Source organism: Trichogramma pretiosum, unplaced genomic scaffold (assembly GCF_000599845.2).
Source record: "Trichogramma pretiosum strain Unisexual culture from Peru unplaced genomic scaffold, Tpre_2.0 scaffold15, whole genome shotgun sequence".
In the NCBI taxonomy this organism is placed as follows: domain Eukaryota; kingdom Metazoa; phylum Arthropoda; class Insecta; order Hymenoptera; family Trichogrammatidae; genus Trichogramma; species Trichogramma pretiosum.
The window spans coordinates 2235968-2380146 of record NW_019641686.1 but is presented as its reverse complement, the minus strand read 5'-3'; the positions used below and the strand labels follow the sequence as shown (position 1 = coordinate 2380146).

General features: G+C 38.3%; 9 protein-coding genes across 19 annotated transcripts in view; 6 read left to right on the top strand and 3 right to left on the bottom strand.

Annotated features, from left to right (window-relative positions):
- The window catches only part of LOC106657402 (FACT complex subunit spt16), a 5327-nt gene extending 1723 nt beyond the window's left edge, over positions 1-3604 (bottom strand). The window contains exons 1-11 of one of the 2 annotated variants that reach the window (XM_014378927.2): positions 3216-3604; positions 2980-3084; positions 2732-2896; positions 2508-2660; positions 2285-2431; positions 1946-2212; positions 1502-1837; positions 1051-1417; positions 776-974; positions 328-709; positions 1-251 (exon numbers count right to left, since the gene is read on the bottom strand). The exon at positions 1-251 is cut by the window's left edge and continues 64 nt beyond it. In XM_014378927.2, the coding sequence (XP_014234413.1) occupies positions 1-251; positions 328-709; positions 776-974; positions 1051-1417; positions 1502-1837; positions 1946-2212; positions 2285-2431; positions 2508-2660; positions 2732-2896; positions 2980-3084; positions 3216-3284 (2441 nt within the window). In that variant the 5' untranslated portion in view covers positions 3285-3604. The remainder of the gene's footprint in view (positions 252-327; positions 710-775; positions 975-1050; positions 1418-1501; positions 1838-1945; positions 2213-2284; positions 2432-2507; positions 2661-2731; positions 2897-2979; positions 3085-3215) is intronic. The other variant, XM_014378928.2, reaches the window with a different exon arrangement.
- Positions 3605-4236: 632 nt separating this feature from the next.
- On the top strand, positions 4237-6028 carry LOC106657403 (GPN-loop GTPase 3). The gene is made up of 5 exons (XM_014378929.2): positions 4237-4420; positions 4491-4583; positions 4670-4866; positions 4941-5338; positions 5614-6028. Exons 2-5 carry the CDS (start codon positions 4539-4541, stop codon positions 5784-5786), a joined length of 813 nt encoding a protein of 270 aa, XP_014234415.1. The 5' UTR covers positions 4237-4420; positions 4491-4538; the 3' UTR covers positions 5787-6028.
- Positions 6029-6592: 564 nt separating this feature from the next.
- LOC106657365 (protein alan shepard-like) lies at positions 6593-37691 on the bottom strand. Of its 8 annotated transcripts, none has more exons than XM_014378836.2 (11): positions 37034-37691; positions 16780-17268; positions 16381-16592; positions 16207-16265; positions 15545-15690; positions 11703-11860; positions 11443-11608; positions 11111-11332; positions 10758-10850; positions 10510-10683; positions 6593-10322 (listed from the first exon to the last, which is right to left on the bottom strand). In XM_014378836.2, exons 1-10 carry the CDS (start codon positions 37088-37090, stop codon positions 10531-10533), a joined length of 1755 nt encoding a protein of 584 aa, XP_014234322.1. In that variant the 5' UTR covers positions 37091-37691; the 3' UTR covers positions 6593-10322; positions 10510-10530. The 8 variants fall into 8 exon arrangements, with proteins under 8 accessions (XP_014234322.1, XP_014234317.1, XP_014234318.1 ...); XM_014378831.2 differs by having other exon boundaries at positions 10535-10683; XM_014378832.2 differs by having other exon boundaries at positions 10535-10683; positions 11117-11332.
- Positions 37692-57461: 19770 nt separating this feature from the next.
- Positions 57462-59110, top strand: LOC106657366 (methyltransferase-like protein 2-A). Its single transcript, XM_014378839.2, has 6 exons — positions 57462-57640; positions 57773-57925; positions 58009-58308; positions 58379-58492; positions 58612-58784; positions 58843-59110. The coding sequence occupies exons 1-6, from the start codon at positions 57531-57533 to the stop codon at positions 58977-58979; spliced, it is 987 nt and encodes a 328-aa protein (XP_014234325.1). The 5' UTR covers positions 57462-57530; the 3' UTR covers positions 58980-59110.
- A 274-nt stretch (positions 59111-59384) lies between these two features.
- On the top strand, positions 59385-65261 carry LOC106657364 (solute carrier family 23 member 2). The gene is made up of 13 exons (XM_014378829.2): positions 59385-59629; positions 60735-60890; positions 60982-61139; positions 61559-61764; positions 61841-61967; positions 62044-62164; positions 62232-62487; positions 62565-62693; positions 62754-62912; positions 62974-63053; positions 63121-63262; positions 63810-63954; positions 64029-65261. Exons 1-13 carry the CDS (start codon positions 59594-59596, stop codon positions 64120-64122), a joined length of 1809 nt encoding a protein of 602 aa, XP_014234315.1. The 5' UTR covers positions 59385-59593; the 3' UTR covers positions 64123-65261.
- Positions 64121-69902, top strand: LOC106657363 (sphingomyelin phosphodiesterase 4). Its single transcript, XM_014378828.2, has 13 exons — positions 64121-65663; positions 66069-66368; positions 66449-66783; positions 66849-67062; positions 67130-67242; positions 67341-67493; positions 67561-67732; positions 67807-67989; positions 68061-68279; positions 68363-68455; positions 68920-69096; positions 69168-69397; positions 69475-69902. Exons 1-13 carry the CDS (start codon positions 65637-65639, stop codon positions 69611-69613), a joined length of 2355 nt encoding a protein of 784 aa, XP_014234314.1. The 5' UTR covers positions 64121-65636; the 3' UTR covers positions 69614-69902.
- Positions 69903-74783: 4881 nt separating this feature from the next.
- LOC106657330 (adenosine receptor A2b-like) lies at positions 74784-89355 on the top strand. 2 transcript variants are annotated; one of them, XM_014378776.2, is made up of 6 exons: positions 74784-75014; positions 81562-82145; positions 85604-85815; positions 86317-86725; positions 87102-87339; positions 88115-89355. In XM_014378776.2, the coding sequence occupies exons 2-6, from the start codon at positions 81725-81727 to the stop codon at positions 88515-88517; spliced, it is 1683 nt and encodes a 560-aa protein (XP_014234262.1). In that variant the 5' UTR covers positions 74784-75014; positions 81562-81724; the 3' UTR covers positions 88518-89355. The 2 variants fall into 2 exon arrangements, with proteins under 2 accessions (XP_014234262.1, XP_014234261.1); XM_014378775.2 differs by having other exon boundaries at positions 74784-75061.
- Positions 89356-89894: 539 nt separating this feature from the next.
- Positions 89895-134384, bottom strand: LOC106657406 (protein-tyrosine sulfotransferase). Of its 2 annotated transcripts, none has more exons than XM_023461207.1 (10): positions 134337-134384; positions 121812-121857; positions 106106-106142; positions 98800-99142; positions 93137-93270; positions 92666-92774; positions 92019-92213; positions 91682-91935; positions 91392-91589; positions 89895-91228 (listed from the first exon to the last, which is right to left on the bottom strand). In XM_023461207.1, exons 4-10 carry the CDS (start codon positions 99007-99009, stop codon positions 91102-91104), a joined length of 1227 nt encoding a protein of 408 aa, XP_023316975.1. In that variant the 5' UTR covers positions 99010-99142; positions 106106-106142; positions 121812-121857; positions 134337-134384; the 3' UTR covers positions 89895-91101. The 2 variants fall into 2 exon arrangements, with proteins under 2 accessions (XP_023316975.1, XP_023316976.1); XM_023461208.1 differs by having other exon boundaries at positions 91138-91228; positions 91360-91589.
- Positions 107108-109374, top strand: LOC106657405 (glucose dehydrogenase [FAD, quinone]-like). The gene is made up of 3 exons (XM_014378931.2): positions 107108-107629; positions 107703-108994; positions 109068-109374. Exons 1-3 carry the CDS (start codon positions 107152-107154, stop codon positions 109203-109205), a joined length of 1908 nt encoding a protein of 635 aa, XP_014234417.1. The 5' UTR covers positions 107108-107151; the 3' UTR covers positions 109206-109374.
- Positions 134385-144179: the final 9795 nt, after the last annotated feature.

Here is a 144179-nt window from a genome sequence, read left to right as displayed (position 1 = left end):
GCCCCAGGAAAACCAAGATCTCTGAATGGTGTGTCAAATTCAATTTCTTGCTTTGTGATGGATTCCACTTTTTCGCAAAAGCTTTTGAATGCTGTTTTCAATTTATGTCTCAACTCTCTTTCCGATTGCTCAGCAGCAAGATCATCACGGTCGTGCATGTGCTGGTGTTTTCCTAAATCAGTGGTAATTTCTCCGACCTCTGTATAGAATTGAACGTCGACATGTTTTTTCTTACCAAACATTATAGCGTGCTAAAAAATGATTTATAAATTAAGTAATGTAAAAACGTCTTATTTAGGGATTACAAAATATTAAGTTATTCATTACCTTTAAATGAAAGTGAAGCAAAATGATCATTTCTCCATCACATGGTTGGAAGAAGGCATTTTTGATATTATTATACAAAATATCAACTTTGTCTCCTCTAACTGATGTATAACGAAAGCCATTAGAATGAGCCTCTAATGCACCTGTCATTCTTTTGCTCACGATATTTGGTCTAATGTACAAATCTTTCAATCTTGGATTACCCTTTCCACTGGAAACTACAAGAGTATCTTGCTTAACAAGATCTTCTTTTTCGCGTTCTTCCGCTTCTCTGTTTTTAAACTTTTTCTGCACTTCTTTTATCAATCTGAAAGCAGTATTCAAATTGGAAGATGGCGCTGAAATTTCACCAGGTTCTTTAGTGTTGGTACTCCGATAAGTCCTGTAAAAAATTTTTTTGCATGATTTGAAGGTTTTAGATTGTGCAATTTACTATTGGATTACTAACACTTCTTTGACAAAAGTAGCATCCGGTTGAGGGTAGACTCCTCCTTCATTTCTACCCATTGTTGCACCAGGATGAAAGAAGTTTATTCTGAGGTATGTATAATCACCTTCCACTGATTGAGAAATATTTTTGATAGTTGATATATGGAAAGGTGTTGGTATTCCAAAAACTGGCATGATGACTGTCTCATATTTTTTGTCTGTAAAATAAATTTACAATAAAGCAAACAATTTTTTGTCCATTATAAATGTCCATTATAAACAGTTGTCATTTACCAACAAATAGTTTGAGGTCTTTGACTTCTGAGTCATGAGGCATACTGTTGATGCTCTTATAAGAAACAGTTGACTTTCTGATTTTTTCTTGTTCTTTGCCGCTTGATTGTTGAGCCAAACGAGCTTTAGCTATTTCATTCAGCTGCTGAGCTAATTCTTTTTGATGCTGTTTCCTTTTTTCTTCTGAGCTGTGTTCAGTTCTAAGTTTTGACTCAATAACAGCTGTTCTTTTACCTCGACCAAGCAGTTCATGTTTTGGTTCATTTTCTTTTCCACTATCTTCCTCTTCTTCTTCTTCATCTTTTAGGAAAATTCCAATATTTTTGATTTTCTTTTTTGAGGGTGTGAGAACTGTAGCCGGTTGATCCTATATTTCATTAATTTTGATTTATATCAAAATTGGTATAAGAGTTACGAATATAATTTATAATAAAAAAAGATAAATAATTACTTCATTGACAATCACTGTATCTCCAATAAACAATGCATATGTTTTAGATTCTTTGTCTGTTCCATCTGGGTTAGGAAGATTTGAAAAGCCAACATTCACATTGAATACCATTCCTTTTTTAGCTGTGGCAATAGTTTTTGGCCCCAAAAGCAGTGAACTTTCTCTAAATTCAATTCCCATTCCAAAACCAAAATTTTTTGTCAAATGTTCAATCATTTTTGGCTTTTCTTCTTTAACAAATTTAACACCAGCTTCATACACTTCACTCAATTTGACACCTGCCACCAATTTTTTTAATATTTCTTCTTCAACTTGAATTAAGAAATTGTAATTTTCCTTTAAGTAAAAAAAAAAAAAAATTATAAAGATTTCATATTTGATATCAAAAACCCTTAATAAATAGCCAATGAAATGTATAAGCAAAAATTTTTAAGCATTTATTACCTCCATTTCTTTAGTTGGATTAACCATTAAGGTTCGAACAATATTGGAACAATATGCTTTGTAGCGAGCACCAAGAGAACAAACAATAACACCAAAATGTAATGTATTATTGTCACTACTAGCACTGAATTTTAAAGCATAATTTCCACCACTCTGAATGATTGCTGGATAACACATGTCTATTTGGGAAGTATCAACATTCGATACATACTTTTTATCTGTTACAGCACTATCTACTCCATCAGCTAATTTTGAATGTTTCACTTTCTAAAAAAAATATTCATTTGTTAAAACATATTATTGAATCGTATTGTTAAGTGAAGGGTCATGAAAACATACTTTATCATTATCAATAACTTCCATTATTTGGTCTTTAAGATACTTTGTAAATACATCAACTGATACCAAACAAGCTTTTTTGACAGTTAGAATTTCTGAGTCTTCTTTAGGACTCATAACATAAGCAACACTTGCGCTAACGTCAACCTTTAAAATTGAAAATGAATTAGTAATGATAATATTATAACTTTTTAACATTTTCTTATGAATAAAAAATTGTTACCTGATCAAAATTTTCAGCTTTCATAGCATTTTTCCATGATTCTACAAATGGAGTTTTAAATGTATCCTTCTGAAAGATACCAATAGTTTTACCATTTTTACTCTCTTTCATGACTTTGATTAACTTTGCAAAATTAGCTTTGTCCTCATCGCTCTGAAAATGAAATCATCGATAAAAAGATAATTTAAAGATTTTTTCTATGCACACTGTCACAAAGTACTTACTCTATCTCTGATGGTAAGTTTGACAGGTGGTACACCAGTGTCTTCAGATTTGGCATCTTCCAAGGATCTGAGAAACTCAATCTTTTTTTTACTTGCTAAAAAGTAAATACCATCTTCAGCTAAGATCATGATAGTGTCAGGCAGCTCGTAATTGATGAGCCATGTCTGCAATGATATGAAAATAGTTAATGAATCATGTTTGATAAAGTTGATTGTTTTCAAGCACTTAAAGAAATTGTATGTATTACCTGGAGAGCAGTTGATTTGCTATAAATGACATCTTCATCTGCACCCACAGTTGAAACAACACAATCAACTTTACTCAAACTATCGTCACCACCGGTTTCGCCACCCTACAGTTTTAATACAAAGACGCATTATTTTATTAAAGTTAAGTGTTTTTGGTTAGGTATCAATGTAGAAAAAGTGGTTGCGAAAAAATTTGTATCATGCTGGATTTATTGTAAAAATATGAAACCATTACCTTCCATGCAGTATAAAGACGCTTCATGCGCCTGAAAAAGGCGTCCTTGTCAATTGACGCGGACGACATGGCTGCAGCCAAGCCTTCAAGTCCTTGCTTTTGTTACAAATGACAAATCGCAGTGCAGATTCGTTGTTAAAAATCTAATTCGCAAGAGGCTAATGCGTCCTCGGGTTCGAAGTAAAGGTTGGAAAATAACGACTCTCCGCGTTGCCTGTTGACGCGGTCTAAGGCGCGAGTTTTCGACGCAGACAGGAAATTCGGTCGTTTGCCGCTAGGCAGTTGGCGCTTGTTCTCGTGTTGGCGGCGCGCATGTGTTATTCCAATTTATACTTATCGTCTCTTGCCATCACACTTCATTTCAGGGTATTAAAAAAATTTGAATTTGTGCAGTGATAGCACCAAACAAACGAGTCGAATAGGAATGCAACCTAAAAACACGGAAAATTGATCTATTCCATAATCACTTTTTTAAGTACATGATCTCAGCAGTTTATTCACTTGGTAATCTGAGCAACCTAATTAATTCTTTTAGTAAAAATTTTATTCTTGATGAAAATCTGAAATAAGAGAAATGTTTTATGCTTCATTATTTTTCATTTGCAGTATAACAGCACGATCTAGTCATGAGAGAATCTTAAGACTTAGTATCCTTTAGAATTATAGATCTTCATTTGTCGTGATGAGTTTTTGATGTGAAAAAATTGATCTTTCCAACATCAATAAACTATGTTTTCGATTTGAAGAATAAATACCAGCATAAGAACCGATTACAAACAAGAAAAAAAATTAAATAATTTTCCCTAGCGCGTTTTATAATTGACTCTAAGAAATTTTTCAGTTAATTTATCGCATTCTCACATCGTGTTGGCATGTTGACACTGAACCATCGACGGGCTCTCTTGACCTCTCTTGACAGCATATACAGAGTCTCAGACCCTTCAACAAGCCAGGCCCAGCCAGACCGAATGACAGTGATAGACACCTTTTTCTTCTTTCTTACATACCTATTACTTATACATTATACATAAGCCGGGTAATTGAAATCGCTATTGACCAACACCAACGGCCCCAGCCTGCTGTGGACTCCGTAAATTTAACATTGCGAGCAGTGGCTCCCTCACTATAGTCTCTATAGCCGGTTCGATCATCGATGCCTATTCATTCATACATTTGTCACTAGCCGTCACTTCGTCAGTCGTCAGGTAACGAAAATATCAGTCTTCGCTCGCGACGCGTCTGTTCAACACGTGTTTGATTAGTGAGTTATTACAGGTTACGGAGAAACGTCAAACATTTAATAGATTGAAAAATTATATCAACATGAGGTACGGTCAAATAGTGATTGGTCCCGCTGGTTCTGGAAAGGTAAGTTTTTTCGGAATTGTAATTTATGAAATAGCTTTTGTTCTTTTTTAACTTGATTATTTTAACATCGAGCATTTTTTTTTCAGTCGACCTACTGTTCAGCAATGCAGAGACATGCTGCCAATGATAGAAGAACAGTTGATGTTGTTAATTTAGATCCAGCTGCTGAACATTTTGACTATAAACCTCTTTTTGATATCCGTGATTTGATTACGGTTGACGATGCCATGGAAGATGAAGAATTAAAATATGGCCCCAATGGTGGTTTAGTATTTTGTATGGAGTAAGTAATGTTTTTTTGCTTAAGTGAGCAATCAATTTGATTCAAATTTAACAATTTAATATTTTTGCTTTCAGATTTTTAACTGAAAATTTACCGTGGCTTGAGGAACAGTTAGGAGATGTTGATAATGATTACATTATCTTTGATTGTCCTGGACAATTAGAACTTTACACTCATATGACAGTTATGAGAGATTTGATCAAGTGTTTGCAAAATTTGAATTTCCATTTATGTGTAGTTTTTATCATAGACAGTCAATTTATTGTGGACCCATCTAAATTTTTGTCTGGAACGATGGCTGCTTTGACTGCAATGATTAATTTAGAGCTACCCCATGTTAATATTTTAGGTAAAATGGATTTACTTTCAAAAACAGCAAGGAAACAATTGGATAAATATTTGGAACCTGATCCATTAGAATTATTAATGGATGAAGAGGAAGATGAGTATTCAAATCTAACCCAAACATTAGGTAATCTACATAAAATATATAAAAAAGCTATAATATGAATAATTAAGAAATAATTATTTCTCAATTTAAAAAAGTAAATTCTGTAAACCATTTTTTGTTTTATCATCTGTTCAAAAATTATAGAAGTTGTTAATTAAAACTCTACTTGAAAAAATTGCTTCATATAAATTAACTTCTGTAGCTAAGACTGTAAATTGTTTATATTTAGCTTATGCTGTTTTGTATAATTCAATTAAATCAATTAAATCATATTCAACAATTTATTTTTTTTGCAGGTAAAGTAATAGATGATTACAGTCTAGTAAGATTTTTACCTTTAAATATGAAGGATGAGGAAAGTATAGCAGATGTAAAAATGACAATTGATAACATTATCCAATATGGTGAGGAAGAAGATGTTAGAACAAGAGATTTTGATGAACCAGAGGAAGAAGAGAATGAACCATAATTGAATGTATTTAAACTTGTAAATAATTTGTAAATAGAGCCTTTGAAACAATCTTACCATTTTTGTACTCATAATTGTTGATTGAATGATTAAAAGTTTTATCAAGCAATAATTTACTATTTCATTTGTACAAATTAAACTTCTAGGACAAACGTTGTAAAAGTTATTAATGCAAAATGCTGTTGATGGAAAGGCTAGCATATACTACAATGTAAAAAAACTATACTAATTTACATTTATGGATTTTTTTTACAATGCCAATAGAATCTAATAATAACCAAGTATTTATTTTATGCCATTCATTTCAAGAACCTACAATTATAGTGGAGGGAAAAAAAGTATAAATGATAAATAGACTCACTTTTTCACCATTTTCATCATTTTATTGAAAATTCATATCTACCATAATCGCTTAACTTTATTCTTCATCTTAATGTTCTTAGTTTTAAAATTTATTTACATACTAACTTAAAATTTAAAAGTAAATTGAAAGTTATTTTTTTCATAACTTTCTCTTAATTAAAAACTAAAAATTAATTTTAACTTTTCAATTGAAAAAAATTATTAAAAGAAAACCTATCTTGTATTAAAAAAAATGTACACGATTCCTTGGACTCTGAGATTATTATAATTAAATAGTAAAATCTTGCAAAAATTGAAGGTATTGTTCACTATATAACAAAAATAGTAAACAAACAAATACTCTTATTTACAAACGTAAATAATACAAAATAAAAATAACGAAATTTGCCTTTCAACGCGGCAATATACGGGCTTTTAAAATGAAAAAATGTTTACTCACAATATTTTACTTACTGTTGTTTATTTTTATTAATATCAAAAAAATACCAGCGCAAAATCTTTAGTCATCAATCATTTAACATAAAAACTGTGAATTATACAAGGATCATTTCGTATCAAGTCACATCATCCATTTATTCTACAATGTACAAATAAACAAAGGAGTGGTAAACACAACTATTGTTCCCGCATTGTCGCTCAATGATTCAACAAGAAGAACTTAAAATTGGAGTGGGTGTCAGGAAATTTGAAAGCCAAAATCTCATACATTCATTTTGAAATGAATGTTTGTAAAATAAAGCAATTAAAAGCAGTTATACTATAATAGCCAACAAAAGAGAATTCTACTATTTATGAATTTATCTTTTTTTAAGCAAAGAAATTTTACGTATAGTAACACATCGTTTCGTTTCTCACTTGTAATTCGTAATATTTACAGAATTAACATTTTACAAGCGTTGAAGAGTTAAAAAAAATTGATTGAAAGGTTTTTTGAAATAGCTTTGACACAAAAGTATCGTCTTTATTTCTATAATAAACCATCCGATGAATTCCATTGCACCGTGCCGATTTTTTTATTCTTCCATTTTTTTCTTTGCTCTACAGCGCTATAACAGCAGCACTTTTTTATTTTTATTTTCATTTTATCGATTTTTTTTATATTGATGAACAGACTAAACGATACAACGCCAAAGCTTTTTTCTCTTGAGAAAAAAATCTGCTCATGTCTGAATTCTCATCGACGACCACAATGATTTTTCGTTAATTTTTTTTCCTGTTTCACTCGCTCAAATCATCTTTCACACTCGAACACACTTTCTCCATAAAACCTCAAATGAGCTCATCTTCAACTTCGGCTTCACGGACATTCGAATTTTTTTTCATTCTCACGCACTCTTTCACGCTCTATTTATTTTCGCTCTTTCTCGTGAAAAATATCACATTTTACACTCTAAGGGCGCTAAGAAAATCCTCAAATTTCAAATGGTTTGCCTACTGACTCGCACTTAACACGCTACTTCCCAGTCTTGTTTTTTCCTCTATGCTAAATCATTACTTGAGTTGGATACCGTAAATGCATCGCGCTGCTTCAGGATAATGTGGGGGAATGTGTGACGTCTAATTTTTTCATCATGCGGGACGTTTCTTATTTAATACTGAACTGTTTCCAGACCGCCCCGTCTCATGCATATGCTTCGGTCGAAGGTTTGATAATATTTATTTTCTGCAGCATTTCAATTTGCTTCAACAATTTACAATAATTTTTCTCAACATTTTTTCAATTTGATTTAACTAAATTAGTAATTTATTTTTATCTAGGATTCAATTATCTTCAACGGAAGCATACCTCTGGACAAGGCGTGCTTGTACATATTTTATCATTTTTTTATTTCAAACAAAAATTAATTGTACTTCATTAAGGATACCGTATTATTTATTTTCGTAAAATCATATAAAATTCATGTTGGCGAATTCAAAAATTTAATATACAAGTATTTTCTTGCTTTACACAATGATTACAACGAATTTTATTTTTTCTGGGATTTCATAAGTATTTCTTAAACTCTTTTTTAATTTCTCTAAAATAGAATAATCATTATAATTCATTACAATAATAAGTTTAATTCTACTTATAGTCAACTCTAAAAACTCGCATAAAAATATAAAAAATCTGCTAATTTTCTTTAAAAATATGTTACTTCGCAGTATCCTTAATGTACGCAGAGTTTTTCCGCAATTATTCTGCTTCAATGGATACTCTGCGAGTGACTGAAGTTAGTCTCATTATTTCCACTTTGAGTCTGCATTCCTTCACTCGAGTTGCAGATGAAGGTGATGATTGAAATTCTGGTAATTTATGCGAATCTTCTTTAAAAAAAAGGGTCATTCATTTTTCTCGTTAGAAAAACAACAGAAAACGATGATCAATAATAAAAAATTTGATTCTCTGCGCCACTCTGATCGTATCGAATAGTGATGCGTTCTGAATAAAGAAAATTGAACGCATCACTACATGCTTCGAAACAAAATGAACTCGCAGCATAAATGTGCAACTATAGTTTAAAAACTCACGTTACTCTTTTACAATGTTCAACAATGTGACTGCATTCTGTACTATGTAAATAGGCATGTTATCTTTCAAATACACTTTATTTTCTTCTTTTCAAACGCTTCTTCGATTTTATTTTTTCCCGTTTATTCGTTTCTTTATTTTTTTAGAAGATCCTACCTAAACCTCCACATTATCTCGCACAAAGACTAGCTTTTTCAAACGATCCAAAATAAACTAAGGGCACTTTTAGTGGCTTATGCCCTGACCTTCTTCAAGTTTCATGAAAAATCCAATTTTGACCGACGCTAAGATTCATTTTAACACACTTGCTCTCATATAATCTTTCAAAAGTTTTTACGGTAGAAAAGTTACGTCTGAAATATATCAATCTCAATGTGTATTTAAAACTGTTCACTGGCGTCTCATTGATCTGGAAAGTTTATACTAAACAGTCCTACAAATTGACCTCATGTATAATGATTATAATTTATAAAAACAAATAAAAACGTACAATAACGTGTACATAAAAAATGTACACTTAAATGATACAATAAAATCACTATAAAACGATACCAAACCATTAAAATGATTCATACACGCACAATTAAAAACTAATTAAAAATAAAAATAATTTTTTTAACAAAACAAAGTTGATCATTGGCAGATCGACACGTAAATCAAATAATAAATGATAACTTCAAGTCAAAGTCATTTATCTTACAGTCACATTGATACAAAAATACACGATCGACAGGTCAAAAAGGCACTGCATTTCAATTCGCATTACATGAAGACGCTAATGAACAATATAAAATGGTAAAAATCGCACTATAAGGCAAGTATTATCAGTAGAATAGAAAAAAAATTCGAAAAATCCTTAGAGCTTTGTACATAAAGTAAGCCTCGTAAGCTGATCTAAAATTTGATTTTTCTCGAAACAAGAAACTTGGGAAGATTTTTCATTTTTTCTTTGTATAATTCTAAGCAGCGTTTTTAAATAGTTTCCAGTTAGTTAAAATATTTATTCACATTTTCTCTTTCTCTCTCTTTCTCTCTCTCTCTCTTTCTTTCAAGCGCTTAGCTCCATCGACTTATTTACGTCTTCATAGTTAATGTAATACCTAAAGTTATCCTGGAAGCCTATCAGCTTGATGCCTATGACTGCCCCATTGCCTATGTCGGTTGTCGTTCATATTATCAACAATGCGATGCGTTGGCGCATTGTGGAGCCGTCGTGTTGCTTTTATGTCCTTAAACTTAATCTTTTTTTTTTTTAAATTAATTTTCTGTGTTTTCTCTTTTTCTTTTTCATGTGTTTTTTGCAAGTCATACATAAATCAACACCGCGAGTATCGCTCTGTTCCTGCTCGCTCTTTTTCTCTTTTATTTATTTTTTTTCTTAAATTCAACATTCAATCATTATCTACTCGTTGCAAAATAGTAGCTACTTTCACTTATTTCATCTTGCTTGATAAAACGTATAAAAGACGGCTGGCAAGTCATTTTTATCGTGAGGAAGAATCTTATTTGACTTTACGCAATGTAATCTCTCCCAGTTAATCTTCAAATTTTTTCATAATTTTTTTTGTTGGATTTTTCTGTCATTTTTTCTTTAAATGTAACTTCATGTTCTGACAAACGCACCTCTCGCCTAACTCGTGTAACCCTCCGCGTAGTTGTACCTAAAAAAATGAAGAGGGTAGCGTTAGTTATCAAGAATAACACCATTTATGAATAATAAACTAATTATATAATATAATACTAAGAAAATCCCTAAGATAAACCTATCTTCTGCTCCGCGTACGAATTAAAGAATTCGTGTTTTTCATTGACGACTGTTTTTCTAATCTCTCTAAATAATCGCCTAACCTAACAATCTTGTAGTGTAGCCTACTTGGGCTGTTGAGCCTGGTATTGTTGATAGGAGTCGTCCGGTGACGCTGCATTGCTCGTCTGCTCTGAATCTCCAAGGGCCATGGGTGCATGAATGATACTCGGTGTTGGGTAGGTTGTGTAGGTCGGATACGCATGCGGGCTAATGTACTGCAAATGAAAAGAGGTGGTTAAATAAAAATGTACGAAAAAATGTTGTGCAAAGTATTTGCATTAAAACTTACGGAACCGGTGCCAAGATGCAATGTGGACATCTGAGTGGTTAATTGAGGAATCATACTGTATTGCGGATTGCTTGGGTCCGCTGACGGCATGATCTGTATTTTAAAGCAGACAAATGTTTTTCGTTAATATCAATTTTGTTAATACTTATTTGCATAATAATCTTTACATAAAAATACGAATACTCTACTTATTTAATTTCTATTCCAAATGCAGGAATTTACATAAACAAGTATAAAATTGCGCAAAAATATTACATAAAAAATGAATAACGCGTTTCATGCACGATGCAAAGCAGTAAAATCACGCGCGTAATCGTGCACAACGATCTCTATCTCTAGGTAGAAAAACTCACGTCGACCTGTTGCATGTGCGGTGGTGTCTGGACGAGATAAGGTGTGACCCAGGGTGTGCCTGGAACGTTGTAGCTCGGCATGGCTTGGCTGTAAGCGTGACGTCCATATTGGGCGAGGGTAGCTGCCGGCAGCATGTGGGCCGTCGCCACGCCGTTCTGTCCCACTGCGCTTGTCTCGTAATTAAGTGCCATATTTTGCTGCAAAATAAATCGTGGAAATGCCTGACACGACCATCGATTGGGACATGTGAAATTTTGTTTAACAACAACAGAGAGAAAAGATTGAAAAGGTAAGCTAGGAGAGAAGAAGCAATCTTAGCTATGATTATTACCGAATTACTCACGTCACCATTATCCCTCCATATTGTGCTCTTGTACAGAGACTTTTTTTTGTTGCCACCATCGGCGAATTTCACTAGTAAGGGGTCCTTTGCTCCATGCAACGATTTGCCGTTAAATATTTGTATGATGTGTTCGCACTTTTCTTTGGATTCCATTCTGTGAAGTAGTTTAGCAATTATTCAATCATAAAAAAGAAGAATAACAAAAAAAAAAATACAAGATAGCATAAATAATCATGTAGGATGTATACCTTGCGAATCCGACGCCTTTACTTTGTCCGGACGTATCACGAAGGATGCGTGTGGAGATAACTTGACCATATTGGGCTAGTAAAGATTCGACGTCGTTTTCTTTGTAGTTTAGCGGTAGATTTGCGATGTACAAGTTAGTCGGGTCCTGTTCTTGTTGCTATAGAAAAATACAACGAAAACATGCTATGCAATTTTTCAGGTTCTAGTGGATGCTGCACTCTCGCTCAACGCTTTTTTACTAACGTAAAGTAAGAGCACGTGCCTTAGATATACTGAGCTTTCTAGTGAAAACCTTTCTTTGTCAATTCTTTTATAGGGTAAAATTCATTGTTCCGGTACTGCCTCAATCGTTTGCTTCGATAGGAAGCACGCTTGATTTGACTAAACATTTTTTACATATCATTGTGACAAAATGTGAATTTAGTAGGCCTGGCCAAAACGATGATTTTTACTATAAATATATCATGAATTCAGATGTAACTCCAATCATAACAAAACAGTACCAAACGAATAAAGCAAATAAATACATGGTAAATCAGTGTTTACAAAAATCAACTGATCTATTAATAATTAATTTCAATGAAACAAAAATAAGGTAAAAATAACTCAACCGAAAATGCTACGTCAAATTGGAATAAATCTACAAAATAAAATATACAGAGATAAATAATAAGCAATGACAGTACTCGTTTTTACTATGAATATATATAATAGTAAGACTGCAGAAAATGCAAATAATAGCGGACATGATAGAAACATTTTAAATAGTGGTGGTAAAAACACTTTACATAGTAAAATTACTCGATTACAAGTATACAAAAAACAGAGTTGGCTTCTTCAAAAGTTGGACGTCAATATATAATACGAAAAATTTTGACATGCTACATTGTATCAAGTTACCACATTCTGGTGGCTCTCCCAATTTGCTCAATTTACAAAATAAAAACAAACAAATAAAAAAAGGATTTTCTACATTCTACCGAAACATATTTACGAAAGTTTTTGATTCTGTGATCAATACTACTGTAAAAATCGTGATTTGTAGCTGTAAATTACAAGTTTACACAAAAAAAAATGAAAAAAAGATGATTCGACACTGAGTGAACAATATTTTTTTCACATGGAGCACGAAATCGTATAGTTAAAGATATATCAAATCTACAGAGTAGCTAGATGAGAGAGAGAGTCGATCAAATTTTAACTACAAAATATTTTTTCAAAATTCACACATTGAACGAAATAAGCCAAGAGTTATATATATTATAATATCGAAGCATCAAGACTAATCACAGTGTATTAAACAACATGTATACGAAAAATAGAAAAGAAAAAAATATTTCGTATGCAATTATAAAATAAAAAATTCAAAATAGTTTTGTGTCTCGAAGAAATAGAAACATTCAAAGTTTCACAGAAAGAAGAATGAGTTGAAGAGTTTGCACAAGAACTTTATAACATAACACAACGAGTTTGATCAAAATTCGAACAAAAATTTAAGTGAAGTGTGAAAAAATTATTGTAAACAGTGTTTTCTCTTTAATTTCTTGTCATTCATAAATATCTGTTTTGCAAGAGATATTATAATAATATATAATATGTATAAATATATTAAAATATATATATAAATAGATATAAAAAGATAAGTATGTAAAAAAATAAGCACATTTTGAGATCCACCATTTCTCTCTCAAAAGATTGGCAATATATAAAGAAAATTAATTCTACGATTACTTAGATATGATACTTATACTTTGCGACACTTTACTTCAATCTTGCGAATGCATTAAAAAGAAAGAAAAACAATGAGTTATGATTATGTCACTTGTGTTAAGAAAAAAAAAATAGTAATGTTTCTGGCCTTCGCATATCATTTGCATGAAGTACAATGTAATGTAACTATCAGAGCTTTTCAATAAACTTAAGGTATATCGATAAACAAATCACTTGATCTCACTTATCAAAGGAAGTATATCTAGATTTCAATTAAATGTGCACACGCAATATGCACTCATATATTATGTTGAACATCGTGCTAGATTCTTTTGAATATTTTTTGCTGTTTCGTTGCCACTGTTTTACCATTTGGATTAACGGGTCTTATTTTTCGTTGGACGAGAAAATGAAGAATCTTGCACAATGCCTTTATATTTATATATTTTTCTAACCGATACATTAATCGTCGTGAATTATTAATAATTTTCTCAAAAATCTAATTTTTAATGATGCATGTCAAATTAAATAAAGCAAGCCGTATTATTATTATAGGCCAATTAAAGTTAACCAGCACCTTATTACTGCCAGGTTAAGTGATCGTTATTTTTGCACCTTTTTGGTTGTAATTAAGCAATGAGCGACTGTTAAATTGCGAACTACTCGATTTAAAACATCACGGTTAGCGATTACTAGTTCCATACGACTTTTAAACTTTACTCTACATGCCAATTAAGCAACCTTTATCCATTTTAGTTGGAAAAAACCTAACGCGAACGTTTTTGTTTCCATTCGAGGCTTTTAACTAGACAGAATACTTGAATTTAAAAAAAAAAATTTTTTTATTCGAGATGGTAACAAAAAAATCACCTAATCATGAGAGCTAGAAAGAATGTACAAATAGTCATATTCATAGTTATGTATATGTAGCCACATGTCCGATTGTTCTCTTGCGATCGTCATTACAGAAAAGCTTTTCATCTATGGGAAGATCCAACTTGGTATGACTAATGTTCGAATCTCAATTTTACGAGGTACTAATCGGTATTTTTATTTATATACGAATAATATTGTATGCTGCCATACACTAGTCGACGGAATATTTAATAAACTGTATCAAAACAATTAATTTAGCGCGACCCACGATGAAATATTGTGAGAACTTTTAACGATGCCTTACGCTAGAAGGAACAACAATTGATACTTTATAATCAGTACTAAATAATTGCTAAAAATTATCCAAATGATTATAACATCGACGATGACATCTGAAGTTCTCAAAATTTTGAAGTTTCGTTCAAACGGCACTGAGTTTTTTGAAAATTTTTACCTTATCAAAGCGTTCGCAAACCATGGATATCAATAATCAACCGAAAGCTTATTCATCAATTTCGTTACATTGTAACGAAATAACGCAATCAGCTCGATTAAATTATCATGTATAATAGCAATTAGCAAATGTAGTAGTCGAGGTATAGCAGCAAAAGCAAATCGACAAGGTTTGATAGGTAAATGATGATAAGATAGTAGCAAAAGAGAGAGATTTGAAAAATAGTCGACAGCCAAACGCGCCACTTTTACTATAGTTCCGATTATAATGGGAAAATTAGTACTTTTAGGGCTTCACTGTAAGCGACGCATGTAATCGCGTAATTCATGAAAAAATTTTTTGTTGCAAAATACATTGTTATAGATAAAAAATAGTACTGCAATGAAATCATTCGAAATCATTATCGCGTCAAAAATCAACTATTCAAAAATTAAGATAAATTCAAATAATTCATCTATCACATATGAATTTAACAAAATCCAAAAAATGTTAAAAAAACTATTAAAAAAATCATGAAAAAGAGGTTGTTACATTAGTTTATCATATTGTATATTACTTTATATTACTCTTATTTTTTCTTCGTTGTTCATATAAATATTTCGTTGAATAAGAATAATTGATCAGGATTATTATCGTTATGGAGAGTAAGGACGAACGGACACGAGTTGAGATGACGGACGAGAAAAGAGATAGAATTAGAAAGGATGGAAAAGGATAGAACAGAGTAAGAGATAGAGAGTTAGAGAGAGAGAAAAGACAAGAGAGAGAGAAAGGTTTACTGTTACTCTGGTATTACTGTACTTGCATGCACAACCAACGTACACTGGCCAGTCTACGGATCAACCAGATACCCACTTTCGCCATCTGCGCTTGGATACCCTTGGCGACCAGGGCTTTGACGGCACCCTCTGCCGCGACCGGTGACTCAAAGTCTACGAATCCGTAACCTGCAAAATCAAACAAAAGTCGATGTAATCAGGAGGTACATTTTCTTTTGGAGAACGTCTTACATGCTATCGTGTTTTGTTGCAAGACTTGGTCGTTTGTCTTGATACTATTGATTCATTGAGAACGTAAACAAGTATTGAGCGTTATTGATAATCAGGATAACGAACATATAGATATTCGTTATGTATATCTGATTTACTAACGCTCAAATAGGTTTAATATTATTTTAATCCAGTTCCTAATATAATAACGTTATGCTTTTTTCCGTGAATTTTATTGATTGCTTTTTATGCGTGATCTTTTTTAAAGAATACCACCGATAATCGATAAAAGCATCGGAAAAAATGATACCTTTATGTTTTTAAAGTAGTGCAACGTTTGTCACGTTTCAAAAAATGCCACTATTAATTAAATTTGATTGTAAAAACTACAGTAAAAAGCTGATTTATTCGATCTAGACAATGTAAATTAGTTATAAAAGTGTAACGAAAAAAGTAGAAAGTTCAATTAAGTACCTTTACATTTATTAGTGTTTTTGTCCAAAATCGCCTTGGTGGAAGTAATGGTTCCATACCTAGAAGTAGAGTCCAAGTGAATATTTTTCATCGTCGAGATCAAATCTCAAAAAGAGTCTCAAAAGAAAGACAAAAATCGATTTCATTCGGCCACAATTGATCGATTGAACTTACTGAGAGCACATCTGCACAAGATCCTTGTCGGTTGTATTTTGGTTGAGGCCGCGGATGTAGAGGTTGGTTTTCGACAACTGTTCAGACACCTGGCCTTGTATATTATTGCTAAGGTTCGTACTCATGGTGCCGCTTTGACTACCTGTGGCACTGCTGGAACTACTGTTTGTGTTCGCCGGAGACGAGGCGGTAGGAACTCGCTGTCCTCCGTACTAAAAAAGATCAAAGAAGAAAGACTTTGTTAGAATGCATGTTTTACTTTGAAGATGCTCGTTGCTTCGCAGCGCGGTACAAGCAATAAAAAAATATAAAAAAAAAAAAATTATACAAAGTCCATACAAAGTAATAATGACATCCATTAGAGATGAGCGTAGCAGGTTTGTCGTTACTCATACTAACCGACGCGTGCTGAGCGTAAGTAGTGGCACTGTAAGGATTCGCGTTGGGTGGCATTTGTTGAGGGTTAACCGGCAGCTGAGCAGCCGCCGCCGCGGCGGCAGCCGGATACCGCGCGTAAGGCGGATAGCCGGCTGCGGCCGCCCCAGTGACTGCGGCTGCTGCTACGGCCGCGTGACCCGGTGCCGCCGCGCCCCAGCTGGCCGTGGTCGCGGCAGCGCCGCCGCCTCCTGCTCTGTACTGCGTGGGATTGCCGCCGCTGCCGCCGCCGCCACCGCCGCCGCCTCGGGGGCCTCCGGTAGCGTTGCTCTTGAGGCCGCCGCCTCCGTGGCCGCCGCCGGTCTGGGCTCCGCCGCCCGCGGCCGGACCCACTCCGCCGACTCCGCCGCCGCCTCCGGTGCCACCACCGGCTCCTCCGCCACCGCCGCCTCCGCTGCCGGCCGTGCTGCCACCGTTGGCGCCCGCGTACGTGGGTCGCGGTCCGTTAGGGCCCTGCAACATACACAAATATAACTTTAGTATCCCAATCGTTTTTCATCATTACTAATATAGAAAACATCTTTCAAGTAAAATTTACATGGACATATCCATCAATAAGCTTTCTGCGATTTCAGATATGGTATCACCATAATCTACTGATTAATGAACGAGTGTGCTACGGGCTCGTAACTATCGAGAGCTTCATCAAAAACCTCGACTGCTTTGCTAATATTCTAGTTGTAGGCATAATCTGTAGATTCATTACTACTGTCTCGTGTTTTGAAGTAAGCGTAAGCGTATAATAACTCAAAAAATTGACGTAAAATAATTGCGAGGGTGACAACGTTACAAGGGTGAAAAATTCTAAATTTACATTTAGCAATATGAACACTTTTCTACTCGATTTCTCTTTTAAAAACTTCGCATTACTAGGATACAGACATAAAATATTTTTATAGTTGCCGTGACTCGCGACTGCGAGAAAAAATAGCGCTACTTCTGTCATTTTCGTTGCAAGCACGGGTGTACGTGCGACTTTTCTTATATTAATTGGACTTGCGTGTGTATGTGTTGGTGCGTGCGCGCGCGCGATGCGTGAGTGTAGATATTATTTGCATAATAGCTGCTCTTTATTTATAGCGCGGCAGAAACGTCTAACTTAATTATACACACGGCTCGCATTGTGTCGGGATAAAAATTTTTGTCGATTGACTCGAGCACGTTACTTGGAATTTATAATCGTGGCACTCGATATGCCGTTCATGTTCCAAGGATATGCGTTTAGATGTATATTTTTCGACTATACCCGATGTGTCGGATGAGAATTTGGTTTAATTAAGAGAATAATTTATTAGCAACGATGGATTTGCGCGTATAAATATAGCTTTAAAAGATTTAGTGCCGCTAGAATATCTTATACCGAAAGATAATTTCCTACCATTGCACCTTGTAGACAAAAATTGTAACGCAAATGAGCGCAAGCATAAATTAATGAATGTAAAAAGAGGTAGGAAAAATTAAAAAATGTTAGCCATCTAGATCGATGACGCGCGCGTTGGAAAAACAAAAAAAAGACGCTTTATCGACCATTCCACTTAGAGATCGCTCGAAAGAATGCAGTGTGCATACCATCAATGTGTATATCTTTTTTGTTCGCTGTCATCCTCTCGCGAAGGCATAAAACGAGAAACAGAAAAGTTGAAATGCCGCGTGCGCGCGCATAGGTAAAATGCTTTAATTTTATACGTCGAGTTTTCTAATGCGGAGGTAGAGGAGGCTGTAAAAGTTTACGAGTGCACACACACACACACACACACCCGCGTGTACGATAAGCTATCGCTTCGAATACACTGCAAGCCATACAGCGATCGTCGGTAATAGGATCCGGTTTTTCGTTAATCAAATCAGCCGCTGTACAATATTTCGCCGCATCGCATTTACGCGATAATTATTCGAGCATTTGGCGAGTCTCGGGTTAGAAAAATAACAAGTGCATCGTTTGCTTCTTCACGAGCGGTAGCAATGATGCGCGTCATAACGTATACTACGTATACGCAGGCCGTCGCGCGCCATTCTCCCACGTTTTATGCTTATAGCTGTGTGGCGTATGATAATTAGACGCTGCCGCTGCGGCTGCACCTACGCATCCGAGCAAACAAATTAAAAAGGTCCGGCTCCCTCTGGCAAACACGAAAGAGGTAAATTTGCGGGGTCATATATGCGTGCTCTCGCCCGCGCGTGTGTGCGTATATTACGTTCATATTTATGCAGGAGCGACGCAGCAAGTGTGCGTCGGTGTATACACGCAGACGACTACCGCTACGGTCGGTGGTGGCATGAGCGGCGGCGACGGCCTGCGGAATCCGATCAATAAAATAGGCTGCAGCGAGGCGCGCGCGAGGCGAATAAGGGCGGCGTCAGTGGCGGCGGCAGCGGCGGTAGCGGCAAAGAGAGAGAGAGAGAGAGAGAGAGCCAGCCGGCTCACCCGAGCGCTCCTTGATGCTGCGGTGTTCCGTATATCGGCTTTTTTCCACTACATTCGCGCGGCAGCCGGCAGGGATCTGCATCATGGGCTCGAGAGCTAATCGAGATGCTTACGATGTATCCCTCTGACTGCGCTCGCCTCTCTTGCTGTGGCTTTGCGCATCGCTAGCCACGCACGCGGCACAGCTCATACAAGAGCTATACATTGTGCACACATTTTGCGTGCGAGAATCTAATGGATTTACCGAGTAATACTGTTGAAAATACGTGAAAATAATAAAATAGGAACTCGGCCGCGTTGTAGCCTACGCTTATACATGATTACAAGATTTTTTGGAGCCTGCGAAGGGTTATGGTGTTTGCGCGTCGTGCGAGAGCGCCACCTGTATGAATCCTTCAACCCCTTGCTGATGCAGGACAACGCCAAGAACGCTATGCCATACACACCCACATAGGTAAAAAGGCGACGCGCATATTATACATATTATATCGATTTCAAGCTCTCTCGCGCATTTAGCCGAGCAAGTGATAGTACAAGCAGTAGTAAGAGTGAGTGTATGTGCTGGCATCGCTATGCGTGTGCCTTGACGCACTTGCCGCATATATAGCTCCTCCTGGTCTGTCAGTCTGAGCATGCGTCCGCGTGTATGTGCGCGCGAACGAAAGATCGTTGACCTCGTCGTCTCCGTGCTGCCACTGCCGCTGCCCGAAAAATATACACGCCGGCGTGTAGCTCTCGCTGCGAATCTGCGCAATGGGAGAAAAGATTACAGAGGGCGCACAAGAGAGTTTACTGCTCCAAAGCTACCGGGCTACTTCTCTCTATCCATATAGTTTAAATCTCAGCCACATTTCAGATTCGATGTACATGCGCCCGTAAAAAGGAGAGAAAGAGAATTGATTGTCGAGGACCGGAACACGCCTCGGGCTGAGCCTCGCACACATAATAGCTCCTTTACGCTCTTCTACGTCGATGTAGGCAAGGACTATTGCTCCGTATCGTTTTCTCTCTCTCTCTCTTTCTCTCTTTCTCTCAACACACATACGTATGCATGCACGTGCACGTGAATCGTGTGAGAAACTTTGTACTTGACCTTGATATTCCGCTCTTAAACGCGCGTGCGAGTACGTCGATCTACATTTTTCGGCTCGTTTGATCGTGCCCGATGTAATTTTTCATTTTGCAACTTTCGACCAACAATTCCAAGATGCATTAGCAAATCCGTACACTCACCGTTAGTGAATTGAGAAAGATAGTTCGCATAAAATAGCTAAACAGAAAGCTAAACCTATGCAGAACATATTTTGAACTTAAAAAATGAAAAGGGAAAGGAAAAAGTTCGTATACCTAGCGACACATCGCGCTGCTATGCCGGACAGTTGGTGCAAAGTTATTATATATACCGAAACAGGCACAAACGTCGATTCGTACATTGCCAACGTATATGTGTATATGAGAGCAAACAACGAAGATGTTTATCAGTCTCTATAAGAACGAACAAAAAAGAAAATATACATGCCTAAACGTACGTATACACAGCCACACACACACACATACACACACACGTGGCAATTGAAGTATAGGTCGTGAATGGTACATAGCATCATCGCGAATTACGACGGCAATGTACACCGACCGGATGTTACTTCCTGCTTAAAGTATACCATATTCCACCGACGCCACTCTTGGCAGATGACTATATGTAATACGCACAACCAAGTACACACGTACTGCGAGTATATATGTATACTATACATACGTGCATATGTGAATGGATATATGGATTGTACATTGTACGTATTTTCACGCGCCAATGTTATGCGATGAAAGAGTGAACGAATAAAACAATCCTAGACGAAGCGAAAAACAGCCGCTTTTAGAAAAAGTACTTAATTAGAACGTCGCAAAATATGCGCAAGATTTAAAAAAATATAATGAGCTAATGTTTCTCGGATGAATCCATATGAACTATGCAACGTAGACAAGCGTCACGTTACGTGGAGGGATTTTGAATCCGCAAGCTTCGCAAGTACTGCACACGCCTGTACACACAATAAAATAATAAAACTAGTATCGTCTAAACGAGTTATACTCTATTTCCGCGAGAGCTGGAATTAACATTTGTATTAATTTGCCTCTAAATAAGCCTCATTATCAGTAAATTATACGCAGCACCTGTTTCCCCGACGAAACGTGCGCTCCACGGCCATGGTTTAGTAATTTTCTCCGCGTATACGCCATCACATACTGTGAAATTCTCATCGACGAGAGACGTTGTATCACTGCAGTCTCATAGATGTACGTGTGTGTGTGTTTATGCCAAGCGTTTTTACACGCATTACTCGAACATTTAATGACGGCAATCGAATCGAGCTCCAAATGCCATTAGAAGAAATAAAAGAGAAGAAAAAGGAAAAAAGGATTATTGATTTACCACACCGTAAACGTCAGTTTCCCAAACGATTCGATTTACAGCACAACGTACACTTGTCAATTTGAAAACTGTTTCATATCAACGCTTGATTTTTTATCGATAATAATTTAATTGTGAGTTATGAGCTATGAATTATGGTCGGTTTTGAATAATAAAAATGTATCCAATTAATACACAGTGAGTTGTTCGTCTACGAGTGTAATTAATAATTATACTTCTTACAGCGAGGTGCTATAGATAAGCGAAAAAAAGGTGAGAGTGTATTAAAAAGAAATTAATTAATGTAATGTAGCTACCGAATAATTGGAAGAAAAAAGAAGCGTCGAGATACAACGATATACGTGTCTAGTTGCACAATTGCGCTGCTCAAGTAAATGGAAAATTACGCGAGATATGCACGCGCAAAGAAAAAATCCTAACTTTTTTTTATAATATAAATGTTTTATATTTCTTCGGTCGACCATTCCAATGTGTTATACGATGATTACTTTATTATCATGTATATAATTGGTAAAAGTTTGTTTGGTAACTGCATGTGTACATATAAGCAACGAATATAGCACAGCTTGACGTGAAGACTTAACGATCAATCAGCTTGGAAACTTATACTCGCGCTCGTAACTTCTTTTTACAAACTCTGAATTTATTTTTTACTCTTTTGTTGTCAATTGACATCGATTCAACGACTTTTAACAGTAGCTTTTTTGGTGAGAGAGTGCACATGGGCCTACATACGACTATTCTCAATGGAAGTACAAGTCAGAGAACAATTGTTTTGTAAGTTGAAAGAATTCATGAAAAATTCAATAAATCGTTTGACGCTTCAACACCTTAAAGCATCGTTGGTTTTGTGAAAAGCCAAGCGTTGGCGGTGGTGCTTTCTATAAATCCAGGTAGCTGTGCAAATTTAACACGCCTTCTTTGAGTGCGGAACGTGAGCTAAATACGATCATACATCCTATACTGTGAAAGAAAATGCAGCTCGGGCTCTTGGACGATACGAAAATCCCATCGATAAACTGTACGATTCGAAAAAAAATAAACATTTAACACTGTCGAACGACCTCAGAGCGTAGGCACAAAGTAGGGTTTGCTTACGCACGAGCTTCCTCTATCCGGCTTTCACTCTCACTCGCACGTGTATATGTGTGCGTGTATGTATAAGTATACGTTTGTTCGCAATAAATACCATATAATATATAAGTTTGACCATATAATATATAATATTTAGTGCGAAAAATCAAATTCAGAGTCATCGTATGGAGAATGAGAGAAAGAGAGAAAGACAAAAGTTCGATCGGAATTTGCATTTTATGTTAATGAACGTAGTGAGAAGAAGCAATTCCGTGCATCCGATCGATCATTATATATGCGTTCTATCAGGATGCTCCAAATACCTCGATGCGGGTAAAAATTGTCTTTTTTTCTCGTTCTCGAGTATGCTATATACGATAAAGAGGCCATAAATCAATTGGCACACATGTATGTATTTATACGTACATACGTATGTATGTATCTCAAGGCCACCGCCGTTGTCGCGGTGTTGTCCCTTAACTTTCACGCGAGCGCGCGTCATCGTCTCTTTCACCGGTGTATGTATGTATCTTAGAGTCTCTCGAGTGCAACGGGTTTCGTCGACTCTTTAGCTCTCGCCGTGACGAGCAAAAAAGAGGATGGAAAAAAGGGATCGGCAGTATGTCCGGCTCTATTAGCTCGCACTCGGAGGCCTGCACGTATATCATTTTATTCGTATGTGTCAATGAAGAAATTCTATGTAAGTACACCCATGCTGAGCTTTGCGCACGTCACGAAAAGAAAGTTTCGTTTTTTTCCGTTTTTCCGTCACCTCTGGGACGCTGAATGAACCAATTCATATAAATACAATATGTTTTATGCTACGATGGAAAACCAGACGCGAAAGATTCACATTTGTAATCGGATAGACGCTACAGTAGTGGAATTTTTAATTATTGAGACGAGACGATTCAGTGGCTCCCAGAGAGACGTGCGTTTTGCACGTAACCGGTTGTATATTTACTCACACGAATAAAGCATGCGCCATTTAACAAAAAATCACGTAAACACCTAACGGTACAATATTATTTCAATTCAACACTCCAACGATTTTCAAGGAGTATACGATTGCTAATGTAACGCCGATTAGTCGTCTCGAATATTCCTAATAAAAAAAAAGAGAAATCCTCGATTTCGGAAGTTGATTATCCCCGACGTTTATATAATGAGGGATACACACAGGCTGCAGACGAGAAGACGGACGAACACCGGACGAGGTTGCGAATACCATAACCTCGGGGTATTGCGTAATAATTGATCGAGTTAGTGCCGTAGTACATGAGAGGCTTGACTGTGTATCAGACACTGTCTGACGAGTGTCAAAGTCAAACGCAGCTGCAGCTGAACGGCTTGAATGAAATTTTTCGCAAGTATTCATAACTCGCCATGAAATTTATATGCGTTAGAGCAGGCTTGACTTTACTATTTAAACTAAGTACACATTTTTGATCGAGCTAAATCATTTAAACATATGAATTTACGCTATGAACAGATGATAAATTCACATCCAACACTCGCAGCCAGCTATTAATCGTATAATTATCATTGAGGCGAGATTGAGTTTGTCGCTGTGTGAGCGCATATTAATTAAGTATACGCATACGTAAGCATACTATATCGTGTGAGTCGATACCTTCAACGATTGTAAATAAATATAAATAAAGATAACTCTAAACATAGGCCGTTTTTGCGTTCAACGAACAACAGTATTCCAATGTCAACTGGTATGCAATATGATCACATTACACATAATAACGAGAGTCAAATAAATAAAATATGATATGTTTTTAATTTCGTTTGACGATTCATTTTTTATCAAAGTTTGACAAAGGGTAAATCTTCACATAATTTTAATTTTATTTATTTGACAAAAAATGTAAGTATTAATTTTAATTGTGTAATAACCACATCGTGTGAGATGCAACAGTACATAACCCGAATACGTACATGGCGATAATCACAAGAAATGATTGTTACATAGTATGTAGAAGACTATATGTTCACTAATCGAATGAACGATCAATGGGTCGAACTCTTATGTCACAAACAGGCTTAATTTTTCCTTTTGTTTCAATTGAATTAAAAAGTTTGTACTCATACACTTTTTTGATCAGCCTATGCAGGTCTGAAATCACGATCACTCAATCGGCTTATAAACTTAACACAGCTAATTGTATTTCGGATTTTTTTTCAATTGCTAAGATTATCAATGCGATATTCGCTCTGTTATATGCAATTTTTTTCAGGCATTTTCAGAAGTCAACCTTTAGTCATTCAAACTTTTGCCACCATACATAATTCAACTTGGCTAGGTCGCTCGACTGCAGGCGCGAAACGATACGTACGTACATTCCATTAAGCTCGTCACTCGAGTCGTCACTCGTAATAACATTAAAAGCAGATAAACGTCGCCTTGCGAACGACTTATCTGCATTCGAGTTGGATTTCTCACACGATCGATTGACACAAGTCGATTGGAGATCTCGATTTTCCGTCCTCTCGATCGCTGCACAAACGCACCACATGCGCGTGTACTTATACCTACTGCACTCGCGATGCCGTTGAGGTCAACGCACACCGAACGACCTTTGCGAAACGTCTCGTAAACGTGCGCGATATACCTATGATTGGGGTAGCAGAGGCTCGAGTTGATTCGACTCAGTCCTTAACTATATTTGTGTCAAGTAAAATCTATCAGAAACTCGAGCCACTGCTACCACACTACCGTAGTAAAATTTACTATGGTGTTTCAGTTAACGTCACCTACATGTTTTTCTTTTAAATATATAGCAAGGGCATATGCTTGAAATAATACTTTTTTCTATTTTCGCACTTCACGCTGCTTGTGTTTTATCAAACTGGAGCTTTCTTGTGCATTTATTAATTTTACAGCAAAACTATATAACTTTCCCTCGAGTTTAAACGAGCTTTTTTCCAATGAGGACGCGCCAGTAAGTTGTGAATGAAATAAATTGAGATTTGAAAGTCATCAACTAAGAGGTTGAGAATTGATCGATTTCATGGAGACAATGAATTATTCTTCCGGTAGTAACGGTTAAAGATTTTCAATCGATCCAATCTGTATTTTTCGTCCATCAGCTAAAGGCATCAACTCGTTTTTTCTTGCGTCGGAAACGAGTTTGACCCTTTCTTCGGTTAAAAACCAAGATAGAGAGGTTGTGCGTCCTTCGGCTCATAAGCGTTAAACATGTGCACATGTACGCGCAAGAAATATATAAGTTTGCCGTAGATTGCACGCGTGTGAAAACCAGTTATGTCCGACGCGCTGTGTGAGAGTACAGTGATGCGAGAGTACGTGCGCCCGTGTTAAATATGCCTCCTTGGAGTGCATGCAGCATACCGGACATTCCCCTGCTATGCTACCGGCCGTGCACCGTGCGGCTGAGCTGTACCGCGATACGCTGCTTTTGCGGGAAGTGCATATTGCAGCGGCAGAAGCAGCAGCTGTCCATTCGCCGCGGGGGGAAACAACGAACCGACGTCGATGGATTCGCTGTCGTATATGCAACACACGAAGCATCTTGAAATTTCATTTTGTTCGAGGGGCAAGAGCGAGCGATATACGTTCAACCAACGTCACTTTGTTTATTTTATTTCTCATTTTTCTTTATTACTCTTTTCGTTGGACTTTATTAGGAGCTTCTTCGAACGCTATAGACATCTAAAGTTTTTCCGCGATACGTCGCGCAATGTTAGTTTCATTTCTGTGTATAGTTGTCATTTTTCGCCTACAAGATTAGGGACGCGATGAATTTTTGCGCGCAAATTAATCTTGCCTCGGGACGATCAACGCGGCCGCCTTGACATTGACGCAGTGCAGCTCGTTATTAAACACGCACACACTGCGCTCGTGCCATCTTGGCGTCGAGTAAAAAGCTTCGAATTCCATATAGCTGGTCGCGCATAATGTGAACATCTCGCGGACTGAGTGAGGCGAGCCAGAGTAAGAATATCACGCATGAATTTATCAAACGTACGCGCAAATACATATAGGTATATTTACGCGTGTCCATTGCAGCAGAGCTTATTGATGATATATTACCTGCGGCGCGACTACAGGGCTAAGCTTATTCACCACGCTACCTTGGCATAACACACTTACCTGAAACAAAGAAATGAAAAATACGTCAGTTATGAGTTTTGCAATTCTAAGTTGAAGACGTCTTATTTATGTTAATTTCAAATTTATTTTTTATATTAATCTTTCCTATGTAAATTATGAGTACAACATATCTAGTATTAAACTGTAATGTTTATCTAGGTGGATTTTGAGGTAATTTTTAAATTATAAATCAAAAATCTAAAATATTCTCGACTTAACTATCCATCGGTCTTTTAAATAAACTCAATCTCGAGTTGAATGCGTGTTTCAATTAAACAAATCCGGACGCGAGCTTCGCGAAACCCGTTAGTAATTTCCCGGTGCGAGCGGAAGCAAACAAAAAGCAAATTTCTAGAAGAAATGCCGAAGATGTTTCCACTGAATTCATTGAACGTGCTCAAGATTCGAGCTCAAGAGAGAATCACAAAATAAAGATCGATATATATATGTGTAATTGAAGCTGTGTGAGCCCATCTGAGAGCGAGCGACTGCAATGCAGACACGAGTAAAGCAGCAGCGATGTCGCTTATGTACAAGTGTAAACGCGAAATAATTTGGCGAAATGCCGAGACACATGTGTGCGAGGGGCTTTCTTTAGTCAACGAAAAGGGAGAGAGAGAGAGAGAGAGAGAGAGAGAGAGAGAGAGAGAGAGGCCAGAGAGGGTATCCTTTTTCGCTTGTTATTATTAGCTACTTCGCCGCTAGAAGTAAAGTCGTGAGGCATCTTCGTTGACTGTAAAGAAGACAAAGTTAAAGCTATTTTTGATATTTACACATTCAAGTTGCAAGATACTTTAGATACATTTTAATAATTTTCCCCAGTTTCGCGAATGTAAATTTTGTAGAAAATTATTTCTACAAATTATTTTATATAAATTGCAAATAATAAAAGCTCTGAGCGACGACGACATAAGTGGTTGAGCTTTTAAGCCCATGATAGCTCAAACCAAATTTAAAAGTAAACTCAGGTTACATGCTGTGGAATTTATGAAAATTATTTTAATAAGAGAAATTTTAACGGCAACCAATGTTTTGAAAAAATGGATATTTTGAAACAATGTATTTTATTAAACTATGAATACAAACTAATTTTATAACATGAGTTGACATTTAAAATTCGTTCATTGAATTTTTACATCGTAGGTTCAATGATAACGTATAAATTGGGACTTAAACTTTGTTTAAGCTTGATGATTAGTTTTAGTCTCGTTGAAAAAAATTTTTTTGGCGCATTAAGAAAATTGCATTCCACATAATATGAAAATCAAAATGAAAGTTTTTATCCCGAAAAAATGATCGAAAGGAATTATTATTTTAAGAGGCATGCATTTTCCATTATGCCCACGGAACGCGATTTTTTCGATGTATAAAACAAATTTGTTTTATATATTTGATCGTAGCGCACGAGTGACGATCCACGAGTTACATAATGCGACAAATTGATATCACGAGATGCTCGGCGTTTGCGCAGCGCGGATACACGCAAATAGAATGGCCGGCGTGCGCTCGTATGTGATATACACGTATGAACGCAAGGTGCAAGGTTGACGTCTCCCCCTGTCCGCGGCCGCCATCGCTCGAGCTTGGTCTACCGCAAACACTTTCATTATTATTCTCGCGCGGGTGTCCGATCGCGAATGCGCTGCGATCGCTCGATGATCTTTATCGGCCTTCACACGTGTTCAGACTTTTCTTTAAATAATGCGAAAAAGCAGTATGAGCTTTCATGTGTTTTTGAAGCGCAGTCAAGTTGAGCGAATGCTCGAACCTGCATGTGTTTGTTTCTTTTTGCTCTCTTTTCTTTGCTTTGAAATACCGTGTGTGCGTCCACGCATGTTTGTGTTTACTACTTATTCACTCAGCGACAATGATCACGACTCGTCTGCTGTGCACTCATACGTGTACGAGTGCGCGATCTTTCGACTTAACGGTCTTGTTACGCTCGAAGCTATACACCATGTCGACGGCTCGATTTTCCAGTTTACAGTGTGTAATTTTTTTAAACAATTTCGGTAATTCTAGCAAAAATAATGGAATTTCATGAAAAGTTTGTTAACGACAAACGGCTAGGTGCGCTAGATAAGAGTGCGAATTTACTCGCTTATACTATGTCCCGATGGAATTTCATGTATCGAAGTTATATTATGGCGGACACCGTCACTGCATATAAAGTGATGTTTTAGTTGACGTCGCGTAGGTGAACTTATAACGAAACATAAAACACACGCGTCGCTATGTATAAACCTTTTCACTGTTAAGTATACCCGACGCAGGAACGAAAAATAACACGTTCGAACAAATATAAACCCATGTGGACACACGATGTTACGACTGTATTATGTCAAAAGCAAAGCGTAATCATGTGTTATTTGAGCTATTTACGTCGCGCTTGAAAAAATCGCAAACAAACAGCGATTCGACTTACTTGAATGTATATGAATTCTCAAAGTATCGCGAAATATAAATGATTTATTTTAGTTATTACGCAGAGAGTCAAATATCGTATTCGATCTATTGATATAGTGATTCAATTTTTTCCCACGTTTGAAATTCTAGAAAAGGTACGAGTAAAATTTTTCTAAATAGAAAAACGAAAGCATGACTTTATATAAAAATAAAGGAGCCACCATGAGCACGAACGTCCACATTTTTCGCAAAAAACTATACTGTTACTTTTCGGTTTAATAAAAATCATGTACGTGTGTGTGTATGTGTGTGTGTGTCGAATGACGCACGTACTTTCACACTGCAACAGCGGAATCGACCATAATATATTTGAAGAGAGAGCGCGGCAGCTTCTCGACCAAGCGAAGATCCGTGATAAAGAATAGAAGAAATTGCGAGAGAGGATCACAGCGTCTATGGAAAATAACTTTATGTATGCATCAAACATAAGCTATACGAATTGCAATGAGGATATATTTTTGGACAAATTACGAATTAATGTTTAAAATCTAGATACAAAGCACTAAATTACATAGAATTAAAAAGTTGATTTCATTATTTTATTTTATAAAGTCACAGAGAGGAGCTTTGAAATCGCCATTTTAAAAATGATACATTTATCGGGCAAGGGCTGCGGCGTTGTAAATCGTTATTACAAACCTCTCTATACCATGGCACAGGTAGCCTCGAGAAAGTAATAATTAAGCTTAACGAGATCCTTTTATCTGAGCATGTAAATCCACACACGCTTCTCGACTTGCTCATGATCAATGCACACGGCAGCTCTTGGTTCCCATTTCTCATATCAGAGCCTCGCTATAACGTTAAGCGTACAGCCTGTTTTCGAGCAAAATTTTATCTACACGATCGAAGAGAGAATTTTAAAGTGGTACGGTATGTATATTATACGTCAAAAAAGGAGCTTCCAAGCCCAAAAAACTACGAGGACAGTATTTAAATACTCGAAAAACCAGGATTGCGCAGCAATTAAAAAAGTTTTGTAGACATGCGTGCTCTCGAATTCGAAAATAATCCAAACTGCAATATTGCTGGCGCAGCTCTCGAAAAAGGGCAAATTTCTCATTTGCAGCGCGCTATAAATTTGCGTTCAAGAGAATTAACGAGACTCGGCGAATCGAAATACGTTCAGCAGTCCGGCTTTAATATACACACTCACGTGCAATGCAACGACTGTGTGCAGCGTACGTCGCGTCGATACCCTCGATGCATATAACACGGGTAGTTTTAGCGAGCAGTGCAGCATAAAATTTGCAAATATTTGCACTCGTGCGCAGCTCGGAAAAATATCTTATATGTATGTGCTGCAGTTTGTAGTGTAGCCGAGTCGCAGTTATCAGTTTTTCTCGAGCCGTAATAACGGTACCGGTGGCTGATGCCTTTTTGCTCTCCGCAGGGCTATGCATGTGATTCTTGAAGTCGCCGTCGCTGCCGTCTTAGGCCAATGTTTCTATATCACAGCAGTCTCGCGACATTGAATGGAATTCACTCGTCGAACAGGTGACTTATTCAATGCTCGAAGTCGCGACTATTTATAGGCTCGCGCGATTCGCGCGCACACACATAGCCCACGAGAGACAGAAAAAGAGAGAGAGGTTAGTCGTTTTTTTCTCTCTCCCTCTCTCTCTCTCTCTCCGGCTGCTTTTAAAAGAGAGGGAGAAAAGGAGATAGGAAGAATGCGGAAGTTGAATCGAGGTTATATACACCTCTGCGTTTATACAGTTGCCTGTATATGTATAAAGTACGAGGTTGTTAAATGTTCGTGCAAGGATGAGGCGACTCTCTCTCACTCTTCTAGTCTCTCGTGCATTAGTGCGGGCTTTTGGAAGATATTATAATGCACTAGTCTAGTGCAGTGCCGTGGGAAGAAGCGACTTTTCGAAAGGTAAGACTTCGTATATCGTTATATTATACGATGCCCGCGTGTATCATGTACACGTACACAAGTAGATTTGCTCTTGAGCTGTTTTATCAGCGCAAATGTACTTTTGGTGAAAAACGAGGAGATTGAAATAAAAAATTTCGCTTCGTAACTCACTCGCCGAAATACGCGAATTAAAAAATTATGCACGGGAAATTGAGCCAAGATATAATTATATCTATGCGCTTAGCGTTTACTGCTCATTTTTCGATTGCAATAAGTATACAGTGTCGGGGTTTTTTCCAACGCCTGTACCTATCGACGATTTATTTGCGTCAGTATAATTTCTCTCGTTTTTTTTCTAAAAGGGAAGTATGCGAGATTCGCTGAAACTTGAGTCAAAGAGCTTTCGAGAGTCTGTCATTAAAACTTTCCCAAAATGATCATTTAAACAGATAAAATCGATCTGTTTTTAGGAGTTGATATTGTAATCAAAAGATCTGGCCTAAAACTAAACAAAAAAAGCCATTATATAAAGTAGGATACAGTGGGAAACTCGTGTTTGCTGCGATACACGTCTCTCGAACAGACCAACGTGTAACTCGAAAAACGAGGGTGAACGTATTATGTTCATGAGGAGGGTGCCTCATAACGTATATAATAAACATGCGCACGCACAGCCGCGGTGTGAAATCGAAAAGGGAGACAGCTAGGGTCAGCATAGTTTGTACCTCGCTGGCATATATCAAGTAGCAGTAGTATCACAGATAAATGTACTTTATACATACGTACACAACATACAGCCAATACAAGCCAGAACACTAGAAGAGTTTGAACTGTCGAGTAATTTCAGTCGTCTTCTGGTTTTGAAACCGATTGAATTTTCAAGCCCGGCAGTCAGTCTCGCGCGAATATACATAATCATCATGTGTGGGATAAGATTGAGGCAAAATTGAAATGAATCGAATTAATCGCTTCTCTTTTTTTGCATCTTCACTAAGTTCACCGCCGACACTGGGATAGTATGTATTTATGTGTGGTAGTCTCCGCCAGCATGAAAGACCGAGGGATATCAGCGACGGGCTTCAAATTTAATAAACTTGTCACAACGAATCTATTTCTCATAATAGGCGCTCAGTATTCTGCCACAGCATACAATCTATTTCAAAATATCCATCGCGGGGGGCTCACATGTATTATAATAAACGCTTGTATTAAATACGCCAATGTAAGAGCTTCCGGAAAGTCAATTAAGACCCGGAAATCCCAAGAATCACAAAAAGCAATCGCAGCTGTATTCCTTTAAGAACGATGTATTTCAAACAATCGCGATTGGATGATCAATAATTTAATTATAAGCGGTTGATATCATTTTGGAACTTTTCATTATCTATCGTATTATAAATCTCTTTTTAATATCGAGATTGCTTGGTATGAGAGATGAATTGGTAAAACAATAAATAAATATCTGTGTAAAGTTTAAAACAAGCGTGATTCTGTAAAGCGAGCGATACTCGATCCGTCACATGCAATTGCTTTCAGGCATTTCCAAAAGTCAAAATTTAGTCATTCGAACTTTTGCCACCATACATAATTCAACTTGGTTCGGTCGGAGAATGAATCGCTCGATATCTCGACTGCAGGCGCGAAACGATACGTACGTACATTCCATTAAGCTCGTCACTCGAGTCGTCGCTCGTCATAACATTAAAAACAGATAAACGACGCCTTGCGAACGACTTATCTGCATTCGAGTTGGATTTCTCACACGATCGATTGACACAAGTCGATTGGAGATCTCGATTTTCCGTCCTCTCGATCGCTGCACAAACGCACCACATGCGCGTGTACTTATACCTACTGCACTCGCGATGCCGTTGAGGTCAACGCACACCGAGCGACCTTTGCGAAACGTTTCGTAAACGTGCGCTATATACCTATGATTCTCAGACAATATAGCAGAGACATACGTTCAAAACAGCACTACTTTTTCATTTTTAAACTTAATTTCACTTGTATTTTAGTTAACCCTTTTCGGCCCAAACAACACGTCACTCTTCGAAGCTGTACAGTTTACACAATTGCCGTTAGAAAAAAATGCGACCTACATATTTTTAAAGTTTGAAAGCTCTCCTTTTCAATGGTGATATTTAAATTGTGCTAAAAAGTTATTAACATGATGAAAAATTAGTTTAATGTCATATTATATGTCATTATAGAATTTTTTGAGCAATTTTTTTAATTCTGCAAAACTTTAAAAATTGCTCAAAAAATTCTGAAAAAATTCTAGTGTAATTTTTTCCTAAAGTTGATATTTATCGAGAAAAAAATTCATGAAAGTATACAAAAAAATTATGCATTTCAGACGCCATTTTGTTCATTACCCAGCAAATTTTTGGTATATAATGTGTCATTTTAAAGGTAAAACATTTATGCCACGGTTTGATGTATTTCCAAGGTCGTGGCAAACTCGAAACACATTTGAATTTTAGTTTAAAAACAAAAAAACGTGAAACAAATTGTGGCTTTTTTGTTTGAACTAATTTTTCATCATGTTAATAACTCTTTAGCACAATTTAAATATCACCATTGAAAAGGAGAGCTTTTAAACTTTAAAAATATGTAGGTCGCATTTTTTTCTAACGGCAATTGCGTAAACTGTACAGCTTCGAAGAGTGATGTGTAGTTTGGGTCGTTTTGGGCCGAAAAGGGTCTAAAGCTTTTTAGCATATTTATTATTTTTAAATCGAAATGTTGGGAATGTTAATCAATATTGTTTTTGTCATCTCAAAATGTAATTATCAATAATACACAACTCGCGGTCGACGCTACAGTAGCTACCTGCTACGTGAACTTCTTGTGGCTACAAAGTCATCCAAGTGTACGTTAATTACAATTCGAATAAAGGTCTGAAAAATAAAAACAGCTAACTTTGCGAAAGTCGAGAAGATAAGAGCTGCTGTGCAGCACGATCAAAACAGCTGACGAACTGACAAAACTCAGAGGCGTAGCGTATTATAGGGAGCGCGACCGCAATCGCAATCGCATTATATGCTTCGCGGCCTGTGTACACTTTTTATGCAATGTAATAAAAAACATTTGACGGATATGTAATAATATAGTTTAGCGTTCGCAAGAGAGAGAGTGAGCTTTATTGTTATGTCACGTTTACGTGTGTATTTGAAAGAAAGAGAGAGAATAACTGTTAAATGTTACGTTCTTCGAATCATAGTATATATGAGAGAAAAAAGAGGCTGTAAAAATTTAATGAAATATATTAAATTTTGAGCAAATTATCCCGGTTCACGCGAGTCGACGATAACAATCGACTTTAATTCATATGAATTTGTCAAAAATGTTTTCTAGCCTCTCTCGCTCGAGGCGCGCGTGCACGCGTATAATGCGCATCGATCGAATCACAATCGTGCGCACACGTTTTATACATATTTATTCACAAGCTTTCTGGGTATCAAGTAGATACAGCGTCGGTCCGGCATAACTATTATTCAGTCGCAATCACGTCGAATAATGATCGCTATAGATTTGGCTTGGAATATGGTAGAGCAGGCGATGATAAGAAAGCGAGGGCCGCAAGCCGTGCGTGGGTGAGGGCGCACGTTATATACGTATAATACATATTCAACTCCTTTGGCTCAAACTCGCTTGCACGTATAGATGTATGTATGTACGTATGAGGTTAGTCCGGAGTAGAGAGAGAGAGAGAGAGAGAGAGATCGATAAGGGACGGTACACGACTCCATTTTACATTACTCGCCCCCGCCATGCTGCCGCGCGTGCGAGGCAACTACGGATGACGTACACTTGTACACACACACACACACACACACATGCGCGAACGCGGGAGGCATGACATACGAGTGAGTGAGCGAAAGAGAAGAGAAGAGAGAGAAAGCCAACCCCTCGCCCCCGCAGGAAGGAAGTTGACGAGGGATTTATGTATACGTATAATATATGGCTGCCGATGTTGCACTTTTTTTTCTACATACCGTCTACATACATATACACTACACGTACACTCGCAAGTTATATGCAATATACATTTCTGTGTGCGTACGTGCGTACAACTGTCTTCCTCGAGGAGTTTTCATACATATCACTGGAAGAGAGGATGTAAAAGTTTATATGTGGAAATGCTCTCGAGGATGCCGAATACGATTTTCCATTTTTTAATGGCTCGCGCAACTTTATGCTCGGCAAGCAGTCGTGGAGAATTGAAAGAGTTACCCGTGCAGTTTTATCTTTCGTTCGCCCTCCCGCAAGCATCGAAGGACGTGGCAAGGGGTGACTTTTACGAGGCGCGAGCCCGAGACCTACAAATGTACAATGGAGTGCGTAAGTGCCTCACTGAATTTCGTCGTCTTGGAAAAAGCTTGTATGCGTGCGTGCAGTAGTCGAAAGTAGCTCTATTCTGCTTATGCCTATAGATATGAAGTTTATCGCTGCGCCAAGCAGAGCCGAGCTGTGCGAGCTCGCGTAATGGTCGTTGAACTTGCGACGATAAAATTAGAATCGACGACACACATACACGCCGGGGACGAGGTGAATACGTGTGTACACGTTATAGACTTATCGATGTTGCGCCTAGATAACACACATAGCACACATTTACGGTAATTATCGTTATCGACGAAATTACAGGTGATTTCATATTTTCTCAACATTAATAATGGAACAAATCTTGATCGGTCACTACGCGCGCGCGAGAGAGAGAGAGAGAGAGAGAGAGAAAGAATAGTATAACTGGGGGCTTGGCATACTTATATATAATATACAGGCGCACGTGAATAGCGAGAATTTCCAGTACGGCCAACCAGATGGTGCTTCAAAGCACGACCGGCTAAGCGAGTCGCCGACGCAACAGCGGTAGGAAAAAATAAAACGGAGTCGTCGATATTTTTACTTCCGCCTCCGTAGCTTCATATTTTACGTTTGCAGAATGAGCATGAGCTCGATAACGTTTGAAATTTTTCGATGCCGAACTGACACGGCGAAGCGAGATTTTCAGGACCACGGGTGGCTTTTGCGATTATGCTCGCGTGGCATCTTCATTCGAGCTTGAATATTTGCGGCAATGTGCATCTCATGCTCGGTGTGCAGCGGCTCTCTCGGTCTTTGCTATATAGCGGCACACTCGGCAGCGGGGCAGCAGCAGCGCGAGAAAGCCGCGACTCGCGCCTGCGCACTCCTCGTCGTCTCTCTCGTGCGTAACTACACCCCGACGAGTCTGTCGTGCCGCTATATTATATATTTGTGTGTGTGTGTGTGTGTGTGTACGTAAGTAAATTTGTACATTTTAGCATAGTGCTCCACACACACATACACACAGGTAGAAAAAAAAACATAATTCTCCCATTTCTATATATATAATACTCGCGTTGGGCGAGGAATATTTGACACGTTTCGAAGAAACTCGGCTAGTCGAATTTCTACGAGCACACACGAATATATAATGGTGTGCTTTAGGCCGTTTCGAGCGTGTGGCACGAGTGTGGTTACCGGATCAGGCCGATAAAGCACACCCACGCACACTCGCAAATACACCCGCGTACACGAGGCAAAAAGATGAGTTGAGCTCGTAGCGCGCGGCGAAAAGAGAAAGAGACGGAGATAGAAAGCTGTCTATGGGTGGGGCAGCAGACGCCCCGTACGGCAAACTGTCAAACTACGTGTATATCGGCAGCCGAAGAACTGCATATACAGCGATTATATTTACACACCCACACACACGAATGGTTGGTTTTGACTTTGCACGAAGTAAAATGTACGAGTGTCTAAAGCGTATAAAGATGTTTTTGAGCGAGCTAGGTCGAGACTTACCATCATTTTGTAATTGAGTTTTCTCGGAGCGGCAACATTCTCCATCCGCACAGACATTTTAGCGCTGGTTACTGCCACTTTTGTATCGAAAATATATAATGCGTCGAGTATACTCCTCTTCTTCTTCTGCTTCTGTTACGGAGACTCGGTGTGTTTTTTTTCACTCCGAATAAATCGATTGTGCGCGCCGACGTCTCTCTTTCTCTCTTTCGAGATTTCACAATGCAACTCGTCGATTATAACAAGCGATGCACTGCGATGAATTTTTCTTCTTCCTTACGACGTGTGTATTTATATGTATGATGATATTACGACACCTCACGTCAAGCCTCGGACGAGAAAAAAGAAGAACCAGAAAAAGCTATTTCCTGCCTCGACTTCTTTATCTCATTACCGAACTCGCACTGATTATTACAAATTCAGCCTTCTCTCGAGTGTATAAATATTATTACAAATATTATATACAACAGCACGTATGAAACACACACACTCGCGAGCACACTTTTTTACGTATAATACGTATACGCACTAGCACACTACTAAACGAGAGAGCACTGACTGACTGAGTGTACGAGCTAGTGAGTGAGAGAGCAGAAATTCCTCCTTCTCCTCTCTTTTTCTCTCTCTCTGCGTGTGCAGCTATATAGATGTATGAGTATAGCAAGAGAAAGAGAGAGAGAGAGAATTGTATGTGTGTGTGTGTATGTATGAATATGTGTGTGTAGAGCAGCCGTGAGATGTGCTCGGCAAAGAGAACTCGGCTGAGTTATATATGTATGTGAGTGAGTGGGGCGATATATATTTACACACACGCGCACACACGTCCACGATCACGAATGTGGATCGTAATAGTTGGAGCTTATCTGTCTTGTTCCGCTTTGACGACGATAATGTCACTCGCTCACTTTTTTTTAATGATTATTATTATAATTCTTATTTCTTCGATGCGGCGACGATGACGTAGTCAACGCTGCGCTGCTCCTTTTCCAAGCGGCAGTCGCTAATGACGACGTAGACGCAGTGCCGATGACGATTTGGCTAGAGCATTCGTCTCGGCTGCTGCCTTCTACCTCTTTTTCCCTCCTGCACAGATATGACACACAGAGATACACGAGTCGTTAGCTAGTGTCAATACAGACATATTAGATGTGTTAATCGTTCAAGCCACAACAGCATCATCATCAGCAGCAGCAGCAGCAGCAGCAGCAGCAGCAGCTCAGTGTATTTTATTTTTATTTTTGTTTTAGCCGTCGTTAATTATTATTCGATCGATAGGTGGATAAGCCGCGCACGGCCGAGAGCCGGTTCCAAGTGCGTCGTACGTAAAAGCGCTCGCCGATGCACGCAGAAAGTATACACACGCATGTACGCGCGCTCACAGTCTGTCGAGCTCACGCACGCGTCTTCTGCAAGTCATATGTTCGCCATGTCGTCGCGCATCATCGCAAAACTTTCGCTCGATCGTGCACGAGGAGGAGCGCATTCTCGTCGGCGATGTTTTTTCTGGTCGCGCGCACGCTACTACGAGGTGTGCGAGTTTGCGGATCACGAGGCGCGGTGCTGCGGCCCACCCGGCGAACCGAAACCCCAACGGCACCCAACACTCGACCTATCGCAGTCTATGTGTGTGCCTCAATGCGTATATATAGATATGTATTTGCACTTGGCTCGTAACGCGCGCGCGTGAACATCTCCAAAGAGAGCGAGAGAGACGAAACGCGAGAGAATTTAAGGGTGTGTCGTCGTCGGCTTGCCGCGCTCTGCACCTATATATAAATGTGTATGTGTGTGCGTGTACCTACGAGTACGTGTATGTAAACGCGGCTAGCTGTATATGATACAAGTACGCAAAATCACGATGTCGTCTATTATCGCGCATACTCTTATGGAGCTCCCGATGCGAGTTAAAAGGAGCGCACGATATTGCATACAGAAAAAAATAAAGGAATTAAAATTCACCCGCAAAGCCGAATGAGTGAATGAGTGGGAGAGGCACAGAAGGCAGTTTATATTTTTTTGAGAAAAAGACCGAGAAAGTCAGTTCATTCACACCGTGATGCGGCGCTCGTGAGCGTATTTCTTGAAAAATAAGTTTCTCCCTTTTTATTGAAGAAAATCCCTGTCTAGGGAATTGCGATAATATGTATTTGTGTGTGTAGCTTCTCGTAAATGTATGGGCGAGCGACGAGCTCGTTGCACAAAAGTAGAAGCAGCAGCGGTGTTGGCGGCGGTGTCGAGAGACTCCGCTACTACTCCGACCTTCGGAGATATTATTAGCATTACTTAGCGCTGAAAAATGCGCCGCGAGAGAACACCGTCTCGACGTAAGCTGTGGCGGATTTTAACTTCGCTCGAAGCTCTAACGCGCGCGCGACCAAAAGATTCATTTTTTATTGGCGCACCATTTCGTTTCTGCGTGTCTTCGCCTGCAGCGCGTGTTCTCTCGATGCACATTACACTCATTTATGAGTGCAAATGTACGCTCGCTCGCGTACGTGTGTGTGTGTGTGTGTGTATGCGTGCGTATGCCACGGTTAGGTTCACGACCGCTAGAAAGAGAGAAATAGATGGCTTTGGCCAAAGGATAGAGTAGAATGGATGGGTAAGAGCGAATAAGAGAGAGAGAAAGAGAGAGAGAGAACATGTAGGGAGAGGGAGAGCAACGCCGCCACCGCCACACACACAAACACACAGCTCACATACACGCACGAATACGCCGCGCTCTTGCACACACACAGTCGTCGCCGCCGTCGCCGCCGCCGCCCGGGCAAAAAGAAGACCGAAACTGCGAGTGTGAGAGAGAAACAAGATGCATGAGTTTGTATGGATGTGTGTAAGTAGTCGCGAATTCTTATTGGAATTTAAAATGCACTGCTCTGCACTGGCTGACTCGATTATGAACGTCGTTCCGATGATTCGAGCTTATGTGATTGATGTTTTCGATGATACCTACCGTTTGCGATTTAAAGAAAAGCCGCAGTTGGGCGAATTTAGGTGCATCGAGTTGTTCGATGCTCGCTTGCACACACTGTCACTCGAGGTACACAGCACCAGGGCACCATGAATATTCCTTAAACTTTTTATCTCGGCGGCACCGATCGTGCGCGTTATCTGCACTGGCGGAGTAGCCGAGCTGCTGCAGAGCGACGATTTCACGTCGTCGACTGCACGAGAATCGCGCTAAATGCGTACAGGCACAGAGCAGCACCTCTTCTTGCACTTTGCTCTATCCCTCTCTATGCCGAAGCCTCGTATATATTGTGCATATATATATATGTAAATCTTGGTAGATTTTTGCGAGCAAAGCACTGAACACATCCGCAGCCAGACGAGACCGAGCGACAAACGGATAGACAGACAGACAGACAGTCAGACAGATATATGCGTTTGATTTGGCGTTGTTATTTTCTAGCCAAGAAGAAAGGTATATTAAATTTTGCAGCAGGCCGAATCGTCGTGTACCGAGGGAGAACGCGCGAGCGCGGCGTCTCCACACACTAGCGCGACTCCAAGAGCAGCAGCAGCCGCAAGCAGTCGTGTGCAGTCGCAGAGGCTCTTCCGATCGTCGTCGCGCAGAGCCGACGTCGTCCGACTCGCTCTCTTTTGCCCCGACACTGCTCTCTCTCTCTCTCTCTCTCTCTTTCAATGTGTATGTGTCTATCTCTCTTGCTCGCCTGCTCGGCGCTCCACTCTTTTGCACAGTCGCAATATAATCGGCGAGCGAGAGCGCACACGCGAAAATACCAGCTCGCCGCACACATGCACATGCACGCGCGCTTATATGTGTACAGAGAGAAAGAGAGAGAAACGAGCCGAGCCGAGCTTCGGTAGTGGTGCGCGTAAAGCAGGGGGAGAGCGAGAGAGCTGTGCCTGTGCCTGTGGCTGCTGCTGCTAATGCTTCATGCCGGCAGCAGTAGTTGAGGGGAAAGTATTGTATACATTGCAATCTTGCTCCAAAATGTCTGCGTCCGTACGCGCGCGCGTATGTGTGCGAATCAACTCCCGAAGTGGAGAATTAGTCGTGCTAGTGGTAGTGGCACGAGGGGAATGGCTTTTACATGTGAGTCTGCCGCTGCTGCAGCAACTTCGACTTCATATACGTGTGTCTTGCAAGTCTACGTTGCTGCAGAAACTTGTATACTATGCACACATACACAGTACATCTTTGTCTTTCTCTCTCTCCAACTACTATTACCCCTCATTCGTGCGCGCGGCGCGAGTAAAGCTCGTCGAAAGCTCCGGCCTGTGGCGGATCTCAGACATTTCATTTGGATTCAATTTCTGCTTTATACTCGTGCTGGAGTGCGTGGAACATGCTATGCTTGGAAAATCCTCTCGGTGTCGATTCTGTTCGGAATCGCAGGCTCGAGTCACCTCGTGCTGCAATTCGTGCATCAGGAGCGGCGGCGGCGGCGGCGGCGACGACGACGACCATCTTGCGATCGTTCGCACGCATGCACATGCACGTAGTCTCTCTCTCTTGCTCCCTGCAAGTAGGGATCGGCTGAGATTGATGCTTAGACGCTAGGCGGCGCCACTAGCTGCAGCGGCTTTTCGCTCGCACGCAAACACATACGCATTTCGTATACGCAGATGCCGCACAAACCGGACGAGCAAAAGTTGTATGTACATCGCACGAGACAGAGAATCGCTTTCTAATAAACCAACTGGCCGCTCTGCCGATGTACCTTCTCGAGAAGCCGAAGGAGCCGCACCTGTCCGTATTATAAGGCCATGCGTATATATATGCTAGCAGCAACGTTGCCCCGGTCCGTCCCAGCCGTGCGATCGCATTTCTCTCCTATATAAACATATACGCTCGTTTTGTTCGGTTTATGTGGCTGCGTTTCTTTCGCTCTTTTGCTCGTGCATATAATGCTATATCTATGGGCGTACGGCACGGCTGAGTGTTTGACTGTCGAAATCTGGCCAAGGCCGCGTGTACATTATTTTTCGAGTATCAAAACAGCCAGCGAGATGATGTCAACTCTCGGTTTACTCTCGATCGAACTCATCGTCGAGATAAAATACTTTGTTGGCAATATATATACGCGCGCGCAATGTCGAGCTCTTTTCTCAGGGGCCTTTTAAATAGGCCTTGAAAATTAAATGTACCCGATTGTCGGACATTTAAACGCACCGTATTTGTAGTTCTTGAGATGCTACATTCAACGGCCAATAATTTCTTTGATGCTAGCTCTTTTCACCATATACAAGTTGCTGTTGTTGTTGTTTTTTTTACTTTTTTCTCTACTAATTCAATCTCGACCTAGTTAAACGATTCAGCAAAGATGATCAGGTAGTATTTCATATGATTGAATCGCAAGTAAAACATATAGACATGATAAATACGTTGGTACAGTGGTAATAAAACAGTATTCACATAGATGTAGAATGAAAAGGTGATAAACTGTTAGTGGAACGATAATGGCACTGCTATAAGACTTTGAGTAAGGTATTTCAAAAGGGGCTTGTCTCGCACGAGAGCACGAAGGTAAATCGGAGCCATAGACGAGTCACCCCTTATCACTTATCAACTTCAAAACTTTATCGAAGCCTACCACCAGGGAAGGAAAGATACATAATGATCTCTCGTGGGAGACTTTTGAGAAGCGTTCGTACCGGTCAGCTGTTGGATGTAATCATTTGAAGAATAGAAAATTGAAAAAGACGCAAAAACATCGAATTCGAAGAGGGATAATATCTCGCGCTATTAAAAGCCTGAGCTTCGTTCTTTACAGCGCAATAATATTCACAGTCATTCAAAATCATAATAAGGAGACAAGAGCTCGATGAAAAAACGCCTTTCATTTTTATTATTTCTAGCTCACTCAAACTGTATGTATATCATAATCAAAAATGTTCTTTCCCTGCCTCTCTTTTAGGTGAACGACGCTAAGATTTTTGATCGTTCTCGAATTCGGGCGTCGCCCTCCACGCGCGCGCGCGTATACACCGTGGCCAAGTAGCACTGCGCGCCCGAGCTCCAGCTAACCGAACAAGAGAAAGAGAGAAGGCAAACTATAAAGAGCCGATCGATTTCTCTCTCTTTCTCGGGCGCGTATACCGTGTTTTAAGGAAGGTCATTGCGCTCTCCCAACGTTACCGTCTGCGTGTGTATATCTATGCTGCTTACGAAAAGCAGCACGTTTCGATTCTCTTATAAAAAGTAGTACTTGAACAGTTTTCGCGTCGAAAACTAGAGAATAAGTGACAAAAACTAACGCATTTCAGTTTTGCAACGAAAAACATCACATTTCAGTATTTTGTATACAAAATGACCTATACTTAAATGTATTTATCAAAATTGTATTTAATTAATCTAAGATTTATTTATTGATTATATTTAATTATTGATTTCCAACTAACAAATTAGGTACTTGTTTTAAATTTTTATTTCGGAAATTTCAAATAGAAAATTTAATTTAATTCTAATTTCGAGACACCATTGTTGGTTTTTTTCATCAGATAAATGCAATTTGCACTTGAAATGCGCCGTTGGTCGTGTTGATCAAACCGAGACTACAATTCGAATATAATCATGACATGAATTGAAAGTACAAGAGTAAAAAAGTTTGGAATGAAAATAAAAAATGCATGCTTATGTGTATTTGTTACTAATTTCAACATTTTCAAAATTTTTCATATTAACATAATAAGTTACATACATCATAAGTTTTACTTACTTCCGGCTTTTCTTTTCCTCACATTTTTTTCGAATGAATATACGTTAAATTATATTGATTGGAAAAATTCGATTCAACATAAGTCCAATTCAATTTTTTTTGTTATTCAAATGTTTCATTTTTCCATTAAATTTATAAATTTAATTTTTATTCAAAGTTCAAGAAGACCTCATAAAGTTAATTTTCATGTTTACTTACATACGCGAGATAATAAAATGACGCGCAATATCTCGACTGAAATTTTAAAAATATTGACAAAAAAAGTAACACGTGCAATTGCAGCTTTGTAGCGCAATGAACTGACGTCTATCTTTGAAGTTAATAATTAAAGGAGTTAGGATAAATATCTTTCCATTATTAATACCTCATTCACATATTACTCGCTAAGTAAAATAAAATATTAATATTATATTCAGCCAAAGTTGATTTAATACTCCGACAGAGAGATACAAAATTGAATACATTCGAGCTTTTAAGCGAGCGAACAGAAACGCGTTAAAACAAGCACGATGAGTTTACAGTATAATATATACGCTATACAATATAGAGCACATAAGGTGACTAATCCTATATGAAACCACATACCTGACAATGACTCATTTCATTCGATGCTTGCAAAGTGAAGAATTTCCTCTCGTCGGGTCGCGTTATCGAGAAAGAGTACAATACACATACTGCAGGACCTTTTCTCCTCGATAGATAATAACGGTACGATTGTAATTGTAATCTCGTTATGATAAATCGCTACATTCGGACTTTAATTTCCTAATAATGGCATAGTTGAAAAGTTTGGAATCATCTAATGCATGAAATTCATCATATTTTCATGATTAAAGGACATGCGTGACTTTGGAAATTGTCATTACGATATAAATTAATTGGAATCCATTAGTACGCAATCGTTCAAAACGGTTTATCAAGTGCTTTGAATGTTCTGGTTATGCATACCTTTCTCGATAATAATTCAGAGAAAATATTTTAAATCCAAAACTTTCTAGTTCATTTATTTAATAAAATTTATTCGATTTGAATGTAATGTCACATTTTTTGTATACACACCACTTTGTCAACATCTATGAGATTTTTCAATTAAAATATTCAACTCTACTGATTATAACCTGTTTTTTATGGAGATTCGCATTGTCTCGTAACGAGGTAAGATTTATTAAGAGGAAACAATCATAAAAATCTACTTCTTTCAATACGAAAATAAACCGCAGGTAAATTTGAGGAACGGCAATGGAAACCACACGCGTACTAATTGCACGAATAAAGGCCAATAGCGAGAGTTTCACGTTCTTTGATTGTCGGCATTTTTTGCCGCGAACAGTACAAAGATATATCTTGTGCTCTTAAGGCTTGAAACAAAGTTTCACAAAGTCTTAATCTTCAATTTCAATGTACTTAAAAAGTGTATTACAAAGTCATAATAGTAATTTGGGGCTGAAGCCTATTAAAAATAAGTTTCTCATTCACCAATACGACCACATAGTTGGAATTATGTCTAGACAATTAAATGCAGACGAACTTGTTCATTATTTCAAGTATCTTAACGACACGAAGGTATAGCATTGTCGAGCTTATCGGAAAAAAGACAAATATTCTAATTGAGTCAGCTCTCGGTTTCGATGAGTTCGTGTGCAGGTATGCGTATAACGCTTATATATGCCCATTAGCGAGGGGCAAGATCCGTTAAACTACAACGTGTGTTTGTATCATAAACGACTTCGCATCATTGCATCCAAACAACCGCATTAGAAATAAAGGAACGTGAATATATGACTCAAGTTTATTGTAAAATTTAATTTTTAATTTCCTTGTTCTACACGCATAGTATACATGAAACATTTGCATAGCTATTATTACCAGTTCGCTATTAGAGAGTCAAGATTTATTATTGAAAATCACATAATGCCAGAGATTTGTTTTCGATTTCAAGATAATAGTAATTGCTCATGTTATAAATTTGCTCTATATATGGCTTAGTTTGTCCTCATAAGGAGTGCACTTGTAATTACGATATAATTGAGTATTTACATGATATATTTATATAAATAAAGATGGTCTATAAATATAAATTATGAGTTGTAGTTGCAGGGGTTCGATAAGATTGCCCCGAAGCGAAGTTGCGTATTACGACGGTATGTAGGGTACATCGAATAAGTCGAGAGATGTTGCTCGATGCTCGCTCCATTGTTTATAATATCATTTTCCATTACTACGCGGGAATGATTGCCGCGATTTGCAATGTTTTCCATGCGCAGTGCAGCCAAGAGAAATTCAAAATATTGGCTTGATTAATGGACTTTGTGCACCAAGAGCGCACTAGTCATCGTCGTCGTTATTGTTTTTTTCTGCAGACGCGAGCTAGGAAAATGTTGAGGCGCGAGCGAGATCGAGACGTATGATTTTGTCACTTGTGTTGGCCGGCAGAAGTAGCGCATCAATAAACGTCAATTATCGTCGAAAAGTACCGTTTATACGCATACATCGTACGTACATATGCAGTGCAGCTGCTTATACAGTAAAACTTTCATTGCAATCGTTACGTTGCGTTCGGCTGGTGCGCGCATTTATGCACATAAACTGCGAGCTATAAGGCCGCGGCATGGACAATCATTAATCATAATGCACTTGACAGTTTATTCGCGCTCTCTCGCCGGCTCCAATACACATATAGAAAGGCACAATGAACAAGGCCTATATACGATCCATCATTCAAAATCTTTCGCGTCCGAAAGATCTGCACGCGTTGCGGATAGGCGAATAAATAAAAGACACTAGACTTTTCTATCTCTTTCTCCGGGTATATAGCGAAATGATCATGTGCACATATCGTGTTCCGGATTCCAGGTAGTGCAGCATGTCAAGCCGCGAACACGATCGAACTTTCTCACTGCTACGACATCGGCCAGCGTGAAAATATAATTAAACAATCACCGAGACGCATAGGAGAAGAAAGAAAAAAATATTTAGATCACGGATCGATATGTTTTACGCGTGCATGTAAGGTACAACACGCGAGCTTCGCGCGCGTCGTCGAGTTCGCTCGGCAGAAAGTCAAGGCCGCGCGGTCAATGGCCTCTCTCTCTCTCGCGCGCGATACCGCGCGGCGCCGCCACCGCGTATACTCGATACTCGTGCGCTTGCACGATGGAACGTAATGCACATAAACGTAAAAATAGATATCTTTTGCGCGCGAGTCGGTTCGTGCGCGCATGCATGCGTACTTTTGCATGTACGCTCATAAATTCGATAGCTGCTGCACTATATGAAATATTGCACGATCGAAGGTGTCTGCGTGCGCGCGGTATCGCGCGGGAGCTAATAAATTGGACAAGAGGATCGAAGCACAGTTTTTGAGAACGACCATAAGTCCTTTTGTCGAAAAAAAATCAATAATCGATTGAACACAACCTGTACACATGTTATTTTGAAATCTTGTACTTTATGCACAGTCTATTTCCCAAGAGGCAATATTCACAGTCACACTCAATATTCTCAATTATCAAGAGACACGAAATCCCTTATAAATTTTTATTCTTGAAATGTAACGAAACCTACAAAAATTAACATGAACTATAACCAATAATATCACGACTTTCTCAATTTATTTGTTTGCAAAAGATATTTTTCCTTATTATTTTAAAAAAAGAACACTTCGAGCTTACCCTTTATGCCACGATGCACTTCGCGTGTGAGCATCACTCGCGATCATCTCGTTAAGGTTGCGGCTCGTTGTATCTTATATACATGTATACGTTGTACCGCATAACACTGACGTGCTCTCGTAAGAGGCCGGTAATTTAACATCCGGTTGGATGAGTACGTCCAGGCGTGAAAATCTACTTTTCGACACTTCCGTCAAAAGGGGGGCATCGCCTCGAATTTGCTTTTTCAACTTGGTGATCTGTGAGTTTAAACATATTGCTCTCAAGTCAAATTAAAACGATATACTGAATTCGCTTAATTTACAGGCTTGAGAGACTGTTTATATTATAATTTTATTGACCAGCGGAAAGTTAAAAAAAGCTCTCGATGCGCTCCATGAAAAAGGGAGAAAGATAGTAAGTCATTTTATTTGACTGCTGTAGAAACAACTTTAAAAATATTACCCACCCTACCCCACAGTTTTTTTTCAGTTGTTAGAAGAAATAAATATTCGCTACTGCCATTAAAAAATAGTTCCCTTTATATAAAATTGGATAGACATATACACTTGAGTTGATAGGGAGTCAGTTTTCGTTAAAAGCACCGACGCGCACCGGAGCTTAATACGATTACGTAACATGAAAGACTTTTATCTCGACTATGCACGCGATTCGCAAACTACAAGTTGTAATACAAAGTCGAACGGGCCTCGAAATATAGGTATATGTAGGCTGCTGCACACGTCTACACAACGTTATATACATAGAACAACAACGAGAGCACGTTGCATCAGGAGGGTCGAGTCTCGACGCACCGCAGCCCAACGCGACACAATGGGTTATCGATATTACAGTGGCTGTTTTAACACGATTATGACGCGACGATGCCTGGAAGCCCTAAACTGTCACTCTTCTCTTGCCTCACTCTGCGACGCAGTTGTCCCTTATTGGATGTCCTTCCAAACGCACGTTGAATGCTCAGTTAACGCGTCTACTGCTCCATGTCAATGAAATTATCTTGCGTCTTTTGTATTGTTATACCACGTGCATTCAGTGCATTGCAGCAAGAACTATGTACAAATACGGATTTTCTATTTGAAATGCTTTCTTCCTAGACACGTTATTTTGCATTCAATTGAATCGATTGCATATTTTGCTATAAATATTCCAAGCAAAACAAACTTTGGATTTATAAGTACATAATGGAGTTTCTCGACCGATGTTAATGAATCAATGTGAATTTATAAAATGTAGTCAATACTTGCAGAACACTGACCGCGAATATTTTTCTCCACTAGAACAGGGATTCATTGGTATGAAACATGTATAAGCATACGACGTCGTGTGTTCCAGTGGACAAAATATATTCGCGGTCAGTGTACAGTAGTTACCTGTCGAATTTGCAGTAAAACTGAATCATTAATTGAATCATTTTTTTTACGTTTAACGATAATGGCGGGGGTTTTTAAGCCATTCGACGTAGCGGCTTTTTACAAAAATTCAGAAGCCTTTAGTTGATAGTCCGAATGGAGCTTGATTCGATTTTTAATTTTATTTTTCTTTTCATAGTAGCAAGATCTTAAAGTGGTTTTTTCTGAAAGTTTCAAGGAGAGAAGGGCCTATAGTAAAAATTGCAATGTTCGTTGGGAACAATATGGTCACCAGAGTCACACCATGGTGGTTTTTCGTTTGAAGATATAGTAATTTTTACTGTAGTTATAATTTTTGTAATAGAGTATAATTCCATGGGACAATTTTCAGTAATTTTCAGTAATAAAATTTGAGATTCACAGTTTGCAATAAATATTCGGTGGAAGACCTATCACAATCAGAAGCACCTCAATAGCTATCCGACATAAATATATTAGCATTGCGTCCTTCAGACCCAGACAAATGAATAAAAAAATACTAATCCACTAGGCTCTTAACATACTCTACAACAGTTGATCATAAAGCAACGATTTAATCTAGCGGTCACGGGACGAACATAATATCCATATAGGTGGCCAACGCGGGTAAGAGATGAATAAAAAAAGAGGTATGTACTCGGCACGCTAGCAGGGGGGCGTCTGGGAAAAAGGATAGCTCGGGAGTGAAAGCGATCGATATTAAGAACGCGATGTTGTAAAAAGAGCTGCGAGTGAAAAAACGGGCCCTCAAAAACGCCGAGAAAAATATCCCGAAATAGTACATAAACGTCCGGCGCGTACGGTAGAAAGCAGACGTAGACGGGTATAGAACGAGCGAGCGAGCGCGGGGATGTTGATCCTGAAACGTTGAACTACGCGACTGGAGGAGAAAAAAGGAGAAAAAAGGAGAAAAGCTTATGTAGTATATGTATACAGAGGAAGAGCGAGAGAGAGACAGACAGAATTATGGGTGCGCTAGTGCTCGGGTGCTGAGCCGCGAATGCGCCGTCATGGGGATCGCGCCAGCGTCGCCGCGTGCCGCGTCTCGAGGTCAATGGCCGAACGATCTTTGGGGCTTCCACCACCTCCCATAACAGCGGCAGCAGCACCATTATCGCTTTCTTTCTCTTTCTCGTTCACTCGTCCGCTGCCACTACCCACCTTTGCAATAAACCAACCCCTATTCCGAATACAAATACTGATATCGAGTTGGCGCGTGTGTGGGTGCGGGCACGTCTGCTCCTTCAGCCATGTATGTGTGCGCGGAGCTCCGAGGCAGAGGGGCGCACGAGACACGCGCGTCTCTCTTCTTTTTCGCTCTTTCGTGCAAATGCATGCTGCCGCGCATCTATACACAGTCACCGAGTGCCGGCCATGTGTATTCTGATTCCCGTTATATTTTGTCGCGCGCCAAATACGACCTTTACAAAAGCTCGACGCTCGTGATTTTTCTTTTCGTTCTTCTTTTTCACTTATGAGCTTTTGCTTCGACGAGTCTTTTCAATTGGCTTTTTCTCCTGAACAAAAGAAAATTCTTCCATCTATGACTTACAAGACCCGTTTCTTGCATACCATCTAATCTATACGTATGGATCATACTTGGAGGGACTGTATTTTATAACGAATTCGATCGTCAAATTTAAGGCAACAAAAGGAGGCTAATGATATTGGAATATCCATACAGCGCGAGCGATGCGTATGTTACGGTTATATGGCTCATTCAACTTGATTAATTATTGATACTAGACTCGATAGTTTTCAACGTTTGGTACTAAATCATCGACATATGAGCGCAACGATAATAGTTTTCCGTTAAGCATTTAATCCCCGTGGAATTGGACACACATAAAATCATTACGATGTTGTATGGGCAATCGTATGCGATATGCTATCATTGATTCGATATCGTTATTATATCTATAAATTATCTATCTTAATTAGTATTTCAACAAAAAGTACGAGTCTAATGATTTTTAGAAATCTAAATTTTCGACCTAATAAATTTTTTCATGAGAAATACGAATTGTAATTTTTTTGTAAGTGGTTTCAAAATTATCAAACTAATTGATCAAACGAGTGAAAAAATTAATATAAATGAGGATCAGGTCAAGTAGTTAAGACTATGTATTACAAGAATTTACATCTTACGTGAATGTGATACACTATACAAAGTAATACAGTAACGTATCAATATCACTAAAAGTCAACAGCTGGGCGAAATCGCGAGGAGTCATCCTGAACATCCAAAGATATTCAAGCTTGTTAAATCCCCACGCGATAGTCATGTTAACCTATATAATGCGCGCTACATCGACTTCAAGGGTGCCTCACTGCGCACGCCACGAGTCTCATATACGATGTATCGTTTGCGCTCACGAAGCGCACTTATATCGCACAATAAAGTCAGCACACTTGTCTTAAAATTATCCGACTCGAGAGCAATTTGCTCAAGATCGATCTCCACTGAGTTCGAAGCGCGCGAGGATCGTTTTTTAGACAGATATCCAATTTGGACCTTCGCTAGTAGCGTAATGCACATTTTTGTATCTGCCTTGCAAGCATCTCCGAGAAAGAAAGACTCTCGTTGCCCAGTCGAAAAGAGTGGAAAAAATATTTCAATCTGCACGGCGAGGGCTGCTAGGAAGCGAGATGGAAAAAATTGGAACGCAGCGAATGCAGAGCCAATAATAGTGTCGGCTCGCGACCTTGAATGTCTCGTTACCGTTGCAAGCATAGCGTAATCTTCTTAAGAATTACTAGCACGCTTGAGTCTGCATAGAAACAACCCGAAAAAAGGCCACGAGAGCAAGGCTGTGCGGCACTTATGTGCTATAAAGTACTGCAAAGCGCACATATAGGCCCAGCTGGCATATAGCATACACACACACACAGACAAACACACGAGTGCAACAAAATGCTAGACAGAAAGAGAGAGAGAGAGAGAGGTGGGTTCGAGGGGTTCGTCATAAGAAGGCCTCGGCACTTCACGAAAGAAGAGACTCGCGTTCAGCACTAGCACGCGCATCTTTTACGGCTTCGCCTTCGTTTCTTCGGCGAATAAAGAAAAACAAAGACGTTTATAATAAACACCTGTGCGCGAATCCATATTATCGACCTCTTTTTTTGCACAGAGAGATAATGGGGAGCTGAGAGAAGCGTACGCGCTACACGAATAAAATAGGCACATTTCATAGAGCAAAGCAATCGCGCAAAGCTTTCTCCTACGATATAGGTGTCAAGTGCGATAAAGTCTCACGCTCTATTCTGCGGCAGTAGCAGGCTGCACATACAAACTAGTGACCTTTATAAAGACGTGGCGAGAAGGGGACCAAAGGTAGACACGATACAATGGCGCTCAACTTGTGTCGATTCGTCTTCTCTCTCTCTCTCTCTCTCTCTCTCTCTCTCTCTCTCTCTTTCTCTATCTCACTTTCGAGTTCAGTGGAAAATAAAACAAGACTCGAGCGAGCATAAGTAAAAATTTACAAGAGGGTGAAAGATTTAGATTTGATCGATGAAAAGAGTGACACGAGTTTTAAGGAAAAGCTATTAAATTCGGAGCAAATGGTCAATTATATTATTCTCGAACAATTTAATGAAGCTCGCATTAAAAAAGAAAATTTGGAAAGAGTTGAAAAATGCACGAAATTGATCGGCTGCTGTCGACAAAGTTATGACAGATAGCTACGAAGCAAAGCAACAAGCACGTTGATATTCGTGTACGGATATAGGCATAAACGGAGAAGGGCGCGCTCTGCGATACAGCATAATATGTCTGCTGCGCGCCTAATATGTAATACGTAGCAGAATCTCTCTCCATCTCTCATAATAAAGGGGTTTCTTCAGCAATATAATCCGCGAAGAGCATCGCAAGCACACACCCATAACAGCTACGCACACATGTAGCGGTATAGGAGCGCCGAGAGAGCAGCAGAGCAACGCACGAGAGAAGACTTGAAATATGTGTGTTGGTGTGCGCTTGTATCTCCCTTTGCTGGTTTTGCTCGTTCGCTTGGCTCGCTCGCGCGCAACCCAGTATGTATGCTATATACCAGCAGTTACCCAAAAGGGGACCTTTGGATGCGAGTCGGAGCGAGTGAAAGCGAGACAGAACGAGCCAGCCGACGGCGCACGTTATTGAGCGGGCATTTCCCACAAAGCGCAGACTAGTGTAGAGGGCAACCACCCCGTAACCAAGAGCGCCGCTTGCGCGATGAGCCTTTCCTCTCTGTCTGTCTCTCTCTTTCTTTCTCTCTCTCTGTATATATATACAAGAGCACACGCATATATATACGGCTCTTTTATAGATATCTCCTTTCGTTTGCACTTCTGAAAGTGCGTGTATGTCTTTCACATGACACAAATTGTATCGCCTCGTCACTATCCATCTATAAAATATCCTACGGCCTGGACAAATCTCATCTGTACTTGTCATTCTAACTTTAAGCCGGTTTCGTTTATTTTTCTACCTCGAATGCTGAAAGCTCGCTCGGAATATTTTTCATCAAAAAAGCACAAAATAATGCTGCAACACGTACGTGAGTTTATGTACGCGCTTATTCAAATGTAAATAAAAAGCGCGAAACGCATTGCGCTTAACTTTTGAATATGAAATTTACTTCCGTGCTTGGATTTGATTTTTTTCATTTTTCTTTCCATCTCGACTTGTTTGGTTTTCGTATTTTGATTTTTTATTGAGATTTACACTTTATCGTGCTCGACGATGCGTGACAATTTTTTCATTCCCTTTTTTCATCATAAACATTCGGTTAGCGCCTCTTTAAATTCACAGTGAACGTTGAATCAAGTACTCGCGTGCGTTTTTTTTTAAAGTTTCCAAGAAAATTTTATCAATTTTGGCTTTATGTTTTTATCTGAGTGGTTGGAAAATTCAAGAATTCTTGCTGCTGATTACGGCTATTTAGGAGCAGTGATAACTAAAAAATGTATAATCATTTGGAACAAGTGAAACGCAAAAACCTCGAACGCCTTTGGCAAAATGTCTTTCTTTTCTTATTATCCCGAGGTACATTCATAGACTGCGGAAAAATGTGATTTATAATTTTTACAGCAGGGTGTATGCGCACGAAGCGTAAAACGAGGTTTTATCGACATTAAAAAGAAATTAAATTCTGTTGGAAAAAAGAAAAAGAAGTGAAGTTACTGTTTCACAGCTCTTGCACAAAACATTGTCGTCGTCATCATCGTCGCGATTCATACTCCTTCTTTCTCTCGATCGAACGAGCTGACAACGACAGTCGTTCGGCATTGCAGCTCCGTAAAAAGCTTGCGCCACTTTATGTAGCACTCTATACACTTTAGGAATTGTATGATGTTTTCAAAAGCTCATCTATGTATATACAGCAGTGCATGTAGCGGAAGAAGAATATGTTTTTGCGATATGCTCGAAAAATAGGGCTCGTGGCCTCGTTTCTTCGCGGTACTTTTTGTGTTCTGCTAACTCATTCCCTGCTGCATGCTCGACGAGACTTGATATACGTACACTACCTTGCCGGCCTCAAAATTGTTTGGAAATTTTATCAGATGGTCGTCTGAACACATATAAAAAATGATTGAGCTTTGAGTCATTTGGGAAAAAATTCCTAAATTTTAACGAAAACTGATTTACATCCGTTGTAAATTAAACCCCGTATCATTAAAACCGGATAACGCTCAAAGTGCTAATTAATTTTCAAGAATAATGCTCGAATAAAAATGTCAGATACACCGGAGCTCTCGATCCTCTCGTCGATATGACTTGGAAAGTAATGCGAGCTCATATATCATTTTTGTCGATCTCTGCACGTAGATATAGATATATATGAAATATATCATGCAGGCGGGCGTTGCGCATTTTTCACTTATAATTCAATAAACGCTTCACACTCACACACACTTGCTTGAATTTGACTATGCCTAGGCTATCGACGCTAGTGGGTAGATTTAAGCCAAAAGATGCGATGCGAATGGCCTTGCGAGTTTGCGCACGCGGCACAAGATGTGCATCGCACGGGATGATTTATTTATGCCGCTGCAGGAAACTGCATACCTGCTGCTCCGTGTCGGCCTTTTCGCCCTGCGCTCGTGCACGACGATCTAATAATATCGACTGGTGATTGATTTTAATGCGACTCGCGTTCGCGGGTCGGTGACCTCATCTGGGATATGCAAACACGGCGTTGGAGGGCGAGGATGGGGTTCTGCGCACGACCATATAATACAGATGCTGTACGAATAAATAAGGGATCTTTCTCCAAAGTGTACGTAGGCGAGCATAAAATCAATGTGTCGGGCGACAAAGTGTAAAACTAGTCGCATTAGGAGCGCGAACTGGAGGAATCCATGCTGCTAGCTACGAATTCAGCTGGCCATGGTCGCGGGGCGCAGCGCTCGATATGCCGCGCCTCTCGTCGATCGTAATGTACCTCTCTGTACACAAGCGCCGGTGCACGACCGAAGCTCGGGCAAGAAAAGGAAGAAACGAACATCGGTGTATCGATTTCTTGCTCAGGAAACATTATGTACAGCAGCCTAGCAGCTCAACTGCTGCTGCTACACTACTGCTTCTCGCTACAAATCGGCAGTAACGCGCAGGACTAAAACACTCGAGGTGTTGTATGCCGGCTTCTACGTGTGCGTGTGTGTACGTGTTAGTCGCTGGGTATAAATACGCAGCTCGAGTCTGTGCTCCGTGCACAGCGATGGTGACGTAATCCATCCCAGCGGCAGCAGCCATTTCCTTGCGAGCCCATGCGCAAAAGCCCTCGAGCTTCCGGCTCCTCCATGCATGTAGCGTATCCTACTAACTGACTGACTCGACTCCAGAGTCAATAGCCAACTCTGCGCCAACGACGACGTTTGCCCGTGATACGCCCGATAGCTGACGTATATATACCTACACCCTGCCACGTACAAACACACACGATGGCCCTATTAAGTGCCCCTAAAACAACCATGTTAATCACTTCATCGTGCACGACGGCGCTAATATTGATCACCGGAAACTTTTTGGCCTTTTCATATACGATTCGAATTCGTACCCTCGAAAATATTTCTACTATCATTTGGAACATATACATACTGCGTTTTTCTTTACTGTTTCTAAAGAGGTTCATCGAATGCCAGTGACATTGATCCAACTTTTCTGCTTTGGATTACAGCCAAACACGAGCGCGTGAGGACGTTTCTCAACCGCCAAGCTCTGTCCTAAGCGTTTAGCGAGAAAAATTTTCAATTTTTAACCTCCCCCAAGCCATTCTTCACGCTTGGCAATCTCCGTTCGCTTAACGTCGTTCTTTTATTTTAATTTTCTTTCGCTCCGAGAGCCGAGCACGCGAAAAATAGAGAGAGAGAGAGAGAGAGAGAGAGAGAGAGAGGTAGCTGCACACACATTTTCAATGCTGCACAGTTATATGCATACGCTATATTGTAATTTCGCGATGCGCGCGACTCGACGCTATGACTTTTTTCATCGAAGGACTTTATGCTTTCCTTTTCTTTCTTTTTTCACGTCTGCTTTTCAGCGTTGCGCCTCCAGCTTCGCGCGTTTTTATATCATATCACGAGCTCTGCACGTTAATGTTACTTTTCTTTCGTCGTAATTATATGTATTCGTGCTGATGCGCAGCGGCCTAAATTCACATAATTATTCATTTTTCTTGAATATATATTATGTGCTTTTAGTATTTTTTAAGCTCACGTTGGAATTATTATAATAAGAGACAATTGCAAAAAAGAGGAATAATTTTGTAGTGCGCAACGTACCCTTTTTCATAATGTGAAAATTTCATGTCAGTCTTTTGCTTCTAAGTTTATCTCTCAAGTCTTTTTTACATATGAAACAGCTTGTTATACTAAAATTTTCGTTAATTTTTCACCTATAGTTTATTCAATCCAAAACTAAGATATACTTTTGCGAGACAAAGTTATGAATAACATTGCTTCAACTATGCTCATTCGCCCATAGGTAAGATTGCTTAAATTGGAAGACTTGAACCCCTTATACACTGCTATTTTTGTTTCTACATTATTCAGAGGCTGAATTAAATCATTGCTGATAGTAACTTGAGTTTTGTATTCCGCTCTGAGCATGCAAACTTAATTGGCGATCGATCCTTCTGTGGTCGAGTCTCACAGCGGTGAATAAACTATAGCTAGACAGGACGCGTCAACTAACTCGTTCAAAGCTATTCGAATAAAGCTTAACTTGGTTAAGGTATACGAGGACATATAAACTTGCGCCGACAGACATAGACGCGATGGCGCTGCTGAAAGCTCGCCTGGACGAGACTTGCTGCATCTCATCCCAGTGAAAGAGCTTAAATTAAGCACTAACAATTTACGAGCCTCTTAATTGTTAATTTTATGTTACGTACTTTGTTTAATCTCAATCGTTATAACCATTGACATTAAATTGTTTTTATTAATTATTATATTAAAATTTTTCGAGGCGTGTAAGCCTATCTAGCATAACTTTAAGCTGTCCATGATTGCATCGACGTGAATTTAATTCGAAAAACTTGACTTGTTTTCTCGCTCGATTATCGCGAATTCACTGGGAAATTCTCGCGTCGGCATTACGACGAGAGATACGAGTTTTGTCGGCATGTTGTTGGTGAGTCTTTGCCGAATCCACCTCAGGTGGCAGCACCGTCTGGTCGTACACGTGCGTTTGTTGCTTCCGCGCGGCCGGCTGCACCCGTCCTGCACTCCGCGTATCAGCGTGTGTGAGTCTGCATTGATTGTTCTGAACATGGCTACGTTTACCCCAGAAGGTGCCGGCAGTGCCGCAGATGGCAAGAGGCCGCAATTTGGAAATCGAACTCTCGGCGAAGAAGATGACGTTTTTCGACACAATTCGTGGTATGTTTTTTTTTCTTGCATTCACCGTCGATGCCAAATGAGCAGTTGACAATGTCGCGAGTTCATAACCTCAACTACAATGCAACATTACACGTCAAGTGTCAATCATTAACAATCAACACTGTGTTACAGGGATAATGTTGTGTGGGACAAAGAACAGGAGGAATTAGCCTTGCAAAAAGTTAAAGAAAACTCCAAAATTACAGCATCGAGTGAGGAAATTTTACAGTATGAAACAGAGGCTGACAAATATTGGGACAAATTTTATGGAATTCATCAAAATAAGTAATAAAACACTTGCTTCAATTATTTTATAATTATTAGGGATAATGAACCAATAATAATAACTTATCATTTTTCAATTAAAGATTTTTCAAGGACAGGCACTGGTTGCTGACAGAATTCCCTGAATTGGCTCCTGAAAAAGTACAGCAAAATAAAAATATACCACTGAGAGAATCAACGGAGCCCCAAAATGAAAAAGATGAAACAGTTGAAACCTTAGACAACCCGCAGAAAAAAATATTTGAAATAGGTTGTGGAGTAGGAAATACCATATTTCCTTTGTTATTATATAATGACAATCCAAATCTTTTTGCATATGGCTGTGATTTTTCATCAGCTGCAATTGAAATAATGCAACAAAGTAGAGAATATGATGCGGCAAGGTAATTTTTTACTGCAAATATAGATGGTCTAAGTTGTCAAACAAAAAAATTAATTTATTATTGATTCTAGATGTAAGGCATTTGTTTTGGACGCTACTCAAGATGATTGGAATCCACCATTTGAAGAAAACAGCTTAGATATTGTAATTTTGATATTTGTACTTTCTGCCATAAATCCAGACAAGTATGTTTGTTTAAATTATATTGGAATACACAAAATACTTTATTGAATAATTTTCAAAAATTATCAAATGAGATAATACAATTATCGTATTAAAAAAATTTTAATTTTACCATTTGCAGATTTCAACATGTTGTGAAACAAATTCATAGGTATTTAAAACCAGGAGGTTTAGTATTATTTAGAGATTATGGAAGATATGATCTAGCTCAATTAAGATTTAAGCAAGGCCGTTGTGTTGCCGAAAATTTCTACGTAAGAGGTGATGGCACAAGGTGCTACTTTTTCACTCAAGGTAAGTCTTGACTTTAACAGTACATTATTTTCTATTAATTCATTTAAATATTTTATAGAAGAGCTCAGGGAACTGTTTACTGGCTGTGGATTTGAAGAAGTTCAGAATATTGTTGACAGAAGACTGCAAGTCAATCGCGGCAAACAAATTCGAATGTACCGAGTTTGGGTTCAATGTAAATATCGCAAACTATAATTTGAACATAATTAAAGTTTGTTTAATTATATGTACATATAATTGACTTGTATTTATGATACTAAACGTGGCTTTAGTTTTTTATTAAAAATAGTGTCATAAGAGTTATTTTTTTGTAATAAAGACGTTAAATTACACTCAAATTTGTAATTATTCTAATCAGAAAACGCAGAGATTCTTATCATTACAACTTGCATAATAACTAAAAATCTGCACTTAATATAAGCAATAAAGTATTATCAGCCTGTGATCACAAGAAAAAAGTCGAGCACAGAGCTATAACGTATAAGTAATGCACCCAACCGTTCGGTCTCTTGAGAGAAGCGCCAAGAAAAAAATATATATTGGCAAAAGAATAATAGAGGGCGATGCGGAAGATTACCCACCACACTGTTATGTTCTGCTCCGAGCTTGAAGCCTCGTGATCGGTGAATCGCTAAATCAGTCGCGATAGATCGCGCGTCTCAAATCGTTACGAGCTCGCTAATTGTTTGAAGCTCGTAAATCTATTTCATAATAGTCACACCGAACAGTGCATCGATACATTTGAAATAATATTTTTATACAAAAGTACATTTTTTTATATTAAAAGTTACAAAATCGGTAATTGCAAAATGAATGACAAAAGTGCTACTGATATCGATATTGGGGTGAGTTAAAGAAAATATTATTCTGGATTCCCAAACATGTGAGATAAAGTGGAATATTATCAAGTTAAACGACATGATTGTAGTATTTTGAATAAAAAAAAAGTATGTTCATGTTCAAGTTTGTGCGAAAAAATGTGTAACGTATCGTATGATATTAAATTACGCTAGAGGATTTTCGTTCTAGAAATGATGCTTATCACAGCAAAGCGTATAAGGTTTTGTTTCAGTATTTCCTTTCATTACAATAAAAGAAAGTGCCTTTTATTTCGATAAAATAAAGTAAAATTATTTAAAGGTGACGTTGAAAAAATTAATTGCATTGCCCACGTGCGTCACGCTCGTTTATCCCGTCGTTGAAATCAATTCGAGCGAAGTAAATTAAACAAATACACGATTTTCTTGCCTGCGTAAACGCGAATGATGATAAAAAATGCCCGAGCCTGTATTGCTAATCAAGAAGATATTTCAATATAGATATACGCAGCTGTGTAATACGTGCAGGCACAAACTTGCGTTTTGCTCTTCCGAATGCACTGCCGGGAAACTGATGACAACGTGGTGTTGATTAAACTGTATACATGTATACGCGGATTATGCGTTATAGCTACGATGTGTTTGCTTTAATTATTCGACCGATTCCCGCGTTATATTTGCACAGACACTCGTGTGTGTATAATGCGTATACGTGCAAAAGTGTAATTTTCAGCGTGATCAATAATACCTAAGTTTTCTTTTTCAATCTACATTGCTCTTTGTAGGATAAGTGCCTTGAGATCGAGTTTGAGAGCAAATTTATTGAATTAGCATAATTTATAGCTAAAGAGACGTGTAGCTGCCGGTGCTGCATGCTCGAACGAAATTTAAATTCGCACAGGTTCGTACGCGCGTACACGCCCATTATTGCAACAAGGAAAATCATGCATTCTTAAAGGGGTTTTCACGCATTAATCCGCGACTAGGTCGAGATCCTCGGCAATTGATTTTCTTGTACTGCGCGCAGCATGTCAGACTCTATTATTTATAGTAAAAAACAAAAAAACCTGCGCTCGCTCTCGCGATTAATCTGATTCCAAGTAAATAGTCATCGCTTCGTTATACTTTGCAGGGGATTATGGAGCATACGGCGGTTACGCTGGAACAGGAGAGTAACGAGGATTTCCAAGGTAATAAGGACAAAGTAGCCGAGAGTAGAGGCAGCGACATAACTTATGGGATAGACGACGTGCCACCTTGGTACCTTTGCTTATTCATGGCACTTCAGGTACATAAATCTCGAGCCGAGTTTATATAGCCAACACGAGCATCAAATACCTGATTTTGATGTGTAACGTTAAAAAGATTAACAATTCTAGCACTATCTGACCATGATCGGAGCCATAGTATCGATACCTTTCATTCTAACGCCGGCTCTGTGTATGGCTGAGGACGATCCTGCCCGTAGCTATATCATCTCGACGATGATTTTTGTCACCGGTCTGGTGACATTTTTGCAGTCGACCATAGGTTGCAGGTACTTTGCACAGAAGTATTTTGTGCATTAACGACATTTTTAAAACGCGATATGAAGCAAAGCAAAGCAAAATCAAATCTAATTCTGAGATTTAATTTAAAAAAATGTAGCTTCCGCGAGTATTAACAGCTATTATTTAATGCTTGTAAAGATAATATGCATTGAGTAGAGATTGTGCACTGATCAAGCGCTTATTAGATGTCGGGTTTTATTGTTCAAATTATCATTTTACGATTTTACGCTCGACAGAATTCCATTTATGATGATGGTTTCAAGAAAAGAATTTTTAATGCTTATCGTTTTTCAAACAGATCAGCGAATGAATACACATTAACCGAGTTACAATCGCTCGTGCTTGTTTTTAAAAAACAATATTTTTATTTTCAAGGTCGAAATTTTGAATAATATATTATTTACAGATTACCATTGGTTCAGGGAGGTACGATATCGTTTTTAGTACCAACTTTGGCTATTCTAAATTTGCCACAATGGAAGTGTCCAGCCGAGGATGTTCTTAGTCAAATGGCTCCTGAAGACAGAACCGAAATGTGGCAAGTAAGAATGAGAGAACTTTCCGGTGCAATCGCTGTGTCGGCTTTATTTCAAGTAATTGTTGGATATGGTGGTAATCAATGCGGTTTATTTGTTGTTGTAATCAACATCAAAACTAATGGCACTTCATCACTATGTAATTTTTATAGGCATAATTGGATACCTATTGAAATTCGTTACACCGTTAACTATAGTACCAACAGTTTCTTTGGTTGGATTATCGCTCTTCGAAAATGCAGCTGATGCTGCTTCAAAACATTGGGGAATAGCTGCAGGGTGATTTGAATGTATTTTTACATAAAAATGTATATGTTACAACTATAATTTATGCCTAATTGGGTATTATTTTCAGAACTATACTGATGTTAACGCTGTACTCTCAAGTCTTAGTTAATGTCAATGTTCCAATTATAGTTTATAAAAAAAATCAGGGATTCAAAATAACTTGGTTTGCTCTATTCAAACTTTTCCCAGTAAGTTTCAAAAGTAATGTTGTAAAATTACATCAAATATATTATGTAAAGGATGCTTTTAATTTAGGTATTACTTACGATTGTTGTCATGTGGATTATTTGTGCCATTTTGACGTTTACTGATGCGTTACCAGTTGGTCATCCAGGAAGAACAGATACAAAGTTAAAAATTATCAATGATTCGCCTTGGTTTAGAGTTCCTTATCCAGGACAATGGGGAGTTCCAACAGTTACGTTGTCTGGAGTTTTGGGAATGCTTGCTGGAGTATTAGCTTGTACAGTTGAGTCCATAAGCTATTATCCAACAACCTCAAGAATGTGTGGTAACTGTAACAAATATTTATAGATTTAGTTCTAAAAAATCACAAGAATATGAATTATATTTGAAAATATTACACAGGAGCTCCACCTCCCCCGGTTCATGCAATTAACCGAGGAATTGGTATGGAAGGACTTGGTACGCTATTAGCTGGACTTTGGGGAAGTGGCAATGGAACCAATACATTTGGAGAAAATGTTGGAACTATAGGTATATAAAAATTGTTATTTTGGGATGACTGAATTTTAAAAAAATGTTAAAATTTGATAGGAGTGACTAAAGTTGGAAGTCGACGAGTTATACAATGGGCTTGTGTGCTCATGATACTGCAGGGTGTAATTAGCAAATTTGGAGCAGTTTTTATAATCATTCCAGAACCAATTGTTGGTGGAATATTTTGTATTATGTTTGGTATGATAGCTGCATTTGGTGAGTAAGAACAAAAATTAATTTTAAAAAGTCATATTTTACATTTTTAAAATTCTTTCAGGTTTCTCAGCTCTACAATATATCAATTTGAATTCAGCCCGCAATCTCTATATACTTGGATTTTCTGTTTTTTTTCCACTGGTAAAATTAATATTTACAAAAAAGATATAATGCATGGTAAACTGCATAAGATGAATCAAATTTACAGGTACTTTCTAAGTGGATGATCAAACATCCTGATGTAATAAAAACTGGCAATGAAGTAGTTGATGGAGTTTTAACAGTATTATTAAGCACAACTATTTTGGTTGGAGGAGCTATTGGATGCTTTTTGGATAACTTGATTCCAGGTAAAGAAAAAAATAATTGTTTAAATCATGTAAGTTGCCTTCATCGATAATCTTAAACCCTAAATAGTTCAGCTGAGTAATTCAAATCCACATTGAAAAAACTTTTCAACACTCCCATAAAGCTGAACTTTCTCATCAACTTTGCGAAAAAAAAATCAAAAAGCTCACTTGATCTTCTATAAACCTACGTACGCAAAGGTCATGGCAACACATAGATCAAGTTCACAAGAGTCATTAACCTCAATGCACCACCCACTATATACGTTTATGCAGTACTGCATACGCTGTCAGGCAAAAGCGCCGCATACCTCTTGCGATTAACGATGTTGCTGCAACAGCATCAGCGTACATATACATTCGTGCAAAAGCAAGAGAGAAAGAGAGAGAGAGAGAGAGAGAGAGAGAGAGAGAGAGAGAGAGAGAGAGAGAGAGAAAAACGAATAAGCAATCGCGTGAAATATGTCAGCGTACGCACTCTTACCAGCATGATTTTCCTATCATTTTAATGATAAAAAAGCACAAGCCTCTACGATGTTATGATTTTCAGGGAGCAACGAGGAAAGAGGACTCGATGCTTGGGCTAAGGAGATGGAATTGAACGCGACCAATGTTAAGGATGACGAGGACGATGAGAGTACCGAGTATGCTTACAACACCTTCGATCTGCCATTCGGCATGGCCTTACTTAGACGGTAAATATCGGGATTACGGAGCAAATGATGATTCGGAAAAGGGTGTGTATATTATAAGTGATTTTCTGTGGTAGCTGGAAGTGGACATCGTATTTACCATTCTCGCCGACGTACAGGCCAAGGCCATTCTTCTGTGGACGTCAAAAGTCGAGCAGTAAGGACAATTGATGCGACGTGATGTATCAGTGCAGCACAAGCAGAGCGCACAGCAGGCAGAAGCGCGATCTGCCGAGTTGCAAAGCTGCTGATAGCCGTTATATATGCAAGATTCTTCACCGACGATACGCGAACATCAACTTATTTATACCTTCTTTATACAGACTTTTGAACTTGTTTTGCGCGCACTCATCTGCACCAAATTTACAATTTTTATTATATGCTTATGTCGCACACCGTAGTAGCTTTATATTGAAAATGATATATTCGTTGCCGACCAAATGATTAAATTCCGCCTAGTGCGAATCGTCAGGCCACCGCCGCACCTCTCTCTCTCTCTCTCTCTGCACAGCCTCGCGAGACTCCTCGAGAGAAACCGTGAAATGTAACGACGATCGCAGAAAGCTTCCTATATGGATGCAGTGGTTCGGGCCGCGTTTATTTTTACTTATTGATCGATCTCTCTAGGCTCCGGCTATGATACTACTACTGGTTATGCAGCTTTGGGGCTGTTTAATTAATACAGCTCTCTCGAGAGCGTATGTAAGACGTTGTCGAGCGAGCTAGCCAGGTATGTGGTGCTCCGCTGAAACGAGGTGAAGTATAGGTAGAATGCCTGTCGTATATACCTATAGCATATTCAACGCTCATATCGTACGTATAACAGAATGCAATATAAAGTTACCGGCTAAGTTTCTGCGATCGATAATTTCGCGGACGAGCATCTAGAGTCCCGTGTGCAGTGTAGTGTATATGTCCACGCGCGCCGGTTACAATTGCAAGGATGCACGCGTCGCGACGCAGATCATGCGAATCGAGTGCCGTATCATGCGCTGCATGCGTATTGCGGAACGTCGCTGTGAAGGTGGACCTGTGCTGTGCGCCTCCTGCATCATGCTATATTATACCTATCACCCCGGCAGCCCGGCACGCGGACGCGCAATTCCCATGTCCCATGTAGAATAAATTATACCTGCTACGTACTTACTCGGCGCAAAGGCATCCTATCACTGTTCGAATTAATTTTGCCGGCTCGGTGTGTCGATGTTGCACTGCTCGTTACATATATTTTTATGCGCAATGTATATTACTGCCAACATCACCACGATTATCCAAATGTAATAAAATATTCATTTAATTCATTCCGATGATTTCTGTCTAATAATAATTTTGCTCTACTGACAACTCATATGGTTTAAAACAACTGACGTTCGGTGCTACTATTCAATATCTTTAATAGTCTGTGGGTAAAAAATGAATGTAAATCAACACCTGCTATTGAAAGTATAAGTCAACGATGGTCAACCGATGTTCAAAGCATTGCCCGCCATTTCCAAGCACGCGGTAGCGTCTCTTTTCAAAAAATTTGTCTGCTCCGGCCTCCGAGTCTAATTTTGACTCTGCGCTGCCGCAATCGCTCTGTACAAGTTGTTGTTGTTGTGACGTTTGTCAAAAATATCAAGCGAGTTTTATCAAGTTATTACTATTTTGACACTTTATGTTTGTGTTAACGAACAAAATTAATTATGTCAACGTCAGTGGAAGTTGTAACGGTAATTCTTTATTTTTAATAACTATGCCATTAGAAATGTGCACTTAGATTTACGCTATGTCTTAGAGGTTAGGTATAATTTCATTGTCGTCGAATTTATTATTCGATATACTTTAATGAATTCGATTGTTTTTAATGTAATGTCTAAAATGTTGGTTTTTCATTTTGAAGAGACACCAAAAACATTGTATAATTATAAATTTTTAATTTAATAAAGTTGAATACCTATTTAAATGTTTTGATTCTTTTACACAATTCTTTTAAAAGTATTCAGTTAAACTCTTAAAAATTAAATTTAAAAGCTTATATTTTTGCTCTGCTTTTGGCATTTCGAAATTGAATACAACATTTTTAATCAAAGGATTTTCATTTAATTATAAATCTTTAAAAATTGAAATTATTTCAGGCCAGGGTACAAGCTTTTTTAAGCTTACCTCTAGTTCCACGATGCAGAGAGCTGTCAATTCTTATAGATAATCTTAGTACAGCAGAGCTGCAACACATCTTTCCACTACTCATTGATTCAATATTTGGTGTTACTGACAATGTGGGATGGGACTTACATGCTATAACTTTAAAGCGATATCCTCAAGAATATGAAGTGCTATGCAATTTTTTAAGTCCTATGGGACCTATTTTTTCAGCATGCTATAAATTGCTTCCTGATTGTTACTTGAAATATAATTTTCCAGTGTCTTTCTTGCCGGTAAGAAAAATCACCATTCAATATTAAAATTTAATAATTTGAAATCGTAATACCAATAAAATGATTAAATTTATTTTCAGACTAAAATCCGGCATATGCTGGAAGAAGGAATAATACCTCCATTCTATTCTGATAAAATAAAAGACGAAAATAGTTCTCGAACACCAAATTACTTATCAATGAATCCTTTTGAATACTATATATTTCACTTTGCGTATCATTTGACCAATCCATGGTTACTAATTCAACACCAAGAAAATGTATGGGTCAACTGGGAAACTGTATATGTTGAATTAGCAAATTGCTACCTATATCACTTTTTACCTAAAGATAATTCACCTGTGTTACCTGACATAGCGCCTTATGTTAAAAAGACTCCTCCAAGAAAATTGATGCAAGCCCAAGATACTAAAAAGTGATGAATTAACTTTTTAATATTATTTTTAATTAATTTATAATTTAAACTACTCTCAATTTTAGATTACAAACACCATGCCGCCTTTTAAGACCAACAATGTTATCCCAAAATACAAATAATTGTAACACAACTTCATCTCCTCAACAATGTCTGCCACAAGTTTGGAGAAGTGAAACAATTTTACAAGTATTTCTTGATTTTTGGTTAGAATATACTGAAGAACCCCAATTTTCTCCAAATCGGAACCAACAAGTTAATGGTTCTCCACCAAGAAGAGTAAGTTAACATTAACAATATTGTCTTAAAAAAGTTGTTTCATTGTTTTTTATACTTTTCTCAACAGCATAGCATTCATTCTGGAGAACACATAAGGCTAGTGAGAACATTTATTAAAACTTTGCACGAATTTGCTAACAGTGCCATAGGTGATAAAAGTGCAATGGATGAATTAAAAGGGTAAAAATATTTTACATATAGTAGATTATATAATACCAATAAATGGTATTATATATGGAATGGAACCTTGTAAAAAATACATCTACTTGCTATTGCAGTGTCATAATGCCATCTGTACAAGGAAAAATTTACACTTTCTTGAGAAAAGCTATTCATCATTGGCCTTTAGACAGCTCTTTTAGATTAATATTGGAAGCGTGGCTGAGTTTTATACAACCTTGGAGATATGTTCAAGGAATTCCTTTATCAAAGTATTGTATAAAATCAACTTAGTAAAGAGTGGTTTTTATTATGGTACTATATGTTTTTTTTCTGTAGGAAAATCGAAGAAGAAGAAAGAGGAAAAATTCAAGATCCGAACAAATGGGTCTCATTTGTTGCCAATAATTTATTATCTTATACTGCTATTTTTCAGCAGTTGTTACCGCGATTCCTTCGTACAGATCTTGTTGCTCCCAAAAATGCACATATGCTATTCAGAGTTACCAAAGTATAATTGATTAAATAAAATTTAATTTAAAATAAAAATTCAATTTTTTAACACTACTTGTTTAAATATTTCAGGTATTTTCTCAACCCTTCTTAGCAAAGATATTAATGGAAGTTGAATGCTGTCTCGATGATATTGCTTTAACACGAAATCGTTCGGCTTGCCAATGGACAGGGACTATTAGACAACAAATTTTAGAACTGGAAGGTCCAACCTATCAATATATCCCAATGTTTTCATGCGAAAATATGCAACAGGTGTGTATTTATTATAAGGTTGTTAATTGTAATCTAAAGATATATAATCAGGGCATAAATTAAATTTGCAGATCATACAATTTTTGGGTGCAATTAAACAAGCCCATTTAACTGCAACAAGTCTTGTCGAGGCCTTGGAAAAACGTCGCACTGGAAAACGCCTTCTTTTTTCCATTTGGGAATTTTTCAATGGAAATGAAAACAATTCAGAAGACATAAGTTTAGATGATCGAAAAAAAGTACCAGTGTTTCTTGCTAATGCTCAAATGCAGTTGATGGAAGTTTTTCAGGTAGTTAAGGCACAAAAGAGTTTTTAAAGTTTTATGCGTAATATTTAATTTATTTTAAAATGATCATTCGTTGTTATTTTTAGCTAAACGCGGACGAAATTCCAGAATCGGCAATAGCAGCTGACCAAGAATATCATGAAAGCATTTTGTCTACTTCGTTTTGTCATCAGTCACATGTAAGTTGATTAACAGTGAGGTCGCGCGAGAACTTATTGTTTACGAAGGGTCGGAAAAGTCGAAAACGAGGTTTTGGATCGAGTTTGATCATTGAACTCTGGAGATTTTTCGGGAAGCTACTCTCTCACGTCTACCGCACGGTACATTGTCTCTGATTCAATTTTATCGCGTAGATGCTTGACTTTTGGACTTTTTCGTGTGTGTGCTTGATAATTGCACTAGTAGTTATTTGATTACTAATTTCAAGAGTGATCCCAAAAAAGATTTCATTATTTTTCTATCGTTTAAACATGTAACATTTTTTTTTAAATTTATAATAGTTATTGGTTGAATTGCATGAATTGGTAAAGTTTGTAAAAACTTGTCAAAATTTTTTTATAAATCTACCGACAAAAAAAATACAACTACACGGAGACACAATTTTATCAAATGGTCGCAAGTAATCGCATTTTTTCGTTTCCAGTTTGAATCAAGTTTCGATACGACAAGGCCTGGAGTTTTCGTCCCAATTCAAGACGGACGTCAAAATTGTCGTTATATTGAATATATGGGTGATCTTGAACTGCAACCTGTTCGCAGCTATGAAAATGCTTTTCTAGTCAGATTTTTTTATAATTTTTGCAGCTATATCAATAATAAGGTGAGTATTTATAGCTTCAAATTGATCTGCATTAATTGACGTATATTATTAATTAAATTTTTCATTAACAGTATCAGGATCACTTATGCTCTGCCTATAGCAGAGAAGATTTTTTTGGAAGAATTTCTCGACAGATTTTAAAGCCACCTTCGACTGTAGTCCAATTACCTAAAAGAACTCCAACTGGATTCTCTTCTGGATATGAGAAAAACATACCACCACACATAAGTTTACGAGCAGCTGCCAGCTACTATTTGATGATACGATTCATGCTGGGAGTGTTACTATTTTGGCTTTTCGGGTGAATAATTTTTTTAATTAACAAAAGTAAGTTTTTTTTATAGCCTTAAAACTAAAAAACGTGTGTTAATCATTCAGGTACGGAACGACGGCATATTTTGGCGTTATTTTTTCAGCCTGGATATTTTATATATTAATAAAGGCTATATGCGAACCTTTAAGTAATAGAAATGGTGATGTATCAAGACGAATGACACAATCATTTACTATTCAATAAATTTGAAAACACTCAATAATGAACTGAAATGCTAATTTGTAAATATTAGCCTTCCACAATCATTTTCTACGGACAATTTTTCGTCGAATTTTTATATTTAAAAAGTTCAGAATTTCTTATATATATGAAAAAAAATATATATAATAAATAAAAAAAAATAATAATAACGAAGATTTTATAGGAATTAAACAGTTTTGATAATTTTTTATTGGCTTATGTTTCCATATAATTCTTATATCATTTGTATATGCAGGGTACTTGAAGCGAGAAATATATGTATATAAAACTATATCGAAATGGAGTTTATTTTTTTGATCTTTCACTATCTTCATCATTTTTTTTTTATGTTAAAATTTGTTATCGAACGTCTAACACTGTGTTAACAAGAAAATCGTTTACTTTTAATACTTGTTTACTACTTGTGAGATATTTTTCAATGTTTCGAGTTTGAAAAATACTTGAACGGCATCACAAAGTGGTATGTATTACTAGAACCCGCAAAAATTCAGAAAGTTACAAACAAGTTAATGCACGAAGTATGGAATAGGCCGTAAAAAACAAAAAAGTCTGAGTAAAAAATCCAAAAGAAGCTGCGCCAGAGTCAGGCATTACATCGTGACGGTTGTTTCAAGCTTGAACGGCTGGTCTTTTATAATTGGATAAAGTTACCGGAACCTAACTGTGGTGTACGTAGAGGGACAAGTATTTATCCTCATACTCATGGTAAACAACTTGAGTAGTTGAGTAGCAGCTGAACGGCCTTTCGACGAAATTTATAACTCTGCTTGTGTTACTTTTTTTATTTATTTTTATTTTTATGCATGCTATTGTTTGCTAACAATGTTAATATATAACTGCAAATTATTAGCATACGGCTTGTAAGCGTATTTTTTGTTTAAAAAGCCACCTAAGTGATATTACCTCACGCAGGGAAAGTGACGACACGCAAACGAGGCATTTTTCGATCTTGCCCTTGAAGAGCTTTATTGTAAAACTCGATGCAGATGGACCCTCGATTAAACGTCGTCAGCAATAGCGTTTACACGATAGTGGCCATAATCAGTCTTGAGTATTATGATTGATATTTACTGTAAGCTCTCCCTATGAATAGATGTAGGCAAGTGTGCGCGATAGAATGTATGTTTACATGTACATAGATATATTCTCAAAGTGAAATATCCATTCGTACATGCAGTGTTGACGTTTTCGCGTTCAAGCACATTTACTTGGATAAATATTTGCATTTACAGTTCTTCCGGGAAGTTTTCTTATTTATTCGAGTATATTAGCGATTAAAATATCGGTCGATTATTTAGTTCTTGAGAGCGTGCCGGCTTTCCACTTATTATAACGAGGGCTCGCACGTAATGAGTATCGTTTTACAAGCGCAGACTAAAAATTGCATTGAATTATTGTTACTTTTGCTACGTAACATCGATGAAGAAGGTTAATATTCAAATTGTCCCAGCAGTCGGATGTTACCCCGAAGCCACGTCCGAATCGCTATTTGACACGAGTCAGGATGTGCGGATCATCCGACTCGATTCGAATCGTCTGATTAACGAACTCTCTTTCCATATGGTGACTTCCGATGTATTCGCTTAAGGCATATTTAAGTTACACCCGTAAGCTCTTAACTAGAATTTGCTCGTACATAAAGGACAGTGGTTGCTGGTATTTCGGATTAGAGACTGCTGTTGCACCTTGATCAAGAAGAGCTTGCGAGCGGATACAGAGAGTCGCAATCTCAGGCCAACTCGAAGAAGACCCACTTGTTCGACATTCGCACTTATTCAGCTCGTCCGCATCTCATGTGCATTATATCGAACTCGCACACTCGGAGAAGACGGGTTTACCCGAGCCTCATTGTCGAGTGCTATATATCCTTGCATAAATATAGTGCACTCTCGACCATACTAGAATGTGCGCTTCGGCCTGGGGGCTACTATTCAGTCATTAAGCTTCGCGGCCATGTGCCAGGCGAATGTATACACACAATGCGAGCTTGCTTAGGCATGTATTGCGCGTATATATATGTACATCCATCCTTCTCGCGAGTAATATATCATAGCTGGAGACACGCATATACGTATTAGGTATACGTGTGCGTGTGTGGAGGCGTGAGTAGCCTTGCCGAATAGGCTGCGAAACGAATATTATATGCATACTCGTCACCGCAGCTGGATATCGCGTGTCGATCTTGATTTCTGTAGCCGTTCGCCTCGTCGTAGAGCGGCGACGTCGCGCTTCGGTTATACGAGTCGACCGGCGAATCGCTGCTCGCTCGTCTCGACTTTAATATGCTGTTTTTCATTTCTGCTATTGGACCTTGAGCACTTGAAAATATGATCGATAATTTAAAACTCTTTGAATTGAACAATTTTTTATGCGTAGTCAAACATTTCCATTGGATAAAGGTTTGCCCAAACATGACCGTCAAACCTCAATATAAATGTATCTGAACTTTAGCTGGAACGTGTGTTATGACTGGGTTACATTACCAAATGCTTAAAAATTTAAACCAATTTTTTTATCAAATATGACTCAAGTCTTAGCCGAATGTTACCCCAACTATTGCCAAATTGCAATGATCTGTGAAATAATAGTAAATGATACGAATGATTAAAAAGTTAGAATTTGTAATTATATTCAATTAAACCTCAATTCAAAGCAGGCAGCTCCTTTAAAAAACTCCAAAACCGTCAAATGCATTTATATGGATTTTTTAGTCGCACTTGAAAATATTCCATTATTTTATAACTATTAAAACTTGGGTCAAAGATTGTAAAAAGTTTTGTTAAATTTGTGCATATTTGGGCCATATGCATGTACGATTTTTACGCGGGATAATAATTCAATTTCTTCGGAGGTCAAGTTTTTGGATATGACAAGTTGTTTTTTTGAAGCTTCTTCAATTCCATCTTCATCATCAGTTAATATTGACATGAAGTCATACGTAGATGTGTTAGACTATTGTAGTCACGCAGTCACACACATTCGCACTCGCATCTGCATACTTGCAATTTTCAAACGCCCCGTTATGCGCTAGTTAGGGGACAATAAGACTATAATGTACAAGTACAACCGAATTACCTCAGCGAGTCTGTGTGTGAGAGAGAGAAAGAGCTCGTTCAGAGCTCGTTAAAATAAACGCCAACCCGGACGCTCCTCGGCCCTCGTCGCCTATCGTACACGTACTGCCTCTCATCCGCTTCTATTATACGAGCTGCTGTACAGGTCCGCGTACAGGTTCATCGCTTCGAGAGAATAGAACGGCTCGCTCCAATAAAATTGGTAATTTTTTACTCTGTCCAAGTCGATTTTATACCACGAGCGAGCCTTTGACCGACACAAAGGAATGGCGTTGGCGCGAGAAGACGATGAACTGTCAAAAGGATTTTTTATTCAAGGACGAATTGTCCCATCGCTCGAACAATGCTCACCCGTTGACCAATCAAAGTCAAAACTCTAATAATCCTCCAAAGGATGGTCAAACAAATGATGTTAATTTCTGTGAACCAAGCCAAGATAGCCCACTGGGGAAACCATACGCGAGTATTAATGCCGAAAAAGCTTGCGCCTTACCGCTAAATTAATAGCCGATATAATCTCCCTCGAGTCAAGGAGTCTTGCTTAAGCTCTCGCGTAAAGCTCTATCGTGCTCACAAGAGTTATTTAGATAAGACACAGCGTTCGCTGCAAGCTTCGTGCAAGCTACCTCCGGAGCATCTATATGATACTTATCGTGAGGCGAAACAGCTGATCACTTGTACTCTAACTTTTTTGTTTCATCAAACAGCTCCGTGAATCGGATAAATCACGAGCTTTCGAGTTTCGAGATATTGATCGAAAAAGTCACCCTTTGAAAAAAAACGCAGCAAGATCTGTGTGAGCATTATACCGTGTAATATTATCTCGATTCAGGTGACTAATAAAATATGAGATAATTTATCAAATTTATACATTTGCACTAGACCATTGGACGCTCTAAAAAAAAAACAATCACACGGGAAGAGAAAATATATGTTCACTACAGTCTCATTCAAGTGGATAGCGGGTTGCGATTCATCACTTTTACCTTCTCTGCATATACTGCGTGTTCACATACATGTACAGTTGCACTGGATGTTTTTCAATTTTACAGTGTAGCATGTGCTCGATGGCTAACGAGATTACGCGGCAACTGTTGGGGCTATTTTTTTTCCTTTGTATGCAAATATTTTCTCAGACTTGAATATTTCTCTGAAATATTTTAGCTGTTTTTAATTTAGCTTTCTTCGTAATATGGTCGACTGTATTGTGATTCGAAAGAGCGCCGCGTCTGTTGCAGCATTTCTATTATAAATTCTCGCAACGACTCAAAAAATATGTAAAATACAAGTGACTGTACAGATTGAGTCGCATATTGAAGAACAATTTCATAGACCTTATAATAATATAAACCCCCGAGGCAAGATGCAAAGACCTAGTGACGAAGAAAAAACTTTTTTCGTGTTTAACGAAATTTCTTTCACTTCCTTCCCTTTTTATTGCATTGTGGCATAGGAAACGCTGCCTTTGTAATCGCAAGCACAGCTGCGATTGAAAAGTATTACTTTTAATCATCGGCTACCGCTCACATGCGGATAAATTACTCTAACTCGTGAATGCTTACATACATGTAATGCGTGTTTGTTGGCACGGCGCGTCGGACGGCATTGAAGCTGTCAATGCAGGCTTGATATTGCCCAATGAGAAAAGCCCATGTCTGCGTAATACCAAATAGATCCATATTGGGATGTGTGTTGCTCCGTACATGTACGCGTACTCGCGGCATGACCTGTTACACTTCATCGCTGGTTTACATACGTATCTTTAGCGGAATTTTTGCTTTACGATTAGTAAAGATTAATCGGCTCGCTCTTGCGCTTGCTTTATGGACAGAATACAATTTTTAACAAGAGATGAGAGACGAATTCTGAGTAGTGCAAAAAAAAACGAAAAATAAATGTGAAAAAATCACGAGTAAAAGTGCACAAGGGCACGAAGACAAGTAGCAATGCAACGGTCACGGCGCTCGGTGGTATGTGCGCGCGAGCCTCTCGCCCGGCTGATACGTATTATATACATGCACACGTCGTCGCGTGCGCCCGTGTATTATGGTTGCTCTTGCAGTCCAGCCCGAGCCGTCGTTTGGATAACGTCACGCGCCTGGCTTATACGCGCAGCTTCATCTGCTGCAGTGTGCCTCGACGTTCGCTGGATAGGTACAAAAGCCGCGACCAAGTTTTTTCTTCATTTGACTTTTTTTGTGTACGTTGTGAATCGAGATCCTGCTTGAATCGTTTAATCCATACAAAGATATGCGCAAAAGTTCGATTTGTGACTTGCAACAAGTGCCAAGAAAATCAATTTTAAACAAGTGAGTTCGCACCGCGAAAAGATGGAAAATTTCTTTACGAGAATTCGGTAAGAAAAATAAACACTTTTTATGTGCGTCATCGTTCTTAGGTATCCTCAACTTGTAATCGATTCGTTGGTAATTCATGTAACGATGCTATCTCACCTTGCTGATCTATGCATTTTTGCTCAAACTTCCTGTCAATAAAACCAATAAGATTATTCATTGGCTTTGTGTGTTGGTTAAAAAGTAGAAAAAAAACTGGTATTTAGCTAGCACGTGCCTCTTATCATTTGTCACGATTTTTCCTCAGATAAAATCAACGTGCTCATTAAATAGCTCATGGCATTAGATATTTATCCAATTACTCGTGACACATTTTCGAATGTTTTTTTTTCATATTAAAACTTTCACACAATTATTTCACACTATTATTGCGTTTCCAGCTTTTCTCTATAATATCAATAAAAAAAAGTAAAACAATAATTATTCAATTCATTGTAAAAGATGGAATGACTTTTCAATGGTACAGCCCAGCACATTATTCAATTATACATTTTTAATACAAACGTTATTGAAAAAAAATCAGAGTCCATAAAAATTCTCTAATCAAAATATTATTGAACCAAACATTCACAACATTTTTACAATCATCTAATTTATAATTTTTTTTTATTTATTGTGATTATACATGTGATTGAAATTGCTTGAAAATTGCCTCTCTTGCTCACAGTACGTGGACATAAGTATTTTAATACTAATTTTCTTTAAACGTTCAATCAGTTTTCATTTTTCCATTCAAATTTACTCAAAACGTATCGAATTTCATCCATGAATATTCGGAAAGTAAAATTTTTTCATATTATAAATATTTAAAAAAAAAAATAGATTTAAAGGCAATAATTTGACGTCAATTATAAAAAAAAAAGTTCATTATCATTTACGTTTGTTATTCCAACAACCTCGAGCTTTATACACTGACTGAAACAATTGATTAATTCTCCATGGTAGATGCTGAAAAGAAAATATAGGGTAGTCAGACCAATCAATGACCGGGTACCAGTGAATGACCATTTTGGAAAATATCATATGAAAAACAATTAAAAATATATTTGTATGGACGGAATTCAATTCTTAAGTGAACGATGCATCTTGTTTTGGATGTTCGATCATAATTTAATAAGGAAAAACGATAATTATTGCATATCCAAAAGTGGTCATTTTCTGGTCGAAAGCGGTCAATCACTGGTATAAGTACGCTAGTTTGATGAACCACGTTTTATTCGAGTAAATTCATCAATTCTTAATCAGTGACATTTCACGTCAAAAGTCCTATGGGGCGGCCAGGCACGGTGTTATTTAGTCCAATCGTTCAACTTCTAACTCGCTGAAAAAGTATACCTTAAAGCACCTATAAGAAAAAAGTTGTTTATCATTTCCATGGCCTCAAATTTCTAAGGTCAGATTTCCCGAAATAATTCATTTTCCCAGAGAAAATCGCCAAGAAACCTTCAAAGTCGGGCCTTAAATTTTTCCGGGGCTCCCTGCGCCGTACAGACAAGGTAAAAACCACAAAAACCACGTTTTTAGCTCTTTGTCTTGTTTTAATTCGTTAAAAATTTTCTCGCACAATGTGGTAAAAATTGAATGAAAATTTTCCTGTTTTTTCGATCTGGACTATTTAAAAAAAGTTTAAAAATGAAGTTTTTGAGATAATTTTTTAATTTAGTATTTATTATTTAGTTCAGTACTTTTACAGCGAGTTAAAAGTTTAGCGATTCGACTAAATAAAGTTTTGAAATGTCACATAATTGCCCTTTATCGAGTGCTATCGAGTATCTGTTGCTTTTTAAATATTTTTTTGCCTATTAATAACCTTTGACGGCATTTAAATGCTACGACTGTTCAAACCAAATCCTTTGGTTATTTTGCATTAACTTTGTTATTAATTTATTGCACACAGCGTGCATTAGACGCGCCGTGTTTTCGTATCCGTCGCTGGCGACGCTTTAAGACGACTATACTGTGCGTGACAAATCGTCACTTTTGAAGATATATACATAATGTCAAGGCAGTTCGATCGCACGCTTGGAAGGGTGGATACTAAGTCTTAGTATGTGCCGTGCGATTTCCTACCAGCTTGAAACCGAGTACACGTTATGACGCCTCTTATTACGCGAGGAGTGGCTGTGTGTTTAAAGCATACCGTGCCGTGCAGAGACAGTTCACACGAGAGCTTAAGAGAGAGTAAAAATAAAAAAATGACCGTTTTCCAGTTAGAATTTCGAGGATGAAAAGTTTATTTTTACCGCCTTTGGAGGAAAAAAGAGTGAGAGAAAACTTTTGAAAACTTTGCGCGGGTGTGAGAAGCCAATAGCGAAAAAGCGAGTGTACTTTACACTCTCTCGAATGTGTCATTCGCCTTGGGCATTCGAAATGAATGTGGGATGTATTTCAAAGATATTCATTTTTGATATATTTTACAAATTTAATGCAATTCCCGATGGAAGCTCGCCGATCTCTGTGGGCGCAGCGAGAGCTTCGTGGATATATTTCTCTCGTCATCGGTGAAAAGTCGGCGCGCTTTGCCGCGCGAACGAGCTATTCTCGCGCGTCGGTCCGAAACAAACGCTCATACGTGACCGACGGAATTGCGCTTATATACGAATCTAATCACGTGGAAATTACGCTACGTTGAATAAACCCGCGCTCGAGTGACGCTAAAAATATAACGCATACTGTATCACTCGCTGCGAGTGCAGATAACGCTGTAAAATACGAATTTTGGTGCTGATTCTGCAATTTTCAACATTTTTAAATGCTCGAATTGCCTCGAGCTTGCAATATTAAATTAGCGATTCAGGCTGCCCTCTTTAACAGTGAAAATTAAATTTCATCGCATGTTAAGTTACTACCCTCTAAGATAGTGTTGAAGAGCGAGAAAGTTTTTATCTCTCGACCAAGAGGGTTTAGCATACTTTATAACTTTTCTCGCGATTTATTACAAAGAGACGAAGAACGATAGCTTTCGTAGATCAAAAAGGCATTCGTGAAAGATAAGATTTCTAGTCTAATACGTAGCTCAAACTAGAGGGAGAAAATTACAAATGCCATGAAGCATTTGTTGGTCACTTTTTCTTCGCTTTTTTGTCCAGTCCATTTAAAAAACTCGATATTTCGGAAAAAGGTGGACGTACGGTCTCTTGAAGTCTAATATAAGTGTTGATAAGTCAAGTGTGTGGCTCGACCCCAAACGAACGAAATTATGAGTCACAAAATAAGTAACTTTTTTTTCTCGCACTTTAAAAGATAGCAAAGAAATTATAAATATAGGTTCTTATTGCAAACAACCAATCCAACTTTTTCTGGTTTACATGAAACCGAGGGGACGTAAAACAAAAAAAAAAAAAGAGATTGGCAATATTTCGCGAGGACGCCTCTCAGAGAGTTTCGGGTAGCATGGGTTATTCATACTTTTGCGACCATTTTTTTCGTCCCTCATTCTTTTGTCTTTGCACTTTCAGTCAGCTAATCTTTATGAAATGTGGCCAAGGGTGTCGAGTGAGATAAGGATAAGAGAGAAAAAAGGAGCGAGCCCGAGGACGTGTACCATTGACGATTGTAAGCTCGTGTATACATAAAGAAAAGCGTTGACTTTCTGCCAGGGTGGTACTTTTTTGACCTAGATTGTATAAATTATGCCCTTTGAATTTTTTGGGGGACGTTTTCATTTTTTTTATTTTCTTTGGATGTGCAAGAAATCGTGCTTGTGGCAGATAAGCAAAGTCTGTGCTTAATTGCCGCGAAGAGAGAAAAAAAACTAGGATTCGAGAAAAACCGAGAAAATATTTAATACGATATTTCGGAAACAGTCGAATACTGCTATTGACAAATACTCAGCGTTGCACTTGCAGTTGTTAAATTTAATGTTTGTTAGCTTTGTCCTCTTCAGCTGCTGGAGCACGTGTTTACTGGGCGTAAAAACATAGAGAAAGAAAATAGCCAACATTTTTATGTATCAACGGCGTATATCCTCATACAGATCGAAAGAAATTCACACATCGATTTTCGATTTAAGTTTTTCTCCTCCCTGGGAACGCGTTCAGTTCGTTTTGTCAATTTAGAAAATCCAATAGAATGTGGTCAACTGGGGCACGCGCTGCCATTAGTCAAAAATGAGCTGAAAATCACTACACACGCGGTCAGGAGCTTTGGTACGTGCATGGAGCTTGCAACAGGCGCGCATGTCTCGTGCCTGGCCAAACTAGCGTACAACGAAAGGACGTGAGGGGACATTCAAATTTCAACTCGTAAAGCTGCTATAGACGCAGACTCGCCCCAAAGTTACCGTAGCGGTCGTGCTGTAAAGCAGCCGGAGTTGTGCATATACATGGGCTACATGTACATCCAACGCGCGGCTGCGGACAGCTGTACACGAATCATAAGCCAACTGCTTCAGAAATTTAGTCTTTCCCCGCTATTCTCCCGAGTAATTGTCTTGCGAATGACTTGGCGCGTGTAGATGATGGCCCAAGAATCTGGTCGTTTTAGTCCTTGGATGAACTCGAATTTTGATCTTTGCATACTTCATTTATCTGTATAAAACTGAAATAACACAACGGATTTTTCATTGGTATTTTTTACTTACTTTTATAACAAAAAGTTTTGTGTCTGTACTTATACACGAGTTAACGCAATAATCAATCATCGAGTAAACAAGTCATGCTCAAGATGCCGATCAACTTTCTTGCTGATTTTAATTAAAAATATAATATTATAGTGGAACAAGTGATAAAATGAGAGTTTCAACGTATTTTTTTCACGTTAAATTAACGGGGCATCCGAAAATTATATTAAATGGTATACTTATAACGATATTAATCTTCAATTATTCATGAGAACGAGCTCAAAGAATCTACTCTTATTCTACTAAATTTTAGTTAGTCGAGAAAAAAACATAGAAATTATACCGCACCACGTGTCAGAACTTGCTCAACAATTGAATAGGAAAAAATGCAATTTTTCTCTTTTCCGAAACATATGGCGTCAGGGCCAGTTGCGAAGCAAACTAGCGTATAGCAGACATAGAAAAAGCCTATTCAAACAAAAAAGTTCGGTGCAATACAGAACTTTTGCAGAAAAGCAGTTGGGGCGTGGAAGGAAAGAAATTGCATAGCGTGGATTTTTTCGTCGCAGTGTGAAACTCGATTTTTACTTGTAGCCCTTCAACAGAAACACAAATAAAATTGTTGAATTTTGAACGATTCATTGTAATTAAGATGAAATAATCAATAATCGTAGACAACGATGGCAATTCAATATTAACAATAAAACTGAAATAAAAATATTTCAGCCAAAATTATTTTTGGCATAATTTTATTCATTCCTGGATAAACCAAAGAAACTTAGCTTTCGTGCTGGTCCACTGTATTTTTACATCATTCAGTTGCTTCTTTGACACATGTTGCATCTCTTCGTACGCCATCGTCGGAAGGCACGTTCAACTAGTTATATAGCCTCGGCGTGGGTACATTTTTCCTTGGCACCTTAGCCTGAACACGATGATCGATGCCTCTTCTACGCTGGCACGTCTACTCACGCTGTTTCCTCCTCTCATTGGAAGCGAAAGAGAGAGAGAGAGCGAAAATTATACGCACGTGGTGGGAATGGCGAATGGAAAACGTGTCTCGAAAATTCGATGTGGCGTTTAATATTAGCCTCTGGATACAATAGGGAATGCGCTTTTTTGCGTCCGTCGTAGAGTCGTACAGCTCTGACATGAGTGCAGTATGGTGTGTGCAACGGATAGTAGCAGGCGCGAATTTTTTTTGTTTTATGGGACACGACTGTTGCAAGCGCTCCTTGTATTACAGAGATGCCGAGGCGCTTTTCAAGGGTTGAATTATTCGAAAAACCAAAGAAAAGAATCAACTATTAGAAAGTTTTATGAGTCGCACATCTTTAGAGGAAAATTATGAGCTGAAGCACTATTATGCGTATGTATCGCGAGTTTACTAAGCGATCATTATGCATTTGTCAATAAAACAAATTATTAGCCAAAATCGAGAATAATTTTGACTTATGACGTGATAAAATATCGTATGAATCAATTGAAACTAACGATAATTTCTACTCCAATCCTTTGATTTACAAATTTTCATAAATTTTAAGAATTGACTTTTGATCGATTTAGCATCTTTACTCATAACTCGATCGAAGCACCGTAGCGAATCAATTAAGGTTAGATTAAAGCAGACAATATTGAATAAGTATAGCTCGGGATTTCACCCCTTGACTCAGAAACGGAAAACAATTACACAATTGGAGCTAGCGCATCTTGTACAAGCTTTTAGCCTTCAATCCAAACTTGGTTCAATTACACCAAAAACTTTAGCGAATACATAAAGTTTTGCGAGCTCTGGCTCAAGAGTGAACTTGTATCGATAGAGCGTAACACGAGCATAATTGCGAAATTCCTGTGTTTCAATTCAAACGAGTACACGTAGTACAGAATGCACAGTGATAAAATGTAAACAAGCAGACATAATTGTTGAATTTTTCATTGCAGAATCGACGATGAAGTCGAAGCGCAAAGAGCATACGATCATTCACGGAGCGGAGTAAATTGACAAGCGACGATCGTCAGCATCATCAGCATCTAGGCTTGGCGCGCGCGAGTGATAGACGCATTCGCTCTCGTGGACGTGAAAAAATTATGCTGGCCAGGCAGTATGTCAGCCGAGGAGTCGAACGCGACGACGACGAGGAGCCTCGAGTCGAGCGGCAGCTACGGCGAGCTGAATCTGCCCTACGTCGTCAGCGAGATCGTCGTGGCCGTGACGGCCGTGATCGGCAACGGCCTCGTCATACTCGTCTTCAAGAAGGAGCGCAAATTGCGCAGACGCACCAACTACTACATCATATCGCTGGCTACGGCTGATCTGCTGGTCGGCCTCTTCGCCATACCGTTCGCCATACTGGCCAGCATCGGCCTGCCGACCAATCTCTACGCCTGTCTCTTCACGGTCTCGGTCCTGGTGGTGCTCTGCACCATAAGCATTTTCTGCCTCGTCGCCGTCTCGATCGACCGCTACTGGGCTATACTGCATCCGATGGGATACTCCAGGACGGTGCGAACCAAGACTGCCATAGGTATAATCTTACGATGCCCTCTCAACGCTTTCTCGTATTTCCATTTAAACAAGCTCGGGACAGTCTTTTCACCGACCACGTGAAACGGCTATTTTTGTTTAATTTCACGCATTATCAGGAGTTTTCTCTGATCGTCCGCGAGTCTCAGAAAGAATGAGAGAAAAGATGTCGATGTAAGAAAAGCTCCAACATAAGGGGCTTTCTCGGAATATGTCTAAAGTATGAAGATTCAATTGAGACATGCTTTTTTCCGCGGGTTTTTTTCTCTTTGTTATACGTTCCTGCTGCTGACTACGTCGTAAACTTCTTTCTTCGTGATCACGTCTAAAGGCAAAAATTCTGCATGTTTTATGGCAAATCGAAGTTCGTTGATTGCGGAGCTGTAAATTGTTGTACTCATTTGCTATTATTTAACGTACCAAAGTAATTGAATGCTTGTTTTTGAGATTATTTTGGTGTACATTTCGATTAAACATTCGAATGAATTTTATAACATTACAGATTTTTCGTGTAAAAAACCATAATGTGACTTAATATTTACGCTACGACATATAATAGCAAAATAGGAGCTTTAGAATATTGTCTTCAAGTCGAATATTGCACGCATCAATGATTGCAAGCTCGAGTCTTTTTAGTCTTGAGACATACGCGACTCTTTAATAAAATTGGCGCTCTCTCGCGTGTGGAATCACGAGGAAAATTACACCCTCTTCGAGTTAACCATCCACTCGAATCTTATAACATTTACTTATTATCTAATTTGCTTCGTTCAATGAGCAAATTTGTATGAATTTAATTAAATACTTGAAGAAGATTACCTCGAATGTACTCAATGATCGATCGCAAAAATGTCAAAAAGTCACGATATTAAATAAGCGATCATCTTTTGTTGTATAAGAAAGCAAACTATTTTTTACAGTGTATCAAATGCAGTGTACGTGTGAGCGAGCACACAAAAAAAACACAATAGAAAACTTTTTTAATTTTAAAATATTTATCTTTTTGCGGATATATTCATCGACAATGACACTGAACGTATATATCACGGCTCGGCGGCTTCGGATGCTAACGACGTGTTCGCCGCAGTATCAGGTGCATCCAAGTAGTAAATAATAGAGTCGTCGCGTCTGTCATCTTACGGGCGCGCTTCCAGAGCGACAAATTGAAATTTGAAATATCAGAAGAAAGCGATCGATATAAAAATGCTAATGGCCTTGCGTGCGCAGATATAAAATGTGAATTATAACGTGCCGCGTGTCCTCTAGCAATACCGATGGCAGTGCTTCTTTATCTTTTTTTCCTTTTTTTTTACTGGGCCGTACATCGTGTATAGTCTCCGAGGGCTCGTAACGAACTTATTCAATTACCGCACCTACAAAAGTCATAACTGCTGCAGTCGGTTGACGCTTACGTGTACGTGATCTTCTTGCATGACAGAAATAATTGCTCAAAGCCGAGAATTAGAAAAAAATGTATAAATGAACGGCTTAATTTTGTTTTCCCAACGCTTCACTAGTTCTCGACTTATCATAATTAAATTAATTGTTGTATTTCTAAAATAAAAAGAATCAAGTCGACTGGGGTTTCTTTAGCGCACGCACAAAAAAAGAGGAAGACAAATTTTTTCCCAATCACATTTGAAAGCTCTCGAGAGGCTATTCTTATCCATCAATTGATTCATTGAAACCCCGCATTCAATATTCTACTCTCATCAGGCAATCAGCGTGCGGCTATGCTAACTATATAGATATACAAATGAACGGCAGTATCAACCCCCTGCATCATTATTTAACTATATAGTATCTCTATGAAGAGATCGCCAATGCACCGAAGCCGAGAGTTCTCGCAGTAGTTAAAGTAATTCTTTTCTGTCTGAGCCAATGTAGATTTTAATTACGTAGTACTATGCATAGACCGTGGATTTTTTCACTTTCACACGTACATTCGTCTTCGTTAGGAGCGCTATATAACTGACGTGCGTAAGTGTATTTGTGTGTGCGTGTGTATGTGTGTAAAGTAGGATAGAGGCAACGAGCGTCGTGTCTGGTCGATATTCCCAAAGCCCTTACGAAGCCTACACACGTTTTCCTTTTCTTTTCTCCTCATATATTTTTTTTGTCCATAGCGTGTGCAAAATTGATTGTACTGAGAGATGGGCGCGATGTGACAATACCATATATAAACACGTACTGGCACGCTCATCGTCTGTTTAAATATTTAAATGGATTATCATCGAGCAACGGCAGCAGCTCGTGCACATAGGCGTTTTGTTGGTTCTTGCGTTGACTCGAGCCGTTCAAGGGTGTTGCTCATAACGATCGTGAATTTTCCTATACGTTTAAAATCAGCGCGAGCTTGCCACTGTCGTGCGTTGCATAATCCAGTAGATCCGAGCACCGTAGTAAAAAATGCTCACGCGTCAAGTGTGTGCAGCATAAATCGTAATTAAAATTGACATGTATTAATTGTATACTGTTTGCATCCATACAGCATCGAGAAAAAAATCTTTTGTTTTACTTTAATGCGCGAACATAATATATAAAGAGAGAGAGAGAGAAAAAACCATCGTGTATGGTAGATAATTGACTGCAGGGCATATACACTATAGTGAATAAGCGTCGACAATTAAAAAGCTTGTAAGTTAATTTAGTCACATAAAAAGATCTCGACATAGTAGGAAATTCATTATTTTGTCTACATTGAAAAGAACATAAAATACATTTGTATTTAACCATTTTAAATGGTAAACTTAATGTTGTGATGTGTCTTGTGCAAGCTTGGAAAAAATTGTTCTTATTTTTGTAGAATGCACCGATACTACAAATTTTCTTCCTTCATAAAATAATATATGTACTAAATTTGATTACAATGTTATTTACAAACAAGTGTCGTCATACGGTTGAAATTATCATTACTTGTGTTGGCGAATATCTGAAATATTAATAAAACATCATAATTAATAATGTTTACTAAGTCATTTTTCAAAGCTGCACGAAAGTATGAAAGCAAATTTTCAAAGTTTTATTTGACGATAAAAAGAATGATATTGCGTTTTATTCTGCGGAACAGCTTCTATTTGATGAGAAAAAAATATAACGACCATGAATAAATTTGAAACGGTTTAAGCTCGGTAATGTATATAAAATCGATGAACACCCGACGGCCAATGGAGAGTAGCAAAGACCCTTCCAAAGATATAAAACCATATTATATGCGCGTCCTCGGCTGCACAAACACATGTAAGAGAAAATAGGTAAAGCGTCATGGGAATTACTTTTGAGGAAGAGTCAAACCTTTTGTAATCGTTATGCAAACACGCAGGTAGTATAGAGATCGCGAGGTGCGCGTAATTCTCTTGCAGAGCGTCTTCTGTTTCGACTCGAGTTACATAAAAAATAAGAAGAATAAAAAGGGGGAAAAAATAAATAAAATTATATAATGTACGTCCTTTGTTGCAGGTATCATATGCGTGTGCTGGGTCCTCGGTACGCTCGTCGGTTTTTTACCGCTGCTCGGCTGGAACGCCGGCCACAAGTCCGACGAGAAGTGCATCTTTACCGAGGTTATGGATTACAATTACCTGGTCTTTCTCTACTGTACCACCATCATCTTCCCGGCGATTCTCATCATAGCATTTTACGCTCACATCTGGAGCGTCGTCGTTAAGCAGGTAAAATAACGTATGAGTCTCTGGTAATACGATGCAGCTTTTTCCATCCGACGATCGCTTTGGGCTTGCAATAAACTCGTTCGGCTGCTCCGACACATCATTATAATGCGGCGAGTGCGAAAGAAATATCATCTGTGCGTGCACTTAAGGCAGAGGGGAAAATTTTCGCACGAGTTAATTTTGGAGACTGATGAGATACCTGTTTTCTTTATACTTATAGATGCATCGAAACTTTATTTCCCTGCAAAATGGAATCAACGATCGTTTCGAGAGCTGTTTATTATATTTCATCAAGTTGGAAATAATCTCTTGGCTATTTTACGCTCGCGAATAACGCCTATACTGTTTATTTATCAAATTTAATAAGCTAGACTATTCGTCGTAAATATGATATTTCGTATGAATCATTGCCACGTTTTTGCTAGCAAGTTGAAGATTTTGCATTTTCATTAGAGAAAGTGAGCAAAGAAAAATAAAAAAGGCGATGTAACGATGTTGCAGCTGCAACAAATCATGACGATGAACCCGGGCAAGCGCAAGGAGAACGAGGGCCACGGCACGATGCTGCGACTGCTCGGTGCGGCGCAGAAGCGCGACGTCAAGGCCTCGCAGAATCTGTCGCGCATAGTCGCCTTCTTCATCATCTGCTGGTTTCCGCTCTACACCATCAACTGCGTCATGGCCTTCTGCCACGAGTGCCAAGTGAACAACGTCGTGCTCAACACCTGCATCATACTGTCGCACCTCAACTCGGCCGGCAATCCACTGCTCTACGCCTATCATCTCAAGGACTTTCGGGCAGCCCTGAAGAACTTTATCTACGGGCTGCTGTTCCCGGGACGGGCCAAGAGCGCCGCGACGGCCACCGCAGCCACAGCTGGACCCGTCAGCGTTATTCAGGAGCAAAAAGGTAAAAATGTATTGTTCGTGTAGCCGGCGAGGATTAAGCGAGTGCCTCTGTCCAAAATTTAAATTACGATGACTCTACGAGCTTTTTTCGCCAAAATAAGAATACATTGCGCTTGGCACGTGTAAAAATGCTTATAAAAAAAACAACGATTTCGCATCAAGCTATGCCGAGCGTAAAAGCCCGGAAAAGCAATGTATAAATCTCTGTGGCGCGTCCGGAGCGTTGACTCTTTTTTTATCTCTTAAAAAATTGTTGCTCGGTAGAGCGAACGAAGCGCGTCACGCGCGCCCAGATAAATGAAGCCGCGAAAAATAAGCCATATAAAACACGAAGCGCCAACAGATTTATTAAGTTTTCTCGCTTCCCTGTGCCGCAGCCGGTGCAATGATTGGCTCGCAGCGAGGCGGCAGCAGCAGAAGCCTAGCCACGGCTGCGATGGCGAGATCAACGGCGGCCTCGTCGTCGCTGCGCTACGCTCAAATAAGCGAGTTCTCCGCAGCTGCATCTGGCACTCGGCCCGCTTCGACGACGAGCTTAATGCGACAAGTGCACGAGGCTCGATTGAGAGAGATGCAAATCGCCGCACCTCCGAGCTTTGTGAAAAATCTACCCGAGTGAGTCGGCAGCTGATTATACTCTCTTTTTCATTACAGCGGCAGTAATTCCTATCCGTGTAGAGCCATGTACTTATCGATTCAAATTGAATCGCTTTAATCGGCTCTTCTAGCCGATTGCCTTCGGGACATTTTTAAGGCTCTCTGGCTACAACGCATATTTTTTGTCTACGTGCTTTTAAAATTAAACTTTGCGCGACGTTGCGTTTTGAACTCGAGTCGCGATCCTCGTCGACGCGATCCATGCGCAGACACTTTGTTTGATTTCAATCAGTTTTCGTTTATAAACGGACATTGTTTGCTTTGGTTAATGTTACTGCTTGTGTAAACAGTTCGCTTCGCGTGATCAGAAAATATTGTCTATCGTGCAAAATAATGCCCTTTTTACTAAGGGGTCCATTGAAAAAGTTGATACAACATTTCTATCAGGTCGAATTCATTGAATTAAAATTTGATTACTCTAAAGCTTGGTTGCGATCCTATTAATTCGCTAAAAAGTAATAATAATATTTTTTAGTTTCGAGATGAATTAAAGAAACTAGTTTTGATAAATGAAATTGCTCTGGCAAACGTGTAAAACTTATTTTTCGTAATAGTTGTCATCGTTACATGGAAAAAAATTACTACTGCGACAACTTTTACAATTTTAATGAAAGCTTTAATTGCGCGAGAAACTTCTTCCGATTTAAAACTTTTATAGAATTACAAAGAAAGTACTTTTTATTCTTTATGAAACTATTATTTCAAGACATTTAATTTTTTTCTTGATTTACAGAAACAATTCGGAAATCCCACAAAAGTCTGATGCAAATCATAATGTAGATCATGAGAAACTAAAAAAGCAAACGTCCTCGATATTGCGTTGCAACGGACATCAGCCGGGCAGCAGCGATGATCCTTCAACGACGAAATTAAATAATGCCCCGGTGGAGCCTATCGTCGAAATGACGACCAAGACTAATTCCGTCGAGACGCAAAGCTATACCTTCAAGATGTCAATGAGGTATGCGGATTGCGATAATGACGAAGACTATGACGACGACGACGACGAGGAAGACGAAGAGAAAACAGTTCTGCACACCGAGTCGACGTTAACTATCGAAGCCGACGTTAATAGAGAGACCAACTGCGAGTCTCGCCTGCTCGACGGGGAGATTAAAGTATTAAACGATCAATGAGGATGATAAACAGTATTATAAATTGCGGTACAAAAGTAACGACCGCATACACATAATGATCTTCGAGTAAAGCAACTTGTGCGTCTCTGCGTAATGGTTGAATGTTAACGAGGAAAATTTCGATGTACATAACTGCAAATATTATATATTCGACAATAGTTCAATTTTGCACAAGGTGAACAATTAAAAATTAATTGTTACAGTGCGTAGATTGAATTTTGCATGAATAGGCACTCTTAACTAAATGCTTGAAACTCGTTATGCTTTAAATGATCTTTTAATGTAATTTATCAATGAAACTAAAAGCACCTTCTAACGATAAATATTTCAAATACACATTTGAGGTAAACGAAAATTTAAATATACATTTAAAATAGCATGTTTAATTGAAATGCAATATAAGTCTGACTACTGCCAAAGATAAGACGATGTTTGTTTTTGATTCCTATTGTTTTATAACTAGTGTATATACAAATTTGTAATGTTTCGAATTATTAGTCGAACAAAAAAGTAAATATGTAACGAGGATAAATTGTTTTATCGTAAACATGCATAATTATCTTGAGTGTTTTCTATTATATAATGATAGTATAATAAGAATGTATGATTATTATTGCGTAAATATCTTCAAAAGAGTTTATGTAAAAATAATACAAATTTCTTAAGTGTATATACCTATAAGATGACGATCGTTTTTAAGCTTTAATGTTCTATTCTATTTTTATATACGAAAAAATAATTTGTAAACAATCAAATTTTTAATTCAACTTTAGTTAAAATGTCAATCAACAATTTATGTGAAATCTACTTGACAATAAAACAGGAACATAAAAAGATATTCAATAGTTGCATTCCTCGGTAATTGAAGAATTTTTAACTTAAAAGTATTTTAGTTTTTTGAAATTAGATTATTGCGGAATTTCCAACTCTAGATCATTAATTGTATTTTAATTGAGAAATTACATCAAGCCACCTGAAGTTAAAAAAATAAAAGGTACATCTCAATTTTTAAAAGATCATGACTATCAAAAAAGATTACAAACTTGGTTTTTCCTACTTTACCGACAAATGGTGAAAGCAAATTATTGTTGTACAAAATACTAAATGATATTGAATGAATTAGCACGCTCTAAATTGATTTTTCACTTTAGAAAGTTTTATTACTAAGGGCAGGATATTTTCTTGGTTAACAATTAAATTGAAAAATTGAGTTTAAAAGTTTTAAAGGATTGTTAAAAAGTAAACTCCATTTTATGAATAAAAAATTAAAACGTTTTTAATATGTAAATTACTTACACACGAACAATCATACAATTAAAAAATTTCAGTTATTCTGTTATATAGATATGTAAAAAAATTGAATCAAATTTGTTACATATTAAAAATTCAGATTTTACACATAGCTAAACTTTTTTTCCTAACTTCATTCATTAGAAACAATCATTAAATAATATTGCATATTTTTTATATCTAATCTTCAACATTTGAAACAAAAACAATGGACGTTGTTATCACAATACCACAAATGCATCAAACTTTTTTAAAAAAGCATTCTCAAGAGAATGACCAGGAATGTGAGTTTTAACGTTAATTCTTCAGTAAAAAGTTTTTAAAATTTTTTTTTACTCAAATTTTTGTCTTTTTTTCATTTCAACATATTTCATCTAATATATAAAATCATTATATTTTCAAGTTTTAAGTAACATTACCAATTGAACATGGTTCGTTTTCTATCTGAAATGTCGATTTAAATAAAGAGTCTGTTAATTCGCAGTCAAAATTAACCCATGATTGTATATCTATGTATTATACAAGTTCGCTTACGCGAAACAAAAATATTATGGGTTACTTTAGACTACGAATAGACAGTCTGTTTAATAAAACAAGAAAAGACACGAATTTTATATGTGGAAAAACTAGCGTTAAACCCAGGGCGCTCATTCGTAGTCAGTACTTTGTCAGTATCAATATCTATCTTTTAAAGCAGACATAGACACTATTGTTTTGTTTTTAGTTTTCTCGATTTATAACTTTGTTTTAGCAATAGAACAAATTTAATCATAAAATATTATATCTTTCATACAACAATATACTTTGAGCAGTATTCATACTCTGTACAGCAGATATCATTTTATGAATGTAGTAAATACAATCGTTTATCAACGATTCTTCATATATTCATCACACTCTCTACTCTCCAATAAATTATATACACGTGTAGTCACACCACATTAGTAAAATCGTATAATTCTCTGGAAAATTTGTTTATTCCTATGCACACCGCATCTCTGTTCTCTCGCGTAAGAATCACAAAAAGTTCACAAATTAAGCAATTGCACATCCTCTTGCAAAGTTACTTTGCAACATTATGTTTATTTATATAGACTGGCCGAGATCGAAGATAGTTAAGGATTCGTATGATTGTGTATAGTCTTTTGGGTCGATCACTGTTGCCGTGCATGAAAATCATTGCGTCAATCGTTGCTCTGACGCTCGATGAGGACGACGGCTATTCGGTCAACGTGACTGTGGCAGTCGACGACGACGACGACGATGATGACTTTGACGACGACTTTTATCGAGGTCACGCATTATTGACATCGTTGTCGGTGCTAGCATTGTTAGCGATTTGTGGTGGCAGGTACGTCACCGTTCGCAAGAGGTCCAGCTCTCGTGCCATATTGTCCCATCTCTGACCGTTGGTCAATACCCTGCAAAAACAGAAGTTCGTATGTGCAATAAGCTAATCGCGCAATCGAGGATATTATAAAATGACATTCATATGAATTAAATGAAATGAACAAAAAAAAAATCAAAATAACTCAAAGAGCGATCTGTATACCTATAAACTTAATGAGGAGAGGCAAAACTCACTTCCTCGTGTTCTCGCTGACGAGTTTGTCCGGCGCGCCGTAATTCGGCGGATTAGCGTAAGGATCGTAATTGAGGATCGACAGCATCGGAGCTAGCTCGGCCATGTCGTGCACGACGTCCTCGGGTATGTTGCCGACCCACTTGGTCAACGCCTCCAGATTCACCGGCTTGATCACTTGGTCCGACGAGCGCTCGACCCTGTGAGCATACAGCAACGAGTTCGTCAATACACAGCTCCCAATAGAAAATTCAATCGTATAAGAATTTGATAAAAAACAAATATGACGTACTTGCTGAGGGGAACACCACCGGGTTTGTTAATGAACTCCTCGTGATGCAGCACCGACTCGTTCCAGGGCACGTCGAGGAAGCCGAGAATTTTCTGCATCCACTCGCGCGGATGAAGCACCAGCTGTTCGTACGGCACCATGAGGCAGCGATCGGGTCCGACCTCTCGGCACTGCTTGTGCATCATCAATATAGCTTGATTCCACTTGATCATGCACTGACGGTACGATGTCAGATCGAAGCCTGTTATGGTCACCTGCCAATTTCAAAAGTACGTATGTTTGTACGAAATTTTGAACTCAAATAATCGAAAGCTCGCTTGTGATTTCATTTACGCACCTTTCTCGAAATGATGGAATGCACGGTAGCACGGCCGTCTCGTACCATGAATAAGAATTTGGCATTGGGGAAGAGATCGAGCACGTAAGAGCCCATTTTGAGGGTGAGCGGGTCCTTGTTGCAGAGTCGTGGCGCAGGCTCGCCGTGTCTCGCGATCACCTCGAGGCAGAATGCCGCTATGGCGCTGTCCATCACCTGCGTTAACGCACACATGCACGTTTACTTATATATTCTACGAGAATAGCGTGTTCCAGGAAGTTGCATGCAGCAAAAGGTCATGACGTGAATGGGGTATTTCGCGCGCACCGAGTAAACCGAGCGGGAAATCGTATCGACAAGCCATTTTTCGGAAAATCGAGTAGCCAAAGTTGCTCCATTACATACAGGCCCGACTGCTGTGCGCTATATTATTCGCTATTTTCACGAGTTATTCTTTATACGCATCGAAATCTTTATATTTATTCGAGTTCTTTTCCATAAAAATACTAGAGTTCACAAATAAAAAAGATAAAAGAGTCAGAGACTTCAATTTGCGAGTCATATCGATCAGACGCGGACGCCGGCAAAAGATAAATATAACAGCTACGAAGGAAAGAGGCGCGTGTACATTTAAATATAGATATATATATATATATATATTGGTATACCTCTTTCGAGACGCCGGCTTCCTCGAGTCTTACGCTCTCCCTTTCCGATTTAACCCAGTGCGATCGCATTTGAAGTATCCTGGGAATTATTCTCGTCTCTTGGCCGCATCTATGAACAGAGCAACGACGGCGTAAGTCAAATATAATATTATTACAGCATCTATATCGTTGATACATAGAGAAAATCGAATGAAATGGAGATACATTTATGATTTTCATTTTCTCCCCATCAATCAGCGCGTCGGCTCGACGCCGTATGATTTTTGTAAAATCGATAAAATGCTACAAAGCTGCAGCCGTCTTGCGCATTGTTTGATTGATGCTCAAGCTGCAAAAGGAAATTGCGGCGCGCACACGATGCATACATAGCGAGCGTGACCTTTGATGTGACGTATATTTATGCCGCGATGCGCACCAGAGACGTGATTTATCGATATAATACAAATTTTGGGTAAAACAACAGTAACTTACCGAACTTCTGGATGAGCATCCAGCATGGCACGCATGAGTGTCGTTCCCGAGCGAGGCACACCGCCGATGAAGATTAGAGGCATATTTCGATCGTACGGATAGACTTTCTGGTCGCCTGATCCCATAACGTACTTCTGAAACGCAAAACGAGCATATACCAATCAATGAGATATCGTATACCTGTCAATAGTATATTACATAAAGGGATAAGATTTAGGCGCGTTTCAATTACGCTCGGAGTGTGTTTCACTTTGGAATTTCGCGTAAATCCAAAGCTACACTGCACACATAGATGAAAAACAATCTCGGAATTGCGGCCGAGTCAGCTTGATGCGCGTATACATATAGAAGCGCTTCGATTGTACGAGCTTGCGGTTTGGCCGCGTTATCGCCGTTATCGGCTCGCAAGTTCTGGCGCATTTCTGGACCTATAGGTGCCTTGCGCGCCACATGTTTGCAACAACAATGATGACAACTGCAACAGGGCTTGCTTGTTTATATATAGCGATAGGACCGATTTGTTGACGCGATAAAGGTAATATGAGAAAAATGGAAACAACCAACTTGTCGTCGTCGGTGCAGAGTAATGCAATATACTACACGTTGTGTTACACAAAAGATTCGCCACTTGAAATTGCAGGAAACGAGGGGGAAGAGAGAAAGGGATATTCATTCTTTAAACGTATTAAATTGAAAAATTCCACGCATTATTCGAGTGAATGTAAGAATTTTTTAATTATTCAACGACTTTTGGTACTGTCTCTGCGCCGCGAACGACAATAACAATTTACACACTGTAGCTGCAGTTCACGTGCCAAATATTCAACAACTTTAATTTTGCTACCTTGTAACTGCTGTATATTCAACTAGAATATATTGAAAATTTAAACGGGCTACTTTCAAATACATTGAACGCTCGATAGGTTTTGGGTGTTTGAGAAATTTGAGTTCTATGACACGGTGAATGTGTTAAACTTACGGAACAACCATAATAATTTTTATTTCTTTACGCAGATAATACAAAAGTTAAGAAGCTTTTCAAACAAACCAACTAAGATTTATCATAAAGGCGTCTTAAGAATGACTGTTTTTAGACACTCGAAGTGGGATGATCCCGCAACTACGTATGTAATACACGTGTACACGTATAGAAGAGCATTGTGCGTAGATCAAAAGCTTAACAAAACGAGTAACTACTTCGAGGGGTCTTACACACACTATATGAGCGACGAATGTGTAAAGTACTCTTGACTGCAAGGTGCATAAAAAAATACGAGTAAGTAAAAAAAACAACAAGTTTACGTGCATGCAACGGTGTGTACTGGGATAGGTGAAAACAAAGCCTCGCAGCGACAAGTTTTTTGCTGTTGTTTTCTATGCATATACAACTATATGTATACTCACAAGCGTAAATGTGTACACACGAAACTATGGCGAAAAAAAGGAGAAGAAAAAATAAACAACAATAGCAAGCTACAAACTGTAGAAGACAGTGACAAAGAAGGAAATGGATGCGAAAGGCCAAAAACAAGACGCACAGCAAATGCGCAACGAGTTAAAGCGTCAAGCCCAAGAACAAAGTGTTGCGAAACTGTCAACGGCTTCAATGCATATACACACAGAGACACGTAAACGAAAAAAAGGGCGAGAAAATTTTTTTCACAATTAGAATTTTTCACCGTGCATAACGCAAATCCTGTCCCGGCCGCGCCCTCGCCTGTCGCAAACGTTGTCTTCTCGCTTCCCGGCTTTTTTATTCCTCGAGTTCATCCTCTTTTTGGCGCGAAAATGCATGCATATACCAAAAGAGCACGAAGAAAAGAGAGAAAGTAAGAAACAGGCGAAACGAGAAGTAAGAATTGCAGCTTATATCGTATGCAGCGAAGAAAGCGTCGAATTATGTGCATAGCGATGTCGTCGCGCGAGGACGTGGAAAACGCAGCTGTCTGCGACGTTTCAAAAGGATCTTGCCGTAGTGTTGGTAAAGCCGATTTGTGCAGAACATGCATAATACACTTGACAATAAATTACGCCCTCGTAGCGGAATACTTTTAATCGATTTTTGTTCTTGCTTTTGACTTTACGCAGTGCCATAAGTAGTAGTAGTAGCAATGCTATGACTCAAAACGCACGAGTAAATTATCTAGCGTTGAATTTAGAACAGGCGGGGGCGCCCCAAGTGCAAGCTCGCGAGAGATCCGTGAATAATGAATCGACATCATCGATATTGTAAAGCTTCAGTTATCTACAGAAACGTATAAAGGCGTACTTTTTCCCCGCCTAGTCGCATCTTATATCTATGTTATCTCACGTGAAAAAAGTATGGGAAAAGTTTGGAGGAAAAAATGTCACGAAACTGTGTCTGTAGCCACCTAACCATATTTTTTTCGCAAGTTATCTTTCAATATAAAATCAAAAAAATAGTCTGCCACATTTTCCGAGTTTTCCTTAGTTTCATTTTCCATTTATTTCTAGGAAAAGGGTGATTCAACAGCTATTTCGAAGTGAAACTTCTTTAGGCGCGATAGGTACTCTATAAACCTAAAAGTGCGATATGTAACGATCCCATAAACAGTCGTTGTTATGAGTTGGTGAATGAGATGGTTCATTGGTAGGTTGTTTATTTGCCTCAAGGCTATGTTAGAGATCAACGAAAGAATTGAACACGAAACGTAGCGTAAAAACTCACTTCTGTTGCCCTACAACAATGGTTACTAGAAAACTAAATCAGCAAAAGCGAGAATTTTTGTATTAAAAATAGCGTGAGTATTTTACTAGCACTTCAATTGGCTGTAAAATATTTTTACGGAATATATCAGTTTATAATCTGTTGACTGTATGGACAATAGGAGGCGATAACTGACAAGTATTTAATTTTTTCTTTAACTCTTTTACGCTTGTTCACTTCATAATGCTGTGCTTAAATATCTAATTACTGCTTCTTTCCTTTGTAATATGCAGGTATAATTTGAAATTTTTTTATAACGGCGATATTATATCGCGGGCACAGCTGCGTAATTTGATCGCGTCTAATGACCAGTTATACTTGTTCAATCGTAATGACGTGACTATACCCGCAGCTTTTCGAACTACTTTTCGGAGCGTTTTTGTAATTGATAATTATTTGTCAATATGAAAGACTTTAATAACTCGATTCAAAAGTCATCATTATGTTAAAGTTATTGATTCTGCAGTCTTTCACAACCAAATGCATTATATAAAAGCTCAACAGCTAAAAGAACTTTGCACGCTCGAGCAAGCGCATTAATATACCAGCAGCAGATTCACATTTGATGAATAGTATCTGCGGTCCACAATCTAAGTGTTTCAACTTGATCAAGAAAATTAGGTATTAAACTTGGATGCATGAAAAATAATTTCTTTTTAAGACAAACGGAAAAGAAGAATAAGTTGATTATCCTTGAAAAAGAAGAATGTAACCAGAAAAGCGGTCGTTGGGTATTCTCGACGAAAACTCTCACAAATACGTGCCCGGAGAAAAAGAGGCCAGTTCATGGCGGTGTAGGGAAAAGAAGAATAAAATTTCTTCAGGTGTATGCACATTGTACGCGGCAGCTGTATTGCATCGCTACATTTTAACTTTGTGGTATTCGCGTGCGATGCTCTTGTCTTCGTCGTCATACGAGTTATTAAAAATAGGTAAAAGAGAGAAGTATAAGGGGCCTAGTTACAATTACATTCACGAGGTACAGTCCTCGAGAGTCACGTACACGTGTGTATGCGTAGCGACTATATGTATTTACGATTGTTGAGAAATGCTTCGATTGCCTTCAAGAGTGCGGCAACTACAAAAGTTGCGCTTATTATTTGTTTCGATCGATCGAACTCTGAAAATAGGGAACAAAACAAGCTCATTAAGGTGCGATAAAGAAGGTGAACAACCAGACGCGTGAGTTGGGGGAAGCGAGGTCGCTTTTTGGTTCGCCCACATAAAAGCGCGAAGAAAGCTAAGAGGGAGGACAATTTTTCTCTCCGTCTCTCTTCTACTTTGCTATACAACTATGGCGCTTTTTGTCGTCGTCGTCGTCGTCGCTGCCGCCACCACCACTGCTGCTCCCCCGCGCTGAATCACGCGCGAGCTTCGAACAAAGCTCGAGAGTTGCGGCTGCTGTTCGATAGACGAGTGCAGAAGCAGCAGCAACAGCGGCAGTAGCAGCAGTAGCAGCAGCGGCGGCGGCGGCGGCAGGAAGGCCTTTTGAAAAATGGAAAAAGCTTTCAACGAGACTCAGCTGCTAGGCGCTCTATAGCGCTGGGTTTACGTAAGTTCGTGAACCTTTTGACCCCCGCGCACAAGCCTATATATTTCATACATGTAATAGTTAAATTTGAACACGTCAGAACCTGATTAGCAAATGCCAACGTGGGTAAAAATATCTGCTCATTCATACTCTCTACAACTGGCTCGGAAAGCGAGCGTTTGGAAGATGGATATGGCATCGCTGCCACCACTGAGACGAAAAAGTCGAGAGAGAAAGAGAGAGAGAGGGTCGAGGGAAAACTGGATTGAGCCTGGCTAAATCGGCTTGGATTTGAGCCTCTACCATCTATATACCGGCATGCGAGCGAGAGAGGAAGATAGAAAAATTGCGTTTTAAGAGGATTTCCATGCGCGAATTCGTGAGCAACCAAGCTGAAAAAAATCATCCGCCAGCCGCAGTGCTTTCCCACCGCCGCTGCTGCCACCGCCATGCAGGATTTACCCGAGTTTTAACGAGTATATGCGCGCACAGTTCGACTTCTCTATATACCTACGATGTCGCGCGACGCGTTTGGCTTTGGATTTAGCTTTGTCGAGGAGGAAAAAAAAGAAGTAGCTGCGGATAATTAGATCTACGCGTATTATGGATTCAGTAATTATCGACAAGTATAAAAAGCAATTTTTATATGTATATTGCATCTCACCCCGCTTATGTTTGTTTATCCAAGTCTATGCGAATCTTTTTTATTCTTATTTTTTTTCTTTATACTCGAGTCGGTTTTATATAGTTACCCGAACGAAATGTACGACTGAAAACAAGTTGAACGTTCTAGCTGCAGTTATCGTGAATCGATGATATTTGTTACCAACATACATTTCCCACATATATTTCCCAGCGTTTTCTCTCGTGTTTACTTCGATGGCCGAATGACCGTGAAGTAAATATGGAAAATGGAATATCCCCGCGGTTTGTTTGAAGAGTTTTTGAATAACAAAAAATGAGGAAGGTAACTTCGATAATCACAGAGAAAAAATAGTATGTTTAATATCGATCGCAATATTTGGAGCTCAAGAACGCAGTGATTATTTAAAAGTAGAAAAGTTTTTTTCCAGTAAAGAATCGTACATTTTAACTACTAATAAAATATTTATATACTGAGCTTAAACATGAATATGAAATTTAAGCAATTTTTAAAATGCATTACTCTTGAATTTCGAAGAATGAAAACTGTTGCTTCTTAAAATTGATGCGTTCTTGAATCACATATTGCAATTTTATGTAATACTCGTCTCATGTGAATCATACGCGAGCTTGTTCAAAAAGCAAGAAAAGTTGGATTGGAATGATCGATAAATAAAATTAGATTTATTTGAAGTCAGGCCAAGATGGTAATAATCCAAATTATACTCGTATTAAAAAGCCAGAAAATTTCGCAACACTCACATCCTTAGGCATCATAATTGCGTTCGGTGGCTCTTTGGTCGTGGTACAGATGATGCCGAGTTGATAAAGCACGAGCAGGAAGAGCAGCGCCACGATGCAGAGGATCGGGCCCCTCCTCGGTGGACCTCGCGCGAACAGAAACGACATGTTGATACTGCTGCTACTACTACTACTGCTACCGATGAGATTTTTCGTCGGGTCTTCATGCATAGCCTTCTGACACGCGCGCGATCCAGTGTTGTCGACTAGGACGACGAGGCACACACCCACACACGCGAGTTGGCTGGCACAGTTTGATCTGCCTCGGTGACGCTCGAGCTTTTACTAACTCATCGTTGCAAATCTGAAATTGACAATTGCGTGATTAATTATTCATATATCGACATGATCTTCAAACAAATATATAATGTTCTGGATGAATTTTAAGTTGAGCGCACAACTAAGTGCCTGCTTAATACGGTGCACTTCCAGCGTGTAACATTTAATGCACGAATTAGACGAGCGGGTAATAATCGGGTGTAAGCCGCGCACGACTGCAGCTATATGTAACGTAAACTCGTCGAAAGTTTTGAGCGAGCGAGGCAGCACGGCACGAGACTGCACGCGCAGCTATGTCGACATTTCGCGTATGATAAACATATAGTTGTACGTTAGCGGAATGCCAACATTTTAGAAGCTCTACGCGAATCTCGAGCCAAGTATGTTAAGCCGAGCACCTCCAAGGGACTCGATCATTGAGAAATCCAGAAATGGCTAGCTTCTAGCAAACTTAAATGGCTGACATTATAATAAACTCGTTATGTCGGTATAACCGCCGGCGAGAGTCTAGAGAGAGACGTCAGTTTGTCGGATGCTATGTATCGCCGAGCTTCGGTTTCAAAAGACGTCATCGGAGATTGAGCCATCGACTCGCGCAGCAGCTTTTACGGAAATTCCTGCCTCCGCTACGAACGACAAACATAGTAATATACCTCGTATAAGTAGTGGCATCTGTGCGTATATCATGCTAAAAAAGTATTCAATATAGAGATATTGAAGCAAGTTTAAAGGAAATTGGCCTATGATAAGTTTCGTTCGCAGTTATACGCCAAGAGCTTTGAGGAAAATGCCATGCTTAAAGTTGCCAATTTTCTCATTTTGCTCAAACTGTTTTATGTATTTTGTTTAACGACCGTCACGGCTTTGTGCCACGAGAATAAAAAAAATATACTAGGAAAATTTTAAGCGCGCATACACGAATATCGCATCGGTAGCTTTGATTGCATCGGTTGAACCATCCATTAATTTGTATTTATTTCAAAAGTTTTCCCTGCGACCCACACACACGAATACGGCATTCCCTTTACTCGAAGCCTGAAATTCACTCTAGCAAACTAGACCTAGTTAGGCACTTATACACAGAGATGGCCGATGCCCAATGAAACGTAATTCTGTCCAGCTGGTGGGATACGCTGGGGTCAAGCTCAAATTAAATCGCTCGTGCCTGGCCGATCCGGTAAATAGCGATACGCGAGTACTACCTATGTACGCGTGAAAGCTTTCGGTGCGCTTTTGGACCGCTCAAATTGAAAAAGCTCGGCTCTGTGTATATACGAATTTGGCAGGGATTGAAATGATTCGAATATTATTCACATACGAGCAGCTATAGAGTATGTTGTTTGTATCGTGTGCCGTGCTCGTGGTTGAAGGTTTTCAAGCCAATTTGCATATAAGAGCGCGAGCAAATTGAAAACAAGTGACGAATATATTAAGCCTTGCATCAACAGACTGCAAAACATCGGAGCAGCTGCGAGTGGGCAAAATTTGGTAGCGAGCTTTTTTGTCTTTTATTTAGACAACGCGCACGACAGTGATTATTTCGACTCTTGACGTGTAGAGTGCAATTTGATCTTTATTCTGAATCGCGTTGCAGTGTTGGAAAAATTCAAATTATTTGACTAAAAAAAAGGATAGCGTTGCGCGCGGTGAAGAGCTTATGGAAAAAAGAAGATTATTTCAAGTCTCGTACGAGCGTGTTCGAGCTTTCCAAAGCTTCAACTTTCTGCTGCATAAGCTCTCGAGTCGAAACTTTTAAAATATACTTAAAACGAGCATCAAGTCAATGATACGAGCGGAGTTTCGAAAAATAATGAAAAACAAGTTTGGTGGATTACATGTAGCGCGTGTACAATGTAGAAAAAAATAAAAAAATAACGAGTAACAAGAGAAGAATTAGAAAGGTGAAACGGATAAAGAAGAGTAAAAATGTACAGCTCGTTCAAGTTTGTATTTTACATTTCAGGGAAAATTTTCACTTCGACGCTTTTTGCACGGTCGAAAGAGAGGGAGCAGCATAGAGAAAACCGTTGCAGCTAGATCGTATTTCCGATGTTGCGCGCTCGCGTATCACAAAGATTTAAACGCTCCAGATGTGCACAGGCAGCAAACTCATATTTACACACAAATATCATTTTTATCAATAGACGTATTCTTGGGTCATGGATTTTTATTTTTTAGTTCTTTTTTTAAATGAGTCAAATTCGGAAAGCAATATGAGATGTTATAGAAACGATCCGGCTGCCGGCACGAGCAGTACTAACCGCGGCGTGCATCGTACCAACGGAAATTGTCGATATCTCTCAGGACTAGAAGTAGTGGTAGCGCAGCGAAGAGAAAATTACTTGCGATTTTCCAAGTACTAGGGCTTGCTTTTCGCGCAAGCATTCTCGGTAAATATCAGTTCTTCTGCATTATTATTATTATTATTACTACTACTATTACTATTATTATTACTACTATTACTATTATTATTGTTATTATTATTAGTATTAAGATTAAGTTTATCATCATTATAATAATTAGGTATTATATGAGCTTGATAAAAACAGGACCTTTTACATGTAGGTATCGCGGAAAGCTACAGGCAATAAATATATCGACTCGAGTCTGCGTCGTCACATAATAAAGGCACTCGCATGTCTTCGCGGAAACTATATCTTAAACATCAATCTCGTTGCATTCACACACTCACGAGTGCTCGTATCAGTGGGCTGAGAGAGACAGAGATAGAGAGATGGTAGGGAGTTGATAGTGGCACGGCGCGAGAGACGGTGTGAAAGATTCAGAAAAAAGCAATACTTGTCGGCAATAGAGCTTGCAGACTCTCGGAATCGATAAGTGTGGGTGTGCGCGCGTGTGCTCGGTGTAGGCGCATACAGCGCGAACGAGAGACACGCGAGCCGGAGTATAAATAATATGTCTGTGTCTGCGTGTGTGCCCTTAATGGAAAGTGTACCGGACGCGCTGCAGCATCGACACTACTCGTCTGCACACGGGGGTAGTAGTGTAGCAGCGAGCATGATGAAACTTTTCCGTGGCACCGGCTCGACTATATACCTATCGCTTTATACTCAAGCCGAGTCTATTGTGGCTGTAAACGCACTCAAACGCTCGAGCATAAAGTATACGTATATGGCCCTGCAAAATTTATATATAGCATGTATATGTGTTTTATTCGCGCGTGATACAACGTCGCGCCAACGATGTTTCTATTATTTCGCAGAAGCGTGTACCTCGGCGCAAGCTTGTTTTTGCTGTATTTACGAGTACAGCACCGTGTGCGAACAGGACTTTCGTGTTGTTGTTTTTTTCATTATTCCACCCCATCTAGCTTGTTGCGCACAATGTTTCCTGACAATTGCCAGTGCACCAAAGCCATGATTATTTTAATTGTTCAAGTGGGTTTCGAGCGTGCGTAACATACTCGCCACTTGTAATTTTAATGAACAACCTACTGACAACATGTGATTGTTCTATTAAAAGCGCCACGCATATTTGAGTAAACTTTTCTGAAAGAAAGACAAAGATATTATCATTTTTCAGTGAAACACACTATTATACGGTCAGACGTGTTTGAGATTTTTGCTTCAAGTATCGAAAGTTTTCGACGTGGCTGTGATATATTGTAATGTCTTAGGCATTAATGCTTCTGCAGTATGAGACAACTCAGCCCAAGGCAAAAAGAGATTGGCAAAATTGCCTGAAGCAATAGCATCCTGATGAAGCGATTATTGAATTGTATCTTCGATTTCACAAACCGAAACGAAAGATAGATCAGGAAACGCCACTCGATTCATCAAGATAGAAGTGAAAAATCTTGTATGATTATTGAAACGGTCAATGTTTGTTAAAATTAATAAAACCTTTTGGTTTGAATTGAGCGAAGCGTTATTTTCCATTAAGGGACACACCAGTGTTTATTAGGGTGTACACCTTTTTTAAATATTTCGAATAAAAAGAATAAAATAAAAGATATCGCAGGAACCAAGTGAAAAACTGTTAGATAGTGTCTTTTTGCAGATGTGGGCAAAAGATGGGTGCTGAAATCGAAAATTTCTAGCTCGGAGTAGATTCCTGAACTCTTTGTGTGGGAGAAAAAAAGCTTTATATATGCTTCATGCTTGTATTATTCGTCATTCTTCAGCTTTAAATAGCAGACCCCTGGTATCGTAGCTTGTATTTCTTGATTCAGCAAATTTCATTGTAATGGCTCATGTAACAAAGTCTGTTTACCCTTTTAAAAGATAATTTACTAGCGCAAAAAGAAAATATCGCAAAAAAGCCTTCAGGGATCTACTCTGAGCTGAAAATGTTCGATTTCAGCACCCATCTTTTGCCCAGATCTGCAAAAAGACACTATCCAACAGTTTTTCACTCGGCTCCTGCGATATCTTTTATTTTATTCTTTTTATTCGAAATATTTAAAAAAGAGGTACACGCCTGTGTTTATGCCTATAAATGAAAAGCATGAAAATTAAGGATTAATATTAAAATTTTTTGTTTCTGATGTCAAAATATGTTTTTATAGGTCCTTTTACAACAAGAAATATGTCTCTAGTTCCTCTTACTACTAAAATTCATCCATATATATTGACTTGTGATTTCTAAGTCATTGATCGCATGATTTTCAATGTATGATTTTTTCAATTTGTCCTTTAGGTCTCAAAAGTTTTGAAATAAAATTCTTTTCCGCTTATATATGAATCCTGGATGAATTTTAATAATAATAGGAACTACAGACATATATTTTTTATAAAGGACCTATAAAAACATTTTTTAACATCAGAAACCAAAAATTTTAATAGTAATCCTTAATTTTCATGTTTTTCATTTATATGAAAAAAGTAAACTCTTTATTGGAATTTGTGAAAGAAAAAAGTAATTTTAGCATTGAGTTATTGTTATATTTTATGAAAATATTTAAATGCATTAAACCTTGAGAAAATAGGATCTATGTATGAACGTACAAAAATGATGAATTTTGAGGGTGACAGCTGGTTCGTCGAACGAGACAAAAGTACGTAGCGAGGTATTGAAGCAGACTTTTGTCCATTCGAATAGGCTCAACTTTAATTTACAAAAAAATAATTACGGTTGCTATGGCAATGATGCGTTGAATGACTTTCTTCGCAACAAGAAAAAATTGAGTCAGATAGTTTTCAACTTCTGATCAAGTCGGTTATTATTTTTGCTTTTTAAAGCTCTTGTTAATGTAATAAAGTACACTTTTAATTTTTCGTTGAAACAATGATGTGACGAGTTACCGTAACGATGTCGTTTTTCTTGGACAAGAAAATTCGCCTCAATTAATTCAAATTCGTTCAGTTATTTATTTGACCTTCATTACGAAATATACTTGAAAATTTACACATCAATTCTATTCGTTTCTCAAATAATATTAGAGTTCGAGTTCGCCGCATAAAGGCGATTTTCATGATTCCCAACTTGGACTGATTCAAATTCAAGCAAGACGTTACTGCGGTGAACCTCGTAACAACTCGCGCACGCATTGCATTGTAAAACATGTACATGACTGGCTGTCTGACTTTCGCCCACCTCAAAGCTCTCTGCGGGCTCATCCTTTGTGTTCGCGCTGATCGGATTTGCTTAGATTTATATAAGCATCTCTCGACATCAACCACCTCGGTGGCTTTAATTAATTCGACATATGTCTAGGGAGTCAATATGGTCCATCATAGGATCGAGGGCAATTTTGCCCAAATGAATGGTGCTTATAAGCGACCTAAATGTATAATCGTTTAGGTTTGCCGTTACGGATGCATAATTCTATGCCCGTAAAGCGTTTTGTTGATGAATAGCTGTTAAGACTACACTCACTATATCAAATATTCATTCGTTGACTCAACCCATTTTTTAAGATGTAACAAAATAATTTTCAACAGTTGATTCTTTTTTTTTTTAATCAGTTACGTAACTGGATATATGCCAATTAAAAAAAATCAATCTGAGCGTCAACTCTGAAATTCCTCACTGTGATTTTGCAACTAATTGAAGTGAACTCGTGTGTGAAAATGCATCTCTATTCGCATTTGCTCTCGCCAGCGTACTTCTCACTTTCCAAACAACATAAGTATATATGCACAAACGAAGTGAGTCTTCGTGGCCTCCGAATCAAACAAAATAAAATAAAGTAGTACTTGACTTAATTCGCGCATCCTTTCGATTAATACCTCATTTGCCACCTTGAACTTTGCGCATGCCGCGCTGACACAGTTCATCGAACCGAGAATATGAATACCTCTGTATTCCTACTTCAGATGCTGCAGCGTAGCCCTTTACGGCTGAACAAGCACGAATGTACATGTACGATAAGGGTAAACCGTATTCGTACATCTTGGATTGTTCTAAGATATGGACTTTGATCAACACCTGTTGTATAGCAAACGAGTACTCGAATTTCTAAACAAACTCAAAATATTGGCCTCTTCAAAATTATAAGGACATACTGATATTCCTTTTGTTTGATTATTGATTTCCTAGGCGTTGAAAAGCTTTAAGGGAGGCGGTGAAAAACGCATCACATGTACAAACGAATTGGAGAATGTCTAAAAGAGAAAACTTTTAATCGTTTAAATAATAATTTTCAGTCAAGATTCAAATTTTATTAGAAGTTTTTTCGATGAAATACACACATGAAACTTTCTTTAGCACATTTAAAGTAGAATGATTTATGATGATGTCATTTTTACACTTGTACAAAGAATAATTGTAAGGGCATATAGAATTAATTTTAACAAAACCGTAGATTAATAGCTTGAGAAAATACTTAATCATACTAGAAGCTATTTCGTGAGCAATAAAAAGTCATTGTTCATGAAGATAAGAAATATAAATACGCTATGACGTTTCTTATTCAAGAAAATACTCCAATTGACTAGAAGACGATATTTCATCTTCGTACATATCATAAAGTTTTGGGAGATATTTTTGTTAAAGTAAGTATGGTAATTCTAAATTTAGTACTTACAAAAATATAGTGTGGAGTAGTAACCGAATAAAAAATCCTGCAAACAAAAATATAATCAAATATAATAATTAAAATTTAAGTGTTCATAAAATAAAATATGTTTGTATTAATTGCAGTTGATTTTGAAAATATTTTTCGAAAAAATAGCATTATAATTAGATGAGTAAAAAAATATGAGAGAATTTTCAACGTTCATAAAAAGTTAAAATGTAACGTTTCGAAAATAAACTTTCAAATGACATTTGCTCTGTCTATTATTACATTTTAAAAGTTTGAAATTAAAAAAAATGGTTGAAGCTATTATATACCATTCAAAGTTCTGAAGTTTATGAACCACACAAAAGTCTATGAAAAAACTCGGAGAAAAGATCTGTGAAATGGAAGAAACAACTTCATTCTATCAAAACATTTAATTGCTTTATCGATCGTGACGAAACTTCGTCTTATCCAGGAGCTCACGCCTCAAGAGCAAAGAACACATATAAAAAATAATTCAACAAGTGTTGCCTTGATTTTTCACAATCTAGGTCGGGTGTGTGCCTTGGTAAATTTCTCAATTTAAGCATCGCGTCCTGGAGGAAACGAAGTCGAACGTCAAACTACTTTTGTGAAACAAAGTAGTCACGCAAGAAGCTACTCGTCGAAATATGTAAGTTTTATCAAGGCGAGAGAAAGTTTCAACACTGATTTTAATTAGGAAAATATGAATGGAACACCTGTTTTAGAACTCATGATTTTCACGTGTTGCGAATTAATTGACGAACTCGAATGAAAACTTCATTTCGACGAAGTTTCTTAATAAAAGAACTCTTTTCAAAGTGATTATTTTTATCTTCAATTATATATTCAAGCAGACACAAAGCACAAGTAGATGTCTGAATAACAATAAGCGTTGTCTCGTGTACGTGCCTAAACGATAATTTGATCAATAATCATCCTCGCGTTAAATGCTCAAGCACGCGTTTGGGAATATTTCATGCGGAGGCACACTTAAATAGCCTTGGCTACATCTTATCTCTGTAAAGCAGTCGCGCAGCATCTCCGCTATGGCGAGGTACTGCTTCCTTTTTCTCAGCTCCGTGCTGTTATCGACAAATCTCGTACTCGGCGATCTCAAAAAAGATGCACCAAATTTCATTCGTTTGATCGAGAGCGCGGAAATGTTCACGGAGGACTTCATCGAGGACGCCAAGCAAGAGGTCGTCGATTCAACCCCCGAGGATCAGGAGGAGTACGACTTCGTGGTCGTTGGTGCGGGAGCTTCGGGCGCCGTCATAGCAGCCAGGCTCAGCGAAGAACAGAACGCCAGCGTCTTGCTAATCGAGCGCGGTGGCCACGAGCAGCTCGTCATGGATATTCCAGCTTTGGCCATATTTCTCATGTACAATCCATTTTGGCATTGGAATTATTATAGCGAACCGTCGCGCACTTACTGCTTGGGATTTAAAAATCGACAGTGTAGAATGCCTGTGGGTCAAGTTATGGGTGGCTCGAGCTCGGTCAACTGGATGATCGCTACCAGGGGTGATTTTTTAATTTTTAGAAGATCCTTTGACAAGAAAATTAAAATTATTACTATTATTAATTTAAAATTTAGGTAACAGATATGATTACGATGAGTGGGCAGAAATAACTGGAGACGACAGCTGGGCCTACGACAATATGTTAAAGTACTTTAAGAAATTAGAGAAATTCGAAGTGAATTTGACGGAATATGAAGATCAGCTACACAACTTTGACGGCCCGGTAAACATTTGCAACGTGCAGCATCGCACGCCACTCGTCGACGCTTTTGTCGAAGCCGGACACGAGATGGGCTTTCCACCGCTCGATTATAACGGCCGCAAGCAAACGGGTTTCTCCTACGTGCAAACCAACCAAGTCAACGGCGAGCGACTGAGCTCCAATCGGGCCTATTTGCATTCGGCGCGAGCCCGGCCGAATCTGAAGCTAAGTATGCATAGTCACGTGAACAAGATTCTGATCGATCCATCGACCAAGCGGGCTTACGGAGTCGAGTTGACGAAGCACGATTTGGGCACGCCAACCACGACGCTCAAGGTGATCGCCAGAAAGGAGGTGATTCTCTGCGCCGGTGCAATAGGCACCCCGAAACTCTTGATGCTGTCTGGTATTGGACCAGCTGAGCATTTGAAAAGCCATAGAATACCGGTGTTGAAGGACGCTCGGGTGGGCAAAAATTTGATGGATCACATAGCTTACGGTGGACTGACATTTTTGGTAAACGATACGGTCAGTTTGGACATTCGCAGTGCTCTGCAAGTAACGAGAGACGAAGCTTTTCCCGAATACTTTGAGAACAGAACTGGACCGGGTACGGTGTTGTCCGGCATCGAAGGCCTGGGTTATATCAATACCGACGATTTGAACGCCGACAACGAACGCCCCAACATCGAGTTCATGTTCGGTGGTGTCCACGTGGCAACCCACCCTCTGCTGCACATACCCTTCAAATTCCAGGAGAAGCACTGGGTCAGGTATTTCAAGCCGAACACGTACGAGCCCGGTTGGCTCATATGGCCCATGTTGATGAAGCCCAAGAGTCGAGGGGAAATATTGTTGAGAAGCACTGATCCAAAGGATACCCCTAAAATCATAACGAACTATCTGACTGATCCCGACGACGTCCGAGTTTCGGTCAAAGGTATCAGAGTGGCGATCGAAGTTAGCAAGACCCAAGCTATGCAAAAGTACGGTACGAAATTATACGACAAGATAGTCCCGGGTTGCGAGAGGCATCAATACGACTCGGACAAGTATTGGGAGTGCGCCCTGCGAACTTACACGATTACGCTATGGCACTTCAGTGGTACCTGTAGAATGGGAAGAGACGATGACGACGAGGCCGTAGTAGATTCTCGAGGACTGGTGAGTTTTTCTCAATTTAATGCGTATCAAAGCAAATTGACTATGTTTTCGTTATTTTTTCGACTGCGTGCAGGTCAAAGGAATACAGAATTTGAGGGTGGCCGACGCTTCAATTATGCCCGTAGTGCCTACAGCGCATCTGAATGTTCCGACGATGGCAGTCGCGGAGGCTATCGCAGACAAAGTAAAAGCTCATTGGAGATACATTTAGGTGGCATAATTTACATTCGAGCTGGAAGATATTACTGAGGGATTTTCAATAATTTTTTTACAGTCGATAACTGCGTAATAAATTGAGCTGAAATTTTTTTTAAAAGTAATTCTTTTTTCATTTAAATCTGTGGATTTGTGTTTTAATGGCATGATTAGGTTACGTAAAAAAAAAAATATATTAAAATAAAAAAGTATAATTATGAGCTACAGCACATACTATGCAACGATCTTATCATCATTCTGCACATGCGCCATTTACGATATGCCTTAGACTCTTGACACGTAGCACCGGTCTTCACGCTCAAACTGATACTTTATTTTTTGGGATTTTCCGTCAACCGAACTACCTTTCTCTCGCTCTCGTTTTCGCTCTCTCTCTCTCTCTCTCCCTTCTCTCCCCCTGCGCGAAGCAATTTCATTTTTTTCTATTGAGCCTTTCAAGACATCATAGGATTTTACGATCGAAGTGCGCGTGAATCCAAGGTTTTTTTCTTTCCTCGGGTCTCACTGGAAGTTTATGCAGTTCACGTCGGAAATTGACAATTTTAGCCGCATGTGACACGCTATACTTTATATGACTACTTGGTAATATTGTCGACGTTTGCAAGAACGGTTAGCTCGGTCGCTGTATTTTACGATCTATCGTAAAACATTAATGTTTACTCGCGAGCTTTTATCAAATTTGATAATTTTCTCACCGCGCTCGTTTTGTTTTTACCTTTTTTTTGCCTGTGCTCGTTCAAGTCTATTCGCGCTTGTGTACTTTTCATCATCATCAAAGCGACAATCACCTATAGCACTCACTTGGATTTAATTTATATATATAGGATGCGCGTAAGAACGGTTTGAAGCAAATGAAAAACTAAAATTAATATCCAAGCTGATTGCAGAAGCATACAATTTCAATGTTTCTCTCTCGTGACTACGTGAGCTTACATAAAGTACGAATTACAATTTTGCCGTTTTGTCATTGATATCGCTTACCTTCGAGTCTCGTTTCATCGCGAAAACGAAAAATTGATTATTCTTCTGCGTTGATGCCGCTCACACATTTCACAATATTCGCACGCACAAAGCAGCAAAGCTCAAGAGCAAATGCAATCTATGATGAGAACAACGGAGTGAGAGAGAGTATAGAGTCAGAACTGCATACGAACTGCGCGTGCAATACTGAGCCGAGCTCAAACTCGAAACAAGTTTCCGGAATGCCATCGTCATCGCCTTAGATCTGTGCGTCTGTGTATAACGTATATATCAATGTATACACACCGTAGTGCATATACGTATTATATCCCCGGCATGGACAAATTATTCTCCTCTCGTCGAGAGCTCCATTGCCGTTCTAGTATAAACACAACGAGAATTTAATTATCGTGTTATTATGTGCTCTCGTGCGCAGTGCACGCAGCGCACGAAGGAAAGAGAGAGAGGCGAATAGAACGAAGTCATCAAACTGCCTTCGGCTGTGTTTGACAAATCTCCCGCATGTTTTGCACAGTCGCATGAATTTATAACGCTGTATATCTATAGTTATGGCGCGTCGAAATTTAGATTATTTTTCCATCAAGAATAAAGCGGGAAATTCAAGAGCGACGATAAAATAGATTAATTTTCGCAGCTTCTGTTTAAGCATTCACGACTAGAGCAAATTCTTTTTTCTGTAAAAAGCGTAAAGGAAAAAATTTATTTAAATTCCATCGCAAAGAGTATTCCTAGCAATACGAAAGCGCGGAAAGTAGCCCATACAGCCGTGTAGAGTACTCGTGGTACGGATGCGAATATATATGCATGTGTTTTTTCCCACGCCCGGCACTTGCGCACCAGCCGAAAAGCTAGAAATTCAATTGGATCCAATTGTTGGATGTATGCATGTGAACGGCTCTCAAAGCGAGCTCGCGTTTTTAGTCGCCGCCCGGCCACCCGCGCGCCTCACGCCTGATATATATTTTTATTCCTCCTCTTTCTCGAGCCTTGTGTATGTATACATTTCTGCTGAATTATTCATCGGATTCATTTGCATGCGTGAGTGACCGTCCTCGGTCGTATGTGCGGGCACAAGTGTATGCATAGGCGTCAGGACTCGCGCGATGCGTGTGACTCGTTCTAATGTCCCCCCTGGCGATGGTATGCGCGCGAGCCGCATATAACAGCCAACGATGAAAGCTCGCTTCTTTGACAGCTAAGAAGTTCCCGCGCGAGAAATGCAAGCCCACGCTCGAGCTCGTGTCTATGTTTGTCTGTTGTCAAGCTAAATTGCGAAATAGTTCAAGTATGCCGTCGCATCGCTGAGTGACACAATAAAGTGTCCCTTAGGTTATGCGGCGAGGGAAAAACGTTTGCTAGAAAATTCCCTGCTTTCAGCATTTGTTCCGTGAAAAACAAAGTTCAGAAAAATCTTGCCGAGTTATTCAACGTAAAATTCATTCTTACTACATTAGATATTTTTTCGTTGACAATGTAATTAATGATTTGTTATGCTTTCAAACTAACCCCAAGTAGTTAAAATTAATTTGAATACGCTAACTTGTTCTGACCTGTAGACATATATTTTTTTGAAGAATGTTCCTTTTACTTGACAATTCTTTAAAATTAAGCGGATTAATCTTTAGGGTTTGTCTCATCCTCAAAGTTATTCGTAGTTACATTTGTAGTCAAATTTTAATAAGAACATGCAAAATTACCGTATAATTAGTTGTTCATTTTTTCAAGAAAGCCTACGAATTCGCTGCGTCGATATAAATAGTCTACTATATACAGGCTGCATACAAACAGCAGGAATGATACTATTACCGCTTACATATTAGTGCGTTCGTACATACCCACGCGCCAAGTTGATATGATCCTGCCTTTAAAATTTGCTCCGCGTACAGCAAATTAACTTAATCATGATGTACGAGAGCTAAGCTCAGGTACATACAAAGTACTATATACATGTATTACTTGAGCAATAAGGATCTATCCATCAGCGCACTAGATGCAGCTCAGCTAGCAAAGTTTGATTATACCAACTATTCGCTAGCTGCTGCTGCTGCGGGCTCACATTTCAGTGTGTGCTTGTATGAATGTGCGCTGTACATGCGCAGTTGTAAAGTTTTGACCGGAAGCTAGCATCGCACGCGTATATATGAGCTGGAAAAGCATTGGCACTATTTTCTGCTCGTATAGTCGGAAAACAAATTGAGAATCATGCGCGACACTTGTGGGGGAAGTGCTGCAACAGCGACGTAAGCGCAGAAAGGCTCGGAGTTGCGAATGGTCAAATTCATCTGGGTTTCGCGTGGCCAAGATGCGAGGCAAACTAATGTGGTCCGGCCACAACTGCGGACGGGCACTTTTCCCGATTGAATGTCGGCTAACTGATTTTGACGCTTGGCCGACTGAATTACGTGGCCCCGTCAGTCACACACACACCCCCACGCATCGCAGGCGTCGTAACGTATCGTTATTGTGAGTAATACGTTATTTTGGGTTATCGCGACTGCGTCGCGCGTGTCGTGACGAGCGTACCTCTAAAGTATACGAGAAACATGTAGTGATACATGTACATGTGGAGCGCGCATTTCACCGAATACTCGATTAATATGCGCTCGTATGCGTATAGCTGCCGCACACGAGATACGGCAGTTTTCGCGCGCTCGAGCCGAGGCAAAAGTTTCCGCAGTCGTGAGCTGGATATCCGTCGATGAATTTTACATACACGAGCACACGTATATCGTAGACACGCGCTGCCGATGCCGTCGTTTTTCCTCGGTGTTTTATGCGTTCGCGATGCCGCGCGGTTAGCGTGAGTTATTTCCATGTTTACACACAACGCGGCCTGTGGCGTCGGCGAGTGCGGCTATTCTCTCTCGCTGCTGCTGCCTTTTTTCACTTTTTTTGCATACAAAGATCCTGAGCTCAAGCTTTTTCGGCGATAACAAAGTGTTATGGTAGGAGAAAATTATGCAAGTAACATAATTCAAAGCGACAAAAATGTATTTCCCTCTGTATTATCTCCGCATAAAGTCGATACTTTGGGGTTGTAAACATTGATACAGGGATTTGCGCAGGTGTGTTACCTTGCACGAGTAAGTGTACATTCGAATAAATCACAAGTACCAATTTTACGTAAACTCGCACTCGCACGATATTCAAATTAATTATAATTATCGATGCGGTCTCTGAGCCGCAGCCTCTGCACTGCTGGGCTCCTGTCTGAAGTTCATTTTGTTTCATGCGCAACAATGGGTCACGTTCACGAATTATAAGTACTTGATGCAGCACCAGTCGAGGTTGTAATCAACGAAAATGATCATCGGAGAAATTGATTAATAGGTCACCCAAAGGACGTCCAATCACTGCTCTCGCGCACGCCAGCGAGTTACGCGAATAAGTAGTAAGTAAAGATATCTTTTAGCTTCGAGATGTAAATCGAGAGCCGATCAAGTTTAATTAATTGCCTCGAATTTTATATCTTTCACAAGATAGTGAAGCGTATAGGTACGTGACAGGAACAGCAGCAGCGACGTCGGCCGAGCACTCCGATTATGCTGACAGATTTGATTAAATCCTGCAAAATATAAAATTGATGCTTGAAGGAAGAAAGCTCAGCTTTACTAGAGATTTTCTTGGTATTTTAATCGGCATATCTTTATCCAAATTTGGTGCCGTTCTAAGATTATCAGAATTTAATGCATCATTTTACAAAACACATAGAGTCGACTTTAACGTTTATAATTTGCCGAAACACTTGGAATTTTGAGGTACAGCTACTGTATCTTAAATTTCCGCGAATAGTCCAAGTGCTTCACTTTTATAAGTATACGTACATCACGAATTTCGTGACAAACGTGCACACTGAAATATCAACGATGTCAGTTGATAAAATTTCAGCATGTGCTCGAAACGCAAAAATTATTACGTACAAAAACTGCTATCAACAATACGGCCTATTTATTGCATTATTCGAAAGAAAATAGATTGTTTGTGATAAAAACAGAATCCTTTATGCTCGATTGCATGCGCCTCCGAGCAATTACTTGCAGCTAGTGCTCTTTGCCCTCGTAAATTTTTTTTCACATTTTTCCATGATATTTTCTCGATACAATGCTGCTAATGCAAGTCCTAGTGATTTATTTACTTTCTGTACTTGTTTGCATATTCAATATTAAATTTTCTCGAACGCGAGCTTTGTATACCGCACTTTTTTTAGAAAAATAAATTTTTTTGTTGCATTCGCGTTGCATTACGACTGAAAAATTCGTACTTTTTTGTACTCACTGCAACGTAATATTTTTCAACATGCACATCCAAGCTTTGAGAATAATTTTTAAATGTATCTTGTGTAATAAAAGCAAAAGAAACAAAACAAAAGAATGCCGTGAAAAATGAAAAAACAAAGTATACCTACATAAGCATGATCCAGAGGTTATTTTACAGGGTATCTCGCGCGTCTTGGAGAGTAAGAGGAAAAAAATGAAAATTGTTTCTCGAGGCAGCACACGCGCAATCGCACAAAACACAGTATAAGACACGCCGGCAATTGATTCAGCTAGCACAACAAAACTTTTTTGTGTGCTTCTTTGCTTTCTTCGGCCTTCCTTTTCAGTTTTTCAGAAGCGGAAGTATATAGAAAAATCCGCGCGGTAGTATATAATAAGAAAATACATCATCGAGGACTACGTGGCCAGCCATCGCGACCGAGTACTTTTTCCACATATATATGTGAGTACGACGTTTTCCGGAGTGAAATGTCCAGCCCGTGTCCCGTACAAGGACAAAGCCTTCAACGATTGTCCGAGCACGTGAGAAAACTTGGAAAAGTTTCGCTGCAAACGCGCGTACGGAGCTTGTGCGGGTCGATGAAGTTACTTTGACGAGGCAAAAACTCGCCTAGTTCGAGCTTTCTACCAACTACGATCGTACGGCGTTTCTGCTTCGTTTTTTTGCTCGCCAACTTCGTTCACTCGTTCGTTCGAGCTTTATTAAATCTTTTCACCGGGGAAAAAATGACGACAAAGGTTTGTTTTTACAAGAGCTCCATTGCCTCGTATATATGTATTCAACTAGAGGAATTCAGCGCGTGCTCTAGCGTAGCGGCGAAACGTAATTTCTCTCTCCCGTTCGATATAAATTCGAAGCTGAATTTTACACCGCCCACGTGACACGAGGTAAAAAATCCCTCCCTTCACCCTCTCTCTCTCTCATTCTCTCTCTCTCTCTCTCTCTCTCTCTCTCTCTCTCTCTCTCTCTCTCCCTCTCTGGTGACGACTACGCGGCAATGGCAACGGCGACGGCCGTCGCGACAGCTGTTGCGCCAGCTTGGCTAGGATATCTCTTGGATAGTACTACTTATAGTATCTTCCCTTGTCTCGCTATTCGCTCAGTGGATGGACGTAGCGGAAATTTTGATATTTTCCAAAGATGTCTTTTATGGTATTTTTTCCCTTGATTGGCCTCGCAGAATTCAAGTGTAGTAATATATTAATATTGAAAAATGAAAAGCGCAATGCGAAAGTACCAACTTAACGTCAAACACTTTGACTGGACTCGAGAGCTTTTGAGAATAAATTAGTTATGACACAAATTTATATTCTATTTTATCTTTTCTTACTGTATCGATTGCTCACCAACACATACCGCATATTCTATCGCGCTTCATTGTCATGTAATATGAGTCTAAATACGTTCACATAGCATAGCCAAATATTGCCAGGTAGCTTTTGTGCTTGTCATCACAACATTATTTACATAGCAGCATAGTACTGTAAAAAGCATAGGTTTAAAAAACTATAAGAGTCGTGTACTAGTTGTTATAAAAATTCTGACTAGAGCAGCCAAATATGTCCAGTTTCTAGAGCAGTCTTCTGTATGTGAGACGATGAAAACTCGGTCGTTTCTGGCCTTTATGTTTGGCATTATGTAATCTAGGTCAGCTGTTCATGTGCTAGGGATGAAAGGAAGGCGATGATCTGCTGCTCGATGGCTACGAAGTCTGTTTTTTTTGCTATGAGAACTGAATGTGATAGCGACAAATAACGACGATTTGTCCGAGAGTACGCAGTCTTTCGAAAAATAAGTTATTATTCCGTTATATTAAACGTGCAAATATGGTTGGAGTTTGAGAAAGAGGTTTAATCGTCAATAGTTAAAAGCTGAACATTTAAAAAGGAAAGATATAAACTACAAATTGTCTGTGCTTTCATTATAAATGTTAAACTTTAACATAAATGAGCTGATGAAAACTAAAGAAACATTTTTTATTTATTTATGATTTAGGTAAATAACCTAACCAAATTATGAAAATTGTAAATATTTGCTTTTTGAGATTTCAACAAAATATTTTTCTAAATAAAGATGTAGGGGTCTAAAAAAATAAAGACGTTCATGTAGTGTTTTAGAAAAAAATTCATTAAAAATTTTGGATAAACTTTCATTTTTACCCTGGCTTCGAAACCTTTTCAAAATTAAAGAATTTGTACCGGTTCTTTAAAAGTATCTAAGATTTTTAAAGTAAGTAAAAAAGAAGTCAAATCAGATCTATTTTCTGTACTCGTTGTACTGAGAATGAAAAAGAGAAAAGAGGGAAACTATTTCTTTTAAATTTAAATTCGACTTTGCATTTTCGACTCAGATATCGACATATAGTAGCAGCAATGGCTAAAGTACTCCCACGAGTGTTTTAAAGGTTTTCTATCCGACACAGAGAGAAAGAAAGAGAAAGAGAGCTTACATTTTCCTATTTGTGTGCTGATATATTGCTGATTCAAATAACCATTCAGACGACTCTTTGGAGTTTATATACTTTTTGGTCATGATAAATTACCAGTTGCTGTTGTTTTTCTTTTTTGGATACAGAAACAATGTTTTACTTTGTCTTATTTATTTATTTTTACTGAGTAAAGGAAAAAATGTAAGATGGAGGTACAAGAAAAATAGGATTTGAAAAAAAGGAAACAAATGAAATTTAAAATGATCGAGTTTGTACATAAGATACCAGGTGACTGGATTTATGGGCATTCTTCGATCTACGCCTTATAAAAGACTACATTTATTTACTAAAGAAGAAAATGAGCGTTTTGTATATGCTGAACTTTTTCACGGTACCTATTGCTATAACACAAAAATTATTACCTCAAATATTCATGCCGAAGAAACTTTTTTTGTTTGATATTTTTTTCGTCATTTTTTCTTAAGAAATTATTTATATTCAAAGCATACATATATTTTTAGATAGTAAAACTTGACATTTCTGAAGCACACTTGAAATTGTAATATCTTCGAATAACGAATGTATATTCCACGAATAAAAAACTAGCGAGTAATATCTCTGGCAAGGACGAGAAGGCATATATAGTGAAAAAATTTCTTTTCATTATATCGATACAAAGTGTCTGGGCAAGGCGCCGAAAAGAAGTGCTTCTATTTTCTCACAATTCTGAACTACCTCCTTTTAAAAAAATGTATAACGAGATCTCTGAAAAAAGCTTCAATCTCACATGCTGGCTTTTACAAATCACTAATGATGCCTTCCATAGCATGTGTAAAACTGTAAAAAATTTCAGGAATGAAAGTGGACAGATGAAGCAGTAACAATATTTTGCTGATTTAGCTGAACACTTTTGCTGGAATGGCACTTAATATTTTTGAACTTGGACTAGTATTGTACTTTTACATTTGTACTTTTACATTGTGTGCTTTGTGTATTAACCTCAAAATAAGGTTTCAAAAAATTCGCAAACTAACGTAGGCGCACGCGTGATTCCGTTAAGTCTAAAAAACTTTCAAGTAAAATTTAATCAAAAATAGAGCGCGAAAGCTCGTGCGCAAGCTCGCGTGCATGGACATGTGCAGCACGGGAAATGAATTAAGCCAAGCGCGCACTGTACGACGTGCAAGATAATATCACGTGAGAATGAGCATAGCTCGCCTAGTGTTGTACTTTAAGCGGCTGGCACGGATGAGCTTCCTTTTTGCCGCGCACATAGACACATAGACGCAGAGAGGCGGCAGCGAAACAGACGCGTTCATTGTCTAGTTGTTCATGTACCGCACATGGCTCGAATCCTTGCGGAATTATTTTCCGCTGGTCACCACGCAGAGAGACTGTTGTTATATTGCGCGCCGATGCGTGTAGTTGGGTCGACGCGCGTTTACTTCTATTTTCGCGTAATGATCATTCGTGAATAATATACAAGCTTACGCACATATAAACATCGACTCGAGTTTGCGCGGGTGTGCGTAGGCGTAAAACTATCGATGTATAAGCGCGCAAACATGTATAAAAGCGAATAGCCGCAATACACGAGATAATAATTCGTAGAGTTCAAGCGCGAAAATGATAAAGTTTGCCGTAGTCCGCGCTCGCACAAGCCCGGCCGTACTGTACATGTACGCGGCCACACGTTGCACATATTGAACTTGCGAATATGAAAAAGTGTATGCAATAACTGCATAAATTCTGTATAAGCGTGTAATGTAATATCGATGCGTCGATGATTTTACTGCACTATTGCTCCGATATCGGCTTTCGACCGATTGTACCCGTGCTATACAATGATAACATAAATGAGACGTGGCGAGCTTTTTGCGCCAACGCGGAATTTGTATCTCACTGTATGGAAAACTGAAAGAGAGAAGGGCAGAGATTATAAAACATGAAACGATAATTATAAGCGGGTGGTGCGGGTATATATATATATACGCGACTGGTAGCTTACCTCTTTATGCATATTTATACAAGCTTGGCAAAAATACCAGCAGATTTACGATCAGCGTTAAATATTACCAAGCCTGCGCATGCGATCCTCGGGAAAAGAAGAGAAGGGGATCGAAGGCAAAAATTCCGTTCCGATTCGGCTCTATAGATTTTCATTCAATTTTATCAAATTCCCAGTGACGAGAGGAAGGAAATGCTTCGATGTAAAGTGTCAATCTCCGCACCGCCAACGTTCGGAGCTTAAAGCGAACTACACGCATATGAAAAAACGCGTGAAGTGTTATACACGTAAAATACACAAAAAAAGAGTAAAAAAAGGTTTGACAATTTGATACAACATTTTTTTTTAGTTATAATTGATATCAATATTTCAATCTACCTCGAACAGGTAATTAATTTTTCATCGAAAAATTGTTCCATCTGATCGTTATTTCACGAAAAAAAAGAGAGAAAAAGTTTCTATTTTACGAAAAAAAAAACGTTGAAAAAACTTGATGAATCAACTATATCAATTCCATTCTATGCATTGGTTCTAAAAATATTGAAAAGCACGAGGTAAATTATACATTTCCTTTAAAAATTGTGCGTTAGTCAAGGTTCATCAAAATTGTTAATTGTTCTATAACCTTATAGCATTCATTATTCTTACTGTCGCGCATGTCTGTATGCGTCAGGTGTGCTTAAAATTTGAGTAATTGTTTGGTAAAAGTTCGTCATAGTGTATTTCAAGTTCTTCCAAATTATGAATTCATACGGAAAATTCAAAGGTTCTCCGACCACGCATAGCTATAAATATAGATATAAACACACATAGGAGCAGGGGCAAAGTGTAGTTATTTCAGCTGCATGTGCACTCGGGCGTATGCGGCGCTCTATAATATATCTCGACCCATTATACTCGGATCAACAATAGAAATTTTCTCGGGCACTTCTCTCTTGTGTACGAGAGGGAGAAAGAAAAGTTCAAGCAGTGGCCGAAAGCACTGGGTGCGGATGAAAAAAGGAACGGAAAGGTGAATCTCGCTGTCGACAAATCACACCGCGAGATTCGCTGATTTATTGTCCCGCTAGTACTTGTTTCTTTAAACTACGGAGCACACTGCATTCCATTTACGTATAACCGCTACTTCATAAGGCCATAGTTCATAAATCCTCAAGCGAGTGTTTCGTACATCTTTTGAAAAAAGTGTGCAGCTCGAGAGACTCACACTTTTAACTTAATACATCATTTAAAGCTAACACCTGTCATTGTTTTTGAGAAAAAAATTGCTGCAGATCCATCCGCGCTACGGACGGGTCCAGATTCGAGCTATTCAGTTAAAGTCAGAAAAGCAGTGGGCATCGGCAAAACTGTCAAGTAGATTTCTTTTGCAGCTGTAGAGAGAGAGAGAGAGAGAGAGAGAGAGAGAACGAGAAGGGGGTAAAAAGTTAAGGTGCACGAGCTATCGCGAAGTAAGAAACGGCGGACGGCTTTGGATAATGGTTGCTTCGTTTGCTTTCGCCGAGGCTATTGTCGCAACAATGGCCTGGCTAGGTATTTTGCGAGGAAGAGGAGAGCGAGAGAAAGAGAAAGCGATGCCCTTCGAGCTAGCGCGGTAGACTTTATGTAAAGATAAAATTACTACTCGATCTCTTATTAAAAACGACCCCTAACAAGCTTTTGAAGAAATTACGAGAAAAGAATAATGAAGTTCGCGAGATGTAAATTACGTTTCAAACTCACGATCATGAACGACTCGCGACCAAGAAATTAGCGTGGGATATGCGGCTGATCGAAATCTAGTCACACTACTGAATCGTTTATTCGGTTCAAATAAAAACCATGGCATTACTTATTCACGTTCAAATACTCTTCACCAATATTATCAAGCACGCATGTGGCTGTAATTTGAGTACCTATGCATGCATGAGCAACCCTCAGCTCAGAGGAAGAGATGAGAATTATAATCAAGTGCTTTGCGGCGCTTTTCTGTTCCATCCCGAAAAAAGTGTCGTCTTTCACGTGCTTTTCCGCTGATGCGCTTGCGGTACATTCGATGACGGTAAGCACCGATAAATTTACTCGCTTCAACGCGCGCTTCTCTCTGCTTTCTACTGCTTTAACACTCGCTGAATACCCTTACTGCTTTGCCGTGTATGTGCCGCTTTGAAGCGAGGAAACACAAGTAGCAGAAGCAGCAGTAAGCCTAACTGCTTAATGACACTTGCATGTACTGCTGTGCTGTCGCTGCAAGTTCAGCGCGATGCGCATGGAATACGTCCGTATTTGTGTGTGCTGCTCTTGCTCCGAGAAAATGAGAATTTCTCGTGCTCAAGTCTGGAATGATGTATTACAAGAGTGGGATCTTTGCCTTTGATGCACGCGCGACGAGTCCATCGTCGAGCTTGATGAGGCTGCCAATGGGCTTGCGTCCAATTATATCCCTCGACTATCATATAATATTCTTATTTTCTTCTCAATTATTAACGCGCTATAGTTTCACATCTTTTTTCATACAGGATTCATACAGCAGCAGATATACGTGTATTCATTCTATATATTACTCACGCAATCACAAAACGGTTAATTAGTGAACCGTCGGCTTGAATTTTATGATTTACGCTTCCTACGAATAAATCAGCGTGTAAACTTTGGCATTTTAGTAATAAGTCGTTAGCTTCGCTTATCTATGTAGTAAAAAATACTCAATTTAACTTGGCATCGAGTCAGAGAAGTTTGTAGGATCTCAAACTAACTTGGTGATTCGTGAGCAATAAATGTACTTATAACAGACACTTCCACTTGCATTAAAATGCCGTGAATGTTATGAATATTATACTTTCGTGAACAAATTTTAAAATCAAACGTAGGAAATTTGAAATAAACTTTTGATTATTTTCAAACGAAAAAAAAATATTGATACTCACTTTTATCGTTTTTTCCGAGTCATACAAATTGGTAAGGTACTGATTTCTGAAACAAAAAAAGTTTTTATTAGTAATTATGTTTCTGTAGTAACAATTATCAATGCTTATATTTAGTTAAAAATTCTTTAGAATATTTTGATTGAAATCTGTATCATAGAAAATCCATATATAGAGGTTTCGTATTTCACGCCTGGGAGTTTGAACGATTGCGCTGACTTATTCGTTTGCGAAAAATCACGTAAAAAGGTAAATTTGGCTTCCTAACTAATTCATACGAGCGCGTGTTACGAATCAGTTACACGAAATAGCAGATGGATTCATTCGCCGATAATAAAACGAAAAATAATCGAATAGCTGAGGGCGGAGGCCACAAATGAAATAAAATAAGACCGAAAGCGGATATTCATGTATTATATATAATACGAAACACACGTTATCAGCGACGTAAGTATAAAAATTTGCGTCGTACAACTGTGTTCATAGCTGGAAAACGCGATAAACTTTATGCTTCTATCTATGTATGAGACGTGCGCCTTTGCCTTTGCATAAAGTACCCATGAGTATAAACGAGCAAAATACTCAGTCAGCTTGAGCAAATAGGATAACTTTTTTTGCAGTGATAAGACATTTGATATGGATGGAGTGTATGTACGAAGCAAAAGCTCCTGCGATTGATGCGCTGCTACGCAACTTATGCTCACGACCTTACGCGTTCGATTCCCGAACGCCGTGTTTGCCTAAGCCATATCTTCAAGATTTGACATTGTACAGACATGTGCTGCGTGCGAACTTTGTTTGAAAAATTTAAAAAAAAAAGCACGAATATACGCACGGTCGCGAGCGTGGAGTTGAGATTTAGCTTGTTCGAAACATCCAAATGAAAATGTAAATCGATAAATTTAATCGCTGCTCACAAGGGTCAAATATGTATTTAGTGATTCGGATTCATAGAGTACTTTATCCAGCGACTGACCACTATCAACCAGTAAATGATCACTTTTAGATGCAAACAATAATAATATTTTTCATTGTTATGTGACATTTGGACAAGGAAATGAGGTGTACCATAAACTTATATTTCTAATTGTTTTCATAAAATTCACGAAAATCGACCATTCACTGAGTCAGTTTCCTCAAATATTAGTAATTTTAAAGCTCACACATGCGTGTACATGGACTTTATGGGTTAAAAAAAAGGAAAGAACATTCTCATTTAACACACGTTCAACTTAGAGAAATGTTGAAATTCATATTTCGCGCACGAAATGTATTATATTTGAGCGAGATCGCGCGCACCAGAGCTGCGAATAATACTTCGGATTTCGTGAATATAATGCGAAGCCAAGCACTTTAATGGGGACAGCCGCGTGCGCACGAGCGTATTCGAACGCGGAATACGTAAAATAGAGCGTAACAGTCCGCGAAAAGCGTGTAGCCATTTAAATACCCTTGGCCCACGTCGCTGTGTCGTTACACGTTGAATATATCGTATCCAACGATATCCTTATTATTAATATTATTATTATTATTACAAAGTTGGAGCGGTAGAGAGGTGGGAAATCACTCGTGATTCTCGACTATCAGAGCGAGCTCGGAATAAATTCAAAAGTCAATGAATATTGAAACACTCGCTATTGGATCGATACACGTCATCATTCGCATAAGAATTTGAAAATTCTAGCGAGAAAGCACTACGTAACGAGTTGTAATTTCGTTGGGACGATCGCGAATGATTACTTTGAGATTTTTCACATCTGGAATTGCAGTATAGTTTACCTTATAAATATGTATGGTAATTTGACGAACGGAAGTACGGCGAAACTGACAAAGTATAGTACTTTTCGTACAGCCCAAGTAGAATAGATGTTTATGTATAAAATATACTTAATTTCCTATTTGGGAGCATAGTGGCTTTTTTCTTTTGCTTCTACTCTGAATGCTCAATTAGTCTGCATGAATTTGGGACCACAAGTTACATAAGCAAATTAACCCACTTAGAGTTTGTACGAATTTTCATTTGTATTTTTCTTCGATTATTAGATCGACGATCGAATATGCTAAAAAAATTCTATGGCGTCGTCATAATTTGATCTTCAATCCGCAGCAAAGAAGAGCATGTTTGTTTTTCTCGGCTAATGTTTCGGCCATTAACGTTCACCGCAGTCCACCACAACAGCAATTGCGTAAACAGAATTTTAATAAACAGCAATCGCGCTTACGCAGCGCACGGACATATTGAATTTATATTCGCGCTCGAGCATTTACATTTTGAATATGTAGGATTAGCATAAAACTTGAGCGTATCTGAATAACAATAATACGTTGGGTTGGTAGCAAAAGATTCATGGTGCAGTTTAAAGTTTTCCAAGCACGTAAACGTATATCCTCTCTTAAAAAGTCATGAGTAGTTTTGTATAGACAGCTTTCCGGAATTGCGATTGAACCTTTGTTTTGGGAAGTTTGTTTTGGAGTGAGCGGGAAATTCTAAAATCAGTCATTTCGTATTTACGTTTTAAACCTAATCAAATAATAATTATTTTTACCAAAGTATAATTTTTCAGTTATATGAACATGAAATAAATAAAATTAATATCAATTTTACGTGCAATGTTATAAATCCATCAGAATTAAAAAATTTTATGAATTTTCAAACTACGAGTAGTTTGAGCCGTGCGAAGCCCGTTGGATATGGCCAGTATAACATGTACAACGGCCCGAGTACTTTTTTTTCATAATTCTCGTATTCTTGAAAAATTTTCTCTCGGCATATCCGGTTGCACAATTTATACAAATGAATGGAATATAATTGTGCCATAGGTATACTGAAGCTGTAGATCAAGCCGAACGAATCCATTCGGTATATATTTGCTACGTTCGGGTTTACATAATGTAGCTGGGCTAACGATCGAGTTTATAAATGTTAACGATCGAAATTTCATTTGTACAGTTCTCGCAGCGAGTCACGATGCGCGCCGTGCAGCTCGACACGATCTGTCCATTAATCAACGTAAAATCGACCTTTGAGCTCTCTTGCTCTGTGTATGTGTAACGAAGCGGCGTATAATAATTGTGCATCAGAAATATACGTAAAATATTTAAACGCGAGCACAGTTCCAATTCTTTTACAAATGAACCATTTATCCCGATTTTGCGGTGAATATATCGTAAAATATTCAGCAAAAAAGACGTCTTGCATCGAGACTCGAGATCCCTCAATCGCGGGAATATTCAGCCTGTCACGAGTTAAATATAAAACTTTTTGCGTCGAGGAGTGCCGATCGTTTGCATTATTGAAAGCATTCCGGAAATTCTGAACGAAATTACATCCAAAATCGATTTTCCATTTTGTAAAATTGACGAGCGGCGCTCGCGTGAGCGCTTGTGTACGCGTACAAGTTCATTGAAACTAATTCGACACGGTAAAATCAAACTCACATGGACACAAACAAGCGATCAGTGTAGACGAAACCCACGAAATATGCCAAATGCCGCACAAATTCGTGAGAGCTCGCGGATCGATATTCCGAGTCGAGTCAAACTGTAGCGCCAAGAGTTGCATTGTGTGCCCCGAGGTGGAATTTTCAAATTTAAACTCGACGGTAAAAAAATAAGAGAAACCGAATATCGAGTTAGGCCCTGATTTATAAAATTTTAGTTGAAATTAGAGTAAGTCAGGAGAAACGTAAAATGTATGTTTTTAATCCTGCACGCTGGCTCTTCATCGAGTATCCGCGGGTAAAAAGTGCTCCCTCATCATCGTGGATTTCTAGAGAGCTCTGCTGAGCTAATTACAGCAGCCATTTGCAAACGCAACAAATGCTACTAATTAAAAAAGCTCTTGATGAAAAAAACTCAAGAATACATGTGAACTTCAACATCCACACTCGGCAGTTTCTCTTTTTCTCACTCGTTTATCTCTTTCCTAGCTCATGAGCTCGGGGTAGTAGTAGTAAAAGTAGTAGTAGTACGGCTTCCATAAGAAATAGCTCGCAGCCAGCGTCTTTTTCCATTCGCGGACGATAATTTTAATGGGCACTGGCGCTTATACGCAAAATTTAATTAGTCGCAAAGACGAAATATGTTTGTGACAAGTTCGTGTATACCGAAAGGCCTTTTTTTCTCGCAAATCTGTTTCCAGTATCACAACGGAATACATCTTTCCATTATAATAGCGAAGCAAAACTTGGGTGAGAAACAAATTGGCCGTCATCCAAAACAATTGTCCACTTTCCAAAGAGTATACAGCTTTCTACGATTCTATGAGTACGGTATGTATATAAACTGTGTGTGTATCCTCAAACAATCGCCCTGAAACTTAGCCGGCCGTAGCAGCTAGTACGTAGCTAGAGTATAAAGTGTTTGTTCAGCTTCCGACGAGGTGAGAATCGAGGCGCGAGCTTACGAGTTCATACATATAACTCGCCAGCTTCGGCACTCGGACGATTGTTATTATGATTATTATTGTATTCAGATTGCGCTGAATTGTATTGTCATCGAGCGGAGAGCAGCCGAGCTACCGCCGCGCGCGAATACATGAATATTATTACGATTAAGACGGCAAAGCTCTCGCAGTTGCAGTATGCTGCGGCATTGCACATTTTCCATCTCATTCTCTCGAGTCATGCGAGTCTGCGGCGAATAGAGTAGGAGTACTTAAAAGCCAGTGCCGGAGGTCTCATTTGTTTGTACGCGATACAGAGTCATTTCCATAATGATGATTTACTCTAAGAGTAAATTATGCGATTCGTTAATGGACAATTTGACTCTAAACATTGTGAGGACTGACTGTACCTGTATCAAACAAATTCCACTCGTTTTCTAAAGATTTATTTTCATAAAGTTTGACATTTCTCAAAACACTCCGAGTTTTCGGAAAAATAATTCAAGTTTCTTTAAAAAGATATTGCATCGATACATGCCTACTCGTCATTCAAAAAAATACGTTTCTTGTTTTTCAATTTTTGATACATCGATGTTTACAAGTTTTTCGCGCAGAAAAACTTTCACATATCGATTTTGGATATTGGTATAACTTTACTCTCGACAACAATCGTCACCACGCCGAACAACAGAAAAATAAAATGCAATCAATCTCGGGAAGCTAAAGTATATTATATATTATATGCATATGTAAGCGACATGCGCTCGCCAAACTTTCAGACATACATAAATTTAAGTTTTTGAAAGCTCGTAATCGCGCCAATAAAGCCTCGGAGCGACGTCGGTCGCGGCGAACCCCAAAAGCCGAAAAAATGATAAGTGGGACAATGAATTTGCTTTGAAAAATCTCTTGGAATAAATCTTACTAGCTTACATAAGCCACCGTGGAAATTACCCATTTTACTTGGGCAGTTTCTTAAAGGAGGGGCAGCTGAAAAAGCTCGGTGAAGCAAAAAACGAGCTTTATTGACTTAAACTTCCTAAATTATAACCACACCTACTTTTCTTCATTAAAATAATTCATTACCGCCGAGGCGCTACCACCTTGAGAATTCGTTTTCACTTTTCTCTTTACATCGCGCAATTCATTTCTCATACACGCGAGTGGCTTCCTAAAACTCTTTTTACCCTATACGCATACACATAACGTATACTGCTGGGTCAAAATAATACTTTTTTACAAAACCGTGCGCACGCATATCACCGATCTTGACGCGCTTTTGGTATGTTATAGTACATGGTAAAAAGGTCCCAAAAAAAAATTTTTAGACCCCCTCCCCCCTCCTACCCCCCACTTCCGGTATAAACGTCCATTTTCGATCTATATTTTTTCTGAGGACATGAAGCAAGTAAAAAATCTGAAAAAATTCATAAAAATACTTTTCCACAATCCAAACAACCTTGAATTTTTTCAGATTTTTTGAGTGCTTCAGGCCTTCAGATAAAATCATTGAAAATTTCAAAAATCGAGATACGGCGGTATGAGCCGATGTAGTACTCGGAAATTTTTTCAGTTATTTTTCGCATTAAAAAACATAACCTCAATTTTTTTCAGATTTTTTCAGATTACCTAACGCACCTTTTGAAGCCAAAAACCGATTTTTTTGACGAAAATAATTTTTTTAGGACAGTACGGAGCCTCGAAAAATCTGAAAAAAATTTTTTCTTGTTTTTTTCATCAAAATACGTAATCTCAAATTTTTTCAGATTTTTTAATTGAAGGCGATAGCTTCTAGGGCCGAAAAATGCTATTTTTAACAAAAAATGGTTCCTAGAACCCGATGGTTCCGGTGAAAAAATTTGAAAATATTTTTTTTGAATTCCTTGTCAAATTTTAATAAATTTTGACCGTTTCAAAAGTTCGATTGAAGCTTCCTAGCTCATTTTAGAGCAGGACAAAGATTAGTGCAAAATATCTGAAGACGTTTCTGAAGACATTAAGGAATGATAAAACTCGTTTGATGCTCTAAAATGAGCTAGGAAGCTTCAATCGAACTTTTGAAACGGTCAAAATTTATTAAAATTTGACAAGGAATTCAAAAAAAATATTTTCAAATTTTTTCACCGGAACCATCGGGTTCTAGGAACCATTTTTTGTTAAAAATAGCATTTTTCGGCCCTAGAAGCTATCGCCTTCAATTAAAAAATCTGAAAAAATTTGAGATTACGTATTTTGATGAAAAAAACAAGAAAAAATTTTTTTCAGATTTTTCGAGGCTCCGTACTGTCCTAAAAAAATTATTTTCGTCAAAAAAATCGGTTTTTGGCTTCAAAAGGTGCGTTAGGTCATCTGAAAAAATCTGAAAAAAATTGAGGTTATGTTTTTTAATGCGAAAAATAACTGAAAAAATTTCCGAGTACTACATCGGCTCATACCGCCGTATCTCGATTTTTGAAATTTTCAATAATTTTTTCTGAAGGCCTGAAGCACTCAAAAAATCTGAAAAAATTCAAGGTTGTTTGGATTGTGGAAAAGTATTTTTATGAATTTTTTCAGATTTTTTACTTGCTTCATGTCCTCAGAAAAAATATAGATAGAAAATGGACGTTTATACCGGAAGTGGGGGGTAGGAGGGGGGAGGGGGTCTAAAAATTTTTTTTTGGGACCTTTTTACCATGTACTATAACATACCAAAAGCGCGTCAAGATCGGTGATATGCGTGCGCACGGTTTTGTAAAAAAGTATTATTTTGACCCTGCTACATAAAAGACTGAATTAAATATTATATCCCTTTCGCAAGGTGTACATCATATACACATAACTTTTGGAGTGTACGAGCCTGGGCTTTTACTCTCTTTCAGGAAAGTTAAACTCTTGCACGCGAGAGAGCTCGACTTAATAATTTTTCAGAAATAGTCGGCCAAGAGAGAAGAAGCTACATTGTTGGAAAAAAAATACATTATTACAAAGGAATTGCGGGAGGGCTTTTTTACTTTGTATCGTTGCATCTTTTATCGACTAGACGATGGAATATAAAAGAGATGTGAAGAATCTATCGGTTCACTGAGTAAATTGTGTAAGCGTACCGTAAAGTGAATAAGCAAACTTAACGAGTAATGTTGTAGGGTTGGCAAAAAAGTCATACAGCTATTGTCAACATTCAATTTTAATTTCGGAAACACAAGTTGCGCTCACAAAAAGACTATTAATAAGGCTAACAACAAGAATAACCAGAGTACGTACGCAACGGTATTCCTCTACCCGCCAAAAGGACAATTTCACGTGCATTCATTTAAGTATGCGGGTGCGTAGAGCATGTATATAATGTACACGTCAAATCATATGATAAATTGGATCGCGCTCGCAAGCTCAACTGCATGCTCGACTCTCGTGAGTAAATCATATAGCAGCGGCTAGTGGACGCGCATTTATTGTCTCTCGGGCACGAGGCAAGTAAGCATTATTATCAGTCCGAAAACATCTAGAATATACGTGTGCGCGAGGTCTGCCGCTACCTACAATTCGCTCGGCATCTTAATAGACTGTCGCGCAAGCTCGAGTGCTAATTTATGCTATGCGCCGTATATATTATACAAGCGCGTATAGTTCAGCCTCGCCATACGTAGCTGTGAGTCGAGAGGCGTTGAAAACGACGTGACTTATGGATCGAATTAGCGGCAACTTATTGGATTTTACCCCCTGACAAAGTGTATATCTATACGCGTGCGTTTTAGCGAAGCAGCGGCAGTTGCTTCGATATATAATACAAGTTAGTAATTTCACGTTCGGCTCGATATAACCAATGGCAAGCGAGCGAAGTAGACAAGAGAGAGAGACAGGTTTGTTGGTCAATTAACGGCAAGTAAGTTGTAAGATCCAGAGCTTTCGCGTAACTGCGTCGTCGTCGACGGCGTCGTCGTGTCGAACACTTGACAGAGTCGTTACGCTGTTATCCAGCTGAGACGGTATGAAAATTAACATTTTGCGGTACAGTATATTTTTGGCATAATTAAATTGTGCACTGACAATAAGTTGGCTCTCGAGTTACAGTTATTAACAATGTCCTGCTTTTACGGTGCCGTCGCTTTTTTCTTTGTAAAGTGAGTAAAAATTATTTTTTCAATTGATTTACCAATACTCAATGAATGAATCATTATTTATCGACAATAATTTCAGTTTGATTAATCGCTGATTGAAATCTAGCGTTGGAGTAATTGGAATAATACTTAAATTAATAATTTGTAAATAAACTGTAAATACATTACGGATTAAAATTTATAGGGGGCTTAAATGTTTTCATGTACAATACTTCGTTGTAAAAGTGAAAAAGTTTTTTTGGAGAACAGGTATAGCAGCCTTTTTCAATATCCCATTTTAAAATAATTTAATCATTTAACACTTAAACAACTTATGGTAAAATTCCAAGAGTTCACGTGACTTAATTTTAGTCATATGTATTCTCATTTCGTTAGATGGATCATTGGCAATGATCGCAATCAAAAGATTGATTTTATGTCAAGTTTTTCTATGTGATCATGGCCAATGGTCCATCAAACAAAATGAGACCTACATTGAGTCATGCAAACATACTTGGAATCCTACGATAGGTAGCTAGAATTTATAGCATAGAAGCTCTATAGTACTGATACATTGTATTTTACTATTTTTGAGTATCTAATTGTAAATCGGTCAAAGTAATTTTTAATAAGATCTTGAAAAAAGCTGACTTTTATACATCAGGATTTAGGTTATAAGTAAATCGCGCAATTCATTCAATATATTGAATTAAATATTAAAATTAATTTTAAAACGATGTTACGATAAGAGAAAATAGTACCTAAATTTAAAGCGTAAATAATTTCGGTAAATTTAAGTAAACGTTCAAGTTGAGCTCGCTAAATTTCTTACGGATTAATTATGTTTGTCATACATTTTCATTTAAATCAAGTTATCTTTCTGTTTCAAATACTCACAAGTAACGATGAATTTTGAATACTATTTAAATCCAATTGCACTTTTCAAATGTTTCAACTGTGTAACTATAATGTTACTAATGTAAATCTGAATAAAATTAAAAAATTACGAGCTGAGGAGTAGAATTAAATTCTTTTTAATTACGGAGAGATATACTTAAAGACAAATTGAATTGACCTGCTAAGAGGGTAAATATATGACAGTTTTTGATGTTACCAAACTTTTTAAATTACTTTGGACTAATGATAAGGATACCTAGAGACGATTAACGGAGAAATTTAAAATTCGTTGGAATTACGAGATATAAAGTTGAAATTTATTCGACTTTATTGTCACAGTTTCTCCTTATTTCTATTCGGAAGGCGCACGTGGTTTTAAGTACTTCGCCCATAAAATTAGATAAAACAACATCTGGTGATAGCTTTTCTACGATGGCACTCCTAAAACGGAGCAATTGTTTTAGTCTTATTTCGATTTAAAAGAAAATAGTTGTAGTTGAGTGAAATTTGCGCAACACATCTAATGTTTGTGAGAACTATAATTTTTATATTTAAAAAAAATAGTATATTTTTTAACAAGCGCGCGAAGCAGTTGACTCACCCAGGAGTTGTTTTCAGCCGAGCGTAGCGAGGGTTAAAAACACGGGTTTTGTAACCTTAAAGCGACAAAAAACCCTAGTTTCTCTCAAGCAGAGTTAAAAAATATCGTTTACAACTAGTTTGCGAGGAAGTTGACTCATCCATGAGTCTTTGCACCCTTACTACGCTTGGGTGAAAACAACTCCCGGATGAGTCAACTGTTTCGCGCACTTGTTACAAAATATACTATTTTAATCCTGCTTGCGAGAAACTAGGGGTTTCTGACGCTTTAAGGTTACAAAACCCGTGTTTCGTACACGCAGTGTTAAAAAGAAATTCTTTAGTCTTTCTGTTTTGCTTCAAAAATTTATTTTAATTCGGGTCATTATGGGTCAGTACAAGTTCTTATATCGCGATATGAAATCTATTAATACGCAAAAGTGCAATTTTGTGCATGAATTTTAAATTGTAAAAAAATCATAGATAAAGTTAAAATCTTTTCTCGAAAGTTCATACCCAGGGGTTTTAGGGTGTTATTTGAAACCTCCAAAGGTAGGGCAAGGTAGAAAATCTACTTTTAAAAAAAATTTCAAGTCAAAAATCATATTTTTTTCAAGATGCAAAATAAACCATGATAATGTTTATTTATCGCGAAAATAACACCAGATTCTGAAGATTTCTTGAGAAGAAAAGGCATAAAATAAACATTTTTTTTATAAATATGGAGTTTTTAGCTCTAAAACTTGAAACATAAAAAATCTAAAATATTAAGTTTATATAAAAAGGGGAACATTTCTATGGTGGATAATAAAACAGATCGCCACTTATATGAAATTTTTATTAATTTTTTCCGAAATACCCGAAAAATCGAAAAAAAATTTGTGTAGTGTTTTTTTGATTTTTGAAAAGAACCTGTGAAAATTTTGTCAAATTTTCGAATTAAAAATTATTTTCGGGTTCGGTATTTAAAGAAAATGTATGTTTGTATGATTTTTACCGCATTCAAGCACATACATTAGTCCTCTGCGAGTCATTCTTCACCCGTTAGAGACGAGCTGGATAGGGGTAAAAAGCCATGAGAAAACTATTATGCCCTGCAGCTTGTTGGTCATTCCAGTTTAATCTCACTCGAGTGCTGCTGCTAGGTCATTGAAAAAGTCTCATAAATGGCATGGACCACAAGGTAGGTTTAGCCTGCCGGTACGTGCGCTGCCTTACCGCCATTGCTGTATAAACGTATGATGAAGTGAAAAAAGTCTCCGGAAAAAGAATGCCGCAACAGGCGACGAAACTCCACAGCAGCGACAGTAAAGTCATGGTTAGGAACTTCCTTCCGGACAGGTATTGTGTACCCCTTGTGCACATTTTGCTTCTGGTACGTCGCTATACCGTATAGAGGTCCCTTGAGACTTTGCCGGCAAATATATTATTCGGCTTCATTTTATGCCTTCATTTTTCTGTTTGAATTTTCCTCAGCAGGCGCGCGCAATGCCTTTTTTCATCTTCTGAGTATTATTTTGCTGACGATGCTGTGATCATTTTGGTTAAAACTTCCTTTTTGTACTGATTTTGTATTGGTGTATGGTTAATCCTTTTTGTAAAAATAAAATTTTTACTTACCATTTTTGTAAAATAAAACAAACAAATCGTGTGAAGGTTGTCTGTTTATCATTTTAATAAAGCTCAAAGTCAAAATAAAATTAATTCATTATTTATTGACGACAATTAATAACAATAATGCTTGGTATTTTTTAATTTTGTTTTGACTGTAAGTTTTATTAAAGTAACATAGGGAATACCTTCACACAATTCGTTTGTTTTATTTTTACTTAATCCTTTTGTCGTTTCAATTGTAAAAAGAAGTTGATTAATGAAAAAAATCGGTTTTTTGGAAATCAACTTCAAGTATAAGAGCGATCTCAAATAGAACCAAAAAATTACTTATTGCGATAAATATCTCTGATCTTTAAAATATTTTAGTAGAAACAAGTAATCCAGCAATTTTTCATGTAAAGATTGGCGCATCTAACTCTGTGAGTTTCAATCTCAGATAACGGCTGTTGAATAGTTTCTTGAAAAAAATTGTCAACGACAAAGGTGCATAGCCGAGAGGCATACACAATTAAGAAAACCGTTAACAATTCATTTTTCATCTTTTCAAAGGGCTTTTGTCTCCCGACCTCTAGGTCTTAGATCGCGACAGAGTTGAAACAATTTTCTAATTATTATCTCCCTTTTCTCATCTTCCTGAGAAAATTAAAATTTGCATCGTTTGGTCCAAAATCGAATTTGAATTTCTAATAGATAAGAGGCCTGTACGCAGCAACGCGCTACGGTCATCTTTATAATTTTCATTACTACATCCATAATACTTATTATTTATGCAAGTATTGTACGTATATATATTAAAAATATTAAACTGTAGTTTTTGCTCAGGTAAACAAAAGCGACACTTAAGGAAGTAACAGTCGAGTGAACAAGAAACGAGCGAAGAAAATGAGTGAAGAAGGAGAAAGAAGACCATGATTAAGTGTAGATGGAACAAGTTACTGTAAATGAAATAAAAATATCGAATACGTAAGCTTTACTTACAACGGATAGCTCAGCTTTCCTGTGCACTTTTATTATTCGCCTATTTCACTGAAATGATGGAATTTAAATATGAAATTACTAAAAATGAAAAATCACTCATTTAATTTCAAATTTCAATTTCGCTGAATATAACAGTGCACAATTTTTACAAAGAAAAAACACATGGTCCGTATATCAATTATACAGTCATGAATTGAAGTAGATTAAATCATAAGTCAAGACATTCGTCACGGCGGTCGAGCAAGCAGAGACTCATTATATACTCATTTAAAGATCTAGAGTAGCACAAATTAGTTTAAAATTATATTCTGCGTTACTAATCGTTTTTTATAATGAGATTTGAAACGGCTATTGTCATGTAACTTTGCTAATTGCTGACAATTCAACGACAAATTTTATTTTATATCGTTTTTTCAATCTCATGCAGTAAAAAAAAAAAAGAAACATGAGCTACGATTGATTGAAAATAAATCGCTGTGCCTACGCATCGCAGGTTAAAATGTCACTTTTGTCCGTGAAAAATTTCAAAATAAAAGTTGTCAATTGCCGGAAATAAAAGCTGCGTATGCGCGAGACTGTGAATGTACCTAGCATCGCACAACTCTTTTATCGCAGACAAAAAAAATCGTTACCCGCAGCAGTAGTTGACCCTCTCCGCCCCTTCTTTTGGCAAAAACACCGCACACGCCACGCGTTTGTCAAGCTCGTGCAGGAGTGACAAAAAAGGACGTTACTCGAGCAACGGTACAAAAAAGAAAAAAATATTTGCGAAGGAAAATTGCCTGGGATGAGACGTTGCGTTTATATGCGTCCTGTGTGACTTTACACGTTGCTGCAGACCCACGCTCCACAGCGGTACTTTGCAAAGTTACGATCGTTTGCGCCAGTTTGTCGAGTGAAAAGAGTCAATCTTCGTATTAAACTTGACTCCTTTCTCACACGGACGTTCGCGCAACTGCTCTGTTGCGCGCAGTGTTTCACCCTCATTTTTCAGGAAAGAGAAAAAAAAGAGAGATAGAAAAACAATCGAAAGAAAGAAGAGAGACATTTCTTTATTTGGAATTGTGGACGAAGAAAAAAGAGGCAAACTTTGGCGATTAACTTCCGGTTGAAAGCGTCGTCTACTACTCTGTGCGATTGCACACATAGTCGGAACTGCACTGACGCGCGCTCCGTACTTCCCGCGGGCAGTATTTTCTGCCTATTCCAAAACTCGTAAAGTATATTGGAATTGTAAAGATACTTTACGACTCAAATTCGTATCAACAAACAATCGTATCCCTCGACTATATTAAAAACAGTCAAAAAGAAGAAGTAGTTGCAGGAACGAAAGAAATGATAATAATTACTATAACGTGCATTGCGTATTTCACGCGTAACAAGAAACCGTACCGAGATTCAGCCGAGTACTTTTCTGTCACATGATTTTTTACTTAGCATAAAAAGTATGGGAGAAAAAGCAATCCAGCGAGATTTTAGCCCGAGTATGGCAGCAGTCGTGTGTCGTAAATCAACACAGAATCCTTTTTCATAAAGTAGTGCAAAAGTCTTCTTTTTTTTTGAGCGCGGGATATACGCCCCGTCCCGACGGTGACGTGTCTGTCGGCTATACAGCAGCAGCGCGAGCAAAGCGAAGAATTTTCCCGTACGTGTGAAAAGAAATATACTTTTTCCAACTTGCGCGACTTTTATAAGCGCGAGCATTACAATGTCAACTTTAACTTTGTAAAAGTCGTCATCCTCGTGTACGCGTGGACGGGAACAGACAATTTTATATTTGCCATATTGTAGCTGGGTTTCGAGATGCATCCCTTGTTTTGCCAACTCAGACACAACTTTTAACGATTGACCATTAACTCTCCTTCTCAAAACCTACACGTTTATCTACCACGCCTGGACTAGCAGCCTATTTGGGCTGAACTGAATCCAACTTGTGCTCTCGGACCAATCGTCGTAATTTCGTGATCCATTTCAGCTTTGTTATTTAAAAAAATAAATAAACCTCGTCACTACCCAGGCTAGTGACTCATCTCTTCTCGCTTTCATCCCTTGCTGCATAACCAGATGCCCTACTTTATATGAAGCCGAACATAAAAGCCAGAAACGACCGAGCTTCCATCACCGTGCACACTCAAGACTACTCTAAAGGGCTATGGCCACCTGCTACTACACCCACACAATTTTTCTATACCAACTACTTGTATTAACTCCCCAAGTTTTTTAATCGTGGACTTTATTACATGTTTTTTTTTATGTCTTATAGATACCACCTGTTGTTTAATAATTTTTCTATATATCATTTTTTACGTTTAGTAGCGTATGGCTGTGTTCGTAAATGAAAAAGTAAGTTTTTTATATAAAATTTAAAAATGGATTTTTAGTTACAATAATAATATTCTTTAAAATTACTAGAACACAAACTAAAAATCGTATCCTTGCATTATTGAGTTCAATTGTCGTTATTATTTCACTTACTGTTGTATATCTATAAATCTGAATCTCAACTGAAATAATTACGATACCGGCCTTTTCATGAAAATTTACTTCATTCCATTCATTTCACTGCTGCTGACCTCTAATACACGGAGAAAAATTTATAGTAAAAATTGCTATAGGTCTTAATAAAAGTGTGACATCTTTGAGGTTAGGGAAAATTTTACTAAAATCCTTTGTAATTTTTACTATATTTCTCTCAATTTTTATTTTATTTCTTATAATTTTTATACATTTTATAGCAACTTTTCACCCGAACGTCAAAGATGTCACACTTTTATTAAGACCTATAGTCATTTTTCCAAAATTTAAAGAAATTATTACTATATTTCTTCTCTCCGTGTATTAATGAGTTAGGAGAGTCTTTTTCAATCTCAATCTAGGCTTTATTATCAAAAGATTCATTTTTGAATATTTGAGATATCTAAATAATAATATATGTAAGTGTATAAATATCAAAACAATCGAATTTACAAAATTAAATACTAAAATGAATATTTTACTTATGCAGGAAATGAAGTTAAGTTTTCTTTGTATAGTTGATTATGTCTCTAAACTAACTTTTTAATAATTAGTCAAAGATTCACAGCTTAAAAATAACTATACCTATTTTTTTAAACATGGAGACATAATCATTTATTTCCTAGAAAGTTAAATTTTCATATTTATTCGTTCGTGTTGACACACAATTTTGTTAATGTCTTGGATGAAAATTATGAAAAATCTTTAATGGTGCTGAATAAACTTTATTATTTAATTAATTTTTATTCTATATTTTTTCTAGAGTGGTTGACTATTGAATCATAAAATAATAATGAGTTTTACACCATTCACTATGAAAAATTCTGTCTTCTTGCTGGGCGCAATTCTGAATGCTACTTTCGAATCCGTATAATAACAGTGCCCAATGGCTTGTATACGCACGCAAAAAAACATTTGCTATCTTTAAAAAAAAAAACTGTTTTTAAATTTGCCCATATAGAGGTTCGTTATGGTGAGATTCTACCGTTTATATTATATAGAAAAGTACGGAAGATAATCTAACAGCGATTCTATACTTAAAATGTAGCTTATATTCGCCCAACGCGAGATCTTCTTTTCTTACATTGCAACAGCAGCACTTGGATCAAAAAGTTTTTTCTCGTTAGAGTTATATACACAGTTCTGCACGCGAATTATATATAAAAATTCGAAATATAACGCGAGCGAGCAAGCGCACATGCACCGACCTATATTTGAAACCACAGAGCCAATTTTTCTTTTTGTTTATTTGTGCCAAACGAAAATAAAGTCGAGGAGAAAAAATAGCAAAAGTTGTGAGGCACATGCGAAGCAGAATAGATAAAAAATGAAATAGAACGTAGTGAGCTATTGGAGGAGAATGTGTGCATGAGCAGCGGAGATGAATTTTGTTGGTATTTGATTGCCAGAACAATTCAATTGCCGAGAAAAAGGGATAGAAGACTGATTAGGCGGTCGAAAGATTCAAGCAAGATAAATATTCCAGTTCCGAGTGATTTTTTTTTATACTCAATTCTCTGTGCTGGATTATACTTATAGATTGATCTTCATTGCGATCATGATTGTGATTTCTAGCTATAATAGACTGTATTATGGATTGTTTATCGATCCGAAAGACATACTTTAACCTACATAACGGAACTGCTTGAAATTTTTATGACTTCAATTAGTAACGCGAAATGCTACGATTTAGTTCGAGAAAGCAAACGATCGTGAACAATTTTTAGCGTCACTATAACTATAATTTCATTTAACACATTTAATTTAACTTGACTTTATATTGAGGTGCGAAAAGTAATTTCTTATTTTATTGAAGTTTATTGTGATCTCAATAATTCATATGAAAACTTGGCCAACCTGAAGCAACGGAAGCCGTAAATCATGTTTTTATTATAATTCCAAATTAATGCTGACTTGATAATAAATTTCGAATATTCGTTGTTAATTTCGAATAAAAATTCATTGTATACATCTTTTTTGTTGTAATTTACATTATCCAATCTTGAATTATGCATACGTGTTATAAGCTCTCATGATGATAATTTAAATTGCTTTTATTAACTGAGAGGGGCAAGTATTGTTGAACAGTAACGAGTGGCTTTATGATAATAAAAGTGGTAGAAAAGTTCATTCTTACTAATAACTAATAATGGACCATAATACATTCATTGTATACTGTCATAATTACTCATACTATACCAATCATCAATGCATTTCTATTATTGGACTAGTCGGGAGTCTCAGAGGGGGACGAAGCGGGACGCGAGGGGCTCCTATACTTCCAATGTTAAATTTTCAGCGCTGCCAACTTCGAAATAACACGAAATTGTAGGTTTTTTCAATGAGCTGGCACACAATTATAGCTATTATTAATAATTCAATCATTTTGATGAGTTTTTTTCGATTTTTTAGGCTTAAAACAATACTTTATTTGTCATTAGAGTCGAATGAGCACATATTTTTGTTGTTCTAGCTCATTTGTTGGTTAGGGTACGCGCGAATGACCCACGAATTTTTACACATAACAATTTATTTCTCGATAACTATACGGTCAACAGCAAGTTCATTCTTATCATCGTGAAAAACTTTTCTTTCGAGCTACTTATTGTTTTCATAGTGAAACAATAGTTTATTCAGAAATGATTCAACATTAATAAATCTAAAAAAAGATTTGCACACACAATATATGCTGTCAGCACGCGCGAAGCAGCACATAGAACTCTTTTTTTTCTGAATTATTTACCAAGCGTGCAGACGAAGCTTTTCGACGAGCTTTTAGAGCTCTCAGCGTTTCTCTTTTACGATTTGCGTTTATAGTGGCTGCGGTTAATATTTTTCATGGCTCGCGTTTTACAACCGTTGTATTGTTACGGTACAAAAATTGAATTATTTATATTATTGCATCAACTTATCTATGCGTAGCTCGATAGTTTATAGCAATATGTATTTGGTTGGATGCTCCACTAGTACGCGCTCCATTAGATTTGAAAATAACGATCGCGAAGAGGATTGCAATTATTTTTACGATTGCGCGAGAATTTCCAATAGAGCTGAAACTAGACTGTGATTTGGAATAATCGAATAGCTGAACGAATAGGAAGCGTCAAGTAAATAATAGATACATGATTACGTGTATTGCGAATACATTTTTATCGATAAATTCCCTAATTTCCGAAACAGCATAGAGTACGGCGAATGTGTTACATAATTCCTGACAAGATTCCTGTGTGCGCACGCATTACATGTGCACGAGCTTTTATAAAGGCAACAGTCGAGGCCTTATATGTATGTATGCGATGCTTAAGCGCACCAATCAACAACGCGTTGTATGCCGAATTGGGCTTTATTGCATCGAGAGAGTAAGAGAGAGAGAGAGAGAGAGAGAGAGAGAGAGAGAGAGAGAGAGCTGAGAGAAGCAATCCTGACAGCTGCACGTGCACCGCATCTCCTTTAGTAGAAGACAAGATATGAGAGATAATTGTGCGTATGGCAGTAGCAGTTCAACTCCTTCATCTCACCGTTCTCTCTATCTTTAGTAGTATGTATCTTGGCGATCAATGGCGACGAGCATGCGGCTATGTACCGGCGGTAAAATATGCAGTTTGTTAGTTTGGGATACGTGTTTCATTCGCTGTTTCGATTACGTGAAAATTACGTCGACACGTCAAGAGTATTACAGTAGCCTCCGATATCAGAATTATATTTCAATGCCGCAAAATTCGGTATTATATGTGCTTCGTGGGTGGCGGTGAGTACGTCAGCCGATGAAATTAGATACGTATTAGGTTGATTGGCTATTGATGGAATTATACCAGTGCTACGGGTGTATAGAATCAGTGAGATAACATTAAGTTGCTTACTTCATTGTGCAACTGCACGGCGTCATCATCGTTCATTAATATCCCGTTATACTTTGGTCAATTAATTTATGATGGTCTTAATAAAGCCATTTCACCGACCGCTCCACTTTCGTCCATTACATAATTTGATTAGCGATTTTTTTAAAAGAATTGACAAAAATATTTACATACACTCTTAAAGTTTATGACAGAGTAAGATCTTGTAGGAAGATTAAAGTCAATGTACCAATGTGAAACATCATAGGTCGATAGTAATAGTATCTCTTGACGTATCAGTAAAATGAAACAATATCAAATATTCATCACTTACAATATCCTGGTATGTACTATGTACTTAAAAAATTAGGATCAATATTCCTTACGTATAAAATACGGCATTGCCAATAGAACAATGCGTCGTAAGTTTATTGGAACAATACATCCGATCTCGAAACTCGATGCAAAGGAAAAATTAGTCTCGCCGATTCAGACACGCTTGCGTGTGTATATATCGAACGGAAGCGTGTGAATAACTGAGCGTGGCAAACATTTTACGTAGTAGAACTGCCATTTTTTTCACGTCGAATAAATGCCAGTGACTCGATATCACGAATTCGATACGCAGCTGTTAAATAAAGATGACAATTTTTTTCACACATAAAGTATATCAATACGCGAGTGTCAAGATCGCAAAATTCCGAAAAATAATCGTGCAGCAGCGCATCTATGCATTCGGGTTAACTGACTCTATTATACCACGTAAGAATAGACTACCATGTATGCACATTCATCAAGTTGAACGAGATAACGAGCGATCGAAAACTAGATAGGCTGCTCAACTGTACGTACGTACTACAACCACTATAACTACTATAGTACTGCTTCGACTATGCGCTGCTACTATTACCCGTATAGCAGAGGATGAGAATAAGAAAATCGAATGTTTGAAAGCACACGCGCGAGCTGTGTACGTGTGTGCATCGAAGAAAAAAGAGAGAGAAAGACGATGCGATGCGACGACGACTACTCGTATATGGACGCTCGTGTTGGTTACGCTCCGATGAACTCCATGTAGGCGAGAGATTTCAAAATTCCACGAGAGGATTAGCAGAATGGCAAAGTCGACTTTCTACATAAGCTCAGCTGAAGATTGTTCAGGAAATGGTATTATTTTTTTCTTTTGGGGCGATGATTGTCGATGGAATTGCTTGTTGTCTATTGGGATGCAATTGTGATTTCTAAAGCTGTTGTAAAAGAAAAAAAAATTTTTTAGATTATGCCGTGTGTGGAAATATAATATGCGATTCTCGCGCGATGAGCCAATCAACAAAAAGTTAATCGTTGTACAAAGGTACTTGGAAGGTCCATCATAAACATAAAAAAAGGTACATCATAAAAATTCGTACGCGTGAAAACGTTCAAATAAAAAATTATTTTGATGATACTTATTGACACGATCACTTTGGCCTAAAAAAATATAAATGTAACAACTGCGAAAAGAGTAGGTGGATACAAAAGAGATTTAAAGCGTAGTCGCAGTTATAAAACATAAAGAAGAAATAGAATTAACTCGTTAAAATTATTTTTACTATAAGTTACTTTTATGTTCTGTAAATGTTTAATCATTAGTTTCCAACTATAACATTCTAGTTTCGTCTTGCCGTGAATAGAGAAATGAGACTTCAAACGGACGAATTTGCTCAATTTTCACGTAGTTAGCTCGTTGTCATTTTGTTTACACTCTTGCGTGAAAATAATTGCGCGAGCGGTTTGAGGTGCTCCTCGGCTCCCCGATATATATAGCTGGGAAACTTTCTTACACGTACGACGACGCTGCCAGGGCCGGTAACGTGTAACGCGCCCGCAACTTTGCCTCTGTGCGACGTTGTTCATCTTCTAGTTGAAACTCGTGGTAAGCACGCAAGGAGCTATGTACCGCGCGTTGTTCGCACAAGGGCGAGCCCATGCCGTATATGCTCTCAATATATAACCCGTACGAATTTACTGTCGAGCTCTAGGCAAAGTATTTTAAAGGCGAAAAGTGCCAACTGTGTTACTCTACGTTCGGCATACGATTGCGGTACGTAGCGAAGGTATATAACTGCGCCGAAGCTGCGTCAAGCCTTACAATTTGAATTTCAAGCGTGAGGATTTGCGCGAGGCAATGCCTTATTGTGTGCATTATGTTATACGCGCTCGTCTGCAGGCGAACACACGTATACATCTAGCGTAAATTCATTATCCAAGTTGTGCAGGAGAGCTTGCGGACGTTCGCGCATATCGTACAATATATTTACTGTACATCTTTTAGATACTAGCAGTATACGCGTTCGTAGCATGTATTCTAGGCTTTGAAAGGCTTTCTTCTCCTTCTACCTCTTGCTCACATATGTGTATGTGCTTTGCAGTCGAGACAAGCCGGCTAACATTATCATCGTTACTGTTCTATACGTGGATACGCGTATACCAAAGTACTGTATAAGTGCACCGCACGAGAGTATAAAGAGAGAGAGAGAGAGAGAGGGGACTATTGTCGTTTCGCGCTCGCCGAGCACTTGTGCGCTGTACGCGTATACGGCTAATGAGGCAACAGGAGCAGTAATAGCTCACGAACCCGAAAATCTCGGCGTAGTCAAAAGTTTAGAGGGGAAATACGTCGCAGTGGAAAAGTTGAATTTTCGTGTTTTTATAGTCGAGAATCTATGCAAATTAATCCAGCGAGAAACAGCTCCTAAATTTGGCCAAACTTTACCGGCGAAATGCCTCTCGTACGTTCGAGTGAAAACAAAACAATTCACGCGCGTACGCCTACATAGGTACGCGTAGGCAGTACTTTCCTCTCCTATATCATGCATTATTTAGCGCGCATCGTGCATAGTCGCGCGCGACTGCAGCAGTCTCAAAATCGCAGCGCATCGAGTACGAGCTTGTGGCTTTTCCGGCTTGGGGGGAGGAGGAGGAGGAGACCAGGCTGCACAAAAGTAATTAGGCTTACAGGCGCGGGGCTTTTAAGTTTTGGGCGTTAATAGGCAAACTCGATTTGTGCCCGAATACACGAGTGTATATAGCTGGTAAGAGTTACGCTTTGTTTCGTTATAACGCTGCGAGAGGACGATAAGCGCACGAGAGTTGCTACGCGCCTGGATATTTTCCAGCCTCGAGGATGCTGCAGTACACGGGACGCGAGCCGCCTTCTGGATTTATCAAGCTTATCGTGTTTTCTGCGAGTAATAACTATGACGCACGCGCGTTTATTTATGCCTGTAAGGGAGCTTCCGAGCTGTTTTAATAATATACTGCGACTGCGCCCGTACTAATGTAAACAATAATAATGGCAAGCAAATCCACGTGCCGAAGAAAAAGAGGTTTCGCTTCGATTTTTCGTTCATACTGCCATGTTATTATATGTGTTTGCATACAATGATGTATACTTAGCTCACATAATATCGTTATCGAGGGATAATTTTGCTGCGCCGCGGATGCAAAACGA

Bases quoted from the DNA above. Each gene is read 5' to 3' on its own strand.
- LOC106657403 (XM_014378929.2), top strand. From the start codon at position 4,539: ATGAGGTACGGTCAAATAGTGATTGGTCCCGCTGGTTCTGGAAAG. The intron at 4,867-4,940 runs GTAAGTAATGTT...TTTTGCTTTCAG, and splicing joins GGTTTAGTATTTTGTATGGA to ATTTTTAACTGAAAATTTAC. The intron at 5,339-5,613 runs GTAATCTACATA...TTTTTTTTGCAG, and splicing joins AAATCTAACCCAAACATTAG to GTAAAGTAATAGATGATTAC.
- LOC106657365 (XM_014378831.2), bottom strand. From the start codon at position 37,090: ATGTCTGTGCGGATGGAGAATGTTGCCGCTCCGAGAAAACTCAATTAC. The intron at 17,269-37,033 runs GTAAGTCTCGAC...TGTATGTTGCAG, and splicing joins AACTCAATTACAAAATGATG to GGCCCTAACGGACCGCGACC. The intron at 16,266-16,380 runs GTAAGTTCAATC...CTCTACTTCTAG, and splicing joins CTTGTGCAGATGTGCTCTCA to GTATGGAACCATTACTTCCA.
- LOC106657366 (XM_014378839.2), top strand. From the start codon at position 57,531: ATGGCTACGTTTACCCCAGAAGGTGCCGGCAGTGCCGCAGATGGCAAG. The intron at 58,309-58,378 runs GTAATTTTTTAC...TATTGATTCTAG, and splicing joins AGAGAATATGATGCGGCAAG to ATGTAAGGCATTTGTTTTGG. The intron at 58,785-58,842 runs GTAAGTCTTGAC...AATATTTTATAG, and splicing joins GTGCTACTTTTTCACTCAAG to AAGAGCTCAGGGAACTGTTT.
- LOC106657364 (XM_014378829.2), top strand. From the start codon at position 59,594: ATGAATGACAAAAGTGCTACTGATATCGATATTGGG. The intron at 61,140-61,558 runs GTACTTTGCACA...TATTATTTACAG, and splicing joins CAGTCGACCATAGGTTGCAG to ATTACCATTGGTTCAGGGAG. The intron at 61,968-62,043 runs GTGATTTGAATG...TATTATTTTCAG, and splicing joins CATTGGGGAATAGCTGCAGG to AACTATACTGATGTTAACGC.
- LOC106657363 (XM_014378828.2), top strand. From the start codon at position 65,637: ATGTCAACGTCAGTGGAAGTTGTAACG. The intron at 67,063-67,129 runs GTAAGTTAACAT...TTTTCTCAACAG, and splicing joins ATGGTTCTCCACCAAGAAGA to CATAGCATTCATTCTGGAGA. The intron at 67,494-67,560 runs GTATTGTATAAA...TTTTTTCTGTAG, and splicing joins CAAGGAATTCCTTTATCAAA to GAAAATCGAAGAAGAAGAAA.
- LOC106657330 (XM_014378776.2), top strand. From the start codon at position 81,725: ATGTCAGCCGAGGAGTCGAACGCGACGACGACGAGGAGCCTCGAGTCG. The intron at 85,816-86,316 runs GTAAAATAACGT...ACGATGTTGCAG, and splicing joins GGAGCGTCGTCGTTAAGCAG to CTGCAACAAATCATGACGAT. The intron at 87,340-88,114 runs GTGAGTCGGCAG...CTTGATTTACAG, and splicing joins TTTGTGAAAAATCTACCCGA to AAACAATTCGGAAATCCCAC.
- LOC106657406 (XM_023461207.1), bottom strand. From the start codon at position 99,009: ATGCATGAAGACCCGACGAAAAATCTCATCGGTAGCAGTAGTAGTAGT. The intron at 91,936-92,018 runs GTGCGTAAATGA...TGAAATTGGCAG, and splicing joins ATTCCATCATTTCGAGAAAG to GTGACCATAACAGGCTTCGA. The intron at 91,590-91,681 runs GTACGTCATATT...GTATGCTCACAG, and splicing joins GGTGGTGTTCCCCTCAGCAA to GGTCGAGCGCTCGTCGGACC.
- LOC106657405 (XM_014378931.2), top strand. From the start codon at position 107,152: ATGGCGAGGTACTGCTTCCTTTTTCTCAGCTCCGTGCTGTTATCGACA. The intron at 107,630-107,702 runs GTGATTTTTTAA...TTTAAAATTTAG, and splicing joins CTGGATGATCGCTACCAGGG to GTAACAGATATGATTACGAT. The intron at 108,995-109,067 runs GTGAGTTTTTCT...GACTGCGTGCAG, and splicing joins TAGTAGATTCTCGAGGACTG to GTCAAAGGAATACAGAATTT.